The sequence below is a fragment of the Macaca mulatta genome, chromosome 2, assembly GCF_049350105.2.
Source record: "Macaca mulatta isolate MMU2019108-1 chromosome 2, T2T-MMU8v2.0, whole genome shotgun sequence".
NCBI lineage: Eukaryota > Metazoa > Chordata > Mammalia > Primates > Cercopithecidae > Macaca > Macaca mulatta.
The window spans coordinates 141,868,706-142,012,884 of record NC_133407.1 but is presented as its reverse complement, the minus strand read 5'-3'; the positions used below and the strand labels follow the sequence as shown (position 1 = coordinate 142,012,884).

General features: G+C 39.7%; 2 protein-coding genes and 1 long non-coding RNA gene across 6 annotated transcripts; 2 read left to right on the top strand and 1 right to left on the bottom strand.

Annotated features, from left to right (window-relative positions):
- The first annotated feature begins 66,271 nt into the window (after positions 1-66,271).
- Positions 66,272-96,174, top strand: CRBN (cereblon). 2 transcript variants are annotated; one of them, XM_028843227.2, is made up of 11 exons: positions 66,272-66,342; positions 70,651-70,754; positions 71,656-71,858; positions 72,988-73,137; positions 78,079-78,238; positions 89,633-89,695; positions 91,118-91,202; positions 92,201-92,316; positions 92,773-92,837; positions 93,685-93,816; positions 95,219-96,174. In XM_028843227.2, exons 1-11 carry the CDS (start codon positions 66,276-66,278, stop codon positions 95,397-95,399), a joined length of 1,326 nt encoding a protein of 441 aa, XP_028699060.1. In that variant the 5' UTR covers positions 66,272-66,275; the 3' UTR covers positions 95,400-96,174.
- TRNT1 (tRNA nucleotidyl transferase 1) lies at positions 92,836-123,665 on the bottom strand. Of its 3 annotated transcripts, XR_013414566.1 has the most exons (10): positions 123,629-123,665; positions 121,432-121,606; positions 108,891-109,084; positions 105,694-105,832; positions 101,619-101,745; positions 99,734-99,927; positions 98,649-98,902; positions 98,176-98,456; positions 97,194-97,333; positions 92,836-93,860 (listed from the first exon to the last, which is right to left on the bottom strand). XR_013414566.1 is itself a non-coding variant. In XM_001100764.5 (9 exons), the coding sequence occupies exons 2-8, from the start codon at positions 121,577-121,579 to the stop codon at positions 98,193-98,195; spliced, it is 1,320 nt and encodes a 439-aa protein (XP_001100764.1). In that variant the 5' UTR covers positions 121,580-121,606; positions 123,629-123,665; the 3' UTR covers positions 97,193-97,333; positions 98,176-98,192. The 3 variants fall into 3 exon arrangements, 2 of the variants coding, with proteins under 2 accessions (XP_001100764.1, XP_028700216.1); XM_001100764.5 differs by lacking the exon at positions 92,836-93,860 and having other exon boundaries at positions 97,193-97,333; XM_028844383.2 differs by lacking the exon at positions 92,836-93,860 and having other exon boundaries at positions 97,193-98,456.
- LOC106996851 (uncharacterized) lies at positions 109,845-117,849 on the top strand. Its single transcript, XR_013414567.1, has 3 exons — positions 109,845-109,984; positions 116,916-116,953; positions 117,728-117,849. It is a non-coding gene; the product is annotated as an uncharacterized LOC106996851 (long non-coding RNA).
- Positions 123,666-144,179: the final 20,514 nt, after the last annotated feature.

Genomic DNA, 144,179 nt, shown 5'->3' with positions numbered 1-144,179 from the left:
ATTGGCCCAGAGCTGCTAAGAGGAAGCCTTTCCTCTGACTCAGTTCCAGGGGTTACCTGCAGGCATAGGTGAGACTTTGAATATATATATATCAATCTTGGGGGAAGATAGCAAGGTTGTTAAAGCAGATATAATCATCCAGGCTTTTCCTTATCTCAAAACCTAGCTATAGCCAAGATATCCAGCACATCACAAGGATAAGCCAGATGTAAATAAAGACCCGGGGAGGGCTTAAGTAGCTTTATATCACTTCCTTCCAGGCTCTCAGCAGAGCAAAAAGAATCTCCAGCTTCTTATAGAGAAATGTTATAAAACCAAAGCGTTTTCATGTCTGTTTCCCTTTTCCTAACCACTTCACATCGCTGTTTCAGAAGATCCAGATTTTAATGGCTAAGTAGTTTTGTGTTTTCTATTATGATTAAAGTTTAACAATAATCCTTTTTTTATTTCAGTAGGACTTCAGTTCCTAAGTGCATTCACATGTGTGGTCTGGTTTAGCCTCCCAACAACCTTGCTGGATAGGCCAGGAATGTTGCCTTCTTTTTTTTTTTTTTTTTTTTTTTTTTTTTGAGACAGAGTCCTGCTCTGTTGCCAGGCTGGAGTGCAGTGTACTGCAATCTCCACCTCCCAGGTTCAAGTAATCTCCTGCCTCAGCCTCCCAACTAGCTGGGACTACAGGCCCGCGCCACCACGCCAGGCTAATTTTTTATTTTTAATAGAGACAGGGTTTCACCAGGTTGACCAGGATGGTCTCGATTTCTTGACTTCGTGATCCACCCACCTCGGCCTCCCAAAGTGCTGGGATTACAGGCGTGAGCCACTGCGCCCGGCCGTTGCCTTCTTTTATAGATGAAAAAGCTCAAACTCTGAGGAGGGAAGTCCCCAAAGCACACGTGGGGTAAGTTGGGCTTTCTCCCTTTAGTCTTTAAATGTCCCTGCATGAAATGAGCACAGTATTTAACACCAGAAAATAGGAGGGAGCCACCTTCCACCTTCTTCTGAACAGTAACAGCAGTCATCTCTATTATAGAAATGTAAACATTCCTGTGGTCCTTTAGAATATCTCCACAGTCTAAATGACTTTCAAGCTGAGTAAGTTTTAAGTTCCTTAAATAAAGTTATTGAAAATGACCTAATAAGTTGCATGCAAAAATTTAAGTACTCTACCCATTACAACCTATTATACTACAACAAGGGAAACATGTATTAGGAATATTTCTTTACTGCACTTATTTTACATAGCGCAGACCTGATGACAGAAACTAAGCTCCTTGGATTAAACTGCTTCAACCTGACCTGATTTATTGGTCCATTTTTAAGTTATAGCTAGCTGCACATGAGTATGAAACGTACCTTTTTGGCCTGAGAAAGTGTGAATGCATATTCTAAATGCAATGTTTCAAAGTAGTGTTTTACTATTATTTTATTTATGCTAAAAGTTTTTTAAGTCAAGTTTTATCAGGGTTTCTGGAGCATAGTTCATGATATATGTGAGTATATCCATCTATACCCCCACATGTAGATGCTGTTGACAGCTGTTGTGATACCTCAGTTGTTGCCTTCTTAGTTTAAAAGAATTTAAGCAAGAGACACACAGTGAAGGAGACGCAGCATAGAGCAGTTTATTGCAAAGGAGAAAGAATGCTCTGAAAGTTAGGTGCAGAATAGACATTACACCCTGAGAGAGGATTCAGGACAGCTTGCTCCTAAGGATGAGACAGCAAAGATAGGCACTAGGGAGACCCCCTTTGTGGGAGTCTTACATCATAATTCACAAGTGGTTGGGAAGAAGTGTTACTGGTAAGCATGTTCTGGGTGATCCTCTGAGTGTACATGCGCAGTAGCTATACATTACTTGTTCACATGTTGCATGTCTCATTATCATCTTAAATCTCTACCCTGGCTGTGTTTTTTACTATTATAATGAGCAAAGGGTCAGTATGAGAACTGGACAAATCAAAATGTGCGTACTCTCTACAGGGGAAGTTTCCTACTGAAGATAGCTTTGCTTGACCGAACTTGAGTACAGTGCGAATGCTGAAGCTTATTGTGCTGACTGTAGGGTTGCCACATCCCAAGAATATGGTCATCACTTTTTTGACTTCCTATCCTGCTTCAATACCTACATACATTTGCTATATACCGTTAAAGGAATGTTTGTGGTGTCCAGCTGCTTTGTGTGTATCAATCTTAAGCTGTGTGACCTTAGACAAGCTACTTAATCTTTCTAAGAATTAGAGATAAGATGAATAATCGCATATATCTCATGAACTTATTTTGAAGAATAAATTATATAACCACTGGAAAATGATAGATATAATAGCCTGCCCACAGTGAGCACTTAGTACACATTATCTATTGTTATTCACAGGACAATCTCATTTACGCAAAGTGCCTTAGCAATATAAAGGGGAATATAAAAGACAGTCAGGGAAAAAAATGGTCTCTGTATTACTTTCCTGCTTCTGCTGTAACAAATTATCACACATATGATGGCTTAAAACAACATGAATTTACTATCCTACTGTTCTATAGATCAGAAATTAGTTTCAATAGGCTAATATCAAGGTGTCGGCAGGCTTGCATTCTTTATGGAAGCTCTATGGGAAAATCCATTTCCTTGCCTTTTCAAGCTTCTAGGGTGACCCCTTCTTTGAGCTTCAAAGCCAGCAATAAATGGATGATCAAGTTTTCTACTGTATCACCCTGATATTCTTCTTCTATCCCTCTGCCTTTCTCTTATAACAGCAGTCCCCAACCTTTTGGGAACGAGAGACCAGTTTCATGGAAAACAGCTTTTCCATGGAGTGGGGTTGAGGCAATGATTTCAGGATGATTGAAGCACATTACATTTATTGTGCACTTTATTTCTATTAGTATTACATTGTAATATATAATGAAATAATTATGTGACTCACTATTATGTAGAATCAGTGGGAGCCCTGAGCTTGTTTTCCTGCAACTAGATGATCCCAGCTGGGGATGATGGGAGACAGTGACAGATCAGGCATTAGATTCTTATGAGGAGCACGCAACCTAGATCCCTTACTTGACACAGTTTATAGTAGAGTTTACACTCCTATGAGAATCTAATGCCACTGCTGATCTGACAGGAGACGGAGCTCAGATGGTAATGTGAACAATGAGGAGTGGCCGTAAATACAGATGAAGCTTTACTAGCTCATGTGCCACTCACCTCCTGCTGTGCGGCCCAGTTCCTAACAGGCCACGGACCAGTACCTCTCTGTGACCCAGGGGTTGGAGACTCCTGTCTTATAAGGATTCTTGTAATTATATTGGTCTTACCCAGATAATGAGGACAAACCTCAACATTCTTAACTTAATCATATTTACAAAACCCACATATTCACAGGCCATGGGGATTCACAGGTCATTCCCTTTGTCATGCAAGTGCACATAGTCACAGGTTCCGGGGATTAGAATGTGGACATCTTTGTGGGAGAGAAATTATTCAGACTACCACAGTTTATGCCAAATATATGCCATAATAACCACATATTAAGGTTCATGGAGTCTGCTCATTAGAGAGTTCTAACTCAGAGCTTTTTGTCTTATTTTGAGGCTATTCTCATAAACTTGATACTTTATTTCTTTGTGGCCTAGTACCAATTGGAAATAGTCAATTATTTGGTGTTTCAGGATAACATAAATTTAAAAAATAAGAAGAAGAAATAGTCAATTGTGTGTGCCTGGGAAAGGCTGGGAAATTAGGAAATTAGGAAAGGCTGGGAAATTCTGCCCACGTCCCATTGTCCCTTCCTTGGTCACGTGCCTGCCCACTCCCCAACTCAAGGAAGAATAGAAAATATCAGCTGATGCTCAAGAAAAAAAAAAAATAGTAAACTCCCCCAAACCAGTATCTGTCAATCTGTCACATTTTCTGTCTGTCATAATAATCCAGTTGAAAAGGAAAGCAGAGGAGAGGCTAAGAGAGTAGAAGTGACTGAAAGGGAATACAGAAGCAACTAAGAAAAGCTTTCACATTATAGTTTGCTAAAGGTCCATGAGGAAGAAAGCAAGGGTCTTTAGATGACCTTTGATGCATCTGGCATCAATGACTTAGTCTGGTTTGGTTTGCAGAGCCTTGGTCACTGGGCATACTGTTTCCTAAAAGAGCTCAGAACCACTGTACAATATCCCAGGCTAGATTAGGAGACCAGTGAATAGACCCATGTTCAATGCAAATAGAAGTATTCTTCTACTGAAAATAATGTAATATCCAGAAGATATCAAATTTATCTTTTCAAACAAGTAAAAGGAATATCCAGCAATACTTTTCCAATAAAGGAAAATATTTTCCCTTTTTGCTTTCTATAGCTAATTAAAAGCAGAAAGACACTAGAGGACTGAAAATTGGCCCGAAAGCACAGGCTGAGTACAGTGATTGAAATGATCGAGATGAGTTTTCTAGTATATTTCTTTCCTTATCACAAAACCTCCCTATTACTTCTAGAAGCAATAACTTTTTTTCCATTCTTTTGTAATTTGTTTTAGATAGCATTTTGATTATCAGGTCAACTTTTCTCTGAGTTTGAGGAATTGGGAAACAAAGTTTGAATGCAAAGTTGCCTCCAACTTACTTGGAGTGTTTTGGTAAAGTAAAACAATTGGAGAAGAAGGGAACAAACTGGGCACTCCTAAGGAAAATAAAAACATCAGGCAAGGTTATGAATTTTAAGCCTTGTGTAACCTTTGCAGCATGTCAGAACTTAGAGATCATCATCATCATCTTCCGCACTTTCAAAATGACCATGACAATATATACTAGCCCACAAGTCCAGTGCTAGGAGAAATGAAGGTACTTGACTGAAGTAGGTTTAAAAAATATTGTTCACCTAAGAGGCATCTAATATCCTAACTTCTGTGTTTTAAAACTTTTTTATTTGGCTTTCATGGGACTTTGAGATTAGAAGAGCCTGGACCTGTCAAAACCCAAGAATAAATCAGTACTGAATGAAACACTTGGTCATACAAATAAAAACATTTTCCAGCCCTAATTAGAGGATATACATTTCAATTAGAATGACCCCCTACTGCCAACGTAAGTTGATTAGATGAGATTAATATTTGTAAAACTCCAGGTGAGCCACTCCTTGGAATCAAAAAATTGCTTTTCTGCAAAATGGATTGTGAAGTACAAATGATATATTAGATAAGAAAGTATAAAGTAGCCTAAAATACTACACAAATGCACACTGTAAATGTTTTCAATGAATTTGTTCATGCACAAAAGAGGTATCCTTACTATTGTCTAAAGGTGGGCAGGCCTATGCAAACCTATCCTCAAAGTCCAAGGAAGCTGAGAGGCCAAAGAAAGAGGCTGACAAATCCAGTTTCTCAAAAAGAATCACTGAATAGGGACTTACAAACAGAAGCCATGTCTGGGTCTTATGCAGTAGCAAGACAAGATGGTAGATCCCCACGCCATTAGCCCCAGACTTGGGGCTTATATGCCATAGGGAAAGGGTATATGTGCTTCAGAAGGGATGCATAGAACAATTGCTTAAGGGTAGGATTTATGATATGTACACTCTCTTATACAAGGAACAACAGATAAACTAGAAATCTTGAAGATTTCCAGAACTGGAGTTAATCAGAAATCAACATGGCAGATTAGCATTCAAGATGAAGTTGCTATAGCCTCCACACTCCACCTCCATAATCTAGCTCTCACAACTTCACATGCCCTCCTCTTCCATGATGACCCCTGAGGCTTTAGGGAGGATGATTTACATCGTATAGCTTTAGCAGCAGTGAGTTGGCATTGGAAAACAGATTGGGCCTAGTGGGATTCCAAATGAGGAAGGTTCACAAGCTCTGTAGAATCATTTCTTGCTCTTCAGAATACTATGGCTTTGGTTTTCTCAGGAGAAGTAAAACAGTGAGAGATACATAACATTAATAGTTTGAATAGTAGAAATATAATGCACACGAGGATTACAATCAAAAGAGAATTGGTATGCCTGAATGAGAGCAACAAAAAAGAATCTGGTCCATTAGGGACCCAACTAAAAGCATCATCAAGAAAATTAAAACCCAGTAGTTCTTTAGAGGCTTCTTATAGCCAGGAAATTATCCAGGATTTAAAAACTCAAAAACAATGGCTAGGGCTAGAATCTAATAATTAATGGGTCTACTATAGTTTTCTTCCAAAACGTATTTTTTTCTCTTTAGTTTCCCCATTTCTCCTAAGGATAAATTATAGTAGGACTAATTTATTTGGAAAATAAATTTTAGTCTTATTTTACTTGGCCTGGTTATTTGCATAAAGTGCACAAGAATAGTGATTAGCCATATAGGCTTCCTTTAAGTTGACTTTGCTGGAACTTTCATAAGGAATTGCAGATTAAACTTTTTAAAAGCCTTAAGACTAGGAAGCCAAGCTAAAGATTCACCATTTGACTGTGCTTGCAATGCCTGCATGAACTGGGTGAGTTCCTGTCTTCTTGAGTTCCCCAAATATCTTGATGTTCTTGGGCCTATCAAAAAATGGCATTCATTACTTGCCACAGTTCAGGAACCTTGCAAGGGAAACATATAGACAAGGTACTAGGCCAGTCTTTCCAAAAGGCTTTTTATTGGCTCTGTAGCATCAACATTAATTCCTCAAAGCAGTCTGGTCCTATATGAAAATATGGCATTCCAGTCAAAGCCTTGGTAAAATAACCAGTGTCTCCAATTGTGTCCTGTTACAAAAAAAGAACCTGATTCTTATTAAACTTACATAAATAATTATATTGCCATAAAATAAGAATACTTATAAATAGTTTCCAAGATCTGGAGAAATAAGGTAGAGAGAAAAGCAAATTTTGCTCACAAAAGTATGCTTTACCCAATCTATGTTACGCTATTAATTGCTCAAAAGAAAAAGGTTTTCTTGACTCTTCTTCAATCAGAGTAGCAGCCTTGCAAACAAGATGTTGTCTGTTCACATTGGAACTGCCATCAGCAAACAAAGCAGCTCTTTGTCAGTCAGGTGAGAGCTACTTATTGGGCACTGTAGAATCCAGCATCTCCGTAGAATCCAGCATCTCCTCACATAGTCTACAGTCAGTCATAGGGAAAAGGAGGCTCTCTGCTCGTATTTCCTTCTTGTGCTGCCCATGTAGCATGATCCTACATAAACTATTTATATTTTATTATGGAATTCTTTGGGGTACTTGTATTAGTCAGGGTTCTCTTAGAGGTACAGAACTAATAGGAAAATATATATATATCTGAGTCTCAAAAGTGAAGAACTTTGAGTTTCATGTTCGAGGGCAGGAAGCATCCAGCATGGGAGAAAGATGTAGGCTGGGAGGCCAGGCCATCTTTCCTTTCCATGTTTTTCTGCCTGCTTTATATTTGCTGGCAGCTGATAAGATGGTGCCCACCCAATTAAGGGCGGGTCTGCCTTTCCCAGCCCACTGACTCAAATGTTAATCTCCTTTGGCAGCACCCTCACAGACACACCCAGATTAATACTTTGTATCCTTCAATCTAGTCAAGTTGACACTCAGTATTAACTATCACAGCACTGCTATCGCCATCAGAGTATTTCTCTGACATCACTCTAGACTGCATGGGTATTTCAGGTGCCAAGCTCATGTTATGTCCTCTAGTCATAGGGGTGGCTTCAGTTAATGTCCCATAGCGAGGTAGTAAATGCCCCTCAACTGGAAATTCTCTAGTCCAAAGTCCTATTAGTTGTCATGAGGAGGTGGCTCACAGGCTTTTGCCATAAACCCCAATGAATGATCCATGAAGGTCTATCAAGTAGAGAACTTGTCCCTACCAGCACTCCAGCATCTATTCTACACTCTGAGGACTCAGGCAGTCTTACTGGTTCCCATTTAGCGTGTTCAAGTAACATTTCTCAAATGGCACGTTTACATGCCTTCAGTTCTGCAATACTAGGTAAGGGAAACATTTCCCAGTCAGACACAATGCCTATTCCCATAAAACATTTAGGTGAAAAGACACAACTACTTTACATAAAGCTTAAACATTTTAACTTTTATAATCCTATCAGTCTTTGCATTCTTATGTGCTAGTCCCAGAAATTTTTCTCTCTACCTCCAGACCATTTTACCCTCTATGGTGAAAAAAGCTGCGGGTTCCCAGCAGAAGGTTGAACCCAGGCCCCTTTTATCAATCTTTATCTTGATTGACCTAGGCATTTGTGACTCAGCTTTCTCATTGTAACTCTGCCTTCTGAATTTTTTAATTTCTCTAATCTGGAGTAAATACAGAAAACTGATTTGGGGCTCTTTAACAATGGGGGACCAGCAGGGGCTCCCTTTGGCCCACTCAGCCTTCAATAGTACTGTATTAAGACCTTTGTTTTAACACCATCAGCTTCCATTTTATTCATTTCATGTCTTAATAACCATCTAAAGATTTCCACCCTGCTGAGACTAGTCCCATGACTCTCCCTTTCTTTTTGTGTCTTAGTTTCACCCCACCTGTGTTTTTAAATTTACCCACTTTTTTTTTTTTTTTTTTTTTTTTTGAGCATGCTGATAGGAGCTTTTTATTCCTTTTCTTTTCTTTTCTTTCAGACAGGGCAAAACTATGCTGCCCAGACTGGTCTTGAACTTCTGGACTCAAGTGATCCTCCTGCTTCAGCCTCCCAAAGTGCTGGGATTACAGGCATGACCCACTGTGCCTGCCCTAATTTATCTTATTTTTAAATAACTGTTTAAAATGTTTTACCTTCCTAGGATGAGTTATTTGATTATCCCTCTGCCTTTCCCCATTTAAGATTCAGAGGGGAAAGCTGAGACAGCAAATTCAATAAGACTCCTTGAACTGTTGTTTGATTCTGTAAGCATTTATCATGACTTGGGTAATGGGCATATTCAGCAAGTGAATATCTCTGTTATCATAAAGCCAGTCCCCCATGGTTTGCATACAAAGCATATCAGCCACCTCTAACACTAGCTCTCACCTGTGACTGTCAGCCATTACACATACCAAGGTCAAGTTCTCTCACAATACAAAGTAATCTTTGGTACTCCCAAAGCCAAAGAGATCAGTAACATCACACAAAAGGCCCCAGGGTTTAGACATGAGAGGAATCTGTCTGCTTATAACACTTAGGGTTCCATGAGAAAAAAACAGAGTTTTCCCCAAAAAAGAGGAGTCTGGCACTGTTTCTGTTTTCCCCAAGTCATCCTAGGGTGTCAGAAATTCCTTTTAAGTCCCTCATGTGGCATTGATGTTACTGGGAAGGGGTCCTGATGCAGACTTCAAGAAAGGGTCTTGGATCTCGCACAAGGAAGAATGCAGGGCAAGTCCATAAAGTGAAAGCAAGTTTATTAAGAAAGTAAAGAAATAAAGAATGGCTTCTTCATAGGCAGAGCAGCCCCAAGGGCTGCTGGTTGGCTATTTTTGTGGTTATTTCTTGATTTTATGCTAAACAAGGGCTGGATTATTCATGAGTTTTCCAGGAAAGGGGTGGGCAATTCCTGGAACTGAGCATTAATCCCCTTTTTATACCATACAGGGTAACTTCCTGACGTTGCCATGGCATTTATAAACTGTCATGGTGTTGGTGATAAGGCTTCTTGAACTGTTGTTTGATTCTGTAAGCATTTATCATGACTTGGATAATGGGCATATTTAGTGGGTGAATATCTCTGTTATCATAAAGCCATCGTTTTAGCATCCTAATGCATTATAACTAATGTATAAAGACCTATGGGTACGACTAGAGGTCACTTTCATTGCCATCTTGGTTTTGGTGGGATTTGGCCGCCTCGTTTACCACGTGCTGTTTTATCAGCAAGGTCTTTGCGACCTATATCTTGCGCTGACCTCCTAGCTCATCCTGTGATTTAGAATGCCTAACCTTATGGGAATGCAGCCTAGTGGGTCTCAGCCTTATTTCACCCAGCCCCCATTCATAATGGAGTCACTCTGGTATGAACGCCTCTGACATTGAGAGTGGCAAGAGAAAGGATAGACAAGGAAAAAGAGAAACAAAAATAATTCAATTGACTGAGAAGTTTTACAGAGAGAGCAGAGGCCTTAGAACAAAACATATCTATACATATATAGCCCAAATATTATTTTTAACTAAGTTGACTTTTGACTCTGAACTCTTTAACAAACATTTTTTCTAATTGTAATTCCTACTGAAGTCATTTTACTTTGCTTTTGCTGCTGGCTGGGCTCCGGTCAACAAATGGACAGCCTAGAGAAGCAGCCGTCTTACTGTAGCAGCAGTTCACCGCCCTTCCTTACCACCCTGTGATAGACAGCTCTCCAGTAACCAATCACTCTAAACACGCTGGCATTTTCAGCATGTCTCCGTACTTGTGCACAGTCTTCTAAAAAGTGAGCCCCAGCACTTTGGGAGGCCAAGACGGGTGGATCACAAGGTCAGGAGATCAGAACCATCCTGGCTAACATAGTAAAACCCCGTCTCTACTAAAAATACAAAAAATTAGCCAGGCGTGGTGGCAGGGGCCTGTAGTCCCAGCTACTCGGGAGGCTGAGGCAGGAGAATGGAGTGAACCTGGGAGGTGGAGCTTGCAGTGAGCTGAGATCACGCCACTGCACTCCAGCCTGGGCAACTGAGTGAGACTCCATCTCAAAAAAGGAAAAGTGAGCCTCACCACTCCACATACAAAGGGCTGCCACCCTAGGATTTCCCCTGCAGATGCTTCACTCTGTTTGCCCACTTCTTAGCCTCTCAGCTCCTGGCTAACTTGCCACATGTTTTGTGGTGGACAAGTAACATGGTGTGAATTTAGATCCCCACCTAAATCTCATGTCAAATTATAAACCCCAGTGTTGGAAAAGGGGCCTGGTGGGAGGTGATTGGCTCATGGGGATGGACATCCCCTTGCTGTTCAAATTATAGACAGTGAATTCTTATAAGACCTCATTATTTAAAGGTGTCTGGCACCTTCCCCTTCGCTCTCTTCCTCCTGCTCTGGCCATGTAAGACCTGTCAGCTTCCCCTTCGCCTTCCACTATGATTGTTTCCTGAGCTCTTGCCAGAAGTAGAAGCCTGTACAGCCTACACAACTGTGAGCCAGTTAAACCTCTTTTCTTTATAAATTACCCAGTTTCAGGTAGCTTGTGTGAGAACAGACCAACACAGCACCTTCCCCTAAAAGTCTGAGGAAGCCAAGAGGCCAAATAAAGACGCTGACAAATCCAGTTTCTCAAAAACATTTGATGGTGACTTAGATACAGAAACCATATCTGTGTCTCAGGCTACGGTGAGACAAGATGGTGGATCCTCATGCCATTACCCCCCAGACCTAGGGCTTATACACCACAGGGAAAGGTCATATGTGTTTCAGAAGGGATGCATAGGACAATTGCTTAAGGGCAGGATTTAGGTTTCCTCTTATACACGCAACAATTGATAAATGAAATCTTAGAGGCCTTCCCAGAACTAGAGTTAATCAAAAATCAACATGGCAGATTAGCATCCAAGATGGAGCTGCTTTAGTTTCCACAGCTATAGATCAGGTATAGCATGGACTTTGGAATCAGCCCTGGATTCAAATCCACTACTCAATGGACATGAAAACTTGAGCAAGTTATATAACTTCCCTGAGCCTTAATTTCCTGTTCTTTTATTGGGAATAATAGGAACCTCACAGAACTACCAGGAAGATTCAATAACAAGGGTCTGGCACAGCACCCAGCACATGGTAGTGCCTTCAGTAAATGTTCGTTTCATTCACTCGTTGCCTCAACACAAGGGTTGATGGCTATCATTGAGAAATGTGTGTGCCCTTGATGTAAGATGTTTGCATGCAATTACCAAAAATCTGAACACATAAATAGAAGTCACCATGTGATCCAGTCTTTGCCTAGCTGAAGCAGGACACCACAATATACCTCCAAATAATCAAAAGTTTTAGTGACCCAGCAAGGATTTTGCCAACTTTTGTTGGAGATGATGAACCCTATTAAATAGATTGTTTACCTACCTGACAAGTCTTTGTAGCTGAACTTCACAAACTTCTTGGTCTAAGAAATGAAATTAGAAATGTCAAGGGAAGAAATGGCCTGTGAATTTTCTACATGGTGATAATTTGAAATAATGCATCATTTTATAAAAACACAGAGTTCACTTTTATGAAAAATTGCTAACTAGCCTAGAGACTCAGTCTCAAAGAAAGCCAGACCTTGTTTTTGAAAATTGGCACTTAAAAATATATATATATTTTTTGACCAGACATAGTGGCTCATGCCTGTAATCCCAGCATTTTGGGAGGCCAAGGTGGGCAGATCACTTGAGGCCAGCAGTCCAAGATCAGCCTGGTCAACATGGCAAAATCCCATCTCTACTAAAAATACAAAAATTAGCCGGGTGTTGAAAGTGGCACACACCTGTAGTCCCAGCTACTCAGGAGGCTGACGCAGTAGAATCACTTGACCCCAGGAGGTGGAGGTTGCAGTAAGCCTAGATCATGCCACCGCACTCCAGCCTGGGTGACACTGCAAGACTCCGTCTCAAAAACAAAAAAACAAAACACACACACACACACACACAAACAATTTTTGTTTTCAAAAGCATTGTTGTGCCAACTACGTTCCAAGCATGCGAACTACTTTACATAAGTTATCTCATGTCATCCATACTGGACAGCTTTATGAAAAGGTACAACCACTGTCAGAGGGACTAGGCTGCAAAGCAGGACTGTTCTGTTCTAGAGGCCATGCCAGCAATGACTATGTAGCAGAAACTACTCAACACACAAGATGTTAACAAACACTCTTTTTGATCAAAAAACCATGAGATAATTCTGATTATACTCTGACTTCAACATAATAACATGTGCATGGTGCTTAACTCTTCCCACCCAAACCAGACAAATTCTCAGATAAAGTAGGAAAGTATCTCCCAGAATGGAGGATTGCACCACTGGTTGTTTGAAAATGTTTTTAAGTGGTACATGACATTAAATAACATTGACTAACATGTAACCTCTTGATGGGTTCTTCCTGCCTGCTGCACAAATACAGACCATGGCATTGCAGTAAGGAAAGTTTAATTGACACAAGGCCAGCCACACCACACAGGAGACTGTTATTACTCAAATCAATCTCATTGAAGGTTTGTAGGTTTCGGTTTTTTCAAAGGCAGTTTAGGGGAAGGGGTAGGGGTGGCTAAGCAGTGGGTGCTTGCTGCTGATTGATTGGGGGTGCAATCATAGAGGTGTGGAAAATGGTCCTCCTGCATGCTAAATTGCTTCTGGGTGGGGCCACAGGAGCAATGGGTGGGTCCAGTTGGAGCCATCATTATAGGTGTCAGACATGTAAAAACCTGAAAAGATATCTCAAAAGGCCAATCTAGAATAGTGATATTATCTGCAGGAGTAACTGGGAAAGTTGCATATCTTGTTACCAGTCTACACCTTAGCAGAATTTAGGCTCCTCTCCTCCCCCTGGCCTGGTGGTCTCTCACCTCACAAAGGTGGGTGATTTTTGAGAAGGGCTATTATTTAAAGTATAACCTAAACGTCTTCCAAAGTTAGCTCTGCTTAAGGCCAAGAAAAACTAAGGCAGCTTGAAAACTAAAGGCAGGAGGTGGGTTGGCTAGATCAGATCTCTCCCACTGCCATGATTTTCTCACTGTTACAATTTTTGCAAAAGCAGTTTCAACATAATGAGAAAATCACTCCCTTACATTTTTTATACCCCCATCCTTTGAATACCACAAGGAGAACCTGTCATCCTCATGTTAGCATGTCTTCAACACATTGAATACTTCTCAGTCTCTCCAGTTTGATAAATAGAGCACAGACCTTAGGCTATGATGAGATTTCTGCAGCCAATACTATGGAGTTAGAATTTAATACTTTTGCTGTCTGTATATGTATATTTTTAATTACCTTCTAGTTAATGCTGAGCTTCCATTTATGAGAGTAGATTAAATGTTTCCTTTTTAAATAAATTTATTTCCACCGATAAAGGGAAATAGCTTTAAGAAATATTAAATAATAGAGCAGGTAGTATATAAATTATCAAAGTTCTTAAAATTAGTACACAATGATGGGAAAACACATTAACAGGGTATTGGAATGACTAAAAATTTGGGAAGTTCTCAATTGAAATACATTAGAAGAGTCCTTCTAGAAGCCACTAAAAAACGGTGAATATTACTCTTAAGTAAAAGTCCCAGCCCCAGCAGTACTCAACAGGAGGAGCAATTTTATATACCTGGGAGACACTTGATGATGTCTGGAACACATTGATTGTCGCTTTCTGGTGTGGGGAGGCAGGATGGAGGTAGGAGTTGTGCTGCCTGCACTTAGTGGTAGAGGCCAGGGATGATGCTAAATATACCACAGTGTACAGGACAACCCCCACAAGAAAGAATTTTCCAGCCTATGATGCCAATGGTGGCAAGCTGGAGAAACCCTGCTGTCTCCTGACTGTAAGTGCTGGAAGTGATCCAGAGGCTGACACTCGTCTTCTCTGAAGGCCAAGTTCCTATCTGACAAAGTTCATACATCACATTATAATTGGCAATTCTTGTTGGGCAATTTGCCCTTTGGTTGCAATTCCTACTTGTTTTAGACAAATGATTAGATTGTAAAGTAGCTTCTATTTTAATTTATAATTCAGAGAGTATCCCCGCAGTGATTTGCAGTCCCGCCCCAGTCCTATTATTACCAGATGTGAGGGCCTTTTGCTAACCTTTTTAAATCATTTCATCTTTAAAAAGTGAACCTCATGTGGGTGGATCTGATCCAAAGATTTTGAGGGTTTTCATTTTAACTGTTTAAAACATTTCATTGCAGATTTTCTACAATTTTTTTTCTTTTAGTTTATTCTATGTTTTTATTTTTAATCTATATTTTACTTTAAAAGTTATTCCTAGGCCAGGCGTGGTGGCTCATGCCTATAATCCCAGCATTTTGGGAGGCCAAGTTGGGAGGACTTCTTGAGCCCGGTAGTTCAAGATCAGCCTGGGAACACAGTAAACCCAATTTCTCCAAAAAATGCAAAAATTAGCCAAACGTGGTGTATGCCTACAGTTCCAGCTATTCCGGAGGCTGAGGTGGGAGGATAGCTTGCACCTGGGAGGCAGATGTTCCAGTGAACCAAGATCACACCATTGCACTCCAGTGTGGGCAACAGAGCCAGACCTTGTCTCAAAAAAAAAAAAAAAAAAAAAAAATATATATATATATATATATACACACACACACACACACACACACACATATATATTTCTATAATGACATGCAATTTACCACATGCAATTAAACAGATGTGATGTCTGGATTCTGAGCCTCAATTCTTATTATTGGAGAATGCACAGGCAGTTTGGTCTGAAATTGTACAAATTTTGGTCCATACACAAAAACTAAATGTTCAGACTAACACGTGAGTTTATTTTCTTGACTTTTTCTCCCAAATATAAACTACAGAAAGAAAATAGTAGTTTATTGAATACATCTATCACTGAAAAAAGAAAATTAGAATTTTACTATAATAAGCTTATCCTGTGTGTGGTAAGTTTAACTTACTCAGTGGAGAAGAATCGCATAACACTCACTCAAACAGAGAAGAATCAGGTAATTAAAGAGTATTTGTTTGTTTTTTTTATCCTAGAATTATTTAAGTAAGAGAGGGAAAAGTCTTGGAAGCACAAAAATATTTACTAACAATTTACTGCTTACAAAATTAGCCCCTATCCACACACAGAGACCACTGTCTATGTTAGGTAGCACCTTATTGATTATTTGTCAATTCTGTGCTGCAACAATGCAAAGCAATTGTAGACCGAATAAATCTTGCCCCCAAAATGCAGTATTTTGTAACACCAATGAAAGAGAGAGAAAGCTGCTCTAATTGAACACAAAGCCATTTGACACATAAGGATCTAGTAAAGTCAGATGGTTAACAATTAAAAGAAAAATAGACAAGAATGATTGCAAGATAAATGCTTCAGAGGAGGACGATTTAAGAACAAAAGATGAAAGAGAGGCTCTTGGGAAAATTGATGAAGCCTTCAAACACATTCACGTAAGTGCCCCCTCTTGATTACCACACTGTGAAAATCAAACATGAAATAAAAGATATTGTGTCTTCTACCACTGAAATTAGTCAGAAAAAATATCATGCTTGTCCAGAATCAATCACTGCTTGATTCATGCTGTGTTCATTCTGACATCTTATGCATAGTTGCATTTATAATCTAAATGATGGTAACTTTGGAATCAAATTTTGTAATTTTCTTCTCATTTTTTGAGATAAAATTCCAATCAAACATTTCACAATTTGGCATACATTTTTGGTCCCCATTTTAATTGCGTTTCTTTTAAATGGTCTTTTTCCAGTGGAGCATCACTTCCTGTAATGGGCCAACTATCACTTCCGGGAATAGAAGCTCATAAAATGATAGAGTTGAATTTTCAGAAGCCATCATGTTTACCACTCTTTTCCAAACAAAGAAATTAAGACTGAATGAGATCATTACCTGTCCTAAGATTATAAACAAACTCTATAAATCATTTTAATGGAGTATAAATATCACAATTTGGCTTATAATAAATAAAATAATTTCTAGACAACAAGGATGATTCTTTTGAAGACAGTGCTTCTAAATTTGAAATCATTTCCTTTTGTAAGAACCACTACTACTTTGCCATATTTTTGCCAGTCCCCTTCATGTTTTCAGTAAAAGGGTGAGAGACTAGGAGTTGTGAATTCTGTATCTACCACTTCCTCTGGAATTGTCATTCTCTGCTCATCCTACAAATCTGTTCCAGCTCAGTGTTTATTTTTATTTTCTCCTTCACTTACTGTAATCTGTGGTGGATCATTATGCAACTAATTCAAATTACCAACATATCATTCTAATAATCTTTTTAACTACACTAAAGTGAATATGGTTCTGATTTAGCAGACACTTACTGTCTGGTATAGGAAACCATGTAAATGTACCTGCTTTGCTCATGCTCTGAGGATGATGACAATATCATGTTCTAACTGTGCTTTTTTCTCCCCATTTCCACCCCACTCAGCATGCCTACCTTTCCAGTTGCCCCAGACTTCTCAAAATGGTGATCCATGACTCAGAAATTGCCTATAACATGTTTTCTTCCCAAACCTATGTGATTTTTAAAAATTTGAATTAGTGGCCAGCTTCGAAAATTGGATTATTTACATAGAAATCCAGATTTCTGGCTTCTCTTGGAAAACAAAGAAGAGCAGATCTTGCAATAATTATTTGCCATCTGTATCAGTCAGCTAAGGCTTGGTAACAACCAAACCATTTTTGCCCAGCACCCACTTTGAAGTTTGCCTAAGTCCCATCAAGCTCTGTTGTTCCCTGAAAAGATAAAATGTTAATTGTTATTTTGTATTTGTGCTAGTTGCTAGTCTTTTTTCTTACAGTGTAATTAAGGTGAAATATTTCTTGTATTCATGTCCCTGGAGAAAGTAGAGAATCAAAAAGACAGGGAGGTCTATGTGTTTCACAGAAAATGGGAGATAGCCCTCTTACACTCATTTGTTTCACCCAAGGATACTGTGAGTACTACAGTTGGCGGTATCTGATTCAGCCTATTGCTTCAATGACATTTAGTGTTTGTATTAGTCAGGGTTCTTCAGAAAAACAGAACCAATACAACAAATCTGTGTATATGTATATATGTGTGTGTATGTATACATATATATATACACCTATATCTCCATCCATATCTATCTATATACATATGGAGAGGGGTAAGATTTATTATAAGTGATTGGCTCATACGATTATGGAGGCTAAGAAATCCCAAGAGCTGCTGTCTGCGAGCTGTAAGCTGAGGAAAGCCAGTGGTATAGTTCCAGTCCTGAGTCTGAAGACTTGAGAATTGGAGAGCTGATGGTATAAGTTCAAGTTCAATTTGAAGGCCTGAGAACCAAGAGTGTTGAGAGCAGGAAAAGATTGATATCCCTCTAACAGTAAGAGATTCAGAATGAGTCCTCCTTTCCTCCATGTATTTGTTCTATTTAGGCCCCCAACAGATTGGATGAGGCCTACCCACATTGGAGAGGGCTATCTACTGAGTCCACTGTTCAAATGCCAATCTCTTCTAGAAATGCCCTCACAGACACATCAAAAAATAATATCTGATCAGCTATCTGGGCATCTCATGACCCAGTCCGTCAACATGCAAAATTAACCATCCCAGTGATCTTGTAGTAGGGATGAAGAATATGAATCAATTCATGAATTAATGCAGAAAAAAAAAAGGTAGATATGTTTCACATACCAAGGTGGTATGTCATCAGGGATATTCCACCAGTGTTGGGAAGTGCACACCACAAATCTTAAAACTAGAAGATTTTCCTACTGGACTACTGTGTATATAATTGTCAGACTGTTTATTTGTAGTCTCATGCCCTTTAAACCCAGAGAATTTGGGGACCTGCAAGAAACGAAAAGAAGGCAAGGCAAGGCAACACAGGTAACTCTCTTGTATTTGGAGCTTAAGAATCATCCTGGATATATTCACTTATTTTCAGCTTCCTTCCCTCCTCCTTTTATATGCTCATCATGAGGAGGCTTCATGCTATCTTAACCTAATTTAAGCTTAAATGGAAACATTTGCCTGTTTTATCATAATAAGAACAAACTAGTACCTTTTCCTCTTTCCAAGTAAAGAAATATTTAGAATGTGTGAAACTGTTGATAGCAAGTCCCAATTCCCTGAAGACAGACTGATCATTTACTTAGCATTCTGCCTTGGGGGCTACACTGAAGATCTCAGAGGTCAAGTCCCAAATCAAAGCTTGAGTGGAATATTTTAAAATACAGCCAGTAACCAAGAGAGTTAAAAGCTCTTTGGCATGTTTATGTCTGACCTTCATCTATTAACCTCAAGGAAAGGTAATGAAACTTGCATTCACGAGAGATGGTATTATCTACTTCAGGATAAATCTATTTAATGAATAAGTAATAAGCAAATTTTTAAAGAAAATGAAATTCCTGGGGACTCTTAGAAAATTTAACATCGCAATTTGGGAATGCGTTTACCATATAACTATGAAAATGATAATGAGCCCACAATTTCTGAGCAAGAAAATTTCTTCGTTACTAAATAATGCACTAGAAAGAAAACAAACCACCACTACAGGAATCTGCAACGGCCAATATGGATTGAATATGGATTTTTAGAACCTTGTTTTAACTAGCTGTATTAAAACGCCCTTGTCACAGTATCGAACAGTAATCAAGACACTAGGGAGGAGATGTGAAATAGACAAGAAACAGCTCGGATAGAACTGTCCTCATCATCAGTGATGTGTAGGATGATGCAAGGGACAGGAGAAAGTTAACCTTGGTGAGGGAGTTTAATCTGTGTGTATTTGCCTATTTATACTCAGGTAAGACAAAGATTAAGCGAAAGCATGTATTCGTGCCTTGCTTCAACATTTTACGAACCCCACTCTACCCATAGCCATCACTTACTGAGGAAACTGGGAACTCCACAGGCATCCAAGACCCTTCACTATCTGGCTGTCACTTCTTGGCTGTAAACAGATTTCCTGCTATTCCCCTCAAGAGGTAGTAAAGCCTAGTGGTTAAGAATCTGTGTTTAAATTCTAATTCTACCACTAACTAGTTGTGGGATAAAGTTACACAATTTATTTTAGCCTCCATTTCTCTATCTGTAAAAGAGGATTACTCACCATAGGCTTAAACAAGGATTAAGTGAGATTGTCTATGTCACATGCCTAAGCACATGCCTGACATAGAGTAGGTATACCAGAAATGTTAGCTATTGTGAAGTTACATTCAGCTTCTCTCTATTCTCTGGTAGTTACCCAGCTTCAGGCTTTTGTGGGTTTTTAGCCCTTCCTGTTCAAAGGCTCTGCCCATCTCATCTCTTCAAGTCCAAATTCATCCTTCAAATGCCTCTCCAGATAGCTCCCTAACTCCCCACCTCCCCTGAAAATCACAGTTCACCTCCTCTTCTGTTCCCTGGAAGACACACACTCAGCAACTGACCATCAGCTCCAGAAGGACAGGAAGCATGCTCCTGCCATCTTCATCATAACCACGGGGACAACCCCAGCATCTAACAAGCATTAGGTGCTGGGTAAATACTAGGTGATGAGAGAGGCAGAGAGAAGGAAAGGTGAAATGAGGGAAGAGAAAGGGAGTCTGAGAAAGGAGAGGCAAATGCAGGGTGGTAACACAAATGCATGCAAAAGCAGCCACCCAGAGAAGGCCAGGAAAGGAAGGACCGAGTGTGAGAGAGTAGGAAGCGGATTAGAGGTGGCTATGATTTTCCCCTTCGTGGTTGCTGCTGCCAGCCTGTAAATGGCTCCTGCAGCTCTTCAGTGGGATCTCTGCTAGAATAAAGCAGCTCTGTGTAAACAATATCCCTGTGTGGTCATCAAAGAATGTGCAATAGGCTCTCTGTGTGAGGGAATATATAATAGACTCTCTGATGAGATCGCCACTTTGCCCCTTGCTATTTCTGAGTGCTGCTCTGATGAAATCTCAGAATATATTACAACTAGGACCACTGGAATTTTAGTGTTGATGGGGATGAAGGGGAGAAGGAGAAGCCTTTCTGAAGCTCACAGATTCTAAATGATGATGACCACCACCACCACCCGTGGCCTGCAGTCAGCCCCAGCCTCAGTCTGTGCAAATCATTCTCACTGTGATGCTTGTTCACAATTCTGGCTCTCTCCTCACCTATGCTCTGTAGTGCCTGCTGCCTGTTATCTCTAAAGGATAGATTTGGGGGATTTTTGTCTATTTTCAGCCATCCTGTTAGAATTCAGTAATACTCTTTCAGCGGTGTCTCTACCTGATATTTTTCATTACTTACTGTCTGAACAAGCCACTGGAGAGGTCCTGATAAGAAAGGTCAAGCTGGGCATTGCTGAGGACAAGAGGTTGTCACATCTGGATGCTTCTCTATAGAACCCTGCTCTCCAGTGCTCAGGGTAAACTTACAGGTTACATGCACAGCTGCTTGTGATATGTGGCTTCAGGGATGCAGGAAGGACCGTTACTCCCAAATTCTCCCAGATTGGCCTCTGTTTTGTGAATGATCATGAATGGAGGTAAGGCACAGCCTACATATACCTTGCAATAATAAGTAGAGTTACATCTACTATGCCCCTAGTCTAGCATTATGCATTTTACAGACATTATGTGGTTTGAATTAATCCCTGTATCAATTGTATGCATTCATATATTCATTTTTACAACAAATATATACTAAGCATCTGCCATGTTCCAAAAAAGGTGGATAAAGGAGTTTACAAAACCAAGTCCCCATTCTTATTCCTTTACAGAAACAAACAATAAATATACAACATGTCAGGGGTTACAAATGCTCTGACAAAAATAAGCAGAGCACAGTCATGGAATAGAGATGTGATTGGGATGGGAAGAAGTTATTTTATATAATGGGGTCAGGGAAGGTCTCTCTGATAAGGGCAGTCTTGAACAAAGATCACAAGGAAAAAAAGAAGTAAATGCTCTTGGGAAACAGAGGTACAAGCATGGGGGCCAGAAGTGCAAAGGCTCTGAGGTGTGAGTGCATCACGTATTTCTCAGAAATATCATGAAGGCTAGTGTGGCAGGAGTGGAGTGAACAAGAGAAGTAGTAAGGGCAAGATTAGGAGTACATGGCATCCCAGTTGATACAGATACGCTTTGTTTCCCCACCCATATCTCATCTTGAGTTGTAATCCCCCATCTTGAAATGTAATCATATATTGTTAAGGGAGAGACCTGATGGGAGGTGACTGGATCATGGGGGTGGTTCCCCCCTGCCGTTCTTGTGATAGTGAGTGAGTTCTCATGAGATCTGATGGTTTATAAGGGGCTCTTCCCCCTTCACTTCCCACACATGCTGTCTTCTGCCACCATGTGAGGAAGGTCCTTGCTTCCTCTTTGCTTTCTGCCATGATTGTAAGTTTCCTGAGGTCTCTCCAGTCATCCGGAACTGTAAGTCAATTAAACCTCCTTTGTTTATAAATTATCCATTCTTGGGTAGTATCTTTATAGCAGGGTGAGAATAGACTAATACACCAGTATTCTACCAGTCCTCTAGCTTTTCTCCTCTGCCACAAGACCAGGCAGGTGTCTTATAGGGGTTGCTCCACTGGCCTGGCTCCCAGAATAAAAAGATAAATGCAGCTATGGCAGCAGCATAAAGCTGCTGATATGTAACATGAAAGAAAAGTACATGTTTATCATTTTGATCCCACCAAATTATTAAGATTATTTGTTACTACAACAAAGCTGTGTGGTACTACAAAGAAGGATTCTGCCTGGCTGTCTTTATATTATATGCCCACCCTTGGAATGAGCACTGTTCCCAGGAGAGTAGGGCATTATGTTACCAAAGCCCTGGCTAGACTGTTGTAACAGCCCCCCCAAATCTCCATGGTTTAGAAGATTAAACTTTATTTCAAATCACACAAACACCAGTGCCTACAGTGCCTAACAGAAAAGGGTCTCCTCCATTAAGTGGATCTAGAGTCCCTTATTCTATGACACCTGGTCTAAGTATCTGGCCTGCAAGGTCCCAGGATGTGAGAAAAAAGTTGGAAGTATATAAAGGATGTTTTAAAGGACGTGCCTGGAAATTGCATATACCATTTCTATCCATATCCCACCAAATAACATGGCCCCACCTAACAGTGAGAGAAGCTAGAAAATAATGCAGTTATTCTATGCCCAGGAAGAGGGGAAAATTAAATTTGTTTATTCTAGGACACAATCCCCAAAATAAGCACTAATTTGATCAAGCCTAACCCATGTACCCTCCTCTGTGGTCAAGATTTTGGCTTTATTACAAAAGGAGAATGAGAAAAATGAATAATCCTAAGAAATTATAACCCCTGTTTACTCTGCGAGGTGGAATTGCAGTGGATCACTAAAGGAGGCACAGTGGCCTAGGAATCAGGAGACTTGAGCTCTGGTCCTATATGTTATTCTCATACAGAGAGTAATTTACAATAGACCCCCTTGCTTCAGGAATCTATTTCTTTATGTGTAAAGTGTCAAAACCAACTTTAAAGGTTGTTATTTTGGGTAGACTAGAAGGCCCAGAAATAAACTGTCCATATATAGTCAACTTATTTTGACAAGGGTGCCAAGACCATTCAATGGGGGAAAGGACACTCTTTTCAAAAAAAGGCACTGGGAAGTATGGGTATCCATATGCAAAAGAATGAAATTGGACCCTTACATAATGTACAAAAATAACTGAAAACAGCTCAAAGACATGAATGTAAGAGCTAAAACTGTACAACTCTTAGACGAAAAAATAAGGGAAAAGCTTCTTGTTACTGAATTTGGAAATTGTTTCTTGGATATGAAATACAAATATGAAATATAAAATATTTCATTTGTCAATTTTGACTTTTGTTGCCATTGCTTTTGGTGTTTTAGACATGAAGTCCTTGCCCATGCCTATGTCCTGAAGGGTATTGCCTAGGTTTTCTTCTAGGGTTTTTATGGTTTTAGGTCTAACATTTAAGTCTTTAATCCATCTTGAATTAATTTTTGTGTAACGTGTAAGGAAGGGATCCAGTTTCAGCTTTCTACATATGGCTAGCCAGTTTTCCCAGCACCATTTATTAAATAGGGAATCCTTTCCCCATTTCTTGTTTTTATCAGGTTTGTCAAACATCAGATGGTTGTAGATGTGTGGTATTATTTCTGAGGTCTCTGTTCTGTTCCACTGGTCGATATTTCTGTTTTGGTACCAGTACCATGCTGTTTGGGTTACTGTAGCCTTGTAGTATAGTTTGAAGTCAGGTAGCATGATGCCTCCAGCTTTGTTCTTTTGGCTTGGGATCATCTTGGTAAATGGGATCTAATTAAACTAAAGAGCTTCTGCACAGCAAAAGAAACTACCATCAAAGTGGACAGTCAACCTACAGAATGGGAGAAAATTTTTGCAATCTACTCATCTGACAAAGGGCTAATATCCAGAATCCACAAAGAACTCAAACAAATTTACAAGAAAAGAACAACCCAATCAAAAAGTGGGCAAAGGATATAAACAGACATTTCTCAAAAGAAGACATTTATACAGCCAACAGACACATGAAAAAATGCTCATCATCACTGGCCATCAGAGAAATGCAAATCAAGACCACAATGACATACCATCTCACACCAGTTAGAATGGTGATCATTAAAAAGTCAGGAAACAACAGGTGCTGGAGAGAATGTGGAGAAATAGGAATACTTTTACACTGCTGGTGGGACTGTAAACTAGTTCAACCATTGTGGAAAACAGTGTGGCAATTCCTGAAGGATCTAGAACTAGAAATACCATTTGACCCAGCCATCCCATTACTGGGTATATACCCAAAGGATTGTAAATCATGCTGCTAAAAACACACATGCACACGTATGTTCTTTGTGGCACTATTCACGATAGTAAAGACTTGGAACCAACTCAAATGTCCATCAATGATAGACTGGATTAAGAAAATGTAGCACATATACACTATGGAATACTATGCAGCCATAAAAATGGATGAGTTCACGTCCTTTGTAGGGACATGGATGAAGCTGGAAACCATCATTCTCAGCAAACTATCGCAAGGACAGAAAACCAAACACTGCATGTTCTCACTCATAGGTGGGAACTGAACAATGAGAACACTTGGACACAGGAAGGGGAACATCACACACCAGGGCAGGACCTGTAGTGGGGTGGGAGGAAGGGGGAGAGATAGCATTAGGGGATATACCTAATGTAAACGATGAGTTAATGGGTGCAGCACACCAACATGGCACATGTATACATATGTAACAAACCTGCACATTGTGCACATGTACCCTAGAACTTAAAGTATAATAAAAAATAAAAAATATTTCGTATAAATATGAAATATAAAAGTACAGGCAACAAAGGTAAAAATAGATAAATTGAACTACATCAAAATTTAAAAGCTGTGCATCAAAAGGCAAAATCAACAGAAGGAAAAGACAACCTAGCAGAATGGGAGAAAAATATTTGCAAATCATATATATAATATGGGGTTAATATACAGAGTATATAAAAGAACTTCTGAAGTTCAACAAAAAATAAATAACATGATTGAAAAATGGACAAAAGACTTAAATAGATATTTCTCTAAAGAAGATACACAAATGGCCAACAAGCACATGAAAAGATGCTCAATACTATTAATCATTTGAGAAATGCAAATCAAAACCACAATGCAATACCAACCACCTTGTGCCTATTAGGAAAGCTACTATCATTTAAAATAAAAGAAAAACAGCAAAAAAAAAAAAAAAAAAAAAAACACACACACAGTGTTGGTGAGGATATGTAGAAATTGGAACACTTGTGCACTGTTGGTAGAAATGAAAATTGTGCAGTCACTATGAAAAAAAAGCATTTCTTTTAAAAAGTTAAAATTACCATATGATCCAGTAATTCCACTTCTGTGTGAGTGTACCCGAAAAAATTGAAACCAGGTCCTCAAATAAGTATCTGCATACCCATGTTCACAGCAGAATTATTCATAATATTTAAAAGCTGGAAGCAATCCAAGTGTCCATTAAAAAGGTAAATGGATAAACAAAATGTGGTATATGCATACAATAGAATATTACTCAGTCACAAAAAGGAAGGAAATTCTGACACATACTACAACATGGATAAACCTTGATGATATTATGCTAAGTGAAATAAGCCATTCACAAAAAGACGAGATATTATTCCACATATATGAGGTACCTAGAAGAGGCAACATCATAGAGACACAAAGTACAATAGTAGGTGCCATGGGCTCACAGAAGGGGGAAATGGGGAGTTATTTTTTAATGAGTACAGAGTTTCAGTTTTGCAAGATGAAAATAGTTCTGGAGATGGGTGGTGGTAATGGTTGCACAGCAATGTGAATGTACTTAACACTCTGAACTATACACTTAAAAATGGCTACGATGGTGCATTTTAGGTTATGGGTATTTACAACAATTTAAACTTTGTGTGTGTGTGTTGGTGTGGGTGTGGGTGTGGGTGGGTGCATGCACGCACATGCTTTTGAGTGATTTGGGGCCTCAGGACCTCTTTGAAAGTCTTTATAGAAGCTTTTAGACAAAGAAATATTGAGGAAACTTCTAGAGGCTTCAAGATCTATCAAGTTTGTGGATTTCAGGCTCAAAACCTTGGAAAAGGATATGATAGACCCCTTCAACTCTAACACTCTATGATTCAACTGAATATATCAGAGGGTAAAAACCAGAGAGGTATTTACAGTGGAGAGGAGACATAACCTCTGGGCTATGTGTTCTGCAAACCTGCCCCATAGGCTCTCATCCTTTGCTTTCCATCAGCAATAAGATTTACCCAGAGACATTTTTATCATGTCCCGCTGGAACAGATAAAAAATATGTATATATCAGGTGGATTTATTTTCATACATTTTCAATGAGTTGACAATCGCTTATTCTTGACTGAAATATGGCTTGGGTGATTTCTTCCCATTTGCAATACAGCCCACTTTGTGCATCCAAATGACAAACGGCTGATCCACAGGTTGGTAAATAAGAGAACAGCCATCAGCTGTGCCATGTTCTCCATCATTAACATGAATCAGTTTTACGTGATGCATCGTACCTCTTAGAGCAGAGAAAAACAGCACCTCTGGAATGCAGCTATTGCAGTCTGTCTTGATTAGACCACCAACTCCTTTAGGTATTTTGGCACTTACGTTATCTGTAACTGGTATATCTGTCAGGAAAATGGGTGTCAGCCCCTTTTATTAATGTATTATTCTCAGGAAATAAAGACAACTAGTTACCCCTCACAGGGAGGCAGTTGCGGGGAAAGGAGGGGAGTTAGTTTCACTCTACTCGGTGGCCATGGCTGAGATCCTAGTCTTGGACTAACCATTTTACAAATATCTCAGGTGGATTTTGTGTGACAGAGTATGGATGGTCAGTTTCAAGATATTGTTATTCCTGGCATTTAAAATTTCAAAAAGATCAAAGGGTATGTACCTAACTGTAGCATCTTCACAACTCAGGGTTTGTTCATTCCTTCATTTAGTAGATACCTATTAAGTGTCCAAAGTGCACTGGGTATGGTTCTGAGATGACAGAGGCATGATTCCAAAACTCAAGAGTGACATTCCAGTTGAGGAGATAAAACATGTATCCTGAAGTTACCTAGTTTACAGAGACTACATTCCAAAGCCAGCATTCTTCTTGAGGTTTCCCAGAAAGGTCTTGTCCATGTTAAAAAACAAGATATCTTGCTCAAAAAGCCCAACAAAGCCAGTTTTTCCAGTGATTGGAAAGGATCATCAGTTCTTTGAGCACTATATGAAGGAGTTAACTTGCTTGCCATTTTTCTATTTGCCCAGGAAGAGGAAAATGAAATTGAATTAGGTGACCTTCAGTGCTGTCTCTGTGGTAGGAAATACCTTTGGTCCAACCTAAGCCATATGCCTGCCTCTATAGTCAAGGTTTACTATGGGAACTTCTCAGTCAACCATGGGGAACTAGTGTTTACAGATACATGTTTATATTATGACATGTTGTATTAGTCTGTTTTCACACTGCTGATAAAGACATACCTGAGACTAGGTAATTTATAAAGAAAAAGAGGGTCGGGCATGGTGGCTCAAGACTGTAATCCCAGTATTTTGGAGGCCAAGGCGGGTGGATCATTTGAGGTCAGGAGTTCAAGACCAGCCTGGCCAACATATTGAAACCCCATCTCTACTAAAAAATACAAAAATTAGCCGCCGGGCGTTGGGATACATGGTTGTAATCCCACCTACTCAGGAGGCTGAGGCAGGAGAAATGCTTGAACCCAGGAGGTAGAGGTTGCAGTGAGCCAAGATAGTGCCACTGCACTCCAGCCTGGGCAGTGGAGTAGGACTCCATCTCAAAAAAAAAAAAAAAAAAAAAAAAAAAGATGTTTAATGGACTCACAGTTCCACATGACTAGGGAGACCTCACAATCATAGCAGAAGATGAAAGGCACGTCTTACATGGCAGTACACAAGAGAGAATGAGAACCAAGTGAAAGGGGTTCCCCCTTATAAAACCATCAGATCTCATGAAATTTATTCACTACCACAAGAACAGTATGGAGAAAACTGTCCCCTTGATTCAATTATCTCCCACTGTGTTCCTCCCATGACATGTGGAAATTATGGGAGCTATAATTCAAGATGAGATTTGGGTGGGGATACAGTCAAACCTATCACATGTCCTAAAAGCAAGACCCTGGGGACTGGCACTAATTAAGGGTATAACAGATTACTTTTATCTCCCACCTTGGGCTTGTTCCAGAGCATATACCCATCGAATGGAATGGCAAGTAAAATAGTCTGCTCTATCCAAATTTTAAAAAAGATCACTTGTGTTTTTTTCTTTTATTGTTGGCTAAATGCAGTTTTAAAGTTCAAACAACTTTTCTTTTGATTTTACTCTACAAATAAATACATTTCAAGCTACATTGTGAAAATGCAGTAAGAGGCAATCAAGTGCTGCTGGTCATTGATAACATGGGAGTGGGTGTTTCCAGGTGAGAGAGCTGAGATCATCCTCTTGGAGAAAATGGAATTTGAACTGGACATGAAAGATAGTGAGCCAGAGGATTCAGCCAGGGGAAACAATCAGCAAAGACTGGGAGATGGCCACGTGTTGCATGTATCCAAATAATATCACAGAGTGCATCCATAGGTGATGGTAGAAAAAAAAATTGAAGCAGATAATTGCAAGGCTTGAATGCCATGCTTAGGGTTTTGCATGATTTTGAGAAGGATATGGGAAGTTACAATACGTTTTGCAGTGTAGGAAACATGATGAGAGTAGTGTCAGCAGAGTGTTAAAAGTATTAGAAATGGAAAGTTTGGAGATTTGAAGGCCACGTGGGAGACAGTTGGCTCAGAGGCACAAATTTGCAAGGAGGAGGCAAAGCCGAAGAATTAGAGATGATTTCACTTCCTGTGTGTTTGTCTATCTCCTCAAGTAGACTATTGTGTCCTAGAGGCTAGGGATCTACATTCTTCTGTTTATCTCCTGAAGTTTCTAGTATAGTCCTTGACACAAAGTGAAACTGAATAAATGCTTGCTGAATCTCATGCTGCCCCCCAACATTTTTCGTCTGTTCCCAGAAACTCTGCTCTCTAGAGGGTAGGTGATTAGTTCTTACTATAAAGCAATCCCAGTCTTTCTTCTTTCTGGGTTATGTTATCACAGATGTTTCTCTAAGGATTAGAGAGACAGATGGAACTGGCCATTGGCATTAGACTGGAAAATTGGTTTACTATATGGGTGGCAGCTATAGGGACTCCTACACTTTCTGTGTTTTTTGTTGTTGTTGCTGTTATCATTTGAGACATGGCCTCACTCTGTTGCCCAGGCTGCAGTGCAGTGGCATAGTCATAAATCACTGCAGCCTCGACCTCTCAGGCTCAAGTTTTGACCTCCTGCTTCAGCCCTCCAAGTAGCTGGGACTACAGGCGTGCACTACCTACACCCAGCTAATTTTTTTATTTTTTGTAGAGATGGAGTTTCTCCATGTTGGCCAGGCTGGTCTCAAACTCTTAAGCTCAAGTGATCCACTCGCCTTGGCTTCTCAAAGTGCTGGGATTCTAGGTGTGTGAGCCACCATGCTGGGCCACTTTCTGTGTTTTGATTAATTGATTATTGCTTGTTAGTGATTTGGACTAATAGGAAATCGAGAAACAGTTCAGTAGTCCAACGTTCCTTACATTATGAGACTCCTCACTGCTATGGCTAGCCTTTCAAGCCCTTTGCTTAAAGATTTCCAGGGTCGGGAGAACACTACCCTGACGTTACTGGACTATTCTAATTGTTCAGAAGTTCTAAAACCATTAGCTTTCTCCTATGGGTCTTTTGTGTTACAGCTATGGATACCTCCATACACATACATACCAGCCTTCCCACATCCATCTTCTTCTGGTTGTGGCCCTTTGAACACCTAGATTACTTAAAAATAAGATAACAACTATTTGGAAGTTGTCTTGAGAGACTTTATTAACACATGGCATTCTCAAGCAATAAGAATCATCCCTAGCTCAAATCCAATCCCATTGGGGAGGAAAAGCTTTGTTAAAAATCTTGTTAAAAATCACAAATATTTTTAATCGGAAATTTTACCATATTACTATAGCTTTCCCCATTCACCATAACAATCCACATAGAAAAGGGCATGAAAGGAGAGTCATATAAGGGGCCTCATCTCATTCTTTGGTTTTCCTAGATATACAATATCTCTGATTAATCTGGCTTGTGGTGATTTGACTGTCCAAATTTTGCTTATCATTGGAGTTGTTTGCAGATAGAAGAAGAGAGATATGTAGGAAATAATAAGAGATATTCCACAACATTTAGTTGAAGCAACAGGAAGAGGAAGAAATCTTGAAAGCCACTTTACATCTACATCAATTCATGAAAATCCATTTAAAGTCTTTTAGCCTTGAAAAACATCACAGACTTTGGCAGACAATAGGGCAAAAATGAAAGAGTGGAAAATTTTAGTCAAGTCTGAGTTTGCATCTAACACTGGATATTATTATTTAAAGCATAGTATTTCGGCTGGGCACAGTGACTCATGACTGTAATCTCAGCACTCTGTGAGGCCAAGGCAGCCCAATTGCTTGAGCCCAGGAGCTCAAGACCAGTCTGGCAACACAGTGAAACCCCATCTCTAAAACAAAATACAAAATTAACTGGGCATGCTGACACATGCCTGTAATCCCAGCTACTCAGGAAGCCGAGGTTGGGAGGATTACAAAGCCCAGGAGATCGAGGCTGCAGTGAGCCATGATTGTGCCACTGCACTCCAACCTGGGTGACAGAGTGAGACTTTGTCTCAAAAAATAAAAACAAAAATAAAACATAATATTTGACCAGGTGCAGTGGCTCACACCTGTAATCCCAACTACATGGGAGGCTTAGGTGGGAGAATCACTTGAGGCCAGAAGTTTGAGACCAGCCTGAGCAGTATAGCAAGACTTCAGCTTCACAGTAAAAACAAAAACAAAAACAAAAATACAAAAAGTAGCTGGGCATGGTGGTTCATACCTGTAATCCCAGCTTCTCGGGTGGCTGAGGTGGGAAGATCACTTGAGCCCAGGAGGTCAAGGCTGTAGTAAGTCAAGATCATGCCACTGCACTCCAGCCTGGGTGACAGATTGAGACCCCCATATCAGAAAAAAAAAAAAAAAGTACTATTCTATAGCATCACATAGTAATAATCTGCAACTATCAGCCCTTTTTTTTCTAAAGTGAGAAAGTTACCTTCTTTCACATAGCAGCCAGCTGTTACTTCTCTCTTAATCCTTTTCTTTTTGGGTCCATACACTCTCAGTTCTTCCAAGCAACCAGCTAGTGGGTAGAGAAAGATAATAAAGTCCCAATCTCTGCCTTAGAGGGTTCACACTCTCCAAATAAACCCACACTTACCCCATCAACCTTGATATGGTTTGGCTCTTTGTCCCCACCCAAATCTTATCTTGTAGCTCCCATAATTCCCATGTGTTGTGGGAGGTTCCCAGTGGGAAATGATTGAATTATGAGGTGGGCCTTTCCCATGATGTTCTCATGGTAGTGAATGGGTCTCACAAGATCTGATGGTTTTAAAAATGGGAATTTCCCTGCACAAGCTCTCTCTTTGCCTGCTGCCATCCATGTAAGATGTGACTTGCTCCTCCTTGCCTTCTGCCATGATTGTGAGGCCTCCCCAGCCATGTGGAACTATAAGTCCAATAAACATCTTTCTTTTGTAAAGTGCCCAGTCTCGGGTATGTTTTTATCAGCAGTGTGAAAACAGACTAATACAAACCTCTTCTATATACTCTTGGATTTATCACTGTTCCCTTGAAAATATGGCACTTGGGATTAAATTAGTAGTCTAGATCTGGACTGACCAGTGTAGATGGTAATGGGACAGAAACCTCCCATATTGTGTTAAATGTTGTGTTTTTATTAATAAAACCTAACAATTTGCTGGCTTGCAATGAGCATGTGATTAACTGAAATTCCCTGGTCCAGATACCCATCACACATTTGTGCAATTTACTTATCTGAGCTTTAGTAAAAGACTATATGCATCCCCATCAAATTTTATCTTAATGGTCTGGACTCCCGATTTTTGGTTTGTTAGTATCAAAATCCTTTTTAAATGCTAGACTCAAGTCTCTTTCTAAGCAGAGAGTAATACTCTGTTCTGCCGAAAGTGAGCTAAAGCACTGTAAGAAGTCATTTGCTGTCCATCCCAAATCCCTTGCCATTGAGCCCTTTAAAAATGGCAACAAGGAGAGTTGAGTTCAACACTGAAAAGAATACCTGCAGTAACCTCTGCCTTTGTTGGAAAAAAAATAGAGCTCTATATGAAGAATTTGAATGTTCCCATTCAGACTGTTTGAAGATATAAATCTGTATTCATCCTTATAATGCTGAATGGTTAGCTTAATGTGTGGTGAAATAGGCTCACAGGCTAATTCCTTTATGCCTGTGTGCGTTGTTGCATCATCTGGAAGGAAACAGCATTTTCATCAGCTCTTTCAAGGAATTTAGTGCTCCAGAAGGAGCTATATTTTTCAGGGCTCCCAAACTCACCCCGAGGTACCATAAAAGATTAAACTTGGCTCATTCATGAAAAGTAGATTTTTTAAAATCTTGATTTATTTCAACTTTGTGTAATAAAGCTTTCTGATCAGCCTCATGTGTATAAGAAAAATAAAGAGGAAAGAAATTATGACACAGAAAATATTTTCTGAAAATTGTTTCTTCTCTGGTCAAGATGCATTTCAACAATATGCAAATTAGGCAGTGCCATTGTACGGTAATTATGTTTTCTTAATGTTTCCACAACAGCTCTGCTTTTGCCAGACTTAAAAATTTTAGCAGCATAATGGTCACTTTGGAAGGGATTAGCACCCATTATATCTAGAGAAGGAAGGAAAACCTTGGAAAATCAAATTCAGATAATGCAGAGAGAATATACTTTCCAGTGCTAATTTGTTTTGTAGTTATCTTAAGGGAGAAAAACAGACTTCTATCTCCAGGGAAAAAAAATGGATAAAATGCAAAAGAATTAATTACAAACATCCTAAAATGCAGAATCCTGAAGTTCTAAAACTATACTTAAAAATCTTCACAGGACCATTGGATCCTCAGGCTGAATGGATTTCAGGGTAGCTGCAACTCATCAAAGCGTGTGCCACAGGATGTAAGTTCTGAGCCATGTTAATAGATGCTGTCTTTCAGAAATATGCTCTTTTTGTCAAGTAAATTTGTAAACTGCACTAGATTAAACAAAGTTAGCCAAGTTTCAGTCCCTATAGGACCTCTCCTAAATATGCCAATGTTCAAGGATTGTCCTCCAAAACCAGATAAATAAAGGACACAGCATTCCCAAATGGAATCCTATTTTCACAGTGATTCTTTTAAGATATGGGTATTTTAAGAAAAACTTGTTAGAGAACATTGGCTACATCAATCCCTAGTGTTATAATAATAATAAAACTGTAGCCCAAGAAATTAAAGAGAATCTTCTGAAGTCACCCAGATGACTAAAGGTTGAACTAGAAATAAAATTTCAGCCCTCTAATTCCCGGTACAGCTCTCTGCTACCTCTTGCATATTCACTGGCTGGTCATTCAGTAGAAGCTCATGTGATAATGACACATCTATAAATTTCTACTTTTTAGAAAATTCCATAATTTTTCTACAGGGAACAACAGATCTGTCATATACTATCTTATGCTTTTCTTATTCTAAGTGAATTTCACAGTTTAGAAAATTCCAAGTAATCTTGATACATCATTATTACCCAAAAAATTACTTCCAAGTCATTGTTTAAATAGATGAAACCCATTGCAACAGGGGTCTCAGATCTTATTGCCTCAGGGGCCTGAGAGATGATGTAAGTGAAATAGCTCAGCTGTAGCCAGCAATTGCTTGATGGAAATTTGGGATCTTTGTTGCTAGCTCTGAAGAAAAGAAAGAAAGGAGAGAGAGAGAGAGAGAAAGAGAGAGAAAGGGAGGAAGGGAGGAAGGAAAGAAAAGAGACAGAGAGACGGAGAGAGGGAGGGAGGGACGGAGGGAGGCGGGGAGGAAGGAAGGGAGGGAGGGAGGGAGGGAAGACAGGGCCGGGCGAGGTGGCTCATGCCTGTAATCCCAGCACTTTGGGAGGCCAAGGCAGGCAGATCACCTGAGGTCAGGAGTTTGAGACCAGCCTGGCCAACATGGCAAAATCCCATCTCTACTAAAAATATAAAAATTAGCCGGGCATGGTGGCATGTGCCTGTAATCCCAGCTACTCGGGAGGCTAAGACAGGAGAATCGCTTGAAGCCAGGAGGCAGAGGGAGGTTGCAGTGAGCCAAGATCGTGCCACTGCACTTCAGCCTGGGCAACAGAGCAAGACTCTATCTCAAAAAAAAGGAAACGAAAGAATGCCAGAAATGTATGTTTTTATGTGATACTTACAATTTTACATGTTGTCAAGTAGTTTATATTTTAAAATATAGTAAATTTCTGACCAACAAAACATACCTGCAGGCAGAATTCAACCTGTAGGCTGCCAGTTTCCAGCTTCTTCTTTACATTTTGGAATCAGTCCAATTCTCTCCCTTGACTGTGCTTATGCAGTGGTATGGTAAAGACTCTGGGTATCCCCTGGACAGAGTCACACAATGAATAGACCACCTGTTTCCAGCACCCAGCTTCCATTTTCCATTAAAACCAAATGATGCAAAAGAAAGCAGAAAGCCAGAGCTAGGTCAGAGATAAAGAGAGGGAGATAGCTCAGTTAAGATCCTGGCTGCCTCCCACTCAACTTGTATCTCTTTTTCTAGTTAATTTTATTTTTTAATAGACTTTATTTTTTGGAGCAATTTTAGGTTCCCCCGCAAAACTGAGTGGTAAGTACAGGAAGTTCCCGCAAGCCCCCAAAACACAACCTCCCCGACTGTCAACATCCCCACCAGAGAGGTACATTTGTTATAATCAACAAACCTACTTTGGTATATCGTTATCACCCAAAGTCCATAAGTTTGCATTAGGGTTCATTCTTGGTGTCGTACATTCTTTGGGTTTTGACACACATAGAATCACATGTATCCACCATTGTAGTATTATACAGGGTATTTTTGCTGCCCAAAAAGCCCTCTGTGCTCTACCTATTCATTCCTCCCTCCCCTCAAACACTGACACCACTGATCTTTTTACTGTATCCACAGTTTTATCTTTTGCAGAATGTCATATAGTTGGAACCACATAGTATTTAGCTTTTTCAAATTGGCTTCTTTTACTTAGTAATATTTACAGTTTCTCCATGTCTTTTCATGGCTTGATAGCTCATTTCTTTTTAGCAATGAATAATATTCCATTAACTGAATATACTTTACAGTTTATTTATCCACTTACCTACTAAAGGAAATCTTGGTTTCTTCTAAGTTACAGCAATTATGACTGTAGCTGCCATAAACATTTGTGAGCGGGTTTTCGTGTAGACATAAATTTTCAGCTCATTTGGGTAAATTTCAAGGAGCAAATTGCTGGATCGTATGGTAAGAGTATATTTAGTTTTGTGAGGAAATGACAAACTGCCTTCCAAACTGGCTGTACCATTTTGCATTCCCACTAACAATGAATGAGAGTTCCTGTTGCTCCACAACTTTTATCTCTTTTAATGCCTGATACTTACACTCAGCTTACTGATGGATATGCATTACTCACCAAACAAATTAGTACATGAAGATTCTGCTTCAGGGACCTGGGTCTCAGAATACCTGAGTTCTGTTCTTTGTGTATTTGATTAATTTTCAAAGTTGGACATCTCAAGGCAAAGCAGCTTCTCTCACAACTCTGGCCATGAGACTAGGCTTCTCCTGACCCATCTCTCCAAATTTTGGTTGTGAGAAATCATTTTCTTGTTACGCTTCTGGGAGGAAGTTGGGAAGCATATATTATTAAATATTTTCCCCTTGGACTTTTAAAATAGCCCAACCTGTAGTCTGAGAGCTGATAAATTGAGCCGAATAGAGATCTGGATAAAATTAGAAGTCCCTAAAACCTAGACGGTGGCAAACTTCACTTTTTAATTTCTATAACCGTTTTCTTACACTGCTGAGCTCAATATGAGGGCAGAAGACAACTTTATTTTCCTCTGTTACTTGTTCAAATTTATGGCATGAATGAAATCTTGGTCAGATCTTAGAACTTTCAGGGGTCACTTTCAGATAATTACAAAAACTCCCCATCATTTTCTGTTCCCGAAACAGTCTCAATTCAAGGAATTTGCAATAATCCAAACTCTTATCTGACTGTAGAGATTTTCAGCCTCCAGCATAGTGGTGCTTTTAGTTCTTTTTAGCTTTGCTGAAGTCTATAAAGAGGGTAGGGAGCTTTGGGGTCTCCTGGTCCACATTAGCTGGGTTCACCCCTCCAAGCTGGAACCAGAAGGCGATGGGCAGGTAAAAAGGGCATAGTTTTATGTGACTAGTGATGCCATGATTTGGAGGATGTTTTAAAACTGCCTCTTTCCCTTTGGGGCATTCGTTTCCCTCTGGTTGTGGGGCTTTTGTGTGTTTCTCGGAGATTTCCCTCCTACGAACCTTCAGCTGAACTTCGGAGACATCTCTCTTGGACCAGTTGCACAGGGGTCCCTCCCTTAGGCTCTGGAGTCAGATCTCAGGGGTTTGTATTGTCAATTATGAATAAATTACCCATACCTCAGTTTCCCCACCCAGGAAATAAGGATGATAATAATTATTTCTAATTCATAGGGCTCTGAGGATTTAAGGAAATGATCAATGTAAGTTGTTTACAATAGAGCTTGGTATGTAGTAAGACCTCATAATATGTGTTGTTATTATTAGGCCATGTATCAATATTTTGAAGGGAGTTTCTGGAAGATTAGGTTACCAAAGGCACAATTTTAGAGTCAGATAAGGAGGGAAAGATGGGAAATAACTACAAAAAATTATGGCTTTAAAAAAATAAGAAATATGTTCCAAAGTTATATGTGATGCTATAGTAAAATAGACACTGGGTTTGCCTTCAGAAGACCTGGGTTCTAGTCCTGACTCTGCCTCCCACTGCTTCATGTTCTTGAAAATGTAACAGAACCTCTCTGTTCTTAATTCATGGTTTTAAGCCCATCTCTTAATTTTGCTGGTTTAATATTGGCTAAATCACTTAAATTCTCTAATCCTTAGTTTCTTCATCTTTAAAATGGAATGATCAGTCCAGCCCCCATGGGATTCCACTAGTGATCAAGTGGGAGAGTATATAAATGAGCATAAACCCTAAATCATTAATTCATTCATTCAGCAAACATTTCTTGACATTTATTGACCAATCACATGTTCCAGACACTATCAAACTGTAAACTATTGCTAACATTACCATTAAGGAAGTGGACAAACTCTAATATTTCTTCCAGTTTTAAAATTATTGAAATCAAATAATAAAGGAGGACTCCTTCCTCCCCTTGTCCATGAATGGTTTGTACCCGCCAGCTAAAGAAACAGCTAAGGCAGCTCTGTGCAATAGGACTTTCTGTGGTGATGAAAATACTCCAAATTCACGCCAAAACAGCAGCCACCAGGCACACATGGCTATCGAGTGCTTGAAGTGTAGCTAGTGTCACTGGGGAACTGGATATTTTATTTTATTTTGAATGTTTTATGTGTAAGCACACTCATCTAGTGGCTACCATATTGGACAGTGCAGGATTCTAAGACCCTAAGCAAAAGGTGGTGCAGGCAGAAAAGAGAAATGCAGACCATGAAGTCTAATTCAAGAGATATATTTGCCACTGGGTAGAAGCATATGTTTGACTGTAGATATTTGGTGTTACTGTTTGTCATTATTGAACCCTGGAACTTAGATCATAGTGATTCGTCTGGAAGAGACTTCCAGCTTAAGTTGCAAAGAGACTTGCCGACTGCCTTTACCTAAAATGGGGTGGGGAAAATCCTCAAGACCTCTGTTCTTACAGAGTATAATTTTTGTTTCATGAACAATGAAGAATCAAGGATTTATTAGAAATTTTCTATTCGTTGGTTTTTAAAACAGGCATGGTTAACAGGCATTAAATGCAAACAAATGCATTTCCTCCTAAGTGCTCCACTGATGGAAATATAAGAGTGAATGATTTAGAGAACATATATTCAGAGCCTCTAATTCTGTAATTTCTATAAATCAGACATTGCTAAATGGTGTTGGGAATTCACACACTGAGAAGAACGTTGGCATGACTTTATGAAAACATAACTAAGGCCGGGCACGGTGGCTCATGCCTGTCATCCCAGAACTTTGGGAGGCTGAGGTGGGTGGATCACCTGAGGTCAGGAGTTTCAGCCCAGCCTGGCTAACATGGTGAAACCCCATCTCTACTAAAAATACAAAAATTAGCAGGGCAAAATGGCAGGCACCTGCAATCCCAGCTACTTGGGAGGCTGAGACAGAAGAATCACTTGAATCCAGGAGGTGGAGGTTGCAGTGAGCAGAGATTGTGCCACTGCACTCCAACCTGGGCAACAGAGCGAGACTCCACCTCAAAAAACAAAAAGAGAGAGAGAAAGAGAAAAGAAAGATGAAACGAGAGAAAAGAAAAGGAAGGAAGGAAGGAAGGAAGGAAGGAAGGAAGGAAGGAAGGAAGGAAGGAAGGAAGGAAGGAAAGAAGGAGAGAAAGAGGGAAAGAGAGAAATAAGGGAGGGAGGGAGGGAGGGAAGGAAGGAAGGAAGGAAGGAAGGAAGGAAGGAAGGAAGGAAGGAAGGAAGGAAAGAAGGAAGGGAGAGAGAGATAAAGAAAAGAAAAGAAAAGAAAAGAAAAAACTATGGAAGGCCTGGTATGGCTGAAGGGGCAATGGACTCCAAGTTCATTCTCATGCCAGGTCTGGGTTTTTGTTTTTCCTTTTACCATTTCTACAAAATGGGTGCAATTTCCCAAATCTATCAAAATGAGATAGCTCAAAGAGACAAATCTCCTTAACAGAACTGTAAAAGTCTGATTCGATTTGACACCTGGTTTTACCATTTAGTGCCTGTGTGACTTTGGGAGAATTCCTTAACTTTTCCATGCCTCAGTTTCTTAATCTTTCTAAAGTAGGGTACCTGACTCACAGGGTTATGGCAGGAATTTAAATAGTAAATTACCATAAAGCACTGAAATCACTGCATAAAATGGAAGACTCAAGGAATGCTAGCTAATTTACTATGATTAAGAGCTCTTCCAGGCTAAAATAATAACAATAAAAGAAAAATACAATTTAGTGAGAGATTATAGATTCTGTACATTCTATCAGTTCAGAATGACAGAAAAACTTGGCAGGGGCAGAATCATAGAAGTTGGGTTTCCGTTACTCTTGGAAATTGGTGTAGGAGCTGTGCATCTTCACATGTTCTGTAAAACGGGGAATCCACCAACAGGTGAGCAGACAGTGAACAGAGCCAAGAGCAGGGCAATTTGACTATATCTCCCGTATTCCCAGGTGAGCAGAGGAAAAGTAAGACAAATACAACAGAACCAGAAAACAGAACATCATATTGAATACAGGCATATTTCTGAAAATGATCAATTCTAGGAAACAAAAGAAATACTTGGCATCTTCAAAAGGATGCAAGAAGAGTTTCTGTGATGTGAGAAATCATATATATATATATATAAAACAGACTGCTGTAGAAGACTACAGGGCAGATGCAAAGTTAGCAGGCTGGCCATGGAAAGAGACCTGGGCCTGTCACAGAAGAACAGTGGTAGGATTGGCATGATATAGAACAACTTCAGAAGCCCTTCCAGAGTGCAGAAGAACAGCACACAAGGGGTGAGATGATGAGAGGCCATCAGCACAACAATTAAGAAGGACAAAGGGTGAATTCTCATCTAGGGTATTCACAATGAGGGAAACAGAACATTTAAAGCAAAAGTAATCAACAAAGACACAACTAGAAAAAATAAATGCTCTCGAAGAGGTCGAGGAAATGGGCAAAGTTACTGAGTCTGCAGATGGAGAGACTACCCACTTCCAATACTCAATGGGAAAAAGCTGAAAAAGGCAAGGAGACATCCTCCCCTATAGCCTCTTCCAGCTTCTTGAGGCTGCCTTCATTCCTTGGTTCATGGCCCCTTCCTCACATCACTCCAACCTCTACTTCTGTTCTCACATCTCCTTTTTCTCACATTGACGGTCTTACCTCCCTCTTATAAAGACCCTTCTGATTATATTCAGCCCACCCAGTTAATCATGGATAATCTCTCATTTTCAAGATGCTTAACTGCCATCTGAAACATCTCTTTTGCCACCTGTTTACATATTCACAGGTTCTGAGAACTCACATATTTGGGGGAACATTATTCTATTAATACTAGAACCATAAGCAAGTAACAAGCAGCCTAAACAATGAGAAGTGTAAAGTCAGGTCCACCTGCTTTTTACTTAGAGCAGTTGTTCCCTGGGTGTAGTTCCTGGACCAGTAACATCAGTATCACGTGGAAATTTGTTAGAAAGGTAAATTCTTAAGCCTCACCTCAGACCTATAGAATGGGAAGCTCTAGGGAGGTGAGGCTTAGCAATGAGCATGTTAATAAGCCTTCAAAATAATACTGATGCATGGCCGAAGTTTGAGAATCCATGGCCTAGGGGAGGTATGAGAATCAAGGACCAATATTCTGTTCATGCTGTCAGCAGCTGTCTTCCATTTCTGTTTTGTCAAGGAGAAATGCCACTAAAAGGCCTATAAGAGCTTTGAAGATTAAATTACAATAATCTATAACTATTTTGTTTATTCCTTTTATTGTTCCAAATAGAATTTAAAAAGATAACTTGCAAAAGTCAGTCACCTTAATAGGTAAAGTGTTATTCCTGATTTTGTAATCCCTGGGGAACTTTTGCAGAGAAGACAGAATTTGGATTGAGAGGGTGATGGAGGGCTTGTAACCATAATAGGTCTGTTGCCCAATGTGCACAGTAAGTCAATACGCCTAGACACTGACAGCAAAAAAAAGACATTTAATTGTAGGGCCACCAAACAAGGAGACAGGAGGAAACCTCAAATCCATCTCCCTAAGGAGTTTGGTGCTAGGGCTTTTAAGGGTTTTGGAGTTGGCCAAAATGTGGAGATTGTTGATCGGTAAAAGACTGTAGGGTGAAGTCATAGGACAGGGAGATGAAGAAATAATATTCCCATCCATGCTGATTTGGTTTGGTTTCTCTGGAGGGGTCTTTAAACTGGCATCAGCTGTTTTGCTGGAATTCAAGAATTCCAGATCTGCTTAAGCAGGTTTTTTTTGGCAGTGGTTGGGGGGTGGGTAGGGTAGGGGGCGGTCATCTCTAGGCTGCAGTACAGTGGAGCAATCACAGCTCACTGCTGCCTCGACCTCCCTGACTCAAGCAATCCTCCCACCTCAGCCTCAGGAGTAGCTCAGACTACAGGTGCATATCACCACACCTGGCTAATTTATTATTTGTGGAGACAGGGTCTCACTATTGCTCAGGCTGGTCTTGAACTCCTGGACTCAAGTGATCCTCCTGCCTCAGCCTTCCAAAGTGCTAGGATTGTCGACATAAGTCACCATACCCAGCCTGCTCAAGCAATTCTTAAACAAAAACTTTATTAATCTAATATGACAGATCCCATCTATAGAAATAACAGGGATGCAAATGGTTAGTATCTAGTGTTATGTGACTTTTGGTTACAAGGGAGTAGGTCAAAGTTCAGCCTGATTAATGCTTAATGGTAACTATATTTCTGTCCATAATTCCTGTTAACCCAGTGAGGATGGCTGTAAGCTGAGCCCCTCCTTTCTTCCAGCCTCTCTCCTCCTGTCCCTCCCCACCCTTCCCTTTATCCCTTCCCCTGACCCCCAACAAAGCAGCCCTGCTTGTATTAGTTAGGAGTCAATAAAAACCACATTGGAGGAGGTTGGGCAAAGTAAGTAACCACTGATTTACAAACATTTAAAATGTTAGAATGAGAAAGAGTCTCTGAGAGCATGTTTTGAAGGCCCTCATTTTACAGAGGACTCTGAGGCCCGAGGAGGTCACGCCCAAGGTCACACAGTTAATGTGTAGAAGCCAGGACTAGCTCCCCAGATTCCTGACTTTATGCTAGTCGGGTAGACTCCGACATGCCAAATAAAAAAGCATGAACTGTTTTCACCCGAAACCAAGAATCCTGACTAAAACAGAGTAAATCTGCCCTGCTCTTATTTTCATTATGGTTCCACACTGTAAGGAGAATCAGTTAGCAAAATGTGAGAATCAAGCTCTTTGCTCTACTGCCAGGGCAAAATGAAATTGAAATTTATCTGAGGTGTGGCCAGAGCAAGAGCAGCCCTGTGAAATCTTTGTAGTACCCTAGGAAAGAAATCCCCTGAGGGCCAAAATAAGAATTTTAGAAAATAAGATCACCAAGGGTAGACAGGGGTAATGAAGCCAGTTGCTGGGATGGGGATGGGTGAGGAGTGAGGCAGGGTTGCCTGTGCAAGGTGAAAGGAGACAGAGCCTTGCCCTGTCCCCCAGGCTGGAGTGCAGTGGCCCAATCTCAGCTCACTGCAACTGCTGCCTCCCAGGTTCAAGCGATTCTCATGCCTCGGCCTCCCAAGCAGCTGGGATTACGGGCCTGAGCCATCACGCCCGGCCCCAGGGAGTTCTTGAAATTTATTTACAGAAACGGAAAGAAGAAAAGGATTCACTTTAGCGAAAAGAACTAGAAGAATGAGGAGCAGTGCTTTTGTTTCCTTTAACTGGGAGGATGAAAATTAATATGATTTGAACAGGAAAGAGTTTAGAAGTATAGTGGGCAGGGCCAAAAGGAGGCTGGGGAGCCAATGAAGAGGCAGGAGAGGATGTAGAAGCTTGTCCCCAAGGTGAGACACATGAAAAAATTTGTGCCAAAAAAAGGTGGGGCTCTTAAAATAACCCAAGCTCAAGGTATTTCCCTTATTTTTTAATTTTTAAAATTTAAGTTCACTTTTTAGTTGTCTTGGTGAGGGGAAAAAAGGTTGTGCTGGTGGCAAATATGTGTTAGGAATTGGTGAATTCCAAGCACTGGCATCATATAGAGTGAGACCGTCTAGTGAGGTCACAAACCCAGATAACATTAGTTAGTTTGGGAACATTTTTCTACTTTTGAAATCTTACTTGAGCATTTATTTAAATGCCTTTCTTTTCTTATCTGCTTTCATTTTCTTCTTCATTAAGTGCAAAGAGATAGAGAATGTGTGCGTCTGTTTCTGCGTGTGAGCAATTCTCTCAAGTCCAGTATTTCCTCGCCAGCCACTCTCTGTTAAATGCCAACCGCGCCATCTTGTGGCTAATAGATATTTGTGCACCTGGCTTAAAGTTCACTTGGAAAATGAACAAGTCTGAAAAACACCAATATCATGATTTCGCATTAGCTTCAATCATTAAATAAACTATGAATTCTGATTCTGCGTATATTGACTATACTGCAATGCGTTAATGAGCTGGATGCTTGTTGTAAAATATATATGATGAAATGAAGGGCAATTAAAATATAATCAATACCAAAAAACCCTCACTGGAATTTTATGCATAAACATGGGTTTGAGAATTTAGAAGGGTCTATGGGACTACAACTGTGAAAGCTTCTGTTTTCCACTCAAACTAAACTAAAGTCATCCTCCTCTACTTCAGCCACTCATCATGTACTTCAGATTATTTGTTACAACTTCCTGTTACTTTTCTCCCCCCAACCCCCAGCTTTGCATGTAGAATGCAGTGAATTCGACAAGATTAGGGATTGCCTTTGCGTTTTTCAGCGTTGCATCCCCAATGCTTAGCATTGTTCCTAGCACACAGTAGACACTCGACAAATATTGGTCAAATGGATTTAACTGATTAAAAATAATAAATAAAATAAGCTCTTAAAAATAAGCACTTATAGGACTACATATAAATTAGAGAAACCCAATCGGGTGAATAAAGAAACTGTGGTATATATATGATGGAACACCACTTAACCATAAAAAGGAATGAATTAATGGCATTTGCAGCAACCTGGATGGGATTGGAGACTATTATTCTAAGTGAAGTAACTCAAGAATGGAAAATCAAACATTGTATGCTCTCATTCAAAGGGGCAGCTAAGCTATGAGGATGGAAAGGGCATGAGAATGACACAATGGACTTTGGAGACTCAGGAGGAGAGGGTGGGAAGAGAATGAGGGATAAAAGACTACAAATTGTGTTCAGTGTATACTGCTCAGGTGATAGGTGCACCGAAATCTCACAAATCACCACTAAAGGACTTACTTATGTAACCAAATACCACCACCTGTTCCCCAAAAAAACTATGGAAATAAAAAATTAAAATAGATAAATAAAAATAAAATAGAGAAATTCCTCAAGAAATTCCTCTAACCAAAGTGAAATGACATTTTTTCAAGGAATTTGGTGACACTGGTTTAGGTATGTACCTCTGGTACTTTTTTTTTTTTTTTTTTATACTTTAAGTTCTAGGGTACATGTGCATAACGTGCAGGTTTGTTACATATGTATACTTGTGCCATGTTGGTGTGCTGCACCCATCAACTCATCAGCACCCATAAACTCGTCATTTACATCAGGTATAACTCCCAATGCAATCCGTCCACCCTCCCCCCTCCCCATGATAGGCCCCGGTGTGTGATGTCCCCCTTCCCGAGTCCAAGTGATCTCATGCACACGTATGTTTATTGCGGCACTATTCACAATAGCAAAGACTTGGAATCAACCCAAATGTCCATCAGTGACAGACTGGATTAAGAAAATGTGGCACATATACACCATGGAATACTATGCAGCCATAAAAAAGGATGAGTTTGTGTCCTTTGTAGGGACATGGATGCAGCTGGAAACCATCATTCTTAGCAAACTATCACAAGAACAGAAAACCAAACACCGCATGTTCTCACTCATAGGTGGGAACTGAACCTCTGGTACTTTCAGAAGCTGCAGTGTTTCTGGCCATGCTGCTGAAAGTAAAACTGGTAGAAGAATGCTTCCATTATTCAGTGATAAGTCGTTAGTAATGAAAAGTCCTCTTTAGAAGGCTGGGGTCTATTAGCAGTAAACTGGTGCCTTTTCAAAATCAACAGTCAACTCAGAACAGCTGGGAAATTTATATGTTTTGCCAGATTTCACTGGGTTATTAGGTAACATTTAGATAACGGATTTAAGCCCCACCATCGGGAGCTTAGTAACTCGCTAAGCTTGTGGATTTCAATGCATGGAAGCAAAGTGCTGGGGCTCTTGTCTTCTTGGATACGAACTTAATCATGTCACATCAAGCATTCATTTTAAATTATAGCACCACATCTGTATTTTGACTTCTGACAAATGCTAAGTGTGTCTTGACACATATATTATTGTCATGGTAAGAGCCTATGTGAAAACCAGAAGAGACAGTGAAAGAAAACCAAATTGTACACGGGTTTGAATTTGAGTTTGTATCAATTTTGAGTTTTTGTTGTCTTCATTCAATTCAGAGAGCAAGTTGGTGAGTTCCCAAATGTTCTCCAAGGGGGACTATTCACTAAGAATCTGAGAACCTCCCAAAATAAAATGAGGTGCAGAGGAGCCCTGGCTGTAATTAGAGAAGGAGAGGTGCTCTGATTGGCTCTTCTTCCTCCCGCACCTCCACGATTGCTACAGGTCCCAGTGAACTAAGGAGGAGAGTGTGGAAATGAGAATCTACCAGCTGAATTGTATTTATTTTTGGCAGTGAGGGACAAAATTTAATGTGCATTAAAATCACCTAGGAAGCTTGCTAAGATGTGGACTTTCAGACCCATCCCCTTGTGGCTTTATATATGTATAGGAATTAGGAATCTGGTAATTCTGATAGAGAAGAGCCATAGAACACACTTTGGGAAACATTGATCTACTACTTTCAACCAAACAAGTGCAGGGACTCTGATTTGTTCACGAATGCATCCCAAGTGCCCCTAGCACAGGATCTGGATGCAATGAGTAACTTGTAGGTGTAGACGATGGACACGTGGATGGATGAATGAGTGGATGGATATGTACATTCAGGGATTTAAAGACAGGATGAACAAGAGTTAAAAAGAGAATTGTAAAGTTTCCAGGGTTTCAAAGATTCTTCAAACTTATTCTTAAATATTTGATTGATATGTTGCATTTGCCCCTGATTACGTGCGACCTTTATTTAAATACCATCTCCCCTTGGCGACAGAGTAGTTTTGTCACTTGAGATTAAAAGTGATTTTGTTTGTAAAATGGCAAACCATCTTGACATTTCATCTGCAAACCATTTAACAAATTTCTGTTCTCATCCAAAACTACTCTTCCAAGTAGAATAGAGACTTCTACCAGTGGTTTTATGAAACAAAATACTTCTTTGTAGTGAGAGTCCAATCAGAGGTACTCCAGGAGAGGTGGAAAGAGGACTAAGCTATGTGCCAGGAGACCTAGATGCCAAGTGTATTCCTTTGCTAACAAGTTGAGTGACCTTGATCAAGCCATGTGCCTGGGTGAGCACCAGATTCCCCATGTGTAAAGTAAGAGATTTAACAAAATGGTCCCCAAGGCCCTTGGAGCACCACATATTACTTAGCATCGTTTTGAGGCTTTCGGTTTCCTCACATGTCTCATTTTTGGGTGTAAAAATTAGGCTTTCCTGAAGGCCTCCCTGAATTATATCATGATAGGTAGAATAATGGTTCCCCCAAAGATGCCCACATTTAAATCTCCGGAACCTATGCATATGTTACCTTACATGGCAAGAGGGAGTTTGCAGATGTGATTAGGCTAAGAACCTTGAAATGGGGAGAGTAGCCTGGATCATACAGGTGGGCCCAATCTATTCACAAATGCTTAAAACCTGGATTATACAGATGGGCCCAATCTAAGCACAACACCTTAATATCAGAGAACTTTTCCCAGCTGGGGTCAGAGAGAGAAAGGGAGCTGTGAGGATGGAAGAAGGGTCAGCGAGATGTGATATTGCTGCTTTGAAAACTGAGAAGAAGGCCATGAACCAAGGAATGCGGGCAGCCTCGAGCCACTGGAAGAGCAAGGTGAGTGTTTCGTCCCTGGAATTTCCAGAAAGGAATGCAGACCTACCAACACCTTGGTTATAGCCCAGTGAGAGGTGAATTGGACTTCTGTCTTACAGAACCATGAGACTTTTGCATTGTTTAAACTTCCAAGTTTGTGGTAATTTATGATAACAGCAATAGAAAACTTATAAATACATTCTAAGGATACAGGAAATATTCAGGAGTCTAGCACTTTGCACAAGCCAACCCACTGTGCAAACCAGGGCTTCCTCTGCAGTGGTCCACAAGGGTCATTTAACCTGGACCTTATACTCATCACAGTCCTCAAATTTAGATTTTGACACTTAGCTCCAAACAATTCCTTTGAAAACTATGTGTGTGTATAAAATGCATGTGTGCATATATGCATATGTGTGTGCCTATATATGCATACATACACATATATTCAGTCAGATATAGTCAGTGAGATTATTTCTTCAGCATCCCTAGAAACCCATAGAATGATCTGAAAACACAATTGATAACTTGTAACAAATGCCACTCAAGTGAAGCCAGTTGCATTGGGTAAGCCCGGTATAAATACTGAAAGAACACTCTGAGGCAAGTAGCCTTTATCATGAAGCTCTGGATCAGAAAGCTAATTAGTCTGGGTTTGATGAACTCAGAGGCTAAAAGGAGCACCTGGATACATGTAAAATTATAATGCAGAAGGGAACGGTGGAAATTTCCCAGGCCTCCTCCTTCATGCCACAGACTGAGACTCAGACAGTCGAGAACTATTCCAAAATCACACCTGAAATATTCTCTCGGCTATAGTGGAAGTTCTTATAATCAAAAGGAAAACAGAACTGGAAAGTGAACTGGTATCACCATGTCCTAGAACCTGTATCACGTGAGCCTATCTCGAAAGCCAGCTGGTGTGTCATGTTTCGATGGCTTGCTAAAGCAACTGGGAAGATGAGCGTGGTTTAAGAAGGCAGCGGGTAGAAGAGGGGCAGCTGGGATACAAGAACCGATTCTCATCTAGGCAGTCAGCACACCCTGGCTAGCAATAGACACACGCAGCTCAGTCATAAAAATAACCTCTACTTTAAAGTGGGCTACAATCCACATTGGCCCAAATTATCTGGATGAATTCCCTATCATCAAACGTTAATCGAGCACCATCTAGAATATTAGAGCTGGAAGAAACTTTGGGAGCATCTAGTTTATTCCAGTTATACAAATGCAAACAGGCCTAATAGGTTGAGGGTTCCTCCTAGTGGCAGAGCCAGGATTTCAGCCCCATTGATTAATTTCCAGACACTTGCTTTTTCTCCTCTGCTCGCTAGAACTTGGATGATCCCTTCTTATGAAGATCCTCAAAGCGTCATGAAATGAGTTCAGTCTCAGTTCCATGTACTAGCATTGCCTAACTGTTAGTCTAAAAGTATGCCCCCTGGAGTCAGGGTTCATGTCCTCTGGTAGAAGGGAAAATGGACTCAGAATGTAATCCCAACTCTGGTGAAAAAATAAAAAGCGTTCCACTTCTAGGCTGAAGACACAACTTCTGTAAGGAGATTTGAATGAAAAGCACTAATTATTTGCCAGCAGTCTGATATTTGAATCACCCACAGTGTTTCCAATGCCACAGACTTCTCAGTTTTCTTTCATCCATCAAGTAATGCTGCCTTAAAAGGCTGTCAGTGATCAGCACAATATATTTTAACATTAGATAAAGAAGTCCATCCAGAGCCTTTAGAAAAAACTCAAATTTGCTGTTAAACCTAATATGAAGATATTATTCAAATACTTCCAATCTCAGACCTTTGCTAAGGCAATTTCTTAGATCTTTGCTCCTGATTTTTCTAAATTCACTCTCCGAATGAAGAGACCCACTAAATGTCTCCCTGTCAAGTTTTAGGAAAACTGACTTGACTGTTAAGGGACAGAGGGATTTCAGATTTGAGACATCTGCATTCTATGGGGATACTTGATGTGTGTCTCTGTGCTAATTTTAAATATCATCATAGAAATGAAATACATAGATAAGAGTTGTGTTAAATGAGCACTGTACATGGATTATCCATTGCAAAGACTGATAGTGCAATAAAATACTCTTACCATTGAAAATGTGAGTAATAAAATGTAATCTTTCTTTGATTCTGAATGCACTTTAAGATTGTGCAGTGCCTTGGATTTATCACAGGGAATATTACTTTTTATGGATCATAGGACCATAGAACTTTGGAATTGAATGGAACATTTTGGATCATCCAGTTAAGGGTTGACAACTAGGTTTTGCCTAGTTATGAACAACAATTGATAGTTATGGTTCTGGTGTGCTATGCTGAGAATTCTAAGGCTATGTTTGGATTCAGTGAAAAAGTATAATGAGATTGATTAGCAATGTCTGCCTAGGGTGGGAGGAAGAAATAGTGGCTGGTTTGGCACATATTTGGTGTCCTTAACAAGTCCAACCTCTTCATTTAACAATGAATAGCCTAATGTCAAACATAGTCAAAGGATTTGCCAGAGTCAACCAGCTGGCAAAGTTGTGGTCAAGCAGAACCAACCACCACCATTGTTACCACAGGATGTTAGCGCTACAATTTCAACTGGCATCTTCTAGAAAATAGAAAATAAAATAACAATTTCTTGGATGTCTAAAAACTTTGGCAGAAAAAAATAACCAACTAAGCAGAAAATATATTTGGATGGTGATATAGTTTACCTAGGAAATTGATAACAGTTCATTGAATAGTTTAAAAGAATTTGAAGTCAATTTTTTTGTGAAGCACCATGTAGTTTAAACTATAATTATGCTTTTAGAATTCATTTTTATACTCTGAAATATGTTTGTTTTCTCTATGCAAGTTACTGTATTAGAGTTGTGAGAATAGTAATGAAATATTTTAGGCAAAAATCCCCTAGCATTTAACAGATACTTAAATCTAGCACTTGCTGGATTCAGACAATGTACTCAGGCCTGGAGATTCAATACCAAATAGAACCCTACGTTAAAGGAGTTATCAGCATGGTTGGCAATATCTGGCACCATAACCAATGGTTAAAGCAACTTTGTTTTGTTTTGTGTTTTAAATCTGTAGAGAAATCCAAGAAAAGAGATAAAAGTCATGTCCTAAAGAAAGTTAATAGTAAGTGATGGCTGGGCACTGTGGCTCACACCTATAATCCCAGCACTCTGGGAGGCTGACGTGGGAGGATCGCTTGAGGTCAGGAGTTCAAGACCAGCCTGGTCAACATGGTGAAACCCCATCTCTACTAAAAATGCAAAAATTAGCCAGGCATGATTTCAGGCACCCATAGTCCCAGCTACTCAGGAGACTGAAGCAGGAGAATCTCTTGAACCCAGGAGGCGGAGGTTGCAGTGAGCTGAGATCATATCACTGCACTCCATACTGGGCACTACGGCAAGACTCCATCTCAAAGAAAAAAAAAAAAAAGGAATAGTAAGGGAGAAGCTGAAAAGTTGACAATTTTTTTCAAATAAATGCTCGATGATTTGAAACATCAAGCTTTTAAGTATTTTAAATCTTTTCACTAAAATATAGCACATGTACAATAAATGAAAATATACAGCTCAATGAATTGTCCCACAATGAACAGAGTGATCACAACCATGAAACCATTCAGAGCAAGAAATAGAACACAACCAACTCAGAAACCCCTTTCATCTTCCTTCCAATCTTTACGCCTTACATTAGCCCAAGGGTAATTACCTTCCTGACTTCTAACACCAGATTCATTTCTCCAATTTTTGACCTTTCTGTTGATGAATCACATTATATTCATTATTTTATATCTGGCTTCTTTTGCTTGATAGTGTTTTGTCAGAGTTATCTATGCTCTGAGGAGCTATAATTTATTTTTATTACTGTATAATATCACACTGTATAAATATATTTTAGTTTGCTTATCCATTCTGTCATTGAAGGATAAATATCTCTGTTACTTCCAAACCAGAATTACTACAGATGACTTTTGTTTTTTTATTTCTTTTTTTGTTTGTTTGTTTGTTTTAGTGGAAGCAAGTTCATTAGGAAAGTAAAGGAATAAAGAATGGCTACTCCATAGATAAAGCAGCCTACAGATGATGTTTCTATAAACATCCTTGTACATGCTTTTAAATGCATGCATTTCAACTAGGGATATACTTAATATTATAATTGCTGGGTCATTGGTTTAGATATGACTAACATAAATACTTCCAAGCAGTTTTCCAAAGTGGATGTAACCAATTTATACTCATACTTGTAACATAGGAGAGTTTGCATTGTTCTACATCCTCATTCTCTTTGGTTATTTTCATTATTTTTAATATTAACTGGTCTAGTAGGTATTTCATTAGAGTTTAAATTTGCATTTTCCTAATTACGAAGAAAGTTGAACATACTCTCATGTTTGGGCATTTGGAGACCCTTTTATGAAGTACATGTGAAAGCCTCTTGCTCAATTTTCTTTCAGATTGTCTATTTTTTTAATTTGTAGAGTTTTTTCTTTTAAGAAATTGAACTATATTCAAAGTAAGAACTACAGTTCATCAAAAAGCACCACAAGAATGTGTGTCAGTCAGGGATAAGTCAGGTTTCATAAACCACCCCAGTTATATGAAGAGAGAGCTTAATACAAAGAATTGCTAACTAGATATAGAATTGTAACCAGGTAACTGAAAAGGCAAAAAGAGAACATTAAGGTAATGTGGAGGTAACAGTTGCAGGTCTAGAGTACAAAAGGAAAGGTTGGCATTATTAAACTCAGAAGCTGGAAGCAGCAGCCTATTGAGCTGAAATTCAGTCCTCTGAGAAGGTGCTGGTCAGCTACAGCCAGGATCTCTGACAGGTTGAAAGGCTGGTTCTGCAAATGTTGGAAAAACTGCATACTGGATGTGACTGCTACTACGGGAACACACTGACATTGGAGAAGTAGGACGAGCATTATGCTCCCAGGAGCAAGAAGCAGACAGGAAGGAGTGAATCCCTTTTTTCTCCAGCCCTGTGGTTTCCCTCTAGTACCTCCTAGTGGGGCAAAAAGCCCAATAGCTCCCGGGTAGGTTGGAGCAAAGAGACAGTAGGTTAATTACTGTCTGGAGAACAAAAAGGCAAACCAATGAGTGGGAGAAGATATACAACAAACAATGGACTTGGCTCTAGATTTGAGTGATATATAGCAGATAATAATAGTGTAACTAAAATGTGGGTTAGTTGCTCATCACTGGCAGAGTTTAATTAACAAGAGTGAGGTCTGGCATAAAGAAAGTGATTTATTTCCAAAGCTAGCTTACAGGAAGCAGCACAGGCATCCCACCGTTAAAGGTACCGCTTCCCTTTTGGAGCAGAAAGTGAGCACTTTTAAAAGACAGGGGAGAAAGTGAGCAAGGACAAAAGTCCTCATACTAGCTTATCTACCAGGCAGTAGAGCTGGTGACTGCTGGCGTTTTCCTGGGCAAGCTGTTATCTCTCGAGGCAACTTCCTGGACGGTGAGAGTTCCCTAGCAAACATGCTGCGGTTTGTAAATTAACTGTTAAGAGTTCTGTCTTAGAGCACACAGTTACATGAACTTACCCAGTAGGAAAATGTCTGAAGGGGAGGTAAAAATCCATATAGTTCCATTTCTGAAGGGCTAAATAGGATGTGGGGAACCAGGAGAACAATAAAAGAAGAGAGAGAGAAAAACCACCTCTTAGAAAAATGGGGTTATTCGGTTACAATTGCTAAGCTTTGAGATAGTGCTTACCACGTGCCAGCCCTGTTCTGAGGCTTCACCACGTTATTATAATCCATCTCACAAAGACCCTTTAAGATGTAAACTATTATCATTCCCACTTGAAAGATGAGGAAACAGAGGTAAGAGAGTTTGAGTAATCTGCCCAAGGTCATACAGCCTGGAAGTGCCAGATAGAATAACAATTCAGATAGATTTAATTCATTTTTATCTTTGTACTCAAATTCAAAAATAGGATTTACTGTTAAAACAGCTATAAAAAATTATAGTAAATGAGACATAAAAAGTAATAGCAGGTCTCCTGACTTAAGGGAACTTTTACAGTAATCAATAATTTCCAGTCATAAAGATGTGGCTCATAAAAATTATTGCCGATGGCGTCCATATCTTTTATCCTTTACCTTCTGGAAAATTCTTATCTGCTTTTACTTGGTCTTTCAATAATTCTTGTCACTATATTAAAAAAACAGATTTATTGATGTGGGTTGTTTATGTTTACTGGCTGTTGCTTTGCTTTCTGCACTTTGTTCTCGCAGATGATAATTGTCTGGGTGAGAATAGTTCTTCTTTGCCTTCTCTGGAATCAAAATTTAGGCTCAAACTGCTCCCAAAGCAGTAACCCACAGGAAAACTCTAGATTACTCATTGCCTGTGCATGATTGTATGAATGTAACTGAACTGCCTGTAGGCCCAGTAGTTTCACTTTTCTCACCTGTGGATGCTGCCTGCCCTTGCTGATCGGTCAGAGATCTGGAGAAAATAGACTTCATTGATTTATTTATGCTCGCTCTCAAGTGTAGGGTAAGCTGAAAACCTGACTTTCTTTAAAAGACAAATCAGTGTTGGCAGTCTTCTTAAATGAGAGTGGGGAACTAAGGCTTATTGGGCCCCCTCTGTGCCTCAAGCACTGTGTGGTGAGTAATGCCACTGCCTCCTTATTGGTGTCTCCTAGTCCACACTTGTCCTGATTCTTCTGTTCCCCCACCTCGCAGCCAAATACTGATTTCCAAATGCAAACCTAGTCATAAGATTCTGCTTTTGGGAGGGTGAAAATTCTTAATATGGCCCACAAGGAGCTAATTTTCTTGTCATCTGCAACCTCAACCTCCTGGGCTCAAGCGATCCTCCTGCCTCCGGCTCCCAAGTAGTTGGTACTACCGGTGCATGCCACCATACCTGGCTAATTTTTTTTTTTTTTTTAATAAAGACAAGGTCTCACTGTGTTGCCTAAGCTGGTCTTAAAACCCCAAACCCAATTGATTTTCCTGCCTCAGTCTCCCAAAGTGGTGTGATTGCAGATGTGAGCCCCAGCCACTTTTACCTTTTCTCCCTGAGCCCTGGCCTCAGTGAGTCTCTCCAGCCTCAGGGTTCTTGCATATGCCTTTCCTGCTATGCTGTCCCTCCCTCACCCACACCCTCTTCCCTAGTTACCTCTTGCTAATGTTTCAGACATTACTTCCCAAGGGAAGGTCCTGTGCCTTTCTTCCCCAGACAGGTCAGGTCCTCCAATTAGAGGCTCATAGCACCATGGACTTTCTCTTTATAACATTCATCATTTATGTTATATACTGGCATGTTTATGTTTAATCAATGTCTGCTTTCCCCATTAGAACTGTAAGTTCTGGGAGAGGGTGGGGCACATCTGTTTTGTTCACCACTGTCTGTCCTCAATACCTAATGCTGCACTTCAATATGGCAACCATTTGAAAAAGATGCGATGAAGGGTAAATTAACTTACATTACATCTCCATGATCACAGCTGGTGGGGAGAAGTGAGCAACCCACCTGTTCAATTTCTGGTCTAAATTTTTCCATCAACAAGGGCCAGTGCAAATCAATATTCTGATGTCAGCTTTTGATTTATTTGTCTATCTGGAGAGGCTATAACTTCATCACTGTCATCACAGCAGTGCACACACAGTCATGAGGGTCACTGTAGGAGCAGTCTGATTGGAAAGTTCTAAGGTAGGGCCTGGGGTCTATCTGCATGTGAACAGGCACTCAGATGTCCTAGGCCCACTTTGAAGAACAACGCCCTGGTGCTCACCCTATTCCATCCTCACCCCAAAACAAACTCTGGCTGCAAAAACATTTTCTGCACTTCAAGATCTCTGTATAGTCACATTCCACGCTGCATTAGTTTTCTTGTGCTTCTATAACAACCACAAGCTTGGTGGCTTCATACAACACAAATTTATATTTATAGTTCTGGATATCAGAAGTCTAAATTTAGTCTCAGTCAGCTAAAATCAAGGTGTTGGCAAGGCTGCATCCCTTCTGGAGGCTCTTGAGAGAATCCTTTCCTTGCTTTTCTCAGCTTCTGGAGGCTGGTGCATTCCTTGGCTCATGGTGGTCCCACATCACTGGACCTCTGTTTCTCCTGTCAAATCTGTCTCTGACCCTCCTGCATCCTTTTTTTTTTTTTTTCCCCCTGAAAAAGAGTCTCACTCTGTCACCCAGGCTGGCATGCAGTGGTGTAATCATGGCTCACTGCAGTCTCAGCCTCCTGGGTTCAAGCGATCCTCCTGCCTCAGCCTCCAAAGTAGCTGGTACTATGGGTACATGCCACCATACCTGGCTAACTTTTTAAATAGAGACAAAGTCTCAGTGTGTTGCCTAAGCTGGTCCCAAACCCCCAAACTCAAGCGATTTTCCTGCCTCGGTCTCCCGAAGTGCTGGGATTGCAGCACTTGAGCCACTGTGCCCAGCCCTGCATCCTTCTAATAGGGACCCCTGAGATTAGATTGAGTCCACCTAGATATTTCAGGAAAAATTCTCCATCTCAAAATCCTCGATTTAACACATACGCAAAGCCTATTTTGCCATGCAAGGTGATGTATTCACAGGGATGTAGAGTTCTTCAGGGGACCATTATTCAGGTTGCCCAAACCCTACCCCATCATTCATTCTTCCCTTCTATTTCTAGGGAAGAAATGCCCCTTGCATTTGCCAAGGCTTACATCATAACTTTCCCATGTTCTGTCCTTTACCTGCTCCCACACAGTCTGCTCTTCCTCTCAGCAACTAATTCCCCTCATTGTCTTTAAATGGAGTTATCAAGTTCTGAGTTTGCTTTCCCAGCTCTGCTACTTTGATGCTGTTAAGTAGTCACAGAGCTTTGACTCCCTAGTTCCCTTTAAGTTGCCTTACAGATACCAACCTTTGGGACTATCTGGAGGATTAACTCAAATAATGATTGAAAATCTCTCTCCCAGAATATGGCTGGTGGAAAGCATTCCACACATGTAGGTTGTTGTATTCATTACCTTCAATATCTCCCTCTTTCTTCTGTCCTATCCTGGGGACCCGGAGGTCTATACTACTTTTAGTGATGACTGGGTTCTCACTCTAAGCCATCATTCGATAGCACATACCATGACTAGACATAAGCTGGACTTTCTCCTCTGAGTTGAATTCAGTCCAACAATTGTTTGTCAACATTTCACTCTATGCTATCACTGAGTGTACAAAGATGAGTGAGGCGTGGTTCCTAACCTCAATCAACATTCTGCAGAGCTGTGGAACTGGATATGGAAAAATAAAACTTCAAAATAAAGTGCCTGGAAGAAAAGACATTTGAGCTGAGTGATACAGGAAATACTTTTGCAAGAAAAAGGTTAAACTATAAGCATTATTGCTATTTGTAATCATTGATTATATCTCTGCTCGAGGCATTGGGCCAATCTCTGTCATCAGCAAGATTCACGCTCAAGTGTTTCAGAACAGTGAGAGCCTCACCACTCTCTTCTTTCTGGCCCAAACCTGGTAAAGAGAGCTTGTTAGAGGGGCCTGGATAATCCCCAGATTCCCTACTTTTTCAGCAACAGGCATGATATAAATTTAAAGCAGCACAGTCAATTTGCTTTATCGGAATATGGTGACTGCCCAAGGGTCATCAGCCAGCACAGAGACTCCTGCCAACAGGAAAATGGCCATGTAATGCAGCTCAAAAGACATCCAGCTGGGCTGTAAATCAGCAGCGCTCAGACTTTCTAGATGCTGACTCATTACAGCAGAGCAGAAGACCTAACCCTCCCCATCCCATGCATTCCTGCTTTGCAGAGCAAAAGACTTCTGTGAAGACCAAGAATTGGAGTAGGCACAGTAACAATAAAACTCGCTAAAAATGCATCAGTCAATCAACATAATGAACAACAAAAGCAAGTTCCAATACTTTTCTCAACTCAATTAATGCAATAAAAGCAACAACCCAAACCCAAACCGACTTAAGACAGTGCTGACACTGTGTAAGTAATATAGTACCCTTCCAGAAAGTTGTGGGAACCCCTTGATCTATGCCTGTACAGTCTCAGTAGAAGTTTTGCAATATTGTCAAAGCATTGGTTGGCTGCCAGACTTATTCACAGAATATAAAATGAAAGTGTATAGCAAAGTCTAATAATGCCCTAATTTTTGTTTATGAAAACCAAGTTTTAGTTATTCCTATTTTAAATTTGTATTAATAAAAAAAATCTTTAGTTGCACATCAAAATGAAAGTCCACAGGCTTGTCTTCACTCCCCAAAGAAAAGATTTAACATTCAGGGATACATTTGTATCTATCCAGGAGGACCCCTTGTAGAGTACAATGGCCTCATAGCCCTACCCTGAGAAACACTGAGACCAACATCCACTCCTTATCTCTTAGATCCCTTGATGTCTCGTCCCTGGCATCTGTCTTGGGGGAAGCTGAGCAGTATCACATAGGACTGAAAGAAGTAAGAATAGGACCACAAATCTAAAGCAAGAGGAAGAATCTGGGGATTGACCCAGGCAATGGCGGAAGAAGGACCAAGTGAATAGTACAAAAGTTAAGGAACACACAGTGAGTTAAGATATGAAAAGGACTGAATTCACAAAGCTGTAGAAAAAGTGAAAGCTGATTGAGACCTAGAAAATCATTTATCCTGAACCTGTGTTTTCAGAGGGAGAAAGTGACTTGTGATCACAAAAAATAGGGATAGTAGCACCAACCTCTCAAGATGGCTGTAAAGTTCAATGAAGGAACACATGCAAAACACAGATATCGATTTTGGATCAGAGTAAGTGTTTAACAAATGTTTGCTCATTCATGAGTGACAGAACCTGAACTAAGTCTTCTAATTTAGAAGCAAGTACTGTCAGGCTGACAGAAATCCCAAGTATGTAGGAGATTCATAATAAAACAATGGTAACCTTTAGAGCCTGATCCTGGGCCCAAGCTGTAGTCTGTTCACAGGGATCCTGTTCAGACAGGAATGGATCTTAGGTCCTGGATGTGCCTCCATCCAGTAAAGTTAAAGTCATTTGCTATGTGGTATACTCTTATAACATAAAGTTCTTATAGACAGCACTTGTCACGTTGGGATGTATACTATTATTTGTATATGTGTGTCTTAGCTACTAGTGTGACCTTTGGAAGAAAACATACTTCCTTTTAATTTTTTTATAATGAAAGTAATTTGTTATAATTATGTTTATGTATAATTTCTTATAATTATGGCATCTTAGAAAAATAGGAAGCTTTTAGAAGCCAGTAGAGAGAAAACTCCTGGTATCCAGAAGTACCCACTGTTTCAAAGTATTTATTTTGGTGTGCATTGTTTTGTCTGTGCATTTCTTTTTACCTATATATATACACATGCAAGAAGCATACAACTTGCTGAGAAAAAACAGTTTCTGTCTAAGCATGCACCTCTGTGGACTAAGTTGGATCTAAGCCCCAGTAACAAGTGGACAGGGAAGACGTGTGTTTGTGTGTGTTTGTGTGTGTGTGTGTGTCTGTATGTCAGGGTTTTCAGTAATGAACAACAGAAACTGACTCTGGCTTACCAAAGCAGAGAAATCATTTATTGGAAAGATATCAGATAACTCACAATTTGTTATTTAGCTCATTTCCATCTTGCATGTTTCACATAATGCTGATATAAACATCTTTGTGGATCAATTTTGTCTGCTTTTTGCATTATTTCCATGGGATAGATTTCTAGAAGTAAAGAATAAAGGTTAATCCTTCTAGATCATGAGAGTCCCTATTTTGGATCTTTAATTTTGATTAATATCTTAGATGGCTAATTAAAGTCTACAAGTAATTTTTATGAAGGAAAATGAGTGGTAAATCCTTTCAGTGTATGTATATCTAAGACGCATACACTATAAGGCCTACCAACTGCTCATTGCTCCGATTGTGGCTGTTGCTATGGGTACACACAGAGAACTGATGACATCCCTGAAATTTAGTTGGTAGAGAAGCCTCCATGTGCTGCTACTGCTGCCACCACACTAACTAGCCTGGTGTTCATGCTGAATCCAGCAGCTGAAGCAATGTAGCTGAAACAAACCCTCTACTTAATCTTTCTTCTCTGAGATGGTCCCTGCACTCCTTCTCCAGCAACCATCATGGTTCATACTGTTTCTCTGGAGAAAAAATATATAATAATGTATCCTACTTAACTAGATACCTGTTATGCCGTTTATGTGCCTGCTTCCCAACCTCTACCCTCAAACTGTAATCCAGCCCAGGGCAGAGGTTACATTTTGGTCATCTTTCTTCTCTGCTAGCTCATTAGCCTCATTCACCCAGGGTAATGGACTCTTCTGTCTGTTTTCTTTTCTGCTGTACCCCTGGTTCCTGTAAAAAATACCGGGTGCATAGTAGACATATAGTGACTATGTTTATTAATTTGAGTTGAAGAATAGACAAGTAATTCAGAGTCTAGAGTATTAGCATGATTTTTGTCTCTGAACACATTGGGGTTCTGTTCTCATCTTGGTCTTGCAAGTCACTTTAGCCTTTTTCTGCCTTATGACTTTTCAGTTAGCTCCTTTACTGAAACACATTATTGGACTCTTATATCCATCTTTCTGTTTTTCATTAATTAAAAGCTACGTTACTCATGCATCCATTAGTAACTTTATATTCAATATCTTCCCCAATTAACACCTAGGTTCTAAAATTTTCTGTTTCCTTATATACAAATAGTAAGCTAATGTCAGTTGCAGCAAACGATATATTTACTAGGATTTGGGGACCCAAATCCTCTTCATGCTATTGGGAATGATATTTATTTAGACTGTGATTTGACCTGGTTTTTGTTTCTCTTCTCAGTTTCTTTGTGAGTTGGTTAACTTTTTCATACAGTATAGGTCTTCTCAGTTACATGATTCTACTTACATCTGATTTTAGTAATTATGCTGGTCTGTTATTTTTAAGCTAGTTTCTTAAGAAGTTATTCTGTTTCTGACCACTGAATAGCATGATAGCATTTTACAACTGTCCAGGGATTGTGAAACGTTGGTCTTCCTGAAGTACAGAAGGGTGATGAAAACCAAGAACATCATCCTCAGTGTAGTTCTACTTTCATTTGCTATACTTACATTTCCATGTAAGATTTCCTCTGAGCAAATAATTTTGAAGCTTATATATGTGAATATATATGTGTATGCACACATACATTTGTATGTATGTATGCATATATCAACATATGTACACAGATATGAAAATCACTAAGATAGTACCACCCTGTGGCAGAGATTACAAATGTAACCAAGTTCCACTTCTCCTACACAGAGTATTAGACTACTCTGCTCCCTTGAAGTTAGACTGAGCCCTGGGATTCACCTTGGCCAGTGAAATACGAGTGAAGGTAATATGTTTCTCTTCCAGGCAGAAGCATTTAAGAGACAGTGTTCAATTATCCGAGCTTTTTCCTTCAGCCATGGGCAATCTGCAATTATAGAAGCACATACTGATGTGAAGTTTACACAAGACCAAAGCAGCCTTTACTGGTGATCTGTCAATAGAGAACATGGTGCCCTGGAGAGTCACCAAATCCATAGAACATTTGATTTGAGCAAAAAATACACCTCTATTGGTTAAGCTGCTGAAATTTTTGTTACTGTAGCAAAACCTCACATATCCTGGCCTTTGTAAACCCTTATGTGCAAGACCAAGAATACAAGTGCAAGGAGGAAGACATTGAAATACCCCAACAAAAGTTACAGGTAGAACCAAGGCAATGACTAGAACCAAGGTCTCCTCTCTCCCTGCTTTGTGTTCGTTCCTCTGCAATATTCTGTACGCCTTTGCTTCCAGTGGAAATAGCACGTAGTGTCAGGACAAGCTATTGGGTGAGTCATGAACAAAGTTTTGCACACAAGTTGAAAAACCATAAATTGCCCAAAATTTTACTATCTTACAAAAATCTTCCCTACTTTACTTGTCAAGTCAGAGATGGATGTAGTGGCAGGAAGTCTCAGTAAATTGCAACATTAAGTATCATCACAAATAATCATTTTTGGCAAATAATCCAACATGCCTGGGACTTGTATAGGCTCTAGTGTACCTGAAAATATTACTGTAGCAGGGAAAGTTGCATATAAACGTATATTTTTCAAATCCCAAATTACTCACCATATTACTGAAATACGAAACTGCGTCATTAATAAAATTGTCAACATTTTGAAGGGGCTATGAAATACCCTTACTACCTCTGGTTTTCTGCCTGCTAACTGAGCAGGCTTCCCTGTTTTTCTTCTCTCTAGGTCTGCATAAAGCTGACAAGATCTATCTTTCATTCCCTCATAACTCTGGGATTTACAGGATCAGATGCTGCCATACACATTCCACAGCCATGACTTCCAGCCCCTGAGCTTGATGGTAAGAAGTAGACTTAAAAAAAAAAAAAAATGCATTCCTGAATACGTTACTATTTTTCCTGATATATAGGTTGCCAAAAAGTTTAAAAGATTTTTCCACTGAGGCAAATTTAGGAAACTGTTTGTAGCCTCTGTGGACTGGGAACTTGAGAATTACCCTGATTTAACTCTAAAGACTCTTTAAGTTAGCGACAGCACAACTAGCATAGTTCTAAGAAAATTCATGAACATGATTCTCTATGACTGAATCAGAGAGCTACAAAGGATTTACAGATCCATAGTTATGATCCTTCCTTGTCAAGGGAGGCTGATTATGAATGGGACTCCCCAGGCAGATAACGATGTCCACATAGCCCCATCACGGTGCTGCAAGCACCTCTACTGCTCTATATGTAGGACAATTTATTGTACAAGCTGGCACACTTTGAAGAGTGGAATGGGGCAAGGGGTGGGGCTGCTCTGGTAGTTATGCTGATACACCACACACAAACCAAGGCTGTCCTGGCCAAATCCCAATGTAGGGTTGCTCTATCAATTGCTACACACTCATATAAGTGGTTGCACACACAAATGCAGGCCAGACCAAGGCAGGTAACACACACACACACACACACACACACACACACACACACACACACACACACTGGCTTGTTGGCTTCTGTGACCAACAGGGGTTGCCCCAACTAAACCAGGCATTGTTATTTAGTCAGAGATAATTGTTCCCATGCATGAATCTGACTTATGGTGGCCAAATCTTCCCAGTTTTAAAGAGAAGCAGGAAATCAATATTGGTATGTGTATTCTTCAATTGCCAAATGCTGGCTGGCAATCATATAACTCAAAAACTCAAAATACCGCACAGGGCAAGAAAGCCTGTAGCTTGAGAGGTCACCTGTTTGTGACCTGCGTCTCACAGAGTGGCCGAGGGAACTGTGGCACTGTGAGAGGAACATGTCCGTGGAGCTGCTTGTCTCACCTGTGCTTTTGCCCCAAGGGAGAAAGCATTGGAAGATTTATGCACTTCCAAAATTAATGAATTCATCTATTCAAAAAACGATAACCAAATACGCCTACAAGTTAATCTAGCTTTGCTTTTTCTAAATTTCACAATTACCTTTAAAAACAATTTTGGACCTTTGGACTAGGTTGGCTGGTTTTATCCATCAAACCAATATGGGTCTTAATCTTCATCCCAGCAGGAAGTGGGGAAGAATGACATCTTTGCCTTTCATCATGGAGGAAAATCTCTTCTTAAAGTTGTCTTCCCTCTTCATCATCCTTAGAGGTTACCAAGCTGACTTTCTCTAGGTGTCATTAGCCAGGACCAGGTCAGGTGATATCATCAGCCATAGAGGAGCTTGGGGGAATAGAGTGGGCTCATTATTATAGGCTTACAGCAAAACATGACCCCGTAGCAGAGTACACTATTGCCCCAAACAAAATTAGAGTTCTTGGCAAGGAAGGAAAGAGGAATTGCTGTTGAGTCAGTAGGAAATCGGTGTCTGCCAGAACTGTGCAATTTATCTTTCATTTAATGAACATTTTTTGAGCAGCTTTTAAATGCCAGAACCTGTTCTTGGGAGCAGAAATCCCCAATCCAGACTTTATACTTTTGAGTGGGGAGAAATGAGACTGTTTTTAAAAGTAAGCCTCATAGTATTTTATTATTATATTATTATTATTTTGGAAACAGGGTCTCACTATCTTATCCAGGTCTCATAGTATTTTAAAAGTTGAGAAATGCTTAGATGAAGGCAAATGAAGCAGAGAAGAAGGGTAGAAAATGGTGGGAAGTCGGGGAAGAGGGTCACAATCTGACACTGGGTAGTGTGGGAAGGACTCCCCAAGGAAGGGGTATTTGACCCAAGATGTGGAAGTTACAAGGGAGAAAGTCATGCATCTATGCAGGAGGAGAGCATTCCAGCCAAAGGAAAAGGCATTTGCAAATGCCCTGAGGTGGCCATGTGTCCATGTGGTTGTGGAAGAAGAAGGTCAGTGTTGATGGAGGGGAGGGAAAGCCCACAGAGCAGTAGTGAAGTAACATCAGGGAAGGATACAGGGGGCCCACTGTGCACTATAAGGGCCACTGCAAGGGAGATGGGGAGCCAAGGAAGGGTACTGAGTGGGGAGTCACATAATCTGACTTGTGCTTTAACAGGATCGCTCAGACTTTGTTGAGAAAGCACTGTAAGAACTAAGGGTAGAAGCCGAGAAACCAGGATTGATGCTATTGCCATACTCCAGACAAGAGATAATCAACTGCTTAGACAAGAGTGGTAGCATTCTTTAACACATTAAAAAATATGTAGAGGCTGGGCGTGGTGGCTCATGCCTTAATCCCTTAATCCCAGCACTTTGGGAGGTGGAGGTGGGCAGATTACTTAAGTTTAGGAGTTCAAGATCAGCCTGGGCAACATGACAAAACCCCATCTCTACAAAAAATACAAAAATTAGCTGGCTGTGGTGGCTGGTGCCTACGGTCCCAGCTACTCTGGAGGCTGAGGCAGGAAGATCACTTGAGCCCAGGAGGTGGCAGGTGCAGTGAGCCAAGATTGCACTACTGCACTACAGCCTGGGACAGAGCAAGACCCTGTTGCGAGAAAAAAAAAAATTATCTATCTCTCTATCTATATGGGGGGGAGAGAGAGAGAGAAAATACAAAAAAAACAGGGGGGTGGGGAGACAGAAATGTCTTCTCCCAGTATACATATCCGTTGCTGCTAATATTGCGTAGAAGCCAGAAATCGAAAGAATGATAGTCTCTTTCATTTATGTTTTCTCCCATCTTCTACCACCCTTAATTCTGCACTATTAAAGTTAATTCTTGAGCTGTAAGACAGTGATCTATGAACCTATATATTTCTTTTCCCTCTGGTTTGCAGAGTTCCTTATCCATTGATACTTCATGCAAGCAAGAGGAAATGTGAGGAACAACTCAGTATGATATCTTCTTTCAGGATAAAGTTACCAAATTAAACATAAATGGTAAATGATCATGTTTTTCTTTTGGTTTTAATGACCAGTGCTTAATCCAAGAAACCTGCTTGCTTAGATATTTTTGTTCAATGATCATCTGTTGTTATCCCTATTGAAAGGTGTAGCTATGGATGACTGGGTAGACTCTGGAGGGATAACATGAAGGAGGGAGCAGATGGTGAATGTGAAGAGAGGGGAGAAAAAGAGGAGAATGGGGGAGTAAAAGATACGCAGATGTGAGCTCTGGTGATCTGCAGCAATGCACAAAAGAAGAAAGAAAAACAGTGCTTTTCCAGCCACATCTGTGGACTCCACCAGGCTTACAGCTGTGCTTTCTTGTCCAAAGAATTCTTGATTGACCCAGGGTTCAGACAATTCTGATATCACCTCTGGGGAGAACGACTGGAAAGTCAGAGCTTACTTGTTTAGAAGCCAGATGCTTGCATAAAGAAAATTCTGCTGCAGGTAAGCACAGGTTATTGAAATTCTACAAACTATAATGAGACTGATAATGCTACAGCATCAAACACACACACATATTACTTAGTGCATGCTCCCTGCTTGCCCGCGTTCTCTCTTTCACGTGTGCACACACACGCACACCCACACACCGGCCATTCCCTCATCGTTCTGTTCTGCTATTGTGGCATATAATCATCCTTCAATTGACTGGAGTGATCACCTTAACTCTGTTAACTCATTATGTAGTATATGTAATTGTTATTAACCTAATCGTATATTGCAGACATTATTAACTGGAACAAATAGGAGACACTATTTGGTTTATTCTTATTTTGCAAACGGGTGAATTGAGGCCTGAGGCCATAAGTGATTTGACCAAGACCACAGACTGATTCGGAGACAGGAGGCAAAATGACACAGGAATGATTCACAAACCTCTGTCACAAGGGAGTTTTCCGCTTGTAACTTATCAGGGAGGCAAATTTTCTGAAATCATTTTTTCAAATCTAGATCCATGACTTTGCTGTTGAGCAACGCTGCTGCTGCCTCTCAGCCTCCACCCACCACCACCTCTACCATGTTCAGCTGTTTTATCTCATTTAAGGATTTTTCAGTTTTCCTTCCTCGCCGAAAAAATGATATTGAAAGTACACTACGAAAACTTTCGTCCACCCTCCAAAACAAATATCTTGCCAGTCACAACTCCACCATTATAACAGAATTATCTTCATTTTTTACATAGTCTTTATTTCTTTTTTGCCACAGTGACTTGTTTTTACATAGCTGAAGTCATAATGAGTAGGTTAGTTTACATTTAGACAGTTTTATTTACCAATTATAGGCGTTTTCCATTCTGTGGAATCATTTCAAGTATGTTTCTGATTAATACTTGTTGATTTTGTAATGTAATGTACATATATGGAAACTACTGAAGTTATTGAAGTTACATGTACATATATTGAAACTACTGAAGAAAATCAGCAATAATTTAACCACCCTCGGAATAACTGATGGATTTCCCCAGCCTTCACATATATGCTTATTTTATATATGCTTCATATTTTAAGAATTGAAACTATTGCTGCATGTACAGGTTTCTATTTACTCCCTACCCTCTTCGTTTAAAAACAAGGTGGAGACTAAAGGCTCTCAGCCTCAGTTTCTCCATATGCAAAATAGTACGATTAAATAAGTCATGCTAAAGGCTGGAACAAGGTGAGGACTCTGCAGCGTGTACGCCGGGCACTCAGCCCTGGATGGCGGGGGACGGCGTTCTGTCCCTGGTGCGGAGCGCAGGCCTGTAATTGTCCCTTCCGCCTAGGGCATCACTCCCAGGCCTGGGTACGCGCCGCCGTCTGCTCCTCTGGGGCCGCCAGGGGGCGCTGTGGCCCCGGTGCGCGGCAGCGGCGAGACGCGGACCCTCCCCCGGAGTCTCCGGCACCGCCCTGTCCCAGCCTCCTTTGCGGGTAAACAGACATGGCCGGCGAAGGAGATCAGCAGGACGCTGCGCACAACATGGGCAATCACCTGCCGCTCTTGCCTGGTAACCGCCCGGAGTAGTTCCCTGTAGTCGGGAGTGCGGCGAGGCCCGGAGCCGCTAACGGTGCAGCTGGGCCTGGGAGGCGGGTGTGGGGGCGCCGAGACTGGCCAGCCAGCCCAGCAGGGCCGCACCAGGAGGCTGCTTCACGTCGGCCCTTGGCCAGCGATGGAGTCGCGGCACCTTCTTCGCTGCTCTGTTGCCCCGAGCCGTGAGCCAGGGTGTCGGGGGACGTTTGCTCTTAAGAACAGGAAACTCATCTTCTCCATCCTCCCTGTGTCCTGAGTGTAGCTCCTAGGAAATGCTCTGGAACTAGAGGGCCGGGTCAGATTCACAGCTGTTACTTTTGCTGGTTTCCTTCCTTTTAATAAGAGTGACAGCTAACATGTACTAAGCACTAACCGTGTTACGAGCCTTGCACTTAACGCTTTGCCTGCATTTCGCCTTTTAATCCTTTCCACATCACTTTTCAGTTTCTGATTTGATCAGCGAGTATTGGATTGCAGATTAGTTCAGTGACTTGCGCAAGGTCACACAGCAGAGTTAGGATTCCATCCCGGGTGTGTCTGTCATTATCTCTCTAAATCCCTTCTCTATTTTGTTTTTCTTACTGTTGGTCTGTTTTTCTCAGGCATGTACGATTATGTTTTATCAGAGATACTTAGTTTTTCTTTTTCCTGTATGTTGTGTGAAATGTTTAGACTTTGGCCTTGTGTTGAAATACTGAACAGAAAAAAAAAGGCATGGAATATTGTATAAACTTCTCATGCAATGCCTTTCAAGAGATGCTTTCCAAAAGGCGTATCATCCAAACTTGAGACTATTAACTGAGTCCCTTGGTTAATCAAGTATGTTAGGTGTTGTGGAGATGAAACGAGAGATAATACACAATCTGATACTTGAGGTTTACTGTCTAGGCGGGGCTGCTGAGAATATAACTAAACATAAATCAACTGCAGAGGCAGTTGATTTAGGGCCAGATAAATGAATGCTATTGTGGTTCTTCAGAGGCAGAAGTTGTTCAAGGGTCAGAGGAGCTGGGAAAAAGCCTTTCAAGGTAGATCAGGAGACATCCAAAAGCACATATTTAGGATATGGTTGTGGAACATAAGGCCTAGGAGGTAGATTGGGTTTAAGTTGCTGGGAAACTGGCATCTCTTGCCAGTGTGTTTGGGGTTTTTCCCGTGGATTGCCAAGAAACAGTTTTCGGTTTCAGGTAATTGCCTAAGGAAATCTATGCTTGGAAGATTAATTTGTCCACTAGTAGCAGCATGGAAGAGACTGAGTGCACGCCCACCATATAGGAGAGAACTTTTCTATAAAAATAAACCATAGTCAGTGGTTGTTCTTGAAGCCATCCTAGCTGAATTGACACAAGGGTAAGTGTGCCAGCCTTTGATGGAAAGCTGAGCTGTTTTTTCAGAGACATTAGCCCTACTCTCTGTGCCAATCCGGTGTTTCAGGGAGAATGGTAAATAGAAGAGGAAGGATACTGATGTTCTGTCGGCATTCACATGGTGCTTCTGCATGAGATGAGTCATCAGACTTCACTGTGATAGCTCTGAACAGTCAGCGTGTTTTGTGTGTGTGTGTGTGTGTTTCAGAAAAACATCGGGAGAGGGCCCAGAGATGATGTAGATATAGCAATAATGCCTTTCCAAATTATGTAAATTTTATTTGTAGGAAAACATTGGACTTTCCATAATTCCATGTAGTACGAGTTGTTCTGAAGAATAAGTCCTCTAAGTTGCAACAAAAAGCTTTATAGTTGAGATGTGAAGAATTTATCCTAGGCAAATGAAACAATAAACATAACTGAGTATGGGAAAGTGGGTTTTAGCCATATTTATGAAAAAAAAGTTACTAAAGAAATTATTTAGAGACTAGGAGTCAGAAGAGTTAAAATGTAAATTTTTAACAATATTAATTCCAGCCTTTGAGCTAATAGTTTATCTTTTAAACTTTCTGTAGTAGAGCAATAAAGTGGATCGTGCTGCATGCCAAGTGATAGCCATGCTGTCAGCGTTGGAAATACAAAGAATTTGATACAGAATATTTTTCTCATCCATTTAGATTGCCCTTTTTTATCTTTTGGTGAAACTTACATGTTCCAAGGAAAATTTGTATGAAGTGTTAGACCATTGACTATTTACATATAAGTTGAAGTAATTCTGTTTTTGACAAAGTTTTGTATCTGGGAAATTGTAACAATGAATAGAAAGTCCAAGGCAGTTACCATATTGAAAAACATTTTTATTTTCTGTCAGGGACCTGGCTACAGGTGGTTTGACTTAAATAATGATATGTAAAGGAAAAAAATGATTATTTTGTATTGACATTTTATTGATTTAGAAGTTTGTTTGGGGCGTTTAAAAATATAGGAACTGGGAGGTGAGAAATGAGATTCAGTAATTCTTTATTGTTAGTCTAGGCCAGGGTTTCCCAACCTCAGCACTTGACTTTTGGGCTGGAGAATTCTTTGGGTGGGATTGTCTTTTGCATTGTAGGCTATTTAGCTGCATCCTTGGCCTCTACCCACTAGATGCCAGTCAGACTCCCTTAGTTATTACAACCAGTATCCCCTGAGGGGCAAAATCACCTGTGGTTGAGAATCACTGGTCTAGGATAGGAAATTTACTCATAGTTTGTATGAAACGGACAGACTCACAGTTAGTATAATAGCATTTGTATTGTGTAGCATTTTCTAATTTTCTTTGCTGTCATTGGTAACATCTAGTTTTCTAAGACGTTCTTCTAAAATGTTTTATGCTTCATGCAACTTTATTTTTAAATTTAAAATTACTAAGCAAAATAGTATGAAAATGATTGCAAAAATTTCTTTTTTTCTTTTGAGATGGAATCTTGCTCTGTCACCCAGGCTGGAGTGTAGTAGCACAATCTCAGCTCACTGCAACCTCCGCCTCCTGGGTTCCAGCAATTCTCCTGCCTCAGCCTCCCCAGTAGCTGGGATTACAGGCACCTGCGACCACACCCGGCTAATTTTTGTGTTTTTAGTAGAGATGGGGTTTCAACATGTTGGCCAGGCTGGTCTTGAACTCCTGACCTCAAGTGATCTGCCTGCCTCGTCCTCCCAAAGTGCTGGGATTACAGGTGTGAGCCACCACACCTGGCCTTCACTTTAAAATAATGTAGTGACAGCCACGGAAATGTTATCATTAGAAAAATGCTATGAAATTCTTCCTGCCAGATTATCTTTCTCTGTTTTAATTAACAGATCTTGCCTGCGTTGGTTTCTTTTCTTACTTATGTAGGAACTCTTTCAAGTTGAGAGTTTGAGAGAACGTTAGAGGTTGACGTGTTTAAGCCTGTCATTTTGCAGATGAGGAAACTAAAATTTAATTGGGCAGAATGAGTTGTCTAAGGTGTTAAAATTAGTTTCTGGTGAGGGAGAAGAGAAAAATCTCCCATATAGAAGAATTTTAAATAACGTATATAGGTATTTCCCTTTCAAGGGAGTGGAGCATAACTCATCACCGCTTAAGTGGAGGCTACACCTAGTGATTTGCTTCCAAAGAGTATAATGTGAAAAGGAGGGGGAAAGGAACTTTATAGTGGGAAAACCTGACACATACTGCTTTAGCCAGGTGATCAAGGTTCATAGCAGGACTAGTTCATAATATGTAGGCTTGATATGTAATAAAAACAGCACATTGGCGACAGACCCCATTTCTAAAAAACAAAAGAATAACAACACTTCACTTTTTCCTCCCTGAAACACGTATCCTCAGTCTAATTGTGGGAATTACATCAACAAAACCCAGTTGTGGGATACTTTTCAAAATACCTGACCAGTACTCCTCAAAACTCAGAAACAAGCAAAGTCTGAAAACTACACTAGCCCAGAGGAGGGTAGGGAAACATGATAACTAAATGTAATGTGGGATCCTGGAACACAAAAAGATTAGATAAAAACTAAGGGGATCCAAATAAAATGTGAAGTTTAGTTATAGTAATGTACCAAGACTGATTCCTTCGTTGTGGCAAATGTACCATACTGATATAAATTAACTATAGGGGAAAAGGGTGTGTGACATACAGGAGCACTCTGTATTATCTTTGCAACTTCTCTATAAATGTTAAACTATTCTAAAATTCACAGTTGACTTAAAAAAAAAAAATAGCTACTGACAGAGCCCAGCATAGACCCCAGCCCTCTGACTGCCTCTTCACAGTACTGTAGAGTTTACCAAATGCATGTGGTTTTAGAAGTACCCCTTTTTTGAAGAAGGAATTATGTGTTTGAAAGGTTTTCATTCATTTTTTTTTTCTTACAATATTCTACTCTTACAGCAGAGAGTGAGGAAGAAGATGAAATGGAAGTTGAAGACCAGGATAGTAAAGAAGCCAAAAAACCAAACATCATAAATTTTGACACCAGTCTGCCAACATCACATACAGTATGTAATTTAGTGATAGATCTAATATAATAGATACACATTTAAATGTAGATAAAAGTTCATAAAAACAAGTGACTGATATTTGTATTACTAGATATCAGAAATTGTGGATGAGGACATGGGCTATTTGCCAGTAGATAAATATTTAACTATAATTTTGAAGAAGTAATACTATGTTGTGGTGGAATTGTTTGAAGAATTGTTGCTCTTTATAGTCTTTCTAGTAATTGAGCTATTAAATACTTCTCTGTACTTCTAGGTACTAGAGTGTTACTGAACATACATTTTTTACTTGCTGTTTGTGATATTTGGACATAGAGATATTTCTTGGTAAAAATAAAATACTTTGTATTAAAAAATTCTTGAATTTCTGTGTTTGTGAGATATTCTTCATAAAAGATTAGAAATTCTTCTAAGAGTTAAAGTTAGATTAAAAATTATATTTTCACATGGGATGCTTATATACCACATTTATTAAGTGTTTGTAACCCCATTTGTATTTTTTTTTTTTTTTTTTTGAGACAGAGCGTTGCTCTGTCACCCAAGCTCGAGTGACTGCAGTGGCACAATCTCGGCTCACTGCAGCCTCCACCTCCTGGGTTCAAGTGATTCCCCTGCCTCAGCCTCCTGAGTAGCTAGGATTACAGGCGTCCACCACCACACCCAACTAATTTTTGTAGTTTTAGTAGCGACAGGGTTTCACCATGTTGGCCAGGTTGGTCTTGAACTCCTGACCTCAGGTGATCCGCCCATCTCGGCCTCCCAAAGTCCTGGGATTGCAGGTGTGAGCCACTGTGCCTGGCCTGTATTTCTTTTAATGTGATTTGCTCTTTAGTCTGTTGAGCTTATATTTTTATTACATATCGATCATGACGCTGTACCTATATATGTTCTTAAATAGTACCTAGGCGCTGATATGGAAGAATTTCATGGCAGGACTTTGCACGATGATGACAGCTGTCAGGTGATTCCAGTTCTGCCACAGGTGATGATGATCCTGATTCCCGGACAGACATTGCCTCTTCAGCTTTTTCACCCTCAAGAAGTCAGTATGGTGCGGAATTTAATTCAGAAAGATAGAACTTTTGCTGTTCTTGCATACAGGTAAAATATTAGAGTCCATTTGCTTAATACATTTCCTCTCATGGGTAATTGCGGTGGTCATTGTTGAAGCCAAAGCAGGCTGTTATTATGCATGTACAGGAGAGGTTGGGTAAGAATGTGAGGTTAGGAGTTTGGTTAAGTAGAAGTTTCATAGTGCAAGTTGGAGCATTTTTGTTCATTTAATTACCATCTAACTCAGCTCTACACCTTCATACACAATTTAACTTTCTGGTATTTGAAAAATTTTTAATCATTTATATTTGATGAAAAACATTTCTGGAATCTTGGTTTCAATAACTGTCTTTATTAAAGAGAAATAGTGCTTTTTTATTTTAACCTAAAGGATTACTTTTCCAAAAGAGTGGTCTTTTCTTTCCTTGTCTCTCAAAATTCATAGGTTGTACCCTTTAAATTGAAGCTGAATGTTAAGTATCCCGTGGCAAATAAAGGAAATCTGCAGTAGAGGCAGGAAATACATACAGGAAGCTCCCACCCCAGTACAGTGCTGCCAGTAAGCAGCAGAAATGATAAGTCATTTGACAGAGTGAAAGAATGTTTGGTTTGGGAAATGAGTTTAAACCCCTGTAAGTTCTAAATTATTTTCAGTGACTAGAAATCTATTCTTTTCCTAAAATTCTCTAATCGTACTTCCTGAATCCTCCTTCTATATCCCCCATGTGATTTAAAAATAAATAAAATTGGCCAGGCACGGTAGCTCACGCCTATACTCCGAGCACTTTGGGAGGCCGCGGCGGGTGGATCACCTGACGTTGGGAGTTTGAGACCAGCCTGACAAACATGGTGAAACCCCATCTCTACTAAAAATACAAAAATTAGCCAGGCGTGGTGGTGTGTGCCTGTAATCCCAGCTACTCAGGCGGCTGGGGCAGGAGAATCACTTGAACCTGGGAGGCAGAGGTTGCAGCAAACTGAGATCATGCCACTGCACTCTAGGCTGGGTAACGCAGCCACACTGCGTCTCAAACAAATAAATAAATAAAATTATACTAGCTTTGTAGTAAGGGTTGAGTCTATAAATTGTTTACCCATATGTATTGCTTTTGCATACTTTGCATATATTTAAAACTCAAATGTTCAAAATTCTTTCCTTTTAAAATTGTCTTGGAAGCAATATACAGGAAAGGGAAGCACAGTTTGGAACAACAGCAGAGATATATGCCTATCGAGAAGAACAGGATTTTGGAATTGAGATAGTGAAAGTGAAAGCAATTGGAAGACAAAGGTTCAAAGTCCTTGAGCTAAGAACACAGTCAGATGGGTAAGAAATAACATACACCTTAATGCTCTGTGAATGTTTTATAATGAAATAGTTTTCTTGTACTTTTTTATTCTACTGACCTTTCAGATTTTGTAACTTTTAACTAGTTGTTCTCTTTCCCTTCTAAGGTATAGCCCAGTGGTTTCCAACCTTGCTATGCATCAGAATCACCTGGGAAGCTTTTAAAACTATAGAAGCTTGAGTTTCAACCTCATCTCCCATCTCCAGAGAGTGATGAGGCTGCAGCATCTTTTAAAAATGATTTTCAGGTGATTCTAATGTCTCTCCAGGTTTGAGAATAGTAATGTAAATCCAAAGGGAGGTGCTGTTTGGGACTTGGCTTCTTTAGGATTGAAGGCCTCTCAGAGCATAAGAGGGAGACCACAGGCTTGTGAGCTGTTTGTGTGCTCACCAGGACAGCTGTGGTTTTTGTAGCATTGCTGTGATGTTTGAAAGCCACACGGGTTACATCTGCCAACTGCTCCATCTGAGCTATAAAAGCCATTTATATTTAGTGTCCTTCTCCAGTGTGAATTTTATATCACCCAGAAATGCTATTTACATAATAAGTGATCAATAAATACTTGTAGTCTATGTGCCTTGTGACATTTAGAAATTCCCTGAGTGTACTGTTTCAGCAGTTACTCATTTTGACATAGCTCGAATGGCTGGGTTTTGCACAAATTCAAGGGATGCACATTAAAGCAGACACAGAAAAGTCCAGTTTATCTTATTTGATCCTCTTTTAAAAAGGAAACAAAGTAAAGCATTTGCCTTGATCATTGGATATTATCTCTTAAGGGAGTGCTTCTCAACTGTGGCACATCACCTCTGAGGTCTTACAGATACACAGTCCTGGTACACAATACAAGTACTAGTGAATTGGTTTCCAATTTATACCCAGAGTTGAAAATCTCATCAGACCTCTGTGTTGCCCAGGTAGTATCTTCTGAACACATGGAAGTTCTGAGTATTTTGGGGTTTTTATTTGGTGGGGTGGGGATTAAGACTGAAAAAAGAATGTGAACAGCATGAGGGCAGGAACGTTTTGTCTATTTTGTTCACATGGTGGGCATTCCTATATATTTTTTAATTATGGAAATGTTGACATGTCAGATAGCTCCTTGGAGCTAAAGAGAGCATAGAGGAATGTGAGATGGGATTGCCAGAGCTCTTAGGGTGTTTAGTTCTCTCCAGGTACTTCCTCAGAACATTCATTGTGCACACTTTGATAGCCTTACCACATTGCCCTGTCCTGATGGGATTATATGTCTGTCTCCCTCGATAGATAACCTGCTTAAGAACAATGACCAAGACTTATTTATGTTTTACTTTTAGGACCATAAATGTTATATAAATGAATGAAAGAATGATTTCCTGGGGGTGGTCTGCATTATGATAATTAGAAAACTGTTTTGTTACTGTGGATTTTGCTAACAGTTCCATTTTTAAAGTACTTCTTACTTCATACAATTTCAATTGTGAATACTATTCTAGAAACCATAAAGGAAAGTTGACTTGGGGAAAAGTATATTTCTCAGACTGTCTTGACATTAGTGAGTTTTGATTGTGGAAAAACTATTGAACACAAGATGGCAGTATATCGTTAACTCTGAAAACGAGACAAGGAATGAATGCTTGACTCTAGTAAAGATTTAACATCAGGCCACATGCAGTAGCTCATGCCTGTAATCCCAGCATTTTGGGAAGCCAAGGCAGGACGATCACCGGAGCTCAGGAGTTCGAGATCAGCCTGACCAACATGGAGGAACCCCATCTCTACTAAAAATACAAAGTTAGCCAGGCATGGTGGCACATGCCTATAATCCCAGCTACTTGGGAGGCTGAGGCAGGAGAATCGCTTGAACCCAGGAGGCAGAGGTTGCGGTGAGCCAAGATCGTGCCACTGCACTCCAGCCTGGGCCACAAGAGGGAAACTCCATCTCAAAGGAAAAAAAAAGATTACTATCAAACTGATACAGGCGGATAAGACTTGGAAAGGACACATTCTCTCTAGTATTCTGTAGACCCATTATTAAGGTCTCTCATAAGGGTATGTCTGTCTTCATTTAAAAGGCCTCTGTGGAATGAGATTTCTCTTGGCTCCACTACTTCTCTGGCCCTGTAACCACCTTCACTGGAAGTGGTGAAATGAAAGAAATTCTGGAGATGATTTAGTGCAGTCTCCTCTTTTTCTATATCAGAATGCTAAGTACTAGAGAGGTTAAGTAATTTGCCTAAACAGCAAATAAGCGACAGACCTGATTGGTTCTAGGTCCCCTGACTTCCAAACTGGTACTCCTTCCCTTATACCAGGATTTCTTCATAGCACATTTGAAACTCAAGCCACCTTCCCTTTCTCCAGTAAAATATTTAATATTCATTTGTTTTAGAGAAATAAGCATATAGAAAACTAAAAAAAAATTAAAAAATAAAAATATCCATTTGTCTTTTACCTAAATGACACTTCATTTATTGAAAGTACACTACAGAGGCCAGGTGTGGTGACTCATACCTGTAATCTCAGCACTCTGGAAGGCCAAGGTATGTGAATCACTTAAGGCCAGGAGTTCAAGACTAGCCTGACCAACATGGTGAAGCCCCATCACTACTAAAAATAAAAGAAATTAGCTGGGCATGGTGCCTGTAATTCCAGCTACTCGGGAGGCTGAGTCATGAGAATCACTTGAACCTGGGAGGCAGAAGTTGCAGTGAGCAGAGATTGTACCACTGCACTCCAGCCTGGCCAACAGAGTGAGACTCCATCTCAAAAAAAAAAGTATACAACAACCAGAATCGTGGGGGGCGGGGCGGCAGGAAGGGCATCTTCTGAACACAAAGAAATTTCTTTTTAGTAAAAACACAGGTCTCATTGACATAGGACTCTTCAGAAGTTCCTACTTGTTAGCATGTAGAGAGGAGGAGGGGATTGATATCCTGTTGGCATCACAAGAGAAGATCTCTTACCTGTCATGACTGAGACCAGTAATTGTTAGTCAGAAAGTTCGTTGAAGCTGGAAATCACAAAATGTTACACATATATAGCTTAAACATTTTATTTTAACTTAAAATGTATAAATTCATTCATTTTTCATTTGGGGAGACCAACGTCTTTTAATTGAAGCAGGTCTGCACATTGGAGATGACTGCAGACTTTCTAGCACTTTCATTGTATATTATCCGCAGTTTATACTGCTAGTTTTTCTTTAAAGAGGGATTCTAAAGATAGTCACAAGGCAATTTGAGTGCAGAAATTTTCCAGATTTGTGCGGTTTTTTTCCTATTAAAGTTGCATATACCTAAGTTGAAAGCAGTTTTTTTATGTCTCTACTTAATGTTCCTTGAAGCAATTTTATTGTTGTACTCATATTTCACTGGTTTTTATAACATTTATATAAATTATGTTGCTGTAATCACAAAACAACTCTGATAAACAGGTTGGAAAGAAAAAAAACTGGCTTATGTTAAAAACAAAACTCAGCTGCTGGGAGAACCAGCCACTGCGTATGCAGTGGATCCTGGCCGTGTTTAACCAGGTAAAGGAGAGCATTCTTTCATCCTTCAAGGCAATTCAAACAGCTTGTACTGCAGACTGTAAACATGATCTGTAAGCCACGGGATCAATAATGTTACTGTTTTTATCATAATCAAATCTTACACAATAGTTTGGTAAAGCAAAATTCTTAATTCAGTTTCCTATAACCTTAAAGAAGAATCAGATTTCTAAAAATTTCCATAGGATGGTATATACTTTTGTCTTCATAATATAATTAACAGGTTATTTGTGTTCATGAATCAGGTGAAGGAAATTGAGATTTTGTTTCTAATGAGCTCTAGTAACATAAGAACACTTGACCATAGTTTGACTATAGTAAAATGTTTTAACATTTTCCCAAATCATGTAGACAAATTTTTTGAGTATTTCTAATGAGTTTGCAGGAAGGAAATAAAGTTGGTAGAGTGAGTCTACTATTATCATTAAATTAAACCTAGGTACTTTCTAACACACTCAGCTATTTTTCCTTTTAATAAATAAGTAAAATGTCAGAATTTCATCCATAATATTTTGTGGTCAAACAGGGGTTATTATGAAAGACTACTTTAGAAGTCTTAAGTATAACTAATAAAGCAGAGACTTTTAATATATTTGACTTTGTCAGTCTGACAGTGTTTTATACTAGCATTTGAATATAGTTACATATTCTACATTTCAAAAGCTACACTCTAAGAGATACAGCGCCTCACAGGAAGATAGCTCATGCATACAACCTTCCTGTTTGCACTAGTTCATCAGATATTTGCAATTATGATATTCTCAAGTAGCATTTTGGAAAAGACTTTATTATGACATTTTAAATAACTTTTAAGAATCTAATGTATAGTTTGATCCTCTGTACAGATAAACTTTTAATGTGAAAAGGAATGCATACAGAAAGATTGCATGTAATTCCCTAGTATTATTTTAATTCATCCATGTAAATGCATTCTTGATTTTTCTCTTCCTTTCTCTACTCAGATGACTTATGGGAAAGAATAGATGTAAGAGTTAAGCAGCATAAGAAGTGGGGGGATAGAAGAGTTTGGGTGTCTAAAGAATGTTTAAGAAATTAGAAGTATCAAGCAGTAGTTAGTTGTATGTTGGTTTTTTAAAACTTTGTTTCATTTATAGACTCTGTATTTATCTGAAATGTGTAGATCTCCCTTTCCATTCCACAGTGACATTGAAAATCCATACCTTAGGCTATCTTTGGTTTTAACTTTGGTATGATTTATGAAATAAAATTATTTTCTGAAAATTTCTATATCTAAACATCAGTATTTGATGAATGTTTAAAAGATAAAACTTGGAAAATCATAGTATTTAAAATTATCACTGTTTAGAAACTTATAGTTTTAGTCGATTTTAGAAATGAATACCATGCTTGGTTCTCTTTATTTTAGAATCCAGCAAGCTAAAGTGCAAATTCTTCCCGAATGTGTGTTGCCTTCAACCATGTCTGCAGTTCAGTTAGAATCCCTCAATAAGTGCCAGATATTTCCTTCAAAACCTGTCTCAAGGGAAGACCAGTGTTCATATAAATGGTGGCAGAAATACCAGAAGGTGAGAAACTAATTTTTTATGCATCTTCAAAAAGTGAAGATAGATTGTTTTTTTCCTGTTTTAAGAAAGAAACACAACTCTCATGATTCATTCCCCAGACACCTTGTGTGGCAGTATTCCAGCTACATTTGATCATAGCTGGACCCTCTAAAAATTTCACAGGCAGCTATTTTATGTAAAAGCAGTTTACAAACACAATAAAATGTCACACAGCTGTAAGATATCCTTGTTATTATGCTTATTGGTTATATTAATCACTTATGATTTTTAATTCTGTGGGAATTGCTTATTAAACTATGATCAAATTAGATGTTTGGCTCTTGAATCATAAACATCCATTATCTTAAGGAAGGGAGGATTTATTTGGGGTAGAGTAGTAGTAGAAAAGTAGAGTCTGTTTCTTCCAGATCAGAGAGAAAAGGTTTCTTTTGCTATGTGTTTTAATGAAACGCAGTTGACATCACAAAAATTGACTTGAGACTAGGTGCTCTTTAAAAATGTTGCTTGTTTAGGCACTAATTCCTATGTTATATCCTTTCACTAAATCATAATTGTCATGTGGAAAAAAAAATTGAGGGAACCTGTTTCTATTCATTTGTGAGATGTGCACTTTTAAGTATAGTTAATATTTATAATTGCTACCTAAAGAAAAAGATTACTAGTTTCTAAATTTAGAATAATTGGGTTTTTTGAGGTTTTTCTCTTTAATATGGAAAGACTGTTTCCATTGTAACCTTAAAAGTTCTGTATTAATCATCCCTTTGTTAAGTCATGAGGATTTAATATTTTAATGTAAATACAGATTTCCAATTTAACGTAAATTATTATGGATAATTAATGAAGTGGACTTATACACTAGTTACTGTACCAAACTTTTATTGCTCTTACTGTAGAATTCCTCCAGTTTTCCACGAAAACTTGTGCAGAATGGGCACTTGATGAGCATCAGGGTTATAACCAGGTATCTATAGGACTTCCTGGTCTTATCTTTATTTCAGTTAACTGATCTGTTTCATGGTACAGTGTGTTTTGACTAGTGTTTCTAAGGAAGATTCTAATGAAGATATAATTAGACTGCTTTAAGACTCCCAAACAACCTTGAAACTAGTATTTTTTAATGTTTAATAATATTGATACTGCCTTAACAGGCAGCTTTTGTATAGCTGTGTGTATTAGTCCATTTTCATGCTGCCAATAAAGAGATAACCAAGACTAAGCAATTTACAAAAAAAGAGGTTTATTAGACTTAAAAGTTCCACATGGCTGGGGAGGCCTCACAATCATGGCAGAAGGTGAAAGTCGAGGAAGAGCGAGTCATGTCTTACATAGATGGTGGCAGGGAAAAAGAGCTTGTGCAGGAAAACTCCCATTTTTAAAACCATCAGATCTCGTGAGACTCATTCACTATCACAAGAATAGCACAGGAAAGACCCACCCCCATAATTCAGTCACCTCCCACTGGGTTCCTCCCATGACATGTGAGAATTGTGGGAGTTACAATTCAAGATAGGATTTGGGTGGGGACACAACCAGATCATATCACCGTGCAATACTTTCTTCCCTATACCAGATACAGACACTTTAAATACGCATTTGCCCTTGTTTCTTTGAACTGTGGGAAATTTTGCTTCCATAGTCATTTTAAATGTTACTGTAGAAATAAGTATGTCAGTGATCACTGTCAGTATGTGGCCCCCCAAGGAGTAGATTTGGAATATATTAAGTCATTTAGTGCCTAAAAGTATGTTTGGCACTGGTTTGCTACTGAAATATGTGGCAAGGTAACTGCATCAAGATGTTCCCTATGTGTCATCTCAATATTCACATAGTTGTGTATTTCATATTAGATATTTTTTTTCAGGGGGTACAGGCATACCACGGAGATATTGCAGGTTCAGTTTCAAACCGCTGCAATAAAGCAAGTATCACAATAAAGTGAGTCTCATGAGTTTTTTTGGTTTTCCAGTGCATATAAAAGTTTTATTCACACAATACTGTAGTCTATCACATGTATAATAAGATTCTATCTAAAAAACAATGTACATACCTTAAATTTAAAAATGCTTTATTGCTAAAAAATTCAATCATCTGAGCCTTCAGTGAATCATAATCTTTTTTGCTGGTGGATAGTCTTGTTTTGCTATTGATGGCTGCTGACTAATCAGGGTAGTGGTTGCTGAAGGTTGGGGTGACTACAGCAGTTTCTTAAGACAGCAATGAAGTTTGCCCCACAGATTGACTATTCCGTTCACAAAAGATCCCTATGCAGCGCTGTTTGATAGCATTTAAGCCACAATAGAACTTTCAAAATTGGAGTCAGTCCTGTCAAAACTTGCTGCTGCTTTATCAACTAAGTTTATGTAATATTCTGAATTCTTCATGTCATTTCAACATTCACAGTATCTTCAGCAGATTTCTTCCCAAGAAACCACTTTCTTTGCTCATCCATGAGAAGCAACTCCTAATCCGTGTTTGATCATGAGATTACAGCAATTCAGACCCATGTTTGGGTTCCACTTCTAACTTTAGTTCTCTTTTTATTTCTGTCACATCCACAGTTCCTTCCTTCAGTGAAGGCTTGAAACCCTCAAAATTGTCATCCATGAGGGTTGGAGTAAACTTCTTCTGAATTCCTGTTAATGTTGATGTTTTCACCACCTCCCATGAATCCTGATTATTCTTAATGGCACCTAGAATGGTGAATCTTTTTCAGAAGGTTTTCAATTTACTTTTTCCAGATCCATCAGAGGAATCACCATCTGTGGCAGCTATAGCCTTACAAAAAAAGTATTTCTTAGATAATAAGATTTGGAAGTCTAAATAACTCCTTGATCCATGGGTCACAGAATAGAAATTTTGTTACCAGGCATGAAAACAGCATTAATCTCCTTGTATATCTCCATCATAACTTCTGGGTGACCATGTACATTGTCAATGAGCAGTAATATTTTGAAGAGTCTTTTTTCTGAGCAGTAGGTCGCAACAGCAGGCTTAAAATATTCAGTAAACCATGCTCTAAACAGATGTTCTGTCATCCAGACTTTGTTTCATTTACAGAGCACAGGCAGAGTAGATTTAGCATCATTCTTAAGGGCCCTAAGATTTTTGGAATGGCCAGTGAGCATTGGCTTTAACTTGAAGTCACCAGCTATTAGCCCCTGAAAGGAGATTTAGGGACTTTCTCTGGATTAGGCTTTGGCTCAACGGAAATTTGTGGCTGGTTTGATCTTCTATCCAGACCATTAAAACTTTCTCCATATCAGTAAAAAGGCTTTTCGGCTTTCACCAGAGTAGCACTTTGTATTCACAGCTTGGCTGTTTGCCCCAGGAGACCTAGCGTTTGGCCTCTTTCAGCTTTGACATGCCTTTCTCACTAAGCTGTATCATTTTTAGCTTTTGATTTAAAGTGAGAGATGTGTGACTACTCTTCTTTTCACCTGAACACTTAGAAGCCATTGTAGAGTTACTAATTAGCCTAGTTTCAATATTGTTGTGTCTCAAAGTAGGGAAGCCTGAGGAGAGGGAGAGAGATGGAGGGGCTGGTGAGTGGAGCAATCAAAACACATTTGTTAAGTTTACTGTCTTAAATGGGTGCAGTTCATGGTGCCCCAAAACAGTTACAATAATAACATCAAAGTTCACTAATCACAAATCATCATAACATATAACAATGAAAAAGTGTGAAATATTGTGAGAATTACCAAAATATGGCACAGACAGGTAATTAGCACATGCTATTGGAAAAATGACTTGATAGACTTGCTTGAAACAGGGTTGCCAGAAATCTTCAATTTGTTTTAAAAAAAAAAAGAAGAAAAAAAGGCAGTATCTGTGAATCGCAGTATGCTTGTATTAAGTATTTGGGTATATAGAATAGTTCTTCCACACCAAGATGGGTTAAAAATTCTTAACCATTAAAAATCCTAAATTAACTCTTCTTTGCAAAGTTCTAAGTATAGGTTGAGAGCAGTGGTAGTTACTTCCTGACTTAAGTGTTCTGTGCAGCTAGTTCTGTGACCTGCCCGTAGGATCCTGCAATCTTAAACCTGAACTTGGGCTAAGCAAGTAAGACTGCTATTTAAATTTGTTTTTTATGTGAGTTACTGCTTAAATTCTTCCTGTTCTATGGTTAAAGCACCTTGCTTACATTACATTCCAAATTTGTCCCATACAACTGGGTTGCCACTGGCTTAACAAGACAAGAAAACATAGAGCTGCGAAGACCAAAGAAGCATGTATTTGCCTGGGTTCAGATCCTCTGAGCTTTTCCTCTTGTCTTAATTAGCCCTTGGTTATTTTCATATTCAGAGTTGCCAAGGGCTAAAGAGAAGATGCTAAGGAATGAGAAGGCCTAAAAAGTTTTAGGTGATACAGATATCTCCATCCCATATATGTCAGGTTATCTAAAGGGTTCCCTTGTTTAAACCTTGATAGAATTTCTTAGGTTCTGAAATTTGGAATCTAGATCACTAGGCCAAGAGCAACTGCTAGCTGATCTATTTTGGACTCCAAGTGACCTACAAACTCTGTTCTGCTTTAGAGAAACCACTTAGAGCCATTCTGTGTGCATCAAAAAGGAATCTAACAGGGAAAGGGGATGGCAGATATCTTTGGTAGGAACTCCATATGCAGTGGGACCATCTGAGTGGTTTGGCATGCTGCACCTTTAGTGGGACGCTAGCTTACCATGGGGCTGGATTATGTAACAGTGCTTGTCTTTAGACAGATACAAGGTTCAATTCATTCCTTTCTTCATAGAGCTTGCTTGTATCTGACTTGTCCATCCCACCATAATCTGAAGCACAGCATATGTGTGTTCTGTCTCCATGTCTTAGTAATTAAAATGGTCAGAGTTGGGAGATGCTTACATAACTGTAAGCTCACTCAAGCTAATAAGGTTGGCACACACTTTTCCTGCAGAAAAGGAACTTAAAGGATCCAGGATTGTAGTCTTCCTGAGATGTATTCAGTTAACCTTGAAACGGCACACAGCATTTGCCATGGAAACCTAAACATCCCAAATGACATGAAATAAAATTATTTAAACTTCTGGAAGTGTTCCTGTGTTATCTACCATTCTGACAAGGAAGCATTAGAGAATATTCAGCACGTGTCTCTCATGATTAAGGAGTTAGGCCAGTGTAATTAGGAAACACTTTCAAAACCCATTCCATCTAGAGACCTTTCTTGTTCTGGAATTCGAGCTCTGAAACTGTTTGCTGCTTTTCCCATCACAGTGCCTTTCTCTATTCACTGGTTTACTGTAGGGCGATTTGAGAATCCCCCTACAGTAAAAATCTCCCTAAAAAAAGAGGAAATTTTGTTTAAACCTGTTTGGAGTATGACTTAAATGTTTCTAAGTATATTCCCTGCTTGCCCAGACCACCTGCTTATTCATACATAAAGGCTTACTGTGTTAATCAGAAAAGAGCTGAGTATGAAATGTTAAGTCAAATGAGAAACAAATAGATATTAAGAAAGTAATTGGTGCTCATCTTTCTGGCCTCTGCTGAACTTAGCCATGGTTGTTCCTGTTTATGGCATAGAGCAGGGAGGAACTGAGCACGAATTTGGAAGGGCAGGGGCCTCACACATAATCTCTCAGATTAGTGTTTAAATCTCCTCCTAATTTTCTTTATCTAGATACAAATGTTCTTATTTCTTTCTTTTATAGAAGGATACATACCTTTTTATTAACAGTGTATCTTACAGGAGATTCTTTTGTATTAGTTTATAGAGCATTGCTCATTCTTAAAGCTGCACAGAATTATTTTGTATGGATACACTGTATAACCAGTCCCATACTGATGATAGATCTGTACTAAATAACATGTACAAATGATCTTTTATATAGGTAAATATTTATGATAACTTTTGAAGAGTGAGGTTATTGGCTTATTTATGATAACTTTTGAAGAGTGAGGTTATTGGCTTACAGGGTAAATGCATTTACCCTGTCAGTTTTAAAAATAATTTTGAGGCCGGGCACGGTGGCTTACGCCTGTAATCCCAGCACTTTGGGAGGCCGAGGCAGGTAGTTCATAAGGTCAGGAGGTCAAGACCAGCCTGGCCAAAATGGTGAAACCCCATGTCTACTAAATATACAAAAATTAGCCGGGCATAGTGGTGGACGCCTGTAATCCCAGCTACTCAGGAGGCTGAAGCAGGAGAATCACTTGAACCTGGGAGGTGGAGGTTGTGGTGAGCCAATATCGTGCCACTGGACTCCAGCCTGGGTGACAGGGTAAGACTCCATCTCAAATAATAATAATAATACTAGTAATAATAATAATAATAATAATGAGTTATTTTCAAAATACTTAAGGTGTTTGTACTTGTTTTTATTGTTTCATCATGGCCTCACAGGCAATGTAGTATCAAACCTGATGTTTGCTGATCTGATAAGTGAAATATATTACATTGAAGGTTCAATTTTAATTTCTGAGAGCAAGGGTAAGCATTTTGTTGTAAGAGCAGTTTGTGTTTCCTTTCTATAAAGTATTTGCCCATTTTTCTACTGGCTTGTTGATTTCTTGGAGCTCTTTGTAAGCTTTATAGTCTCTGTAATTAATGAGTTCCAAACATTTTTCCTAGTTTGTCTTTCATCTTTTAACTTTGTTTTTGGTGTGCTCTGTCATACAGAACTATTTTTGTTGTTCTTATATAGTTTACTTTTTAATGCTTCTATATTCTAAATCATAGCCAAAAATGATGTTCCCATGCAAAGGAATGTCTCATGTTTTCTTGTATACTTACTGTGGTTTCATTGCTTTTCCGTGGAAAGCTCTGATCCTTGTGTAGTTGATCCTGGTATAAATTCCACTTTACTTTTTTCCAGATGGCTCCCTGTTGTCCTACTACCACTTTTTGAATAGTCTATATTTTCCCCCATTGATTTGAGATCCCATCGTTGTCACAGACCAAATTCATGTTTATTTTACTTTTCTCCTCTTTTGGTCTACTTGTGTGCCATCATCATATTGTTGTAAATGTTGGCACTTTATAATCTGTGTAAATAAAAATAGGGCTGGTAAGCCCCTCACTGCTCTTTTGTCAAGCTTGTCAGTGACTACCATTGATGAACATGTCCTTGTGAACTTGAGAATCTGTTTGACCTTGTTCCAGGATAGAAATAGTAAGAACAGTAACATTTATTGACTATTTTTATATAAAGAAGAAAAGTCTTGAAATCTTAGGCTATGTATAGTCAGGTGCTTCCTCAGAAAGTCTGGTCATTTCCCAGGCATACATATTGTATATTGTATGTGCACTTGTATATCTATCATTAGCGTATAAGCCTCAGGAGCAGGAAAAAGAGCTTATCATTCCATTCCAGTTCTTATTACCATGTAGGAATTTGGTTCATGAAAGGAAACAAAAACTGGTAACTTTTTAATTATTTGTATAAATTATTTCTGTCATTTACATTGCTGATTATAATAGGATTTAACACAGTAAGTGACCACTTTTAGTCACTATATAAAGGAAGTCAGTGGTAGTGATTTACTATTTATGTTTAGCTTTTCACATTACTCTTTCCATTTTCATTGCACTTCAAAGACTCACTTAAATGGAGTTTCACATTTTGTGAACATTCTACATTGTTGGGAGGCAAAGCTGAAGCCATAGTTATGAGGCTTAAAAATGTGATAGATTACCTCCAGGTAACATTCATTTTAAGGGCTTTTATGCCTGCTTTCAGTAGTAAATCCTGTTCCCAGAGTGAATACTACTTTGCTGGAGAATCAGTCATTGGTCACTTTTAAGTGCCTAAACTTTTTGGCTAGTATTAAAATTTTCTTGAAGTACAACCATTTTATGACATCAATCATGGTATTGATATATTTAAAGAATAACTATAAATTGCTAGAACTTATCATCCATTTTACCCAGATATAAGACAGGAGCCTTTCCTATTATGCCAGAAAGCTAAATGGGACTCTTAAATTTGAGGATGTTGAAATGTCTTAAATTTTGGCAGTTGCTCTGTAAAAGCTAGCTAATGTTTTCTGGTATATGTCTCTTCCGTGTGTCTAACTTACATCACAAATATTAAGGATGGATTATGCATATTTGAATCTGTCAGGATGCTCCAGATAAAGAATTTTGGAGGTCTTCTGACCCTGAAAAGAAGCTACCTGAAACTGTAGCTTGCCCATATGGGCATGGTGGCAGAGTGAATGCCTGATCCAGTGCATTGCTCTTAATATGCTAGTGTGCCACATTTTATTCTCTTTATACTTGAAATTTATAATTATTTCAGATTCTTTTTCTTGACACGGGTGCCAAATGAAATTACACTTTTGTAGTACACTTTACATTTTTTTTTGTATTATAAAAGTAACCATTCTGATATGTGAAGTATATTTTAATAACTGAATGAGGAGTGTGTCAGTCAGCCAAACAAACTTTCAGTTGGGTCTTTGTCATTTTGTAATTCTAAGAATATATAAGTTAGTAAGCTTCTTCCCTCTAAAATACAAGCTCCACAGGGCAGTGAATTTTGTTGGTTTTTCTTTCATTCACTGGCATAGCCTAAATGTATAAAAAATAGCCTGACACGTGTTAGGCATTGTATTAGTCTGGTCTCACACTGCTAAGACATACCCAAGACTCAGTAATTTATAAAGAAAAGAGTTTTATTTGACTCACAGTTCAGCATAGCTAGGGAAGCCTTAGAAAACTTACCATCATGACAGAAGGGGAAGCAAACATGTTCTTCTTCACATGATGGCAGGAAGAAGTGCCAAGCAAAAGGGGAAAAACCCTCTTAATAAAACCATCAGATCTCGTGAGAACTCACATGTATCATGAGGGAAACATGGAGGTGCCTGTCCCCGTGATTCAATTACCTCCCACCGGATCCCTCCCACGACACATGGGGATCATGGGAACTACCATTCAAGATGAGATTTGGGTGGGGACATGGCCAAACCCTATCAGGCACTCACAGTATTTGTTGAATGAATGATGATTAGAGTCTCAGACTCCCTGTATACAAATCCTAGCTCCTTCCTATTTACTGAGTCTGTAACCTTGGGCAAGTTATAGCATCCTTGTGTGCCTGTTCCCTTACTTTAGAATGGAGATAATAAACTACTAACCTTAGACTAGTCTTAGAAATGTGAAGTTCTTGGCACAATACTAATGGTTGCCATTGCTGTTCCTGAAGATTCAGAGCTACTTGATGTGCTCTTGGTAGTATTTTTTTAAATTCTGTAACTGGACTGTGACAATAATCTTACCATTAGATATTTAGTCTTAAAAGTGAAGGACAACTTATTGGAGATTACCCGAAGGGTCTCATAGTCTGACTCCTCAGGCTTTAACCACTACCAGAGCACACAGTAGGAGGCCATCTCAAATCACCTTTGGCAGGGGTCCCCAAATCCTGGCCCACAGACCAGCACTGGTCTGTGGCCTGTTAGGAACGGGGCCACACAGCGGGTGGTGAGTGGTGAACAAGCAAGTGAAGCCAAGCTCCACCTCTTATCAGTGGCAGCACAGAGTCTTACAGGAGCACAAACCCTATTGTGAACCGCGCATGTGACGGATCTAGATTGCATGCTTCTTATGAGAATCTAATGATGAATGTAATGCACTTGAATCATTCCAAAACCATCTTCCACCCCATCTTTGGAAAAATTGTTTTCCACGAGACTGGTCCCTGGTGCCAAAAAGGTTGGGGACGGCTGATCTTTGCATAGTCTCAAATATAAGGATTATATTAAGCCAGAAATGTTTCTCATTAAGGAATCCTTTGTTTTGAGCTGCAGGTCGTGTTTTAGAACAAGTCTGTCCTCTTCCATGTTGCAACTCCTAAAATATTTGAAAACAGGTATGTCCACTTGAGAGATAGCTCTGACTGAACATCCCTGGTAATAAGACATTCCCTTTGATAATGAAAGTTCCCATATTTGAACAGCATGGAATAGAATAACATTGTCTCTCAGATTCTAGTCTTCTATTAAAACCGCAGTTACTTTTGCACCAAACTAACATAGCTAGAATAGGATTGGGGTAGTAGGTAAGTATAGGGTGTGAGTGGTGTAGCACATCATACAGTTGTGTAGCACAATTCCAGCTATTAGCTCAGTCCCAAGTCCCTTTTATGTGTGCTGTGTTCCCACGTTTCCTGCAGATCTTACCCCTGCACTTGCAAGATCAAATGATTAGGTATGAAACATATGTAGGGTAAGTATTCAGCATATGAAAACATACCTAGTCATTTGATCTTGCAGGTGCAGGAGTAGGGTCTTCACTTGTTTTGTTAAATGTTACCTTGTTTTTCTTGTTCTGGTCTGTTAAAAGTGCCTTTTGATCTACCTTATTCCTTTTCTCTCACTTTCATGTGTCATGTCACATGTCAATTAACATTTTATTTACAGTGAAATTACAAAGATTTGTACATATGTAGGTTTTGTTTTGAGAAAAGTGATAATTCTTTATATTCTGCTATACCTTGTTCTTTGATCACTTGCAGAGCATTCCTTGGTATAAACATATTCTAACGTATTTCACTCTATTTTTGATTGATGTTTAGGTTGTTTCCAATTTGTTGCTATTAGCACTGCTGCAGTGCACCCCTTCAGTAATATTTTTGTGTCCTATAGACCATTGCTTCTCTTTCAAAAATTGTGTGGTTATTTTTGCGGTTATTTTTCCAAACGAACTTTAAACTTATAAATTCCATTCTCACTGGTATTGCAATGAATATGTAATTTGAGGACTGACATCTTAACAATATTGAGTCTCCCCCTCAAATACTGAAACTCTACAGAAATTAAGTACAATTCACATTTGTATATGGACTTAGGCATGGTTCTGTTTGAATTTCAGTTACAATTGGAGGTCATATATAATCGGTTTCCCCTTTCTTTGAGTTTTATGAAATGAGGAACTTCATCATGAAGTCTCAAGTGTATAAATATTTTATCCTTCTTGGGATTCTGTTACTTCTTATGTTTGCCCTTATAGTGATTCAGCTGGTTCTCATTTAAAGTTTTTACACAAAAACAGTTTGGATTATATTTTGAGGTTTTCACTTCAGATACTGGACAAGTAATTACTAGTATAAAGGCAACTAACATGGTCATAATAGAAGTATGGTGTTTACTCTTCACATTTATCTTCCCAAAGTTGTCTTCAGCATTGAAATTTTAATGTTTGACCTTTTTAAATAGGAATTAAGATCCTAGTTACTACTATATATTTGAAGGATATAGAAGCATGATTTCACACTTCATAGTCACATTATGGGATTATCTACAAAATTTTTTATCTTTTTAAAATTAGATGGTTTCCTAGGCCAAAATCATTTAGATGTTGCTCTTCCAGTATTAGAATCTTTATTCTGTGGGGTTTTTTAAGTGCCTTTTTTTGTTTTGTTTTCAGAGAAAGTTTCATTGTGCAAATCTAACTTCATGGCCTCGCTGGCTATATTCCTTATATGATGCTGTAAGTAACTTACCTTAAATTTACTTTACATATGGTAGGCCATGTCATAACTAAGGGTCATTAAAAAACAAAGGTTTAGTTTTTCCAGTTTCTAGTGCCTTATAACTTAAGAACAAAATATCCTAAGAGTGGTGGCTAACACCTGTAATCCCAGCACTTTGGAAGGCCAAGGCAGATGGATTGTTTGAAGCCAGGCATTCAAGACCAGCCTGGGCATCATGGTGAAACCCCATCTCTACAAATACAAAAATTAGCCCGGTGTGGTGGCATGCGGCTATAGTCCCAGCTTGGGAGGCAGAGGTGGAAGGATTGATTGAGCCTGGGAGGTCAAGGCTGCAGTAAGCTGAGATTGTGTCACTGTACTCCAGCCTGGACAACAGAGCAAAGACAAAGAAAAAATTATCATAAGACTTTTTTAGAGTTTTACTAAGCACGTGAAATTTTGTTGGGTTGGGTGATAGTTACATTTAGAACATGAAAGCATCCATCTATAACAGTTTTGGTTTTTCTCTAAACAAATATATTAACTTACATCTCTTGATCATTAGTCTATTAAGTAATGCATCCATGAGGGGTTTTGCTCCTTAAAATTTAACACTAGGCATTGCCACATTTTGCAAAACTAAGTAAGGGACAGTGTTGAAATGGTTTAAAGAATCTGGATTTCAGATCAGAGACTGACTTCAGAGTCTGATGTCTGTCATTTACTCTGGGCCTGGAGCAAATTACTTCTCCAAGGACCTGTAAAATGGATACAGTGGTAGCTATTGTAGTTGGTGTGCATAGCGGGCATTCAATAAATGCTAGCCATTTCCCTTAATGAATCACTGCCCACTAATCTGGAGTCCTAGGAAAACTCAGCAGCATGCACAATACTAAAGGAAACTGCAGTTGATCTCTGCTTTTTAGCAGCTTTTAAACAATTACAAAGACACAATATATGAGTGTTTTTGCATATGTTTTGCATATGCTTGTGAAAATTATGTAGTAAATAGGTGCCAAGTAAGGTATGTAGATAGCAGGTGCTAGTGCAATTTATAGGTGCCATAATCCCTATGGACTGAGTCAGAAATGGCCTAATAGAAGGCAGAAGAGAGGCCAGTTCCAAGCAGGGGCACAGAACAGAGCAATCCACAAGGGAGTTGGGAGCATATACCGCTGGGACAAGACAGTGAGTGAGAAAAGGCTGGAAGGCAGACTTAATGCTGGGCAAAGGAGCTGGAGCTTGATCATTGCTGCATAAGAAAATGGAGGCATTTAAACTGGGACTGAGATGGGACTGAGTGATTACTTAAATTGCTGCCAATGTGTTAGTTTTAAGAGTTGAAAAGCTTAATAGTAGATTTTAATAAGTCCATGAACTTGATTATTATACCTTTATACCTTTATTTTAAACAAGATTATACCTTTATTTTAAACAAGGAAACCTTAATGGACAGAATCAAGAAACAGCTACGTGAATGGGATGAAAATCTAAAAGATGATTCTCTTCCTTCAAATCCAATAGGTATGAAGTTAGTTTACTGCCTGGGGCCTGGGATGTCTTGCTGTAAAAAAAATAGCTTTCTAATGGATGAAATCATATATTTTAGTTTTGGTTTTTTTTTTTTAGACTGATTAAAACATTTTAATTCTGAAAAGCATAACTTCCTTTGAGCAGTTGAAAAAAAAATGAGTATTTCAAAATTAATTGCAATAAAATCCTTATATTCTGTGAACACTCCAATTTCAGACAATTTCAGACAAATTGCAGGAAGTGGCTGTCATCCAAAAACACCTCCTGAGTGTGAGGATTCCTTTCTGTGTTCTTTTTTTTTTTTTTTTTGAGACGGAGTTTCGCTCTGTCGCCCAGGCTGGAGTGCAGTGGCCGGATCTCAGCTCACTGCAAGCTCCGCCTCCTGGGTTCACGCCATTCTCCTGCCTCAGCCTCCCGAGTAGCTGGGACTACTTGGTGGTAGCTGGCGCCCGCCACCTCGCCCGGTTAAATTTTTTGTATTTTTTTTAGTAGAGATGGGGTTTCACCGTGTTAGCCAGCATGGTCTCGATCTCCTGACCTCGTGATCCGCCCATCTCGGCCTCCCAAAGTGCTGGGATTACAGGCTTGAGCCACCGCGCCCGGCCCCTTTCTGTGTTCTTTAAGGTGCCTTTAAAACAAGTGACTCTAGTTCCAGGACTTGCCTTAATTACATAAACTCTCTTCATCTGTTTATAAGGTATAGTTTAGTTATTTTTCTAGTCTCTTGGCAAATAACTTCTAACATGGATTTGAGTTCACGTTTAACGTAAAAGGATTTTACCAAAAAAAGTATAGGAAAAGAAGTTAAATTTAGAGCTTCTGAAAAGTATGTGTTTGACAGCTGGTATATTTTCATATTGTTTATACATGTATGAAATGTGTAACCTTATAGAGAAGGATTTATTTCAAAAGGACATTATCTGATTTGTAAGTTGTCTGATGCTTGTCTGACTCTTAAGTTTAAAACTTGAAAAAACCATGTCTTGAAGATTTTTCTTACAGAGTAGCTGCTTGTCTTCCTATTGATGATGTATTGAGAATTCAGCTCCTTAAAATTGGCAGTGCTATCCAACGACTTCGCTGTGAATTAGACATTATGAATAAAGTGAGTAAAGTGAATATGTTTTTGATGACCATGTTTTATTCAGGCTGGAGAACTAGGATGCTCTGTTGGGTCCAATGGAGCTATATATAAGTCCAGTAATGTAGTCATGCAATTCAGATTTCAATTGGGATCTTACAGATAAACTCAAATTGTTTTGTGTTTGTCAAATATGAATACATTTATCAACTTAGTGAAAAATACTTGATTTCTACATGGAAATATCCAAGGTTATATATCACTATTCTTTTACCCTAGAGAAGGTCATTTAGTTTTATGTAAATATGTGGCAGATCTCAGTTTCAGTGATTTTCTTGCTCCATCTTTAAGTGTTTTTGAATGCTTGGAAGGAAAATGTGGTATTCAGAGAGGGCAATATCTTTATGAGTTTCTTGATCTATGTGATTACATGATAAAATGAATGCCAGTTTTTCCCAATTCTTCTCTCAAATTTTTTAGTGTACTTCCCTTTGCTGTAAACAATGTCAAGAAACAGAAATAACAACCAAAAATGAAATATTCAGGTAAGGTCTTTATTACATTTTTAATATACTTGCCTTATCAGAATTACAATCAAGACTGTGTTTCTGTTTTCCATATACTTTCCTCCAATACCTAAAAGTTACAAACACTCAGCAAATGAAATATAGGGAATTAGTTCACTTTTGGTAAGACCATCTTCCAGATTGAGTACTCAGATCAACAATACATGTCAGGGATTATTCACAGGTAATGAGCATGGTAAAGTAAAACAACTGAGCAATTCTTTTCCCCCTAATTCTATATATTAGACTGTCTTAGAAATCTACATAATATATTGTCTTCAATTAGGCCCTAACATAGATGCCTCAGAAATTACATTTCAGTCATCAGTTTTGCCATATAGGGCCAAAGTAGGACATGCTTCTGAACACTGATGCTCTGATATAACAGTGTTTGATGAATTTGTCATAAAATGATTTTCAGAGTTATAAATCAAGAAGGTAAGGAAACTGCTTTCTGCAAAATAATCAACTGCCCCAAAATGACCGCACAGGACCTTGTTATTGCACTTATACTCTCAGACTCCTTTAGAAGCACTTGAATTTTATATTCTTTACAATGTCTGTCTTGAGGAGGATTTTAAAAACAAGTACTATTTCCTTTGGGTCATCACAGAAAACACTTAGACATTTAGACAAAACAGGCCTGTCTGCCAGCTACACCCCCACCCCATTTTAATACTAAGATCCTGGTATTATGTAAAACTGAAAGATTAAAAACTATATAGCTCATACCTCATTTCTTGGTGAACTTCAGGAAAATTCTAAGCATTTAATAGAATTAGACTTCTCATTTTGACTTGTCCTCCATGTTGATTCTTTGTTTTAGTTTATCCTTATGTGGGCCGATGGCAGCTTATGTGAATCCTCATGGATATGTGCATGAGACACTTACTGTGTATAAAGCTTGCAACTTGAATCTGATAGGCCGGCCTTCTACGGAACACAGCTGGTTTCCTGGGTAATGTTATGGTGGTGGTTGCTTTTTTTTTTTCTTTTTTTACCCTAATTGGGCAGAAAAATCCAGTCCTAAGCAGAGTTGCTACAATCTTTATAATAAAAAGTAGACAAATGAGTAATTTTATACAAAAATTAGCTGGGTGTGGGGGCAGGGGTCTGTACTCCCAGCTACTCGGGAAGCTGAGGCACAAGAATCGCTGGAACCTGGGAGGCAGAGTGTTGTAGTGAGCCAAGACTGAGCCACTGCACTCCAGCCTGGCGACAGAGTGAGAATCTGTCTCAAAAAAAAAAGTAATTTTATTTAAATGTCCTTCATTCCACAAATAGCTAGAAACATGTTGCACTTTTTGTATCTTTTATATAGCATCATTGAATGAAAAGTTAAGAAAAGGTTGACAACTGCAGTTGTCCTCAAATTACTGTATCCAGTTAAATCCAAAATTGTTTTTTTCTGTCACATAATTCTGAAAATCAGCTGTTTTATGACCCAGTAAAACTTCATATCTGGACCATATTCTGTAGTAATGTAAAACCGGAGAATGTTTACAAAGCAATGATAGACTAAGAAGGTGCAGAACCCATTGAATCCTGCTTTTCTTCTGGTTTGCCTTTCGTTGTTGTTGTTGTTGGCTTCAGCTTAATGATTCTCAAAAGTATGATCCTGGGAACCTGCTCCCTTCCCTCAGCCGTACTATCTTCAACTATCTATCTTCAGTTTTCAAAGAGGGATGCTAAGAAGGGATTACATGCTACTCTAGAGTTAGGACCATGTCACTTGGATTGCCCTATCTATCTTATTTGGCACCCTATGTGAGGACTAAAACTAGAATACATTTGTTACTATAAATAGTAAATGTGGCATACTATACCTAGGGGAAAAAGAAATAACAGTTGCAATTATGTGGTTTATCTTAAAAACAAAATGCCATGGTTTGTATTTCTGGTTGCATTATCTGACAATCATTCTTATTTTGGAATAGTAGTTTTCAAGTATTTTTTGAGACGTGTCCTTCCTGGCCCATCCAGTTTAACTCAGACAGAAGTGCCTATTTCTGCAGGTGGTTGCTGTTTTCTAACTTGGCTGCAATACAACACAAGTTAGAATGTGGTCTTGGCAACCAGCAATTTGTATAAAGAAATTTATAAGATTACTCTTTATTTCTATGCAGAAGAATGTGAACATGGCTTAAGAGCATAAAATTATATATAACAGACTGATGTATTACCATAGGATGTATCCAAATTAGAAAATGTTTTTAGGTTTCAGGGAACTGTATGGATCAAATCCTAAGGATTAAGGAGATATTCTAAGGTCTGTCTTCATGATAGGTTGATATGATAGATAGGATAGGCTTGGAGTACAGAAGTGTTTCCTTAGCTGATATCTTTCCTTATTTTCTTAGGTATGCCTGGACTGTTGCCCAGTGTAAGATCTGTGCAAGCCATATCGGATGGAAGTTTACGGCCACCAAAAAAGACATGTCACCTCAAAAATTTTGGGGCTTAACGCGATCTGCTCTGTTGCCCACGATCCCAGACACCGAAGATGAAATAAGTCCAGACAAAGTAATACTTTGCTTGTAAACAGATGTGGTAGAGATAAAGTTATCTAACAAATTGGTTATATTCTAAAATCAGATCTGCTTTGGAAATTATTGCGTCTGATACATATCTAAGTAAACACAACATTACTTGGAGGGTTGCAGTTTCTAAGTATACTTTTGGAGAGCATGAACAGCAGTCTAGAATACTAGAAACATCTACTTGGGTAGCTTGGTACCATTATCCTGTGGAATCTGATATGTCTGGCAGCATATCATTGATGGGACATGAAGACATGTTTGGAAATGAGATTATTTCCTGCGTAAAAAAAAATTCCTACAATGTGAAACGAATTATTTGATCCTGATGTATGGGACAGCATATCTGTACCAGTGCTCTAAGTGACAAAAGCTAGGGTGACAAGTACATGTTCCTTTTTGAAAGAAGCAAGGCAATGTATAATTCTAAAAGGGCTTTGTTCCTTTCCATTTTCTTTAGCTTCTCTGAGATACTGATTTGTAAATTTTGAAAATTAGTTAAAATATGCAGTTTTTTGAGCCCACGAATAGTTGTCATTTCCTTTATGTGCCTGTTAGTAAAAAATAGTATTGTGTATTTGCTCAGTATTTGAACTGTAAGCCCATTTATACTGTTCCATACAAAAGCTATTTTTCAAAAATTAATTTGAACCAAAACTACTATTACAGGGAAAATTTGCCAAAACATGTCCCCTCACACAGGCTACACGTGATACTGTATTTTGTTCAATGTAAAGATTGAAGAAAATCTGTAAGTAAACCTTAAATGTGAAACTAAACATGTTCTTTGTTCAAATAATATATCACTCATAATTTTAAAGTTCTAAAAAGACTGCTTTGCCACCTACCTCTTTGCTTATATTCAATGGTTTAGTGGGTCCTTTCACATTTGTGTAATAACTTTGGTTTTATTGATACTCTTTTGCTACTTTAAAACTAATCAGGTTAAATGTTTACTCAAACTAGAGTAATATTATGAGGCCAAAAGACATGCCTTGAGTGGAGTGAAATCAGTTGAGTATCACATTGCATATTTATGTAAATAGAGTAAATGAAAATTCAAGAATGCTTCTATTCAGGATATGCCCCTGCCTTATTTTTTCTAAGCTCTACTTTACTACTTTTTCTTTTGAGACAGAGTCTTGCTCTGTTGCCCAGGCTGGAGTGCAGTGGCACGATCTCAGCTCACTGCAACCTCTGCCTCCTGGGTTCAAGTGATTCTCCTGCCTCAGCCTCCCGAGTAGCTGGGACTACAGGTGCCCACCACCACGCCTGGCTAATTTTTTGTTTTTAGTAGAGACGGGGTTTCACCGTGAGAGCCAGGATGGTCTCGATCTCCTGACCTCGTGATCCGCCCGCCTTGGCCTCCCAAAGTGCTGGCATTACAGGCATTGAGCCACCGCGCCTGGCCTACTACTTTTAATAATTGTGGGTTTATATGACTTCATTGGTTGTTCATAATAGTTCTTACACTGCACTAAAACTGACTCTAAGTGGATCCCAGGAAGTTCTTTTCAGCAGCATTTGCAATGAGTTACCTTTCCCCCTGAAAAGTTAGTTATAATTTCAGTATGTCCCATACTGCTTACTAGCAAATAAAATTTTCTGATCTGTAAAAACACACATATAATACTACTGAAAATGGCTTTACACATGACAAAACCAAACCTCTGATAGCTAACTCTGCATACTTTCTATACAGAAATGGTATGTATTATATGATTTTGGGTCTAAATCTGTATTTTGGCACTACTTAAATATTTCAAAGTATTATTTTATAATGCATTTAATTACTGACCTGTGTGCAGTCATTTCTGAGGCTTTCTTGCATCATAGCCCCTGTGACACTTCCTCTTAGAAATATTATACTCTACAAAATTGTTTTATCAAGGTCCAAAATTACTATTTGCTCATAGAGCACAAAGATGTTATGACTGGCTACACAGAAAGGAAATAATGATATGTCAGTATAGCAGCTGAAATAAACAGTTTGTGTTATACATTTTATTTACCTAATGAAAGCATTTAGGACTCAAATCTTTAGAGAACAAATATGTAAGAATGTAAACCATATCCTTTTAATTAATAAAATAACATTTACTTTAAAGAGAGCCATATTACCACTGTATATGACACCTGATATACATTGTCAGATACCACATAAACACATTTATCTTCCAATACCAATGTTTTATTAAAATAATAGGCTCAAGAGTAACCCTCAAGTTAATCCCATGACTGTCCCAGGCCCTGCAGCGTAAAGAAATCATTGTGACAGGAAAATATCAACCACATACTAAAGCATAACTTGCTAGAACAAATCCTGTACGTATGAATGCCAGCAACTGGGGACACATTTAGTATTCATATTTTATGCAGACTTGTCAGTTATTTCCTTTTTAAGCCCAAGTTTCTTTTGGAATTCAGATAAGAACTGACACATCATAGACAGTCATTGTTCAAGGTAACCCAGTTATTTCAATTGCAAACAATAAACATTTTTTCTTCAAGACAGTTACTACTTTTTAAGATCTTAGTACTACCCTATGCAAAAACAATTTTTTTAAAAAGCCTGAACAGGTTAAGATGATAGCCAACTATGGAAACTATTCCAAAAGAACTGTACATTTCAGTGATATAAATCGGATCTCAGTTTAGTTCTTGAAATATATTTCACAAAATAAGACCCTTGTTGTTCTACAGAGGTCCCCTAAACTGTCTTTTATTATGATGTAGTTTCTAAAACCTCATTAAGAGAGAGGGGAGAAAATTAATCTTACCAGAAATGCTCTGCTTTTTAGTAGCCATCAGTTTTAGGTCTTTTTATGTAACTCAGAAGTTCATCTTTTTCCATTTGGTAACCACTTTTTTTCCACTGTTCTCGCAACTGTTGTAATAGAGCCCCAATTTCTTTTCCTGAAGAAATGCCCACTTTTCTGATGTCATGGCCACTTACAGGAAATGGAGGAATGGACCACTGCTGCATTTCCTTTAGGAGACAGTGCTCTCCTTGGTACTTCAGTAGTTCACATACACGAGTAGTTGCATCAGGTTCCCTAGACTACATGTCAAAATCAAAATTTAGTTTCATCACACATGAAAACATACACTTACGATCTTATCCTAAAATTTAAATACTCAAATTTTTTCCTTTAAAATAAGTAAAGTTCACAGAATTGTAGATCTTAGTTTTGATAAATTATAAATTAGTGACAATACTTCATATTTCTGACCAAGCCGAGTATATACTTACATCTATAATGAAGTCTTGATAGGGTTTCAATGGGTCTGAACTATCTGTTGCTTTAATTAAATCTTTCCTATTTTTAACTATAAATAAGCCAAGGTTTTTCTCTTCTTTTGCGATCTTCAACCTCAAATCCAATTTTGTGACATCATCTTGTACTTTGAATAATGAGGCCAAAAGAGTCATTGGCTTTGGTGAAAAACCTTCAACATTTTTACTGACTTTGTCAAATTCTTCTAGACTTGCATTAGCAGGTAAACCTGTAGGGATAAAAGCATTTTTCACCTGTTTTTAGTGGGGGAAGAAAACCACTCATATCCTAAACCTTGCCACTGTTTTAGTATACAGAAATGCTTTGTCACTAGGATACATCATATAGGTTCAGTCTGATGTTCCAACTTACAGGCAAACCACTAATATATTATTGTTATTCTCTCCCCTATCACCTTCAAAACCTCTAAAATGTTGTTTCCATTAACAAGCTACATCAAGAGGTCCAGAGGTAGTGGTGATGGTAGTGTCAGACTCACAAGGCATATTCTTTCTAATCACAAATTCCTGACTTTCCACTGATACAACATCCACCCCCCATTCAATAATGTTACTGAAATTTGAAATAATATACCCAAGCTTCCAGAAGTGTGATAAACCATATAATCCCACTGTTCTTTGTGAAAATGAATTACATTTACTGAACAATTTCTGTGTACAAGTTACTCTTCTAAAAGAGCTTTACATGTATTAACTCACTGAATCATTTAGCTTTTCTTTTAGACAGACGGTATATTACTTTTAAACCCCTTTTTTGGGTTAGAAACTAACCCAAGTTGCAAAGACTAGATAAGGGGCTGAGCTTCCTTCAAACCTAGATCTGACTCGAGACTACTCTACAAGCATCACAGGCTGTCTTTGAGCTGTTCCCTACTCACGACAAAATGTACCCACCCCATAACCAAAACTTTGTCTTATTTTAAAGAACTCGATTTCTTCATCAAGAATTCAACCAAATGAGTCAAACATTTTTTCCTTATGAAATTTGAAACCAGATATTTCGGTGCCAGAAATTCAAATACTTTATAACTTGCTCTCACCTATATAAGGAGCCACATCAAGATCATAGATAAGGTGAATCAAATGATTTACATGGTTACCAACAAGAATTTTTTTCAGTTCCACCCAAATCCTCTCTCCTGATATTCCAGCCAAGCCTTTTGCATTTTCTGCAATTGCTTCCAAAGTCTCAGCATCGTGGTCACCAGGTTTGTCTACAATTCTCCCATAAAACCTACAAGACAAAATCTTCACAGGGTATTACCTCTATATTGGCATGTCACAAGAAAAATCTGTTTTTCATTTTTATTGATACTATCCCATACATCTACTGGTATTTTAGTAGAAAGCAACTGGTCATTTCTCCACCTCCTCTTTCTTTTCCCAGATAAGAAAACCCTACATCTAATAAAGTATAAGTAGCCTTTCTGAGGTTAGCAAGAACTAGAACCTCAAGGTCTCAACCTCACTTCCAAAACATTGACTTAAGACGTTCAGAATGGTCATGAAATGCAATTTCTGAACTGGCACTTGCAGTAGATGAAAAAAAATAGCATTCTTGTAAAGGGAGCAAACCAAAACAAGACTGCAGTACCTTAACAGAGTAGTCTTAATTCCTCAAAACTTGCCTGTCTGTACACATTAATACTTTCAATGAAAACCTTCAAATATGACTAATCTAGTTGCACACCCTGGAGTATATTTCACGGAATCTTGGCACTGGAAGCCCTAACGTACATGTGTTTTACCACTCATATCCTTAAAATTCTAATGAACACCCTCTATTCATCAGTGGTCCAAAGTTAATGCTAAATAAGTAAATTAATGCTAAATTTGGATTAGTGATCCAAATACAGCTAAGTCTTCATCTATGTCCTATTATTTGTAAGAGAGACTACAGATACTCAAGTTAAAAAAAAACTACATTTATTGACAAAATATGATCTGTTATAGAATATTCTGAGAGCAGTCCCAACCAGTGAAAAATGAGTATTACTTGACATCAACTAGCCAATTCGGATAGTTTTTAAAAAAGGTTAGTGTGTGACATTTAAAAATCACTGCTACTCACAAAACTAGTCGTGCATTTCATATTTACCAACTTTATCCAAGTTTTTCTTTTTTTTTTTGAGATGGAGTCTTGCTGTCGCCCAGGCTGGAGTGCAGTGGCGCGATCTCAGCTCACTGCAAGCTCCACCTCCCGGGTTCATGCCATTCTCCTGCCTCAGCCTCCCGAGTAGCTGGGACTACAGGTGCCTGCCACCATGCCTGGCTATTTTTTTGTATTTTTAGTAGAGACTGGTTTTCACCGTGTTAGCCAGGATGGTCTCAATCTCCTGATCTCATGATCAACCTGCCTCAGCCTCCCAAAGTGCTGGGATTACAGGCGTGAGTCACCGTACCCGGCCCATCCGAGTTTTGAGTATGTCTTTATACTTTGATAGTTTTAATCATATAACAGGTATTTCTTTTCAGCAAAATCATTTTGTTGTGAACTATCACCTGATTTCCACGACCACCTAAAACCATAAGCTGTATGAAGGCGAACACTTCCACTCATTCATTACCATGTTTAATACACCTAACACAGGGATTGACCTGTGGTAAGCATTCAAACATCTGTGTAACTAATGGATCAATGAAGGAAATATCAATCAAAAAGAAAAATGGGCATTTAAAAAAATGACTTAAACCAGAATTACAGGAAAGATCACAAAAAGTATATGTGCATTCTGGGAATGAAAATACAATATGAAGTAGCTAAGTAATTTTCACTCATAAGGCATAGGATGCCAGGTCTCCACTGGAGACAGACATCTGGGATGTCACCATTTTGTACACTGACCTGCTGTAGGTTTCATTGACTAGTGTTACGCTCTAGTGATTATATTAAAACTATCACTTTTTATTTTTAAAAATTCTTACCTGAAGTATCTTAAAATTCTAAGATAATCTTCTTGTATTCTCTGTTTAGCATGTCCAACAAATCTAACTTTCTTATTTTTTAAATCTTCATAACCATTAAAGTAGTCAAATAAAGTGCCATCAAAACCTATTCGTTAGAAGAGAGAAAAATCACTGTTGGCAAATAAGAATTTGAAAACACAAGAAAATCAGCTAAGCACTATCACAAACAGTAAAAATTCAGCAGGATGAAGAGTTATTAAAACACAGGTATTCATATATATCAGCTATCAAATGGAAGACAATAAAAGACAGTCTTTTAGTCTGTTTAGTTGCATTTAGAATTGCAACTAAAAAGGTAATTCAAGAATAACCTAAACAAGAAATATGCAAAATTTGTATGAGGTGGAGTGGAGCCAACAAGACACCATACAAGCTAATTTTCACAATATGGGAAAATAAACAATAGCCAAAATAAAATGGGAAAAATACATAACAGGATTAACAGAAGAAACAAAAATATTTCATAATCTTGGAATGGGGAAGATCTTTTCAAACTCTACTTAGCAAGAAAACAAAACAAAACACAAAACAAAAGGATTTTCGAAGAAATAATTGAATGACATAAACAATCAAAAATGCCTGTATGGCAGAAACTACTGTCACACAGAAAGTCATAAGTGACATCTTTGGAAAAATACATGTAAGCCCATATTAAAAAACATGGCTAATTTCCGTAATATATAAAAATTATTCTAAATAAGGCCACATAAATAGAAAAATAGGCTACATATAAAGGAAATGTAGAAATCTCTTTAATAATGAAGATTTTCAACCTTAGTCATAAATCCATTTTTTGTTCTTTGAGGCAGATTCTCACTTTGTCACCCTGGCTGCAGTGCAGTTGGTGCAATCTCAGCTCACTGCAGCCTCCCAGGTTCAGGTGATTCTCCTGCTTCAGCCTCCCAAGTAGACCTGCCACTACGCACAGCTAATTTTTGTATTTTTAGTAGAGACAAGGTTTTGGCATATGGGCCAGGCTGGTCTCGAACTCCTGACATCAAGTGATCCGCCTGCCTCAGCCTCCCAAAGTGCTAGGGTTACAGGCATAAGCCACCATGCCCGGCCAGTAAACACACATTTTTGAGATAGCATTTTTCAGATCGGCAATGATGCAAACATTTGATAACAGTGTTGGCAAGGGTGTGGTAAACATGGGCAGTCCTGTTCGTTACAGATCAGGAGACTTCACTACAGAGCCTTTAAAACTTTGTGAATTTTGAACCATGTTAATCTATTAGCCATTCACAAAAATGGTAATAAACAAATTCATATGTCAAACCAAAAAAGAAAAAGCAACATAAAATAATTTTATATATATGTACATAAAACCTTAAGTATTAATTAGTAGAGTGACCACTTCATACTGGTTTGCCTGAGACTTTCCTAGTTTTACAGCTGAAAATCACACATCCAAGGAAATATTTCAAACTCAGACAAACTAAGACAGTTGGTTACCATGGAGACTTAAGAAAAAGAAAAAGGAATTGAGAGCCGAAACACAGACACCATTCAGCTAACCAAATGGGGAGGTCAGTGATCCTATGAGATACTTCACTCTGTAGCATTACAGAAAAGAGGCACTGACAACTACTTGTCAAAAATACCTCTTGGTTGTGTTTGAACTTGAATGCTCTTTGATTATCCCAAAAGCAACAGTATATTGGTAAGTTCACACTTAATGCTTAAGTCTTCCCAAGCTGTTAAAAGTTTTATATGCATATAGTAACTTTTAAAAGGGAACCATCTTGACGTATATGGCAAATTTCGAAGGCTCCAGATTCAAAAAGACATAAAAGAAAATGAAGATTAAAAAAAATACGTAAATAAACAGACAAAAATATGATAACAAAGTAGCAAATATGGTATATCCATCTCAGTGTTATTTCTCCTAATGAAGAGACTTGTAACTCTCCCTGGGGAACCTAAAGGTAAGATCAAAATTTGGAGGAAAAAAAATCACAGGAATATGATCAAAGCAAAAATAAGGGTTTGGAAAGCAAAATAACCAACCATAAATGCCAGAACTATGAATGCTTGATCCAATAAGGCTTGGAAAAAGCCAGGATAGAAAACTACACAAAGCTTAGTAAGCATCATATTGGTGTGTATTTTGTTTTGCTCTGAATATCATCCTTTTAAAATACAGTAAATAAAAATACGAAATACAGCTGAGTTGCAGGGAATAATGTAGTGGTTAAGAATGTGACCTCTGGAGTCAGGCTGCCTGAGTTGGAATTCCGATCCTACACTTTACAAGCTGTGCAACTTTGGGCAAGTTACCATCGGTTAAATAGCAGTATCTGCTTTGCAGGGTTGTCAGGAGATTGTATATAACGTGCTTAGAACAGTGCCTGGTACGTTATAAGGGTTCAGTAAATGTCAGAAAATGATAGTTCCAATAAGAACAGCTTTTATTTTATAAACTAGGACACTGAAAAAGAATGTTGGTTTCTCTCAGTATGCTTATGAGAAGTCAGTTAGACAAGACTCTCTATATTGCACTACTTGGAGCAGTTTCTTCTATGAGTAAATATGAGAATAAATAAATACCTGGAGCTCTGACTATATTAATTGAGAGAAAACGCACCAATTGGGCTCTCTATGGTCATATATTGCCTAGGCTTTGCAAACAAGCCAAAATAATGGTTCTCTATGACTTAAACTAAGTTACTTAGTATCTCTCAGTCTCAAGTTTCCTCTTCTATCAAGTGGGCTTAACATACTTTATGAAGTTTTTCTGCGAGTTTAATGAAATAAAGTATATCAGGTACCCAGTGTTGTACCTAGAACCCAGTAGGTACCCTAGAAATTGTATCTGCCATTACTGTAATCAGCAAGAGATCCCACCTTAGCTTATAAACTTCTTGCCCATCCATGCATGAAGCAAATCCTATTACTTCATCCTTTTACCACTATTGTTGCTACAAACTACGTTATGAATAGCAGATGTTTCATCCTTTTTTAATCCAAAATCTTAAACATAAAGGGCTTGTCTTAACTTTAAAGTACAACATATGATGCATCAGTAACGTAGCAAAACACTAACCTAATTCATATCTACCCCCTATATAATTCCCAGTGCTTTCATTAAACATAAAAGTTAAGCTGAAGTAAATAGGTTTCATCTTACATACTGACTCTGATTACTGATGACTGCTAGAAAACAATGCTAAAAAAGAATCTGAGGTTGTGTGTAGGCTCAGCAGTAAAAAAAGGTGCTGAAGTCATTCACCATTGTTTGCCAGGGAAGCAGAAGAAAGAGTGAATACACATGCATGAAAGGTAGTGCAAAGGAAAAAGAATGATCCTGGGTGTGTGTGTGGAGTGTGTACATATACCGTGTGTGCATTTTCCTTCCCTGAAATGTTAATGTTGTTCAGATGCAGTTAAGAAGTTAGCACTGACTGAATGTGTACATGTGTCAGGCACTGTTCTGAGCATTTATAATTATTAACTCTTAAACCTCACAACGGCTGTACAAAGGAAGCCAATATTAATGAACGTTTTTGTTTTGTGGCTAGTGAGTGATGGAGTCAGAATCTGACCCCAAGGATTTTGGCTCCAGAGTCTATTCTTTTTTTTTTTTTTTTTTTTTTTTTGAGACGGAGTCTCGCTCTATCACCCAGGCTGGAATGCAGTGGTGTGATCTCGGATCACTGCAAGCTCCACCTCCCGGGTTCACGCTATTCTCCTGCCTCAGCCTCCCGAGTAGCTGGCACTACAGGCTCCCGCCACCACGCCCGGCTAATTTTTTGTAGTTTTAGTAGAGACGGGGTTTCACCATGTTAACCAGGATGGTCTCAATCTCCTGACCTCATAATATGCCCGCCTCAGCCTCCCAAAGTGCTGGGATTACAGGCGTTGAGCCACCGCACCTGGCCCAGAGTCTATTCTTTTAAGCAATCTGCTAAACCATCTCTTAGAAGAAATTAACGCGAATTCTGAAGTTGAATAACGTTTCCAGAATGTAGGTTTTACTTGAAAAGAAGGCATTCTGATAGACTCAAAATATGGTTTTATCTGCAAGTATTACCTAAAAACATAGAATTTATAGTGAGATCTCTGCGTTCCGCATCTTTCTGCCAGTCAGTTGTAAATTCTACCTCAGCATGTCTTCCATCAGTGGTGACATCAATCCGTAGTGTAGTAATCTCAAAATTTTCTTCATGAAGCTGCAATTAAATACATGGGGTTTTTGTTGTCATTTAAATTCGGTTTCCATACTACTGAATTGAAAAAAAATAAGTTTTTGTCTTTATAAAGAGATGGTACTATAAGCCCTGACAGTTATAATCTTTTTAACATCAACTACCATATCTAAACATTGAAACAGAAAGATATCCACGTCATTTAAAAACAGATCCAAAGACTGATTTTTTTTTTAAATATCCATCATGATTAAAAAAGATGAGTTTAACTTACAAACATGTCACCTCTGCCAGGTGATGTGGAGAAACCCTCAAAAATGTTCTTCAATTTCAAATCAAGCTGTTATCTGAAATACTTTTAATAGCTCCTGTTTGCAAAGAGGTGAATGTCAATTTATGGAACATATGCCATTGAGCAAAAGACTGATAAACAGTAAGTACAGTTAACAGATCCTGTAACTCCCTTACTGATAATTCCCAGGGAAATTAAAATAAAGGCTGGGGTGGTGGCTCATGCCTGTAATCCCAGGATTTTGGAGGCCAAGGCAAGTGGATGACTTGAGCTCAGGAGTTCAAGACCAGCCTGGACAAGATGGTGAAACCCCGTCTCTACCAAACATACAAAGAAAAACAGCCAGGTGTGGTGGTGCATGCCTGTGGTCCTAGCTACCTGGGAGGCTAAGGTGGAAGGATCGCTAGAGCCCGGGAGGCAAAGGCTGCAGTGAGCCGAGATCACACTGTGCACTCCAGCCTGCACAACAGAGTGAGGCCCTGTCTCAAAAGAGAAAGAAATAAATTAAAATAAAGAGTTACCTCTATCATAGGAAGACAGACTACCTCCAGCTGGGGAAGCTGTGTAACTTCGTGATAGGGTGGCATCTGTGCCAAGCCTTGAAAAAGCAGCAGGGTTTGTACATGCAGGTGTGGCAGGAAAATTTCAAATGAAGAGAAAAGATGACCAAAGGCAAGGTGGAGAAAGAGGAATACATGTAAAAGAGAAAGTATATTTGACAGCATATTAGCATTTAGGAGTAGAGAATAAAGTGTTTTATGTGCCAAGAGTTAAGAATGTCTTCATTTAGGAAGTGAAAGCCATTCATGATCACCAGAAGTCTGTTGTAAGATTTCTCTCAATTTCATACATACTCTTCTCTAGATACAAGCTACATCTATCTCTCACTATAGAATTCCAGAACTCAAGAATTTGAGGCACACGTATCTCTGAAGGCAAAGAATACGGTAAGGTTTGAAATAGGAAAACTGTTTCAAACTCATTTTAAGAAATAATCAGACCCACCTAGAATGACTCCCTTAACGAGGCCGAAAACCAGGGATTGACCCTCTAGAAAGGTTGAACCAAAAATAATCAGAACTTGTTTCACCAGGCACAGATGCTCATAGGAATGAAGCATCATAATGAAAACAAAATTAAAGTGAAAATTAACATGACCCTCATCCCTTTCCCTACTTGGTTTCAAGATGCTAACAATCAGGCTCATTCCCTGGCATAATACTGGAGTATTCTTCTCTGATTTCTCCTAACGAAAACTCCTACTGAGACTTACACTGGGAGTCCCAACTGGCTGACACTTCCCATGCAAAACTACAATAAAGCCCTCAAGTATACAGCATCACCCAAATATAAAGGCAGAGCCAAAGAATACCCATATTTAAAGAAAGCCAACATGAAAGAAAAAACTCAGAAGAAACAAAGACATTGTCAAAATGACTATAGTAGATATCCTAAGAGAAATAAAAGATCTTGCATCTGAAACATGAACGGGAAGCTTTCCAAAGAAATATACTAAGACCGACCTCTTGAAATTCTACAAGACCACAGAACTTGCTAGTATTATACAATGACTGGGAGACGAAGTTAAGGCACTCTCATAGAAAGTAAAAGACAGGAGAATGTAAAATAAAGACAAAACATAAAACTAGAAGGTCAGTCCCAGCAATCCAGCATCCAAATAATAGGAGTTTCCAAAGGAAAAAACATTTAACAAAAGGGATGAAATTATGAAAGAAACATAAGAAGGCCCACTAAGTGGCATGCACAATAAGTGAAAATTATCCAAAACAAGTTATATCATCTTGAAATTAAAAACATTAGACATAAAAGATCAGAAAGACTTCCAAAAGGAAATAATGGCAGTCAGGTTTTTAAACAAAAGAGAAATCTAAATGGAACTAGACTTAGTGGCAGTACTGGAAGCTAGAAAACAATACCTTTAAATTTCCGAGTAAAAATTATTCCCAGTCTAGAATTCTATAACCATAACTATCAAACCAGTGTGGAGGTAAAATAAACACATTTTCAGACGTGTAAGGCTTCCTCAGGTATTGGATTATTAAAATGAGGGCTTAAGCCAAGAGAGAACAGCACATGGGACCCAGGAAACAGGAGATCTAACAAAATAGGCCAAGGAAATTCCTAAAAGTCCATATTGGAGCAGGAAGACAGCACCAGGTAAGATGTTTCTCAAAAACGCAACCGAAACTTGATGTAATGTGTTTAAATCTTTTGAGAGGAACTCTACAGTTCTGGCAGAGTGCAGGAATAAATTAGTGGTACATGGAAAGCTATGTAAAAGAAAAATGCTATTAACTGCAGGAAAATTAAAAACCATGCCAATAGAAGAAATGTAATCACAATACACTCCACAATCTGGCTGTAAACAATACAGAGTCGTAAACGTGAACCCTGAATATTGACTTAACCAAAAATTATGATATAAATATACTAGGAAGATAGAAGTAGGAGAATTACATGTGCTTGTTGTTGAGAAGGGTGTGGTAAGAAAGCTAAATCATCTTCCCTCATGGAAAGTCAATACATAACACATCTTAAAACTGCGATAGTAAAAACTAAAAAGTAAACACCATAGTATACAAAGGTCTTTTTAGAAATGGAGAAATAACATAAAACTTAAACATGACTGCAAGAACAGAGGACTGCAGGGTTTCAGACAGGGGTAGAAGAGACTGACTTTTCGTTATTTGCTCTTAACTAGAGAAAATTATTAAGTTTTTACAAATTACCAAAAAAGCAATGTAATTAACTGTCAAACTTTTGACTCACCCTGGCAGTAATTGTTCCGTGCTTTTCTCCTTTGTTGTTTATCATCCGAATCCCAGCCGACTGAAACATCTCCTTCATTTGAGTAGGGGTAGCAGTAGTGGCAAAATCTACATCCTGAGGCTTTACTCCATTTAACAAATCCCTCACTGCTCCTCCTGCTATTCTTAATTCGTGATTCTCTTTGACAAATAATTCTGAGATAAGAGAAAAAAAGATTTTTATTCCCAAGTTCTTTATTTCAATGTGTTTAACCACAAAGTACGAGGCTTTTCCATCTAGTTGGAACAGCAGAGATTCATTTAACTGAGGCTTTTCTTATGAAAAATGAGAACAAGGCCCAAAGAAGTAAAAAGACTTGTCTTCAGGAGAGTGCCTCTGAGGACCAACGGGAAACAGGGAACTTGCAGAATTTTCCTTTGCTTATTCAGAAGATAATTCAGAATTCCACAATGCCTCAAAGTGATCAATACAAATTTGAAGTATTACTAAAGACTAAAGCAGGTTAGGCGCAGTGGCTCACACCTGTAATCCTGATACTTTGGAAGGCTGAGGCGAAAAGATCACTTGAGCCCAGGAGTTCAAGATCAGCCTGGGCAAAAAGCAAAAACTCTAACTCTACAAAAAATAAAAATAGCCAGGTTCAATGGCGCACACCTGTAGTCCCAGCTACTTGGGAGGCTGAGGTGGGAGGATGGCTTGAGCCCTGGAGTTCAAGGCTGCGGTGAGCTATGATCGTGCTACTGCACTCCAGCCTGGGTGACACAGCAAGACCTTATCTCAAAAAAAAAAAAAAAAAAAAGTAAATCAAACAATTCTACTTTCTTTTCCCCATTTATGTGCATACTTTAGAAATGGTAACATGTTCTTTTATTTCTCTGTGTGTATAAATAGATGTTGAGGCAGGATGTTCATGCATCAAACTATCAGACAACATTAGTCTATACCACTTATGATAAATGTTTATAGCTAAAAGTCCTTCAAGAAATGATCTGTATATAATTCTAAAATCAACTCCTATCTGTGCTCTAGGTAGAACCGTTTGGACACTGAACAACTACAAGCAAGTATATAGCTGACTCCTCTATATGTACAGGGTAAGGCAAAATCCACTATAACTATATCCATATGCCCACATGGAACCTAGTGAGAATGGCATCCAGGAGCTGGCCTGTCACAATATTAGGTCCTGGGGTCCTGTGGAACAGAAACAATTTCACAAAACATCAATATCTACACAAGCCCATTCTGTGCCATGATGGATCGATCAAGACAACTCTGTAATCAGCTAAACATACACAAAACATGAACACTGTCCATGATACACCCTACAATAGTTGGTAACAGTGACTGTGCCTTACCAATTAGGTTTAGTCTCACAACTGTACTCAACTTCTAGGAAAGCATTATTAAGACACCCAATCAGAGAATTACTTCTGCTTCCTGAGAGCATCTAACCCACTGCAAAGCTCTACTACCTTAAATGCTCTCCAATATGACCCAATACAAGCCCAACTCCTATAAGAAGTCATTTCTAAAGCCCTCTTACTGAGCATACCTCTGGGTTCTCCAGGGTCAGCATGCTACTCCTCACTCAGCATGTTGCTCCTCACTGCCAGGAGTAACAACCCAACTTGTGTCCCTGTTGGTCTTTGGCTAGTGGGCAGTGACACGAGCATTCAAATAAACTCATCATACATCAAAGTTCCAGCACCTCTAATCACAACTCAGAACATAATCCTCCGTCCCTACCTCAACGTCTTCTGTTCTCTATCCTGCCCACACTCCTCTTCTACCTATTCTTCCCACATCTTTCAGCCCCATTCTCTGTAGACTCCTTAAAATGATTTGCTTAAAAATAACAAATGCGGGGGCGTGCCCAAGATGGCCGAATAGGAACAGCTCCAGACTCCAGCTCCCAGCGTGAGTGACACAGAAGACGGGTGATTTCTGCATTTTCAACTGAGGTGCAGACCGACATCTCACATCTCACACGGCAGTGTACACCCCTGAGATGAAGCTTCCAGAGCAAGAATCAGACAGCAACACTCGCTGTGCATGAATATTCTATCTTCTGCAGCCTCTGCTGCTGATACCCAGCAAACAGCATCTGGAGTAGACCTCAAGCAAACTCCAACAGACCTACAGCTGAGGGTCCTGACTGTTAGAAGGAAAACTAACAAACAGAAAGGACACCCACACCAAAACCCCATCAGTACGTCACCATCATCAAAGACCAAAGGCAGATAAAACCACAAAGATGGGGAAAAAGCAGTGCAGAAAAGCTGGATATTCAAAAAATCAGAGCGCATCTCCCCCTCCAAAGGAACACAGCACATCGCCAGCAGAGGAACAAAGCTGGACGGAGAATGACTTTGATGAGTTGAGAGAAGAAGGCTTCAGTCGATCAAACTTCTCAGAGCTAAAGGAGGAACTACGTAACCAGCGCAAAGAAACTAAAAACCTTGAAAAAAGAATGGATGAATGGATAACTAGAATAATCAATGCAGAGAAGACCTTAAAAGAACTGATAGAGATGAAAACCATAACACAAGAAATATGTGACAAATGCACAAGCTTCAGTAACCGACTCGATCAACTAGAAGAAATTGTATCAGCGATTGAAGATCAAATGAATGAAATGAAGCGAGAAGAGAAGTGTGGAGAAAAAAGCGTAAAAAGAAATGAACAAAGCCTCCAAGAAGTATGGGATTATGTGAAAAGACCAAATCTACATCTGATTGGTGTGCCTGAAAGTGACGGGGAAAATGGAATCAAGTTGGAAAACACTCTGCAGGATATCATCCAGGAGAACTTCCCCAACCTGGTAAGGCAGGCCAACATTCAAATTCAGGAAATACAGAGAATGCCACAAAGATACTCCTCGAGAAGAGCAGCTCCAAGACACATAATTGTCAGATTCACCAAAGTTGAAATGAAGGAAAAAATGTTAAGGGCAGCCAAAGAGAAGGGTCGGGTTACACACAAAGGGAAGCCCATCAGACTAACAGCAGATCTCTCCACAGAAACTCTCCAAGCCAGAAGAGAGTGGGGGCCAATATTCAACATTCTTAAAAGAATTTTCAACCCAGAATTTCATATCCAGCCAAATTAGGTTTCATAGGTGAAGGAGAAATAAAATCCTTTACAGATAAGCAAATGCTTAGAGATTTTGTCACCACCAGGCCTGCCCTACAAGAGATCCTGAAGGAAGCACTAAACATGGAAAGGAACAACAGGTACCAGCCATTGCAAAAACATGTCAAAATGTAAAGTCCAATGATGCTAGGAAGAAACTGCATCAACTAGCAAGCAAAACAACCAGCTAATATCATAATGACAGGATCAAGTTCACACATAACAATATTAACCTTAAATGTAAATGGACTAAATAGTCCAATTAAAAGACACAGACTGGCAAATTGGATAAAGAGTCAAGACCCACCAGTCTGCTGTATTCAGGAGACCCATCTCACATGCAGAGACACACAAAGGCTCAAAATAAAGGGATGGAAGAAGATCTACCAAGCAAATGGAGAACAAAAAAAAGCAGGGGTTGCAATCCTAGTCTCTGATAAAACAGACTTTAAACCATCAAAGATCAAAAGAGACAAAGAAGGCCATTACATAATGGTAAAGGGATCAATTCATCAGGAAGAGCTAATTATCCTAAATATATATGCAACCAATACAGGAGCACCCAGATTCATAAAGCAAGTCCTTAGAGACTTACAAAGAGAGACTCCCATACAATAATAATGGGAGACTTTAACACCCCACTGTCAACATTAGACAGATCAACGAGACAGAAAGTTAACAAGGATATCCAGGAATTGAACTCAACTCTGCACCAAGCGGACCTAATAGACATCTACAGAACTCTCCACCCCAAATCAACAGAATATGCATTCTTCTCAGCACCACATCACACTTATTCCAAAATAGACCACATAGTTGGAAGTAAAGCACTCCTCAGCAAATGTACAAGAACAGAAATTATAACAAACTCTCTCTCAGACCACAGTGCAATTAAACTAGAACTCAGGACTAAGAAACTCAATCAAAACCGCTGAACAACCTGCTCCTGAATGACGAACAACCTGCTCCTGAATGACTACTGGGTATAAAACGCAATGAAGGCAGAAATAAAGATGTTCTTTGAAACCAATGAGAACAAAGACACAACATACCAGAATCTCTGGGACACATTTAAAGCAGTGTGTAGAGGGAAATGTATAGCACTAAATGCCCACAAGAAAAAGCAGGAAAGATCTAAAATTGACACCCTAACATCACAATTAAAAGAACTGGAGAAGCAAGAGCAAACACATTCAAAAGCTAGCAGAAGGCAAGAAATAACTAAGATCAGAGCAGAGCTGAAGGAGATAGAGACACAAAAACCCTCCAAAAAAATCAACGAATCCAGGAGCTGGTTTTTTGAAAAGATCAACAAAATTGATAGACCACTAGCAAGACTAATAAAGAAGAAAAGAGAGAAGAATCAAATAGATGCAATAAAAAAATGATAAAGGGGATATCACCACCGACCCCACAGAAATACAAACTACCATCAGAGAATACTATAAACACCTGTACGCAAATAAACTAGAAAACCTAGAAGAGATGGATAATTTCCTGGACACTTACACTCTCCCAAGACTAAACCAGGAAGAAGTTGAATCCCTGAATAGACCAATAGCAGGCTCTGAAATTGAGGCAATAATTAATAGCCTACTGACCAAAAAAAGTCCAGGACCAGACGGATTCACAGCCGAATTCTACCGGAGGTACAAGGAGGAGTTGGTACCATTCCTTCTGAAACTATTCCAATCAAGAGAAAAAGAGGGAATCCTCCCTAACTCATTTTACGAGGCCAACATCATCATGATACCAAAGCCTGACAGAGATACAACAAAAACAGAGAATTTTAGACCAATATCCCTGATGAACATCAATGCAAAAATCCTCAATAAAATACTGGCAAACCGAATCCAGCAGCACATCAAAAAGCTTATCCACCATGATCAAGTGGGCTTCATCCCTGGGATGCAACACAACATATGCAAAGCAATAAACATAATCCAGCATATAAACAGTACCAAAGACAAAAACCACACGATTATCTCAATAGATGCAGAAAAGGCCTTTGACAAAATTCAACAGCCCTTCATGCTAAAAACTCTCAATAAATTCGGGATTGATGGAACGTATCTGAAAATAATAAGTGCTATTTATGACAAACCCACAGCCAATACCATACTGAATGGGCAAAAACTGGAAGCATTCCCTTTGGAAACTGGCACAAGACAGGGATGCCCTCTCTCACCACTCCTATTCAACATAGAGTTGGAAGTTCTGGCTAGGGCAATCAGGCAAGAGAAAGAAATAAACGGTATTCAGTTAGGAAAAGAAGTCAAATTGTCCCTGTTTGCAGATGACATGATTGTATATTTAGAAAACTCCATCATCTCAGCCCAAAATCTCCTTAAGCTGATAAGCAACTTCAGCAAAGTCTCAGGATACAAAATCAATGTGCAAAAATCACAAGCATTCTTATACACCAGTAACAGACAAACAGAGAGCCAAATCATGAATGAACTCCCATTCAAGATAGTTTCAAAGAGAATAAAATACCTAGGAATCCAACTTACAAGGGATATAAAGGACCTCTTCAAGGAGAACTACAAACCATTGCTCAGTGAAACAAAAGAGGACACAAACAGACGGAAGAACATACCATGCTCATGGATAGGAAGAATCAATATTGTGAAAATGGCCATACTGCCCAAGGTAATTTATAGATTCAATGCCATCCCCAGTAAGCTACCAATGACTTTCTTCACAGAATTGGAAAAAACTGCTTTAAAGTACATATGGAACCAAAAAAGACCCTGCATTGCCAAGACAATCCTAAGCCAAAAGAACAAATCTGGAGGCATCACGCTACCTGACTTCAAACTATACTACAAGGCTACAGTAACCAAAACAGCATGGTACTGGTACCAAAACAGAGATATGGACCAATGGAACAGAACTGAGTCCTCAGAAATAATACCACACATCTACAGCCATCTGATCTTTGACAAAGCTGACAAAAACAAGAAATGCGGAAAGGATTCCCTATTTAATAAATGGTGCTGGGAAAACTGGCTAGCCATAAGTAAAAAGCTGAAACTGGATCCTTTCCTTACTCCTTACACGAAAATTAATTCAAGATGGATTAGAGACTTAAATGTTAGACCTAAAACCATAAAAACCCTAGAAGAAAACCTAGGTAATACCATTCAGGACATAGGCATGGGCAAGGACTTCATGTCTAAAACACCAAAAGCAACGGCAACAAAAGCCAAAATTGACAAATGGGATCTCATTAAACTAAAGAGCTTCTGAACAGCAAAAGAAACTACCGTCAGAGTGAACAGGCAACCTAGAGAATGGGAGAAAATTTTTGCAATCTACTCATCTGATAAGGGCTAATATCCAGAACCTATAAAGAACTCAATCAAACTTATAAGAAAAAAACAAACAACCCCATCAAAAAGTGGGCAAAGGATATGAACAGACATTTCTCAAAAGAAGACATTCATACAGCCAACAGACACATGAAAAAAATGCTCATCATCACTCGCCATCAGAGAAATGCAAATCAAAACCACAATGAGATACCATCTTACACCAGTTAGAATGGCAATCATTAAAAAATCAGGAAATAACAGGTGCTGGAGACGATGTGGGGAAATAGGAACACTTTTACACTGTTGGTGGGACCGTAAACTAGTTCAACCATTGTGGAAAACAGTATGGCGATTCCTCAAGGATCTAGAACTAGAAATACCATTTGACCCAGCCATCCCATTACTGGGGATATACCCAAAGGATTATAAGTCATGCTGCTATAAAGACACATGCACACGTATGTTTATTGCAGCACTATTCAAAATAGCAAAGACTTGGAATCAACCCAAATGTCCATCAGTGGCAGACTGGATTAAGAAAATGTGGCACATATACACCATGGAATACTATGCAGCCATAAAAAAGGATGAATTCATGTCCTTTGTAGGGACATGGATGCAGCTGGAAACCATCATTCTCAGCAAACTACCGCAAGAACAGAAAACCAAACATCACATGTTCTCACTCATAGGTGGGAACTGAACAATGAGATCACTTGGACACAGGAAGGGGAACATCACACAACGGGGCCTATTGTGGGTAGAGGGGAGTGGGGAGGGATAGCATTAGGAAATATACCTAAGGTAAATGACAAGTTAATGGGTGCAGCACACCAACAAGGCATATGTATACATATGTAACAAACCTGCACGTTGTGCACATGTACCCTAGAACTTAAAGTATAATAATAAAAAAACAAAAAACAAAAAACAAATGCTCCCTCCCTCTACCCTCTTAACTTAATTAAGGATATCTTTTCCACAAGCTCTCCCCAAGAAGAAGTGCTCATATTCCCCTAATGCCACACTTCCCATCAAGGCCCACTTCCAGGACCACGTCGCGTCCCTTAAATCCAGCCTCCACCATCCAGACTTGGGGATCTAAAACACTAGGTTAATTATGCTATGCATTAACTGCTCGTCCTAACCATTCACAACACAGTACCCAAAACACCAGGTTAATTATGCTATGCATTAACTGCTCCTTCTAACTACCCACAACACAGTACCCAAATTCCTCAGTGCTATATCCAAAGGCTTCCATGACCTATTTGTCTCATCTCTTGTTAAACTTTGCATCACACTTTGCCTGCACCAGCTGTCTGCACCAAACTCTCCCCGTAGTTTTCCTCCATAATTTTGCTTGTGTGAGTCACTTCGCTGAAATACCTCCCCAATTTACGCTCGCTCAGTGGCTGGCTGTCACACTTCTTGGCCCATAACCCACGCTAAGACATTCACATAGCAGTCACTGAAATTTGTATGTCTACATGGCAAACAAAAGTATCATAAAAGAAAATCTGCCCTTCATATCATGCAATCTATTCTATTCTTTCTTTTTTTTTAAATACAGGTCATGACGACTAAATTGACTTCATGGCCCACTAAGAGGTAACTACCCAGTTGGAAAACATTGATCTAGCTCACTCTTACTTATCTGTTGTGATTCACTTTAGGAAGCCTCACCTGAAGGTGAGGTTAGGTGAATTTCTTCTAAGAGTCTAGTACAGCGTATCTTTATACATACCAATTATATTAAAATTACCTGTTTTATGTCTTTGTCTCCCCACTTCTCAGGGTAGAAAACCTATCTTATTCATCTTTATACCAATTTGGCTCATAATTAAACTGAATTAGGATATTCTAGCTATTAAAAAAAAGAATGACTTCACTGGAAAGTATTGGGATTTTTTAAGTTTTCTTAAAACAGTATCAGGTAGCTGTTCTGAAATTCAAGCAAATAAAGGGCAAGTTTTACGTTCATTTGAACCTACTATAAATAATGGAATGAAGAAGGTCAAGGCTTAATTTACATAGATAACTACTGATTTAAGATTCTCATGCTGGCTTTACTAAAATAAAACAATAAATTCAAAGTTAGTATGTTAACTGCATTACAAAGAGATCCAGAACTCAAAGTAATATATTCACCATTTTGATTAGCCCTATGTTATTAAACCACTCCAAAGAACTTGCCATTCAGGATTTTCAAAATAACATTTAAGACAATTGAGAAAGACATATCAAGGCATATTTATCTGTCTATATGAAAGAGCAGTCATAAAAATTATAAGAAAAGCATAATTTCACATTGGCCTAAAACAGCAGGGACTATCAACCTTAAAGATGTATTTATTCCTGTTACTGGTATCTTCAATCTTACAGAAACAGGGATGCAGTCAACATTTCAAAAGACTTTGCAAGCTACGTTCAATGAAATAATTCAGTGAAAACAACACCTAATGCAACCAAATTTAACTGCAAACTTAAGCTAAAAGTCAAGTCAAGAAATGCAGACTCTCATCATCCCCAAACTGTGTTTATTTGCTCCAAATGCCACATCTGATAGAAAGCAATTGTTAATCATTCTTATTAGCAATTCAAAAGACCATACATTAATGTCAGAAAACTTTTATAATTGTCACCTCTTTTTAATGTTAACTTTTAATTAAATTTTCATGAACTTCTTCCCTTTACAGCTTTGAATTTTGACAACTGGAGGCTGGGGTGGGGTAAGGGGCAGTGAGTGGGAGCTATGAGTGGGAAGACATGGTGTAAGCATTACTACAGGAAAACAGACCATCTGTTCTAAGAGTTCCGGACTTCAAGAGAGTGATCAGTTGTTCCTATTGTGCTAAATTTTAATATGATGGCCTTCTGACATCACATAACACTGAGCACTATCACCCCCTATAGACAACAGCCAACAGACCACAGAAGTCCTTGCTCGTCTATTAATGCTGTTAGCTCAGGCAAAAATCATCCGCATTGGGAACTTCAGCCTCATCTCTAGGACAGAAAAATAATCTTTTTTTTTTGAGAGAGGGTCTCACTGTCATCCAGGCTGGAGTGTAGTGGCACCATCACAGCTCACTGCAGAGCCCTGACTCCAAGTTTAAAGAACCCCCTGCCTCAGCCTACTGAGTAGCTGGGACTACAGGTGTGCATCACCATAACTGGCTAAATTTATTATTATTATTTTTGTACAGATGGGATTTCACTATGTTGCTCAGGCTGGTCTCTAACTCCTGGGCTCAAGCAATTCTCCCACCTCAGCCTCCCAAAGTGCTGGGATTACAGGCGTGAGCTACTGCAGCCAGCTGAGAAATAATCTTATATGCCACTAGCATGTGATTGTCCTGAAGCAAAAAGAAAGATACATAAAATAACCTGACAAATTATAAAACCCTTATGACATGACAATAATACACTATTCTAGTCTCTCATATTCTTACATACTAAAAACTAATTTTACACATGGCAAAGCAGCTATTAAGATTTGAAAATTGGTACAGGATTTAAACTCCAAGTATCACTATACAGCAGCCATCACAAAGGCTGTGTGTTTTTGTACATTTTGTTTTTATACAGAACATTACATTTTACCAGGGCACCCAAGTCTTTGACATTCTAACTTGTTAATCGTTGCACTAAAAGATTCCATTCTTGACACTTCTCCAGTAGCCTAGAAAAAGTCAACTTTAGAATATATCCATGTTCTCATTTGCTAGTCCTTCAAGGACAGGACTCTGAAAGCAACCACCACCTCTACCTTACCATACCATTTAGGCTCTAACTTCCTTAGGACCTTATTTCTCAGGGTGGAGAAAATCCAGTTCTCAATGTCAGGTTGAGAAAGTCAAACACACTTGTTAAAATGATGTTCAAGAAACTAGAGTAATCAGTATCTAGAACCTTATTTCCAAAAAATGCAGAATGACCTGAGTTAGGCCATCAAGAGTTAATTACTACTTCTTCTTCCAAGAGGCCTCTTGCAATTGAAGTTGAAAAATTGGGGGCTGTGAAGGGCATACACAGAAAGAAAAAAGCTTCAACTCAACCCAAAATCAGAGCTTCAAAATCTGCACTATTCAAACAGTAGCCACTTGTACTTACTGAGCACTTAAAATGTGGTGAGTCTGAATTCAGATGTGCTGTATTAAATGCATGCCAGATTTCAAAGACTTCCAAATAAGAATATGAAATATCTCATTAATAATTTTTTTTTTTTTTTTTTTGAGACATGGTCTGTGTCGCCCAGGCTGGAGTGGAGTGGCACAATCTCGGCTTACTGCAACCCCCACCTCCCAGGCTTCAGTGATCCTCCCACCTCAGCCTCCCAAGTAGCAGGGACTACAGACACATACCACTATGCTTGCCTATTTTTAGTAGAGATGGGGTTTCACTGTGTTGCCCAGGCCGGTCTCAAACTCCTGGGCTCAACTGATCCACCTGCCTCAGCCACTCAAAAGTGCTAGGATTACAGGTGGGAGCCACTGTGCCCGGTCTCATTAACAATTTTTATACAAAATTCATACTGATAGTATCTTATATATATTGGATTAAATTAGATGTACTAAAAATAATTATTAAAATTTATTTTACCATTCCTATCTTTTTAATGTGGTTAGTAGAAAAGTTTATATTACATATGGGCTTATAAATTTCTATTGGACAGTGAATTTTTAGCAATTTTCACTCTCTCCAATTAAAAAAGATAGTGAAGCATCGGTATAACCAAACCTGCATTTAAGCCCTCTACTTAAAAGTCTGCCTAAAAGAACCTAAAAGAATCAACATATTCTGGGCCATTTATCTCTGGCACATACCTAAAAAGCCATCGTCTAATTTCAAGAACAGGAAAGTAGCTTTGAGAATAAGCTAATACAAGGTGAGTCATGTTAAAGTAATGGTTCGTCTATCTTCTTGCATCAGAATTAACTTGTGGAGCTTTTACTAAAAACATAGATGCTCATCCCACCCAGAGATTCTAATTCAGTAGGCTGCAGGTAGAACCCCAGCATGTGTTTTAAAGCTCCCCAGGTGAATCTAATAGATAGCCAGTGCTGTTTAGGTCATATTTCTACATATACTACTAAATATATTTATGAAGGTGCTACTAAAATTCCCACAGGCTTTGCAATGCTACTGTGTGGCTGCTTTATAGCAACATCAGTAGATGACATTAAGAACCAATACTAATAAAACTGTGGCAACAGCAAGAAACTACTGGAGTCAGGCGCTTAGCTAAAGCCATTTCCTATGCTCCTTCCAGACAGGTTTTGCAACATGCACAATGGAGGTAACTCCTATTTCCTTCTTCCTTCAGTTCTCATGAAAGCACTTATACCTAGGAAGGAAACAGATCTTGGTGGTTACAAGCTGGGCTCTGAAATCAGACTGCATAAGTTTGAAACCCAGCTCTCTAGTTAGCAGTTACAGAAACACAGGCAAAGCACTTCACATGCCTAAGAATCTGTTTTCCACATAACAAGTCAAAATGTACGTACTCATTAAGTCAGTAGGACCAGTCCTGTAATGTATGGAAAGTACTTAGCACAGCATACAGAAAAGCCATGCTTTTTACTGCAGTCAACTTCTTGCCTTTTCCAGTGATTTAGCTATATTTTTGGATCACCCATATGTAAGCTTTTTTTTTTCTTTTAATTTTTTTTTTTTTTTTTTTTTTTTTGAGATAGGGTCTCACTCTGTTGCCCAAGCTAGAGTGGCATGATCATAGCTCACTGCAGCCTCAAACTCCTGGGCTCAAACAATCCTCCTACCTTGGCCTCCCCAAGAGATTACAGGCTGGGTACACCCAGCCAAGCCTTTCTTCCAACAATGAAAACATACAGACTGGGCACCGTGGCTCACACCTATAATCCTAGCATTTTGGGAAGCCAAGGATTGAGCCCAGGAGTTTGAGACCAGCCTGGGCAACACACAGAGACCCTCTACTTATTTTTTTTTTTCTTAAAAAATAATTAAAACAACAAAGAAAATATCCAAATGTAGGCTTAAAAAGTTAACCCTCTACTTCTCCATTTATACAGGTTTCCAGATCAAGAAAAGGTATCCTAATCTCTCACCTGTCAGATTCTTCAATCCTTCTGTGAAAAGTGACTGGAATTCGGGAGACTGCAACTTCATTGTAAATAGATACTGCTTCAGAAGGCACAGCCTATTCCACCTACAGCTCAGTACTGGCCTGTGCCAATGATACAGGCACCTCAGCATCTGGAGAGGTGGTCACCAACTACACGTCTACAAGGCAAACACACAGGCATACCAATGAAATTAAAAGTGAAGGAAAGTGAAGGAAAATAAAGGGACACATTGCAAGTTTATCAACTTCAGAAATTCATCTCTTGTTCAGATGAAAAAACTGAAAAAGGTGTCAATTTGAGGGATTAAGACTAGATCTATGTATCTACCTGGTTTTGTTCTCCAGAAGCACTTACTGTGGCAGGCGGGGTCTAACTAACGCAGGCCTCCGTAATAACTGTTTCAGTACTGAGTGGTTGAAAAAGCTAGCCAGTGCCCTTAAACAAGGGTGGAAGGTAACAAAGCAAGAGTTTTGCCTAAGACTTTCCCGGACCTTGAAGCATGATAAAATAACAAAGGAATTCTTTTTTTTTTTTTTTTTTTGAGATGGAGTCTCCTCTGCCGCCCAGCCTGGAGTGCAATGGCACGATCTCTGCTCACTGCAACCTCCGCCTCCTGGGTTCAAGCCATTCTCCTGCCTCAGCCTCACGAGTAGCCAGGATTACAGGCGCACGCCACCACATCCGGCTAATTTTTTACACTTCCGGGTACAGACAGGGTTTCACCATGTTGGCCAGACTGCCCTCGAACTCCTGACCTCAAGTGATGTGCCCGCCTGGGCCTTCCAAAGTGCTGGGATTACAGGCGGGAGCCATCGCGCCCAGCCACAAAGGAATTCTTAACAAGACCCGTTTAGAATTAAACAAGTTTTACTGGGGATCCGAGGAAACTCCCCAGGCCTCCACAAACAAGTTTACTAGCGGTCTGAGGGAACTCCCCAAACCTCCATGATTTAGCAGTAGAGAATATAAGGGTAATCACCCCAGCACCTGGACCCATTTAGATTAAGTAAATTTACTAAGGCTCTCGAGGAAGGTCTTCAGGATGCAGATCTTATAGATAATTCGTTAATCACTTATGTCTTTAGATGAATGCAACACTTACACATACACATATAGCTTAGAAGGTATATAAGCTCTGGAAAACTTCGTTATTCTGAGTTGGTCTGGGATATTTTCCAGGCCTTCTCCCTGTACCCGGTTACATAAATAAACTCCCTTCTTTCCTAGTTTATCTGCATCTGGTTATTGGGAGGCGAGAATAAGCAGCCTAACCCTCGGTTTGGCGGTTTGGTCGGGGAGTATTACCGCTACACTCGCATGCCACATGGTACTGTGATGGCACTCTCCCCAGAGCAGGGCTTCAGTCAGTATGTGAAGGGTGCGGGATTCTAGAAACGCTATCCGAGTTTCTGGACTCCAGAACTTGTCATGGTCACAGGTGTCACATAAGCCCTCCGGTCCTATGAAATTACTCGGCACAAATATCACCCTACTTCCCCACCTGCACTCGAGAATTCATTACCCTGGGATAGCGCCTAGGAATTGTATTTTCCCATGAATTAATTAGTTTTGCTGCCATTTTCCTCATTATTTTCCTGTCATCTTGCAATCTCCTCTGATTTCCAGCACACCCTGCCTTCCCTTCTACATATCACATCCTCGTTCCCCCCATACAGGGGTTCTGCCCATAAGGAGGCAGCAGCAGCTCTTCAGTGGCCCCGGTGTAAACCTGCAGAGAAAAACCATTCCATTCCACGGAAGCGGGCTGGAGGAGCTGCGCTTCCCAGCAGGCCACGTGGGACCCACTTAGTTTCCGTGCACCTCCGCCTCAACTCAGGAAAACGCTCTGGGGACCCCCGCCCTGAAAAGGCGCGTCCCGCCCCCCAGGCCGGGTGCTGGCGACAAGGCCCAGTGAAAAAGCGTCTCGGGGCAGTCCGCGCGGAGGGGAAAGTGCTGAGGGAAGCCAAGGAATCCGCGCCTGCGGTCGCCAGAAACGTGGCGGGGACACGACCTCCTCGTCGGAGCTCTTATGCCCAGTGCTGAGGAGGCCTCTGGCCACTTCCCACTCCCGCCTTCCTCGAGGACTCAGGGCGGCGGCTCCCCTGGCCCACAGCAGGAAGGAAGGGGCGGCAACCCACGCCACCAACTCTGCCCCTCTGAGCGGCGCGAGCCCGCTTACCGGCCCCGCTGCCGCCGTCGCCGTCGCCGCCACGCGCACTTCCGGGACGGTGAACGCGATGACGTCGCCAACGCACATCGGCTGGCGGTAAATGGGAAGTCGCGGCAGGGCGAGGGCGGAGGCGGGGCCCGGACCGAAGGGCTTACGGCTTCCCTCGCCCCTCCCCACGGTGAGGCTAAACTCTGAGCCGGTTTCCCCGCCCCGCCGAGGCCCATCTGGGTGAAGCGGAGCCTCGGGGGACCCTGAGGAAACCGAAGCGCGTACGCTTAATTGCGCGCCTCTTACTGCACCTCTGGCTGGCCCTGAGCTGCTCAGAGGCCCATCTGCGCGGTATGCCTGTGCGATCGGGGACAACTGGCAGCTGTCTTCCTTTTCAAAATGAGACTGTTAATAAAACCTACCCCAGGGTAGGACGGATTGTTCGGTAAATGTTATTTTATTCTTGTTTAACTATTCTGTACTCTAATCTCTGCATAGGGTTAAGTCCACAGTTGACAGAGTCACACGCATTCGAAATCTAAGCCCTCCGGTCCTATGAAATTACTCGGCATATTTTATTTTCTTACCTGGTTTGTGTAACCACTGGCCGCCTTGGCCTGGAGGCTTCCCAGCTGTAAAGTGGAGAACTTAGATTTGAGTCAGTTCATTAATTTTTTCTAGAGCGGAGAAGAGCAAAGAGAGTGGCAAAGGAGTAGTACAGCCCTTGAGCCCTTAAAGTGCGAAAATGTGTAGTTTTTGTTTGTTTGTTTATGAGACGGAGTTTCGCTCTTATTGCCCAGGGTGGAGTGCAGTGGCATGATCTGGGCTCACTGCAACCTCTGGCTTCCAGTTTCAAGCTATTCTCCTGCCTCAGCCTCCCGAGTAGCTGGAATTACAGGTGTCTGTCACCACACCCAGCTAATTTTTAGTAGAGACGGGGTTTCACCATGTTGGCCAAGCTGGTCCCGAACTCCTGACCTCGTGTTCCACAGGCCTTGGCCTCCCAAAGTGCTGAGATTACAGGTGTGAGCCACTGTGCCCGGCTGAAAATGTGTAGTCTTTTAAGTGTAACTTTACATCACTTAGCTTTCCCTAAAATTTTCCTAGAAAAATGTATGTGCATGCTGTTTCTGTTCTTTTGCCCACCCCACATGCCTACTTGTTCTTCCTAAACTCTTCAGCCCCACTCTCCGTAGACTCCCTAAAATGTAAAAACATTTTACTAAAAAGTAAAATGTTCAATTACCACACCTCTTCAAGGTGTTAAATATCCTGTTTCTGGAAGCACAGGACTGGCTTTCCAAATTGACATTCAGATGCACAGCATTGATATAATCCGGTGCCTTAACAGAACAAGGAAAGCCCCAAATCATCCTTTCAGGCTTGTCTCCTGTTTCTCACCACCATGACTCTAGACAAACTGGACCAAACTCTCCGTTGCTGTACCCACCTAGAATAGATTCTCCAAATCACCACCAATGAAGGCAACACTAATATAACTATTATAACTTACTTCGTACCACTTACTGTGCTGGGCACCCTCAACAATTTCTGGCCTTGTAAATCTATAGTTTATATATACATGTGTATATACAGTTGTCCTTCGTATCCATGGGGTATTGGTTCCAGAACATCACCCCAACCAGTGTTCAAGTTCTTTATATAAAATGGCATAGTATTTGCATATAGCCTATACACATTCTGCAATGTCAGGCCTCTGAGCCAAAGCTAAGCCATCATATCCCCTGTGACCTGCATGTACACATCCAGATGGCTGGTTCCTGCCTTAACGGATGACACTCCACCACAAAAGAAGTGAAAATGGCCCGTTCCTGCCTTAACTGATGACATTACCATGTGAAATTCCTTTTCCTGGCTCATCCTGGCTCAAAAGCTCCCCCACTGAGCACCTTGTCACCCCCCACCCCTGCCTGCCAGAGAACAACCCTCTTTGACTGTAATTTTCCTTTACCTACCCAAATCCTATAAAACGACCCCAACCCTATCTCCCTTCGCTGACTCTCTTTTCGGACTCAGCCCGCCTGCACCCAGGTGATTAAAAAGCTTTATTGCTTACACAAAGCCTGTTTGGTGGTCCCTTCATATGGACGTGCATGACATTTTGGTGCTGTGACTCAGAGTGGAGGACCTCCCTTGGGAGATCAATCCCCTGTCCTCCTGCTCTTTGCTCCGTGAGAAAGATCCACCTTGGGTCCTCAGACCGACCAGCCCAAGGAACATCTCACCAATTTTAAATCCGGTAAGCGGCCTCTTTTTGCTCTCTTCTCTGACCTCTCTCACTATCCCTCAACCTCTTTCTCCTTTCAATCTTGGCGCCATACTTCAATCTCTCCCTTCTCTTAACTTCAGTTCCTTTCCTTTTCTAGTAGAGACGAGACACTTTTTTATCCATGGACCCAAAACTCCGGCGCCAGTCACGGACTCTGGAAGACAGTCTTCCCTTGGTGTTTAAATCACACGGGGATGCCTGCCCGATTATTCACCTACATTTCAGAGGTGTTTGACCATGTAGGGATGCCTGCCTTGGTCCTTCACCCTTAGTGGCAAGTGCAACTTTTCTGGGGGGCAAGAACCCCCCCCAACCCCTTCTCTCCCTGTCTCTACCCATCCTCTGCGTTTCTGGGAGGCAAGAACCTCCCGACCCCTTTCCCACTTTTCTGAAGGGCGAGAACCCCCTGACCCCTTATGTCCATGTCTCGACCCCTTTCCCGCTCTTATGGAGGGCAAGAACCTCCTGACCCCTTCTCTCCATGTCTTGACCCCTTTCCCACTTTTCTGGAGGGCAAGAACCCCCCCCCAACTCCTTCTCTCCGTGTCTCTACTCTCTCTTTTCTCTAGGCTTGCCTCCTTCACCTTCCACCCTCCATTCCTCCTTCTTCTCCCTTAGCCTGTGTTCTCAAGAACTTAAAACCTCTTCAACTCACACCTGACCTAAAACCTAAATGCCTTTTTTTCTTCTACAGTGCGGCTTGACCCCAATACAAACTCAACGGTAATTTCAAATAGCCAGAAAACGGCACTTTCGATTTTTCCATCCTATAAGATCTAAATAATTCTTGTCATAAAATGGGCAAACAGTCTGAGGTGCCTGATGTCCAGGCATTCTTTTACACATCAGTCCCTCCTTAGTCTCTGTTACCAATGCAGATCGTTCCAAATCTTCCTTCTTTCCCTCCCGCTTGTCCCCTCAGTCCCAACCCCAAGTGTCGCTGAGTCTTTCTAATCTTCCTTTTCTACAGACCCATCTGACCTCTCCTGTCCTCGCCAGGCTGAGCTAGGTCCCAATATTTCATCAGCCTCTGCTCCCCTACCCTATAATCCTTTTATCACCTCCCATCCTCACACCCTGTCTAGCTTACAGTTTCGTTCCTCGACTAGCCCTCCCCCACCTGCCCAGCAATTTCCTCTTAAAAAGGTGACTAGAGCTAAAGACATAGTCAAGGTTAATGCTCCTTTTTCTTTATCCGACCTCTCCCAAATCAGTTAGCGTTTAGGCTCTTTTTCATCAAATATGAAAAACCCAGCCCAGTTCATGACTCGTTTAGCAGCAACCTTCAACCCTGAGACACTTTACAGCCCTAGACCCTAAAAGGCCAAAAGGCCGTCTTATTCTCAGTATATATTTTATTACCCAATCTGCTCCCGACATTAAATAAAACCCAAAAAATTAAACTCCCGCCTTCAAACCCCACAACAGGACTTAATTAACCTCGCCTTCAAGGTGTACAATAATAAAGTAGAGGCAGCCAAGTAGCAATGTATATCTGAGTTGCAATTCCTTGCTTCCACTGTGAGAGAAACCCCAGTCACATCTCCAGCACACAAGAACTCCAAACGCCTGAGCTGCAGCTGCCAGAGATTCCTCCAGAACATCCTCCCCCAGGAGCTTGCTTCAAGTGCCAGAAATCTGGCCACTAGGCCAAGGAATGTCCTCAGTCCAGGATTCCTCCTAAACCATGTCCCATCTGTGCAAGACCCCACTGAAAATAGGACTGTTCAACTCACCTGGCAGCCACTTCCAGAGCCCCTGGAACTCTAGCCCAAGGCTCTCTTGACTCCTTCCCAGATCTTCTCGACTTAGCAGCTGAAGACTGACACTGCCCGATCACCTCGGAAGCCTACAGGACCATCCCAGACACTCTAGGTGACTGTCACAGTGGAAGGTATATCTGTACCCTTCTTTTTTTTTTTTTTTTTTTTTTTTTTTTTTTTTTTTTTTTTTTTTTTGAGACGGAGTCTTGCTCTGTCACCCAGGCTGGAGTGCAGTGGCCGGATTTCAGCTCACTGCAAGCTCCGCCTCCCGGGTTCACGCCATTCTCCTGCCTCAGCCTCCTGAGTAGCTGGGACTACAGGCGCCCGCCACCTCGCCCGGCTATTTTTTTGTATTTTTTAGTAGAGACGGGGTTTCACCGTGTTAGCCGGGATCGTCTCTCGATCTCCTGACCTCGTGATCCGCCCATCTCGGCCTCCCAAAGTGCTGGGATTACAGGCTTGAGCCACCGCGCCCGGCCTGTACCCTTCTTAATCAATACCGAGGCTACCCACTTCACATTACCTTCTTTTCAAAGGCCTGTTTCCCTTGCCTCCATAACTGTTGTGGGTATTGACAGCCAAGTTTCTAAACCTCTTATAACTCCCCAACTCTGGTGCCAACTTGGACAACATTCTTTAATGCACTCTTTTTAGTTATCCCCACCTGCCCGGTTCCCTTATTAGGCCAAGACATTTTAACTAAATTATCTGCTTTCCTGACTATTCCTAGGTTACAGCCACACCTCATTGCCGCCTTTTCCCCCAGTTCAAAGCCTCCTTCGCATCCTCCCTTGTGTCTTCCCACCTTAACCCACAAGTATCGGATACCTCTACTTCCTCCTTAGAGACTAATCATGCACCCCTTACCATCTCATTAAAACTTAATCACCCTTACCCCACTCAACGCCAATATCGCATCCCACAGCATGCTTTAAAAGGATTAAAGCCTGTTATCACTCACCTGTTAGAGCATGGCTTTTTAAAGCCTGTAAACTCCCCTTACAATTCCCCCATTTTACCTGTCCTAAAACCAGACAAGGCTTACAGGTTAGTTCAGGATCTGCGCCTTATCAATCAAATTGTTTTGCCTATCCACCCCATGGTGCCAAACCCATATACTCTCCTATACTCAATACCTTCCTCCACAACCCATTATTCATTATTCTGTTCTAGATCTCAAACATAACTTTCTTTACTATTCCTTTGCACCACTCATCCCAGCCTCTCTTCACTTTCACTTGGACTGACCCTGACACCCATCAGGCTCAGCAAATTACCTGGGCTGTACTGCCGCAAGGATTTACAGACAGCCCCCATTACTTCAGTCAAGCCCAAATTTCTTCCTCATCTGTCACCTATCTCAGCATAATTCTCATAAAAACACATGTGCTTTCCCTGCTGATCGTGTCCAGCGAATCTCCCTAACCCCAATCCCTTCTATAAAACAACTCCTTTCCTTCCTAGGCATAGTTAGTAAGGTCAGAATTCTTACACAAGAGCCAGGACCACATCCTGTAGCCTTTCTGTCCAAACAACTTGAACTTACTGTTTTAGCCTAGCCCTCATATCTGTGGGCAGCGGCTGCCGCTGCCTTAATACTTTTAGAGGCCTAAAAATCACAAACTATGCTCAACTCACTCTCTACAGTTCTCATAACTTCCAAAATCTATTTTCTTCCTCCCATGTGATGCATATACTTTCTGCTCCCTGACTCCTTCAGCTATACTCACTCTTTGTTGAGTCTCAAACAATTACCCTTGTTCCTGGCCCGGACTTCAGTCCGGCCTCTCACATTATTCCAGATACCACACCTGACCCTTATGACTACCTCTCTCTGATAGTATCTTCCTCATCTATCATTGAGGCTACTGCTCTGCCACCCTCCACTACCTCTCAGCAAGCCCTAGTTGCCTTAACTCAGGCTCTCACTCTTGCAAAAGGACCACGCGTCAGTATTTATACTGACTAAATATGCCTTCCATATTCTGCACCACCATGCTGTTATATAGGCTGAAAGAGATTTCCACACTATGCAAAGGTCCTCCATCATTAATGCCTCTTTAATAAAGACGCTTCTCAAAGCCGCTTTACTCCCAAAGGAAGCTAGAGTCATTCACTGCAAGGGCCATCAAAAGGCATCAGATCCCATCGCTCAGGAAAATGCTTATGCTGATAAGTTAGCTAAAAAAGCAGCTAGAATTCCAACTTCTGTCCCTCACAGTCAGTTTTTATCTTTCACATTAGTCACCCCCACCTACTCCCCTGCTGAAACTTCCACCTATCAATCTCTTCCCACACAAGGCAAATGGTTCTTAGACCAAGGAAAATATCTCCTTCCCCCTCACAGGCCCATTCTACTCTGTCGTCATTTCGTAACCTCCTGCATGTAGGTTACAAGCCGCTAGCCCGTCTCTTAGAACCTCTCATTTCCTTTCCATCATGGAAATCTATCCTCAAGGAAATCACTTCTCAGTGTTCCACCTGCTATTCTACTACTCCTCAAGAATATCCCAAGCCCCTTCCCTTCCCTACACATCAAGCTCAAGGTTTCCCCCCCCCCCGCCCAGGACTGGCAAATTGACTTTACTCACATGCCTCCAGTCAGGAAACTAAAATACTCTTGGTCTAGGTTGACACTTTCACTGGATAGGTAGAGGCCTTTCCCACAGGGTCTGAGAAGGCCACTGCAGTCATTTCTTCCCTTCTGTCAGACATAATTCCTCAGTTTGGCCTTCCCACCTCTATATAGTCCAATAGCAGACCGGCCTTTATTAGTCAAATCACCCAAGCAGTTTTTCAGGCTCTTGGTATTCAGTGAAACCTTTATATCCTTTACCATCCTCAATCTTCAGGAAAAGTAGAATGGACTAATGGTCTTTTAAAAACACACCTCACCAAGCTCAGTCACCAACTTAAAAAGGACTGGACAATACTTTTACCACTTTCCCTTCTCAGAATTCAAGCCTGTCCTCAGAACACTATAGGTTCCAGCCCATTTGAGCTCCTGTGTGGACACTCCTCTTTATTAGGTCCCAGTCTCATTCCAGACACCAGCCCAACTTGAACTGCACCCCAAAAACTTGGATAGAGCCTAAAAAGTCACCAACCAAGCAAGTAGTTACACTGAACCCCCTTAGACTCCCTCTAATTGGATGTCCTAGGTCCTCCCAATTCTTAGTCCTTTAATACCTGTTTTTTCTCCTCTTATTCGTACCTTGTGTCTTCCATTTAGTTTTTCAATTTAGACAAAACCACATCCAGGCCATCACCAATCATTCTATATGACAAATGCTCCTTCTAACAACCCCACAGTATCGTCTCTTACCACAAAATCTTCCTTCAGCTTAATCTCTCCCACTCTAGGTTCCCACGCCGCCCCTAATCCCTCTTGAAGCAGCCCTGAGAAACATTGCCCATTATCTCTCCATACCACCCCCCAAAAATTTTCACCGCCCCAACACTATTTTAATTTTTCTTATTAATATAAGAAGATAAGAATGTCAAGCCTCTGAGGCAAAGCTAAGCCATCATATCCCCTGTGACCTGCACGTACACACCCAGATGGCTGGTTCCTGCCTTAACTGACCATATTCTACCACAGAAGAAGTGAAAATGGCCTGTTCCTGCCTTCACTGATGACATTACTTTGTGAAATTCCTTTTCCTGGCTCATCCTGGCTCAAAAGCTCCCCCACTGAGCACCTTGTGACCCCCCACTCCTGCCCGCCAGAGAACAACCCCCTTTGACCGTAATTTTCCTTTACCTACCCAAATCCTATAAAATGGCCCCACCCCATCTCCCTTCGCTGACTGTCTTTTCGGATTCAGCCCGCCTGCACCCAGGTGATTAAAAAGCTTTATTGCTCACACAAAGCCTGTTTCGTGGTCTCTTCACACGGATGCGCATGACATGTAGTATACTTTAAATCATTTCTAGATTACTTATAATACCTGAAATAATATAAATGCTGTGTAAACAGTTGTTATGCTATATTGCTTTTTTGTATTTTTTAATTGCTATTTAATTTTTTTTTTTTTTTTTTTTTTTTTGAGATGGAGTTTCACTCTGTCACCCAGGCTGGAGTGCAGTGACACGATCTCAGCTCACTGAAACCTCCGCCTTCCACTTTCAAGTGATTCTTCTACCTCACCCTCCCAAGTAGCTGGGATTACAGGTGCCCGCCACCACACCCGGCTAAGTTTTGTGTTTTTAGTAGAGACAGGGTTGTACCACGTTGGTCAGGCTGGTCTTGAACTGCTGACCTCAGGTGACCCACCCACCTCAGCCTCCCAAAGTGCTGGGATTACAGATGTGAGCCACTGTGCCCAGCCTTACTTAATATTTTGACCTATGGCTGGTTGAATCCACCGATGGAGAACCCATGGCTATGGAAGGCCAACTGGAGAAAGAGAGAGAGAGAGAGAGAGAGAGGAGAAAGAGACAAAGTAAGAGAATTCCTACTGTACTGGCCAAGAAAATGAAATGAAAACAGGGATATTACTACAGATCATATAGACATTAGTAGGAGATATTATAAACAATTTTATGCCAATTAATTTGACAATGTAGATGCAATGCACCAATTCTATAAAAAAGACAATTTATCAGAGCTGAAATAGGGTAGAATTTAAAAATCTGAATAGCTCTTCATGTTTAAAGAAATTGAATGTTGTTCAACAGACTTCCCACAAAGAGAATTCCAGGCCCAGATGGTTTCAGTAGTCAAATTTATCAAACATATAAGGAAGAAAGAACTCCAGTCTTGTGCAAAGTTTGTTTAGAAAATGGAGGAGGAAACAGTTTTCCTCTCCTTTTGAGGCCAGCATAACCCAAATAAAATAAAATCAGTATTACAAAAAAAAAAAAAATTAATGTACAGCTTAATAGACCACATGACCATAGAAACAAAAAAGCTTTAATAAAATGTCAGCAAATTGAATCCAACAGTGTATAGAAAAATAATACATCATGATCAATTTGGGTTTATCCCAAATGCAAGGAATACAAGGTGGATTTAATGATCTAAAACCAATCAATGTAATTCACCATATTAACTGAAAAAGAAAAACTGTCATCATCACAATAAATGTAGAAAGACCACTTAAAATTCAATCCCTACTCAAAAATTGCCAAAAAAAATAAGATTAGAAGGGACTTCCTTAATATGGTAAAGGGCATTCATGAAAAATCCATAGCCAATATCAGACTTAATGGTAATATATTGAACACTCGCACCCTCATATCAGGAACAAGGCAAGGATGCCCCCATCTTACCACTTCTTAACATTTATCTATCACCATTAACAAAGCAAGAAAAAGATATGGAAAGTGTAACAATTCAGAAGGAAGTAAAATTGTCCCTATTTTAAGATGACATGATGGTGATTTTACACAGAAATCATAGGAACTGACAAAACTACTAGAACTAACAAGTAAATTTAGGAAGATCTCAGGATACCAGGTTAATATACATAAATCATTTCTATTTTTATATACTATCAGCAAAAATATAGTATGTAAAATATATATCACATATGAAGAAATAAGTATAATAAGAGAAGCTATATGGTTAACAACCAAACATATGTAAAGACACTCAATATCATCAATCACTAAGAGGCCAGATATGGTGGCCCTTGCCTGTAATCCCAACACTTTGGGAAGTGAAGGTGGGAGGATTGCTTGAGCCCAGGAGTTTGAGAGCAGCCTGAGCAATATAATGAGACCTTTTCTCTATAATTTTTTTTTTTTTAATAGCCAGGGTTGGTGGTGTGTACCTGTATTCCCAGTTACTCAGGAGGCTGAAGTGGGAGAAACACTTCAAACCCAGGAGGTCCAGGCTGCATTGAGCTGTGATTACACCACTGCATTCCAGCCTGGACAACAGAGTGAGACCTTGTCTAAAATAATAATATAATATAATATAATATAATATATAAAATCACTAGGGGAATACAAATTATACAACAATGAGATACCTTTTGGTTTTTTTAAGATGGAGTCTCACTCTTTTTCCTAGGCTGGAGTGCAATGGCATGTTTCGGCTCACTGCAACCTATGCCTGCCGGGTTCAAGCAGTCTCCTGCCTCAGCCTTCTGAGTAGTTGGGATTACAGGCATGTGGCACCACACATGGCTAATTTTTGTATTTTTAGTAGAGACAGGGTTTCACTATGTTGGCCAGGCTGGTTTAGAACTCCTGACCTTGTGATCTGCCGCCTCAGCCTCCCAAAGTGTTGGGATTACAGGCATGAGCCACCATGCCTGGCCAACAATGAGATACCTTTACATACCCATTAGAATGTCTAAAATTGAAAAACCTGGAAATAGCAAGTGCTGATGAGGATGAAGAGCAACTGCAACTCTCATACACCGTGGGTGGGATGGCCCAGTCACTTTGGTAAACAGTTTACTGGTATCTGATAAGACTAGCTATACATATACCTTATGGCCCAGCAATCCACTCCTAGATATTTACCTGAGAGAAATAAAAACTTATGGTCACACTAAAATGTATTGAGTGGTATAGTCACAAATTATTCCAAACTGGAAATAACTCAGATTTCTTCCAGCAGATGAATGGGTACACAACCTGGAGCATATCCGTACAATGGAATACTACTGAACAATATGAAAGAGCAAACTTCTGATACACACAGCAACACATCTGAGTCTCAAGTGAAGAAAGCCACTTTCAAGAGGCTGCATATAACAGACTCCATTCATAAGACACCCAGAAAAGGCAAAACTATAGGTCGGGCGCAGTGGCTCATGCCTGTAATCCCAGCACTTTGGGAGGCCGAGGTGGGCGGATCACGAGGCCAGGAGTTCAAGACCAGCCTGGCCAACATGGTGAAACCCCATCTCCACAAAAAAAATACAAAAATTAGCTGGGCTTGGTAGCGGGTGTCTGTAATCCCAGCTACTCGGGAGGCTGAGGCAGAAGAAGCGATTGAACCAGGGAGGCAGGGGTTGCTGTGAGCTGAGATCGCACCATTGCACTCCAGCCTGGGCGACAGGGCGAGACTCCATCTCCAAAAAAGAAAAAAAGAAAAGAAAAAGGGAAAACTGCAGAGACAAAAAACAGATCAGTTCTTGCCAGGGGGCTCAAGATGGGAGGAGGTATTTACTACAAAAGTGCATGAGAATAGTGAGGGGAGAGAAAGATGATAGAATTGTTCTATGTTTTGATTATAGTGGTGATTAAATAACTCTGTATGTGCCATAATGCATAGAACAGTATTGTATTAGTCCATTCTCACACTGCTATAAAGAAATACTTGAGACTGGGTAATTCATAAAGAAAAGAGGTTTAATTGGCTCATGGTTCGGTAGGCTGTACAGGAAGCATGGCTGGGGACGCCTCCAGAAACCTGCAGTCATGGTGGAAGGTGAAGGGGAAGTAGGCTCCTCTTACATGGCCAGAGCAGGAAAAGCGGTGGTGGGGAGGTACTACATACTTGTAAATTGCCAGATCTCATTGCAACTCACTATCAGGACATGGCCAGAGCAGGAAAAAGGGGTGGTGGGGAGGTACTACGCACTTGTAAATTGCCAGATCTCACTGCAACTCACTATCAGGAGAACAGCACTAAAGGGGAAATCCACCCCCATGACCCAGTCACTTCCCACCAGGCCCCACCTCCAATATTAGAGATTACAATTTGATGAGAGATTTGAATGGGGACAAAGACCCAAACCATACCAACTACATTTAAAAGGTAAACTTTCCTGCTTCAACCTCCCCCCAAAAGTAATTACATTTTTATATATTAGCAAAAAAAATTAAGAACATGAAACTTAATTCAATTATTGAAGCATGTACCTATGAAAGCAGGACAGAACTTTGAGGCCATTAAACTAAAGGGGGAAAGAACTCTGGACAGAATGCCCAGTTCAACCCCTTAGGACATGGTGAAGACAACCAAAGCAATCTCAAACTCCTCTCTCCCACACAAGACATTTTCTATTATCTCTTAATATACACCCATCCTAAAGGAAATAAAACTTTATCTGCAAAGGAACTGACGTTTACTGCACAGAAATCCTACTGGAAATATTCTCTTTCTGTAGGACATACCCAAAAGTAAATACCATAGACATGGAGTACTGTTAGCATCTGGCAAGTTCACACCTTTCTAGGGAAACACCACAGTCATGAATATTATTCTTCAGTTAGAAGGCTACACATTATTAAATAAATTCAGGAGGCCACGAGTGGTGGCTCACACCTGTAATCCCAGCAATTTGGGAGGCTGAGACATGCAGATCACTTGAGGCCAGGAGTTCAAGACCAGCCTGGCCAACTTGGTGAAACTCTGTTTCTACTAAAAAAAAGAATAATAATACAAAAACTATCTGGGCATGATGGCACATGCCTGAAATCCCAGCTACTCGGGAGGCTGAAGCAAGAGAATCGCTCAAACATGGGAGGCGGAGGTTGCAGTGAGCCGATATCCCACCACTGCACTCCAGCCTGGGCGATAGAGCGAGACTCTGTCTCAGAAAAAAAAAAAAAAAAATCAGAAAAGGTAAAAACAGCTTAGAAATATATATATCAATATTTCTTAGATACACCAATGTTAGGTCTGAATGCTAGTTTGAGTGTCCTTCAGTGCTTACTAGAGGCACCCTCAAGAGTTTAGCAATTGCCTCAAAGGATTTCCATCTTTCTTCATAGTAAACCAGATCTTAGATCCTGTTGTTTGTATATCTTTGTATGTCTCTCGGTTTATCTAAATTTTGACTGTGTGTCTGTGACACTGATTCATTCTGCACACTAGAGAGAGAAGCAATGGAACACAGAGAGAAGTTGTGAATGTAACATTACTTCCATTCATTGATGCATTCATTCATTCACCAGATGTTTCAGTGCTCATGATTTGCCAGTACCATGGGTAAGAATAAGGCTTCCTACCAATTGTATTGTGTTTAGAACAGTGCCAGGCATTTTATTTCGATTAACTTGTTTAATCTTCACAAACATCCAATTAGGTACTTTATAGAAGAGGAAACTGAGGCATAGAGAGGTTTATTTGTCTAAGGTCCTACAGAGAGTAAGTGGCACAAGCAGAATTTGAACCCAGACATTCTGCCTCAAAACCACCATTGAACACCAATAAGGCTGGAGAAGAAGGCAGGGACTAGAGCATGCAGTGCTGGGTGCTTCTCAGGACGACATTTGGATTTAATTTTAATGGCAATAGCAAAACATTAAAGGTTTTTCAAAGCAGGAGTTTTCATAAACCTATTTGTGCTTTCCTGCAGTCAGGCAGACTGCAGCATGAAAATGGGTTGGAGAGCCCAGGCAAGAGGCTGGGGCAGTTGTGCCCAGGAGGGTGGGCCAGGATGTTGCCACAGCAGGGAAGAGAAGTGAGTGGATACTAGAGTCAAACTGGAAGGCTATGAGGGTGGAATGGAATGAGACATGAGGAAAAGAGGAAATCACCCATGACCCCTGCATTCATTTCCTATGGCTGCTGTGACAAATTACCACAAACTTCATGGCTTAAAACCACATTACTGTATCATCTCATAGTCCTGGAGGTCAGAAGTCTAAAATGGGTCCACAGGACTGCCTACCACAACCTCTGAGCCTGAGCTTTAGTAACTTAGTGGATGAAAATATAACAGAACTATCAAGGAAAATGATGTCAAAAAGAATTGATGGCTCGACTTAGCATTAACTGCATCAGCCTCAATGCTGAATACGTTCTCTATTTCCCCCCCTTTCTGGGTTTTAGGCAGGTAGTTCAATTTCATTTCTTCATTTAATTTTTTATTTTCCTTTTTTTTTTTTTTTTTTTTTTAACATGGAGTTTCACTCTGTCTCCCAGGCTGGAGTGCAGTGGTGTGATCTCGGATCACTGCAAACTCTGCCTCCCGAGTTGAAGCGTTTCTCCTGCGTCAGCCTCCAGAGTAGCTGGGATTATAGGCACCCACCACCACGCCCCACTAATTTTTGTAGTTTTAGTAGAGACGAGGTTTCATCATGTTGGCCAGGCTGGTCTGGAACTCCTGACCTTAGGTGATCCGCCCACCTCAGCCTCCTAAAGTGCTGGGATTACAGGCATGAGCCACAGGTAGTTCAATTTCAAATGAAAACCCACAGCTGAGTAGAGGTAGACCCATCAAAAAGCAGGGTGAGACCTTTCTGATGGAGTTTGCCACTGCCCACCAGCACTTACTCCAGGACTGTCCCCTCCACATCAGCCTTCCCTAATATATCACTGTTCCCAGTGCACTTATATTTTAAAATAGGACAGAGAAGGAAGAATAATGCTTTCCATAAAATATGAATTAGGCTGGGTGCAGTGGCTCACACCTGCAATCCCAGCACTTTGGGAGGCCAAAGTTGGAGGATCACTTGAGCTAAGGAATTAAGAGACCAGCCCAGGCAACATGGCCAGACCTTGTCTCTACTAAAAATAGATTTTTAAAAAAATCAGCCAGGTCTGGTGGCACAAGTCTGTAGTCCCAGCTCCTTGGGAGGCTAAGGCAGGAGGATCACTACAGACTTGGCGCAAGTCTGTAGTCCCAGCTCCTTGGGAGCCCAGGAGATTGAGGCTGCCGTGAGTCACGATTGTACCACTGCACTCCAGCCTCAGCAACCTAGCAAGATTCCAACTCAAAAATAAATAAAATAGGACAGTGAAGGGAAAATAATGCTTTCCATAAAAATATGAATTAGGCTGGGCACAGTGGCTCACACCTGTAATCCTAGAATTTAAGGAGGCCAAGGCAGGAAGATCATTTGAGCCCAGGAGTTTGAGACTAACCTGGGTAACAGTGTGTCTCTGTCTCTGCAAAAACTTAAATTATAGCACTTTAGGCCTCCTGGGGAAGATATTTGAGGCAATATTTAGACAAGTCAGAAAAAACATAAATATGAGCTATTTTTAATATTCTGCAATTTATTCACACCCCTCCCCACCCTCACTTTTCATTGTAAATGACACTGAGTAATTTGTTTAAAAGAACAAGTTCTGTTTCAAGAATATGTTCTTTCTTTGAAACAACAAAAAGTACCTGTTTGGAGAAAAAGTCATTGCTAGTTTTGTTCTCATAAAAGTTTAATAGAAGGCAACCAAAGTTTAAGATCTCCCAGAGGACAAATAAAGATATTTCCCAGCAAATGTAGAATCACAATTTTCATTGGTGCTGGAGGATTTTACACACAAATGCAATTTTATTTTACATTTAAAAGAGGTAAGTAAATAGACAAATCAATTTTAGCTGCTCTGAAATGTCATACTGGGTCATTAATTTTAAAAGATGGGACTTCAATAATAGTTAAAAGAACAAAGGCCCAAGGATAAAGACTGAGAATAATCACCTTCAAATTTCTGAATTATCAGCAGCCTCAGATCAGAATCAAGAGGAGCCTAATTCAGCTTCCTTGCGATGTTCTCCTGTATTTTTTACCTTCAAAATATAGGGTCAAATGGAATTCCCTTTTACAAAAACAGAAACCCTCTTTCCTTAAAGCACGAGGACCTCCTCTGTGTGCTGGATACTCGGATGAATTCTGGCAAAACCAAGCTCGATAAAATAAAGACCTATTGTCTAATCTGCATTCAGATAGGAGATATGACACTTGCACCTGGCCATCTCTGTGGTGGAGACAGAGATATCAACGTAATATTTGGCATGATACAAAATTTAAATGAGGCCAGGCATGGTGGCTCATGCCTGTAATCTCAGCACTTTGGGAGGCCAACGTGGGTTTATCGCTTGAGCTTAGGAATTCGAGACCAGCCTGGGCAATATGGCGAAACCTTCTCTCTACAAAAAATATAAAAATTATCCTGGCATGGTGGTGTGCGCCTGTAGTCCTAGCTGCTTGGAGGGCTGAAGCAGGAGGATCACTTGAGCACAGGAGGTCAAACTGCAGTAAGTCATGATTGCACCACTGCACTCCAGTCTGGGAAACAGAGTGAGACCCTCAAAAAACAATTATATATATATAAAAAATATATAATTATATATTTAATTATATATTTATATAGATAATTATATAATTATATATTTATATAGATAATTATATAATTATATATTTATATAGATAATTATATATATAGATAATTAGAGATATATATATATAACGTTAAGTAGACAAATACAAGCAGCAGTTTAATGCACACTTGAGGGAAAGACGAGAGAGTGATCTTCCCAAATATGAAATGACATTCAGACTTATTCTGAAATAATCAGGAGTTTCTCAAGAGGAATTCCCCACTCACCACCATCAAATCAGATAGTCCAAGTTAAACAATTGTACTGTTTTGTAAAAATAATAATTATGACAATCATAGAATTAAAGTTTTGCCATTCTAGGCAATGTGAATTTGGAGAGCATGACAAAGAGTCTGTGCTATGTAAATTCTGTGAACCTCGGTATACTCATCTGTAAAACAGGTTTATAGGACTGTGATGTGATCATGTGTATAAGGCAATTGACAGTCCCAGGAAAATGGTAGGTTCTCTTTTGACTGAAATGGGACATTAACCTACATTAAAAACATAAGTTTAGCCCAGGTGTGGTAGCTTACACCTGTAATCCCAGCACTTTGGGAGGCCGAGGTGGGCAGGCCACCTGAGGTCAGGATTTCGAGAGCAGCCTTGCCAACATGGCGAAACCCCATCTGTACTAAAAAATACAAAAAATATTAGCCAGTCGTGGTGCATGCCTGTAGTCCTGGCTACCCAGGAGGCTGAGGCAGGAGAATAGCTTGAACTCAGGAGGCAGAAGTTGCAGTGAGCTGAGATCGCACCATTGCACTCCAATCTAGGTGACAGAAAGAGACTCTGTCTCAAAATAATGATAATAGTAATAATAATAATGTTTAATTGTATAGTTTTTACTATTGTTTTTACACATTCTGGTTGATTTCCTTTATTTAGTTTTCAGAGCAAAGAACTGATAAAAGGACTAAAGAACTGAAAAAAGCTTATGCTACTGAAATGCTTTACTGAATAAAGATATGCTTTTAATTTTAGCTACATGTGACAACTCCACAGGTTGATTTTACACTAGAATTTTTCTGACAACTACCCAGAATTCTGTTTCAATCCTGTGAGGGCATCTAATCTTGCTAGGGTATTTTTTAATGACAGTTTTATTGAGATGTAACTTACATATCATAAAATTCACCTATTAAAGGGTACAAGTCAATGGTTTTAATATATTCACAGAGTTGGCAACCATCACTACAATCAATTTAAAATATTTTTATCATCTCAGAAGAAAATCTCATTCCCATTAGCAGTAACTTCTCATTTTTCCCAAACTCCCTCCATCCCCTGGCAGCCCTAGGCAACCATGCATCTATTTTCTATCACTATAGATTTGCTTATTCTGGACATTTCATGTAAGTGGAATCATGCAGTGTGTGACCTTTTGTGACTGACTTCTTTTACTTAGCTTTGTGTGTTCAAGGTTAATCCATGTTGCAGTATCAGTGCTTTTTTTGATGGCTGAATAATATTTCATTGCATGGATACACCATATATTCTTTATCTATTCATCAGTTGCTGGACATTTGGGTTGTTTTCACTCTTTAGCCATTATAACTAATTCTTCTGTGAATAGTTACATATAAATTATTATGTAGACACATGATTTTAATTCTCTTGGGTATTTGCCTAGGAATGGAATTGCTGAGTCGTATGGTAACTCCACATTTAACCTTTTGAGGAACTGCCAGGCTATTTTCCAAATGGGCCGCCTCACTTTACCTCCCCAGCAACAGTATGTGAGGCCTCCAGTGTTCCCACATCTTCATCAACGGTTGTTATTGTCCTTTTCATTTCGGCCATTGGAGTGGGTGTGAAGAGGTATCTCAGTGTGGTTTTAATTTGCATTTCCAATAACTAATGATATTGAACAGACGTTCCTATGCATCTTGGCTATTGGTACATCTTCTCTGGAGATACATCTGTTCAAATTCTTTATCCCATGTTTAAACTGGGTTATTTTACTTTTTTATTTCTTGCGTTCTTTCTTTGAGAAAGGTCTTGCTCTGTCACCCAGACCAGAGTACAGTGGCATGAACAAGACTCACCATAGCCTCAAACTCCTGGGCTCAAGCTATCCTCCCATCTCAACCTCCTGAAGTACTGGTATTACAGACTAAAGTGGGTCATTTTTCTTTTTATTGTTTGGTTGTAAGAGTTTTTGACGTATTCTAAATAAAATTTCCTTGTCAGATATATCTTTGCAAATATTTTTCCCATGTTGTGGCTTGTCTTTTCACTTTATTTTATTTTGTTTTATTTTATTTTATTTTATTTTAGACATAATCTTGCTCTGTTGCCCAGGCTGGAGTGCAGTGGCACGATCTCAGCTCATTGCAACCTCTGTCTCCTAGGTTCAAGCCATTCTCCTGTCTCAGCCTCCTGAGTAGCTGGGATTAAAGGCACCCGCCACCACACCTGGCTAATTTTTGCATTTTTTAGTAGAGACGGGGTTTCACCATGTTGGCCAGGCTGGTCTTAAACTCCTGACCTCAGGTGATCTGCCTGTCTTGGCTTCCCAAAGTGCTGGGATTAGAGACATGAGCCACTGCATCCTCTTTTCACTTTCTTGATGGTATCCTTTGAAGCACAAAATCTTTTAATTTTGGTGAAATCTATTTATCTATTTTTTTCTTTTATTGTGTCTGCTTTTGTATCTTATTTAAGAAACCATTGGGTGGGCACAGTGGCTCACACCTGTAATCCCAGCACTTCGGGAAGCCAAGGCGGTTGTATCACCTGAGATCAGGAGTTCGAGACCAGCCTGGCCAACATGGCAAAACCCCATCTCTACTAAAAATACAAAACTTAGCCAGGTGTGGTGGCACATGCCTGTAATCCCAACTACTCGGGAGGCTGAAGCAGGAGAATCGCTTGAACCCTGGAGGTAGGGGAGTTTGCAGTGAGCCGAGATCACAGCACTGTACTCCAGTCTAGGTGACAGAGTAGGATTCTGTCTCAAAAAAAAAAAAAAAAAAAAAAAAGGAAAATAAAAGAAACCATTGCCTTATCCAAGGTCATGAAGATTTATGCCTATTCTTTCTTCCAAGAATTTTATAGTTTTGCCTCTTACTTTTAGGTCTTTGATCCTATTGGAATTCATTTTTGTCTATGCTGTGAGGCATTCTTTTGCGTGTGGATATGCACCACTTGTTGAAAGACTGAATTGTCTTGACACTCTTGTCAAAAATCGATTGACCCTAAATGCAAGAGTTTATTTTTGGACTCTCGATTCTATTAAATTGATCTGTATGTCTCTAATGTTTTTTAAAATAACTTTTTCTGCCTGCATTTGTACAGAATAAAACATTTGTAAATATAGAAACACAGAATAAAAGTAAAAGAAACATTAACCCTGCTGTGGTAGAATGAACTGTTGGTCCCATTTCTTCACTCCCCACTAGGGGTTGTCCATGTCCACACCCTTATCATGGTGGAATGTACTTTGGGCTTCGTCCATTTGACTCTGGGCTTGGCCATGCAATTTGCTCAGACTCTTGAGATGTCAGGGAATGTGACATGAGCAGATGCTTGGTTTGTGCTTGTGCAGTTGGTCCTGCTCTCTTGCATTTTTGCAGTCACCATAAAAAGATTATGCCCTGGGTAGCCACTGATTCCAAATGAATGGCAGATACTTGGAACAAATCTGAACTCACTCTGTGATCTGGAGCCCAACCCAAGATTAAGCAGACCCCAGTCAAAACTCAGACACATGGGTTAGAAATACATGCCTATCACAGTTTACCACTGAGGGATCTGTGGTTTTTTGTTCCGTAGCAATAGCCAACTAATACACCTACCACTTAGACATAACTATTCCTATCAGTCTGATCTTCTGACCAAAAATAAGATTGTAAAAAAATTGTATGTGTGTATACCCTCCTGTTGTTTTTACTTTACATTTTTTCATAATATCCCATGTTATTAAAAGTTCTTGATTGGCTCTTGCCTGTAATCCCAGCACTTTGGGACGCCAAAGCAGGAGGATCACATGAGGCCAGGAGTTTGAGACCACCCTGGCCAAAATGGTGAAACCCTCTCCCTACTAAAAATACAAAAATTATCTGGCATGGTGGCACATGCCTGTAATCCCAGCTACTTCAGAGACTGAGGCACAAGAATCACTTGAATCCAGGAGGCAGAGATTGCAGTGAGCCGAGATCCTGCCACTGCACTCCAGCCTGGGTGACAGAGCAATACCCTGTCTCAAAAGAAAAAAAAAGTTCTTGATAAACATTCCTTTTAACATCCACATCACATATTTCAACCTTGAGCAGTTACATATTTCTCTTCACCATTCCTATATTACTTTTACTATTCCAAGTAAAGGTACAATGAATTTTTCTCTCTTTTGTATAAATCTTGATCTACATTTTTCATTATTTCCATGGAATCAAGTTCTCGAAGTTGATACCTTTAACAAGCTCCTTTAACCAAAGTTCATGGTGGAGCCACTGAACCATGATTTTCATTTTATTACTATTCATATTTCTATTTGGTTAAAC

Coding starts and splice junctions, on each gene's coding strand:
- TRNT1 (XM_028844383.2), bottom strand. CDS start 121,579: ATGCTGAGGTGCCTGTATCATTGGCACAGGCCAGTACTGAGCTGTAGG. Junction 105,833..108,890: donor ACGGAACAATTACTGCCAGG/GTGAGTCAAAAG, acceptor ATTTAATTGCAG/CTTCATGAAGAAAATTTTGA. Junction 98,457..98,648: donor ATCAAGACTTCATTATAGAT/GTAAGTATATAC, acceptor TTTGACATGTAG/TCTAGGGAACCTGATGCAAC.
- CRBN (XM_028843227.2), top strand. CDS start 66,276: ATGGCCGGCGAAGGAGATCAGCAGGACGCTGCGCACAACATGGGCAAT. Junction 89,696..91,117: donor TATATTCCTTATATGATGCT/GTAAGTAACTTA, acceptor ATTTTAAACAAG/GAAACCTTAATGGACAGAAT. Junction 92,317..92,772: donor AATTAGACATTATGAATAAA/GTGAGTAAAGTG, acceptor CAAATTTTTTAG/TGTACTTCCCTTTGCTGTAA.